Genomic DNA, 110,051 nt, shown 5'->3' with positions numbered 1-110,051 from the left:
TTTAATTTCATTATTATTTTTATTCAAATGTTATAAACGCAAAAAGTAGCTCATGTTTTCACTGTTGCTTAAGTTGAGGTTAGCATTGAGAGACAATTTTTTCAAGAAGCCATCTCAAGAGTATTTCTTTTTTTTTTTTTTTTTTTTTTTGGTTTTTCGAGACAGGGTTTCTCTGTGGTTTTGGAGCCTGTCCTGGAACTAGCTCTTGTAGACCAGGCTGGTCTCGAACTCACAGAGATCTGCCTCCCTCTGCCTCCCGAGTGCTGGGATTAAAGGCGTGCGCCACCACCGCCCGGCCTCAAGAGTATTTCTTGAATATTTGAATACTTCTTTTAATTCTTTAACACTCATATGTTTACACTTAACGTAATCTGTACTGTTATGATTCAGATAATTCTGCAGAAGCCTGGTTTTAATGTTGTAGTTATTTTCATCTTTCATGTTCTACACAAGTGAAGTTTTTCTTCGTAGTAATCATTAGTACCAAACAGGATATAGGATGTAATAGTGTTGAGCAGTGTGTACACATACATCACCTTTACCAAAGCTTAGCAACCGTTTCTGTGTTGATCTCCCATCAGGAAAAGCCTCCAATAGAGTAAACCTTTCTTAGCTTGTAGTTTGCCCTGCTGTACAAGAGACTTTCTGAGCCAATGCAAATAGCAGTTCCAATGTTTATTTTTGTTTAAAAAAAATACTTTTTCTGTTATCTTTTTTTTAAAGATTTATTATTTATTTATTTATTTATTTATTATGTATCCAACATTCTGCTTCCATGTATTTATGCCAGAAGAGGGCGCCAGGTCTCGCTACAGATGGTCGTGAGCCGCCACATGGTTGCGGGGAACCTAACTCGGGACCTCCGGAAGAGAGGCCAGTTCTCTTAACCACTGAGCCATCTCTCCAGCCCCCCTTTTTCTGTTATCTTACACAAGCCCCAAAGATCATCTATTTCTGCCTTATTTAATATAGACTAACTCAATTTTCCATTCAGAACACCTTCTGAGACTCCCCCACAAAATGAGCTTTTAGATTGTCATTAAGCCAATAGAGTGGAAGTTAAAATACTTAAGTTGTGTCAACATGCAGACCTAAAAGGATGCTGTATGGGCAGAACCATCCCTGAAAGAACTAAGGAATCTGAAAGGATAGCAAGTATAGCCGTGGTATAAAGTACATCTTCATAGCTCTTTTATTTCAAAACAGTATCAAAACTAGAACTCCTGGACCTTAAATTAAGGCCATTATATTCGCTGTTAATCAAAAAGTGACTGTTTGGACTGGACAGATGTCTCAGTGATCAAGAGCACTGGCTCTTCTTCCAAAGGTCTGAGTTAAATTTCTAGCACCCACATGGTGACTCAAAACCATCTATAATCGTAGTCCTTTGGGATCCAATGCCCTTTTCTGGTGTGCAAATGTACATACAAACAAAATACTCACATACATCAAGTACATAAATCTTTAAAAACTTTCTCACCAGGTGGGGTGGCACATGCCTTTAATCCCAGCACAGAGAACATCCCAAGGTGTATCTCCATAAGTTTGAGGTCAGCCAGGTCTACAAAGCAAGTTCCAGAGCAACCAGAATGGTTACACAGAGAAACCCTGTCTCAAAAAAAGAAAAAAGGAGGGGGGGGGGGAGGATGGTGGAGACTTTTCCTAATACATATGTAGTTAAGTTTGATAAAAGTGGCCTGTTATTAGAAATACCTCTATTACCAAGGTAATTCTTGTAATCCCAACACTTGTGAGTTGGAGGCATGAGGATCAGGAGTTCCAAATCATCCTTCACTGCTAACCCTTTGAAGCTATCCTGGGATATTTTAAGTCTTGTCTCCAAAACAAAACTATTGGTAAACCAAAAGCTAACTATTCCAGTCAAATACTCCTTTAAACTCTTCACAGATTCTTTTATTCAGTACTGTCTTGGTGAAAGTTTCAATGATTTAAGTTTCTCAAAATGTGACTAGAGATATAACTTTTGGAATATTTGTTTATACTGTGTGAAGATGTGTCTACGTTTTGCCTCGACTGCCTTAGGTGCCTCCTGATTGATTTAATAAAGAGCTGAATGATCAATAGCTAGGCGGGAAGAAACAGAAGGGACATTGAAGGAAAGACGAACTTGGGATGAATCCGAGGCATATGGGATTCACCAGCCAGACATGGAGGGAGGAAGTTGGACAGACAAAATGGAGGAGAGGTAAAAAGCCATGTGGAAGAACATAGATTAAGAGGAATAGGTTAATTTAAAAGAGCTAGTTGGGAACAAGCCTAAGCTAAGGCCAAGCTTTTCTAAATGATAAGAAATCTCTGTCATAATTTAGGATCTGATGGTCCAAAAAAAAAAAAACAAGAAAGACATTATATAGCTCAGTTGATAGTGTTTTCCTGGCATGCACAGAGCTCTGGGTTTGATCCTCAACAGCACACTAGCTGGAAGGCACATGGCTGTGACTCAGGAGACCAATAGCTCAGGCTTACTGTAACTACCTCTTACATTTAAATTAAACCATGTCTGTTTATATATTCCCACATGACTTATGGCTTTATCTGTCCTCTAGCATCTTGCTTTTCCAGCGCCTGGCTAACTCACTGCCCATCTTTCCCCCAACATTTTCACTTTGGCTTTCCTACCTAGGCAAGCCAATCAGCTTTTTTATTATCTAATGAAAGTAATACATATTCACAACATACAGAAGGATTATCCCATAGCAGTTATTGTGATATTTATTTATGCTTTATAAATAAAGCTTGTTTGAAGACCAGATGGTAGAACTAAGCCACTAGAGGCCAGGCAGTGGTGTCACACCTTTAATTCCAGGATTTGGGAAACAGAGGCAGATGGATTTATTATTTTAACTTTATGTGTATGAGTATTTTGCATTCAAGTATGTATTGCTCCACATGCATGACTGGTGTTCTGACGTGACTAGAAGAGGGTGTCAGGTTCCCTCGAACTGGAATTGCAGATGGTTGCACACCACCATGTGGCTCTTGTAACCAAACAGAAGTCCTCTGCACAGTAGCAAGTGCTCTTCACTGCTGGGCCATCTCTCCAGTCACACACATATATTTGGATCATCCACCCACCACTACTGCTTTCCAATTCCCCTTACTACCCCCTGCCTCATATTGCTCTTATTTTCTTGTCGTCTTCCCTCTCCCCTTTGGTGTATAATAACTCCAAATTCCATTAGTTCTACCCATAGACCCAGTATGCGACTATCCACTGATTATGGATGACCAACCGTAAGCCATGTTTCCAAAAGAGTAAACTCTCCCTCTGCAGCTAACAACTCCTCTGCTAAGGGTGGAACCTTAGGGGCCCCACCCGACACCATATGGAATTTTGACTGGCTCAATCTTCTGCAAAGCCTTTCACAAGTAACAACAGCTGCTGTGAGTTGATGTGTGTGAAAGCCACATTATGTCTAGAAGTCAGCATATTACAGCTCTTCTCCCAATCTGCCAGCTCTCTTTTGTGATGTTCTCTGAGACTTGGATAGGGTTAAGGCTGATATACATTTGTCTACAGCTGAGCACTCAGTTACTTATACTAAGAATTTTGATGAGTTACGAGTCTCAACATTGCTACTAGCCACTGCAAAAAGAAGCTTCTCTGACTAAAGTTAAAAACAACACTAATTTATCAGTATAAACTTAAGTATTTAAAGGACAGTTTGATAACATGACAAGTTAGCAAAATAGTAAGTTCCCCTTTAAGGTATATGATCTCCCCAGTCATTAGCTTTTTTTTATTGTTGTTTTGTTTTGTTTTTTGTTTTTCTCGAGACAGGGTTTCTCTGTGGTTTTGGAGCCTGTCCTGGAACTCAGTCATTAGCTTTTGACAAGATTTGCAGTATGCTAACAGAAGGAGTTGTTTACCTCTTAACCATCATACCACTATTGCATCACCAGACACATTTTTTTTATTGATTTTTATTGAGCTTTACATTTTTCTCTGCTCCCCTCCCTGACTTTCCCCTCCCCCCTTCAACTCTCCCTCAAGGTCCCCATGCTCCCAATTTAATCAGGAGATCTTTTCTTTTTTTGACTTCCCATGTAGATTAGATCTATGTAAGTCTATCTTAGTGTCCTCATTGTTGTCTAAGTTCTCTGGGATTGTGGTTTGTAGGCTGTTTTTTCTTGCTTTATGTTTAAAAACCACCTATGAGCGAGTACATGTGATAATTGTCTTTCTGTGTCTGGGTTACCTCAAAATAATGTTTTCTAGCTCCATCCATTTTCTTGCAAAATTCAAGATGTCTTTTTTTCTGCTGTGTAGTACTCCATTATGTAAATGTACCACATTTTCCTTATCCATTCTTCAGTTGAGGGGCATTTAGGTTGTTTCCAGGTTCTGGCTATGACAAACAAAGTTGCTATGAACATAGTTGAGCACGTGTCCTTGTGGCACAATTGAGCATCCTTTGGATATATATACCCAAAAGTGGTATTACTGGGTCTTGAGGAAGGTTGTTTCCTAATTTTCTGAGAAATCGCCACACTGACATCCAAAGGGACTGTACCAACTTGCATTCCCACCAGCAATGCAGAAGTGTTCTTTTTTCCCCACAACCTCTCCAGCCTAAGTTTTCATCAGTGTTTTTTATCTTGGCTATTCCTACAGGTGTAAGATGGAATCTCAGAGTTGTTTTGATTTGCATTTCTCTGATGTTGATATTTCCGTAAGTGTTCTTCAGCCATTTTAGGTAGATCACAGTCAGCTGTGGCTCCGGGTCCAGCAAATCAGCACATGCTGGCCTCTGCGAGCATCTGCACTTACATACACATACCCACACACAGAAACACAGATCATGTAATTAAAGTTCTTTTTAAAAGAAATCTGACACCTAGGCGGTGGTGGTGCACAACTTAAATCCCAGCACTCAGAAGGCAGAGACAGGTGGATCTTTGAGAGTTCAAGGCCTGCTTGGTCTACAGAGCTAGTTCTAGGACAGCCAGGGCTACACAGAGAAACCCTGCAAATTAATACAGCCTCATGGAAGCCTATTGGGAGGCTCTTCAAAAAAAACCAAAACAGAACATCTAAACAGCACTCTGGAAGCAGAAGTAGGAGGATCTCAGGAGTCCGAGGCCCGACTGGTCTACAGAGCGAGTTCCAGGACAGCCAGAGGTACCCACGGAGAAACTCTATGTCAAAAAACCGAAAAAGAAAAAAGGGGGGGGGGGAGGGAGGGAGGAAGGAAGGATGGAAGGAAGGAAGGAAGGAAGGAAGGAAGGAAGGAAGGAAGGTTGGTTTGCTACTCTTGAAGATGCTGGGGGTTTGCTTCTTAGCACCTACTTCAGACAACACCACCCAATTCCAGCTCCAGGCGATACAACCCCCTCTTCTGATTTTCCTAGGCACCTGCACACACGTGACACAACATACATATAAATAAATCCTTTAAGAATGTTTATCTTTGGGCTGGAGAGATGGCTCAGAGGTTAAGAGCATTGCCTGCTCTTCCAAAGGTCCTGAGTTCAATTCCCAGCAACCACATGGTGGCTCAGAACCATCTGTAATGGGGTCTGGTGCCCTCTTCTGGCCTTCGAGCATAGACACAGACAGAATATTGTATACATAATAAATAAATAAATAAATAAATAAATAAATAAATAAAATTTAAAAAAAATGTTTATCTTTTTGATGCAGATAGAAAGGATCGGAGAATTTGGGCCTCACAACTAATTAGTGCTAAGAGTAGAAATTAACTCAATACGTATCTAGGACTGTGAAACATTGAGGAAAAAGCCCAAGCTTCCCAATTCCCGATGCAGAGAGGGATCCAAGGCGAGAACCGGATTCCCAGAGGGAGGAGCGGGAAGGACGCTGGCCCCGGCCCCGGGACCCCCAAGGACCGTTTCTCCGCCGAGCCGCGCGAGGGCGCTGCTCGTCTCCTCGTGCGCCGAGCCCAGCGGCGCCGCCCCCTCGCCTTTTCCCGGCGGAAATGCCGGGGCGATGACGGAAACCCGGAGGGAGGGAAGAGAAAGAGCGAGAGAGCCCGGGCCAGAGCGCGGAGAGGCCTGCGGGCGCGGCGGCGGCGGCGGCGGCAGCGGGCGGGTGCCGTCGGGCCGGAGCCTCCCCCGAGCCGCGCCGCGCTCCGCGCTCCGCGCTCCGAGCCGTGTGCCACTTCGCCGCGCCCCGGGGCGCGTGGCCGGGGCCGGGCAGGGCGGGGCGGGGCGGCAGCTCCCGGAGGCCGCGGCCCGCAGCTGCCTGCTGCGCTTAGGCGGGGCGCGGGCTGCGCGCTCCGCGGCTCGGTGGTCCCGCCGGGGGCCGGCGGCGGCGGCGGCGGGGGCGGGGGAGGCGGCGGGGACGCGCGGCACGCCGCCATGGACGACAAGGCGTTCACCAAGGAGCTGGACCAGTGGGTGGAGCAGCTGAACGAGTGTAAGCAGCTGAACGAGAACCAAGTGCGGACGCTCTGCGAGAAGGTAGGCGGCCCGCCGCGGAGGGAGGCGCGCGCGGGGAAACGGGCCCTGGCCCCGCCTGGAGTGCGGGCTGGGGACCCCGTCTCCGCCCGAGGATCAGGCAGCTGCAGCCCCCTAAAGACGCGGGCTACGCTCCTGAAAGTCGTTAACACGGCCACTTGGGGCTAGCGTGGGGTTGTTCGCGGGTGAACCGGGGGCCCCCTCGGAAAACCACGGAGTGCATGAAGCTTTTGTTTGCACCCCGGTGGGTAGGGCGGCCGGCAGACCTTTCAGCCCGGCTTCACTGTGGCGGAGGCAGGCGGTGGCTTTGGGCTTGGTGGTGAGTGGCTCTGGGGAGCGGTGATTTCTTTCTCGGGAAGAAGGCAGCAGGTGTGAGCTTGGAAGCCGTGTTTACTGGCAGAGAACTGGGACGGGTGCTATTAATAAGCTACCAACATTACAGAAAGTTACTGCCATTTTTACCGCGTGTATTCCCCCTCTCCCCCGTCCCCATAACTTGCATAACGTCCCCCTTCTTGACTGTGTTTTCGTATCTGAAATCTGTATCCGTTGATGTATTAACCGCTGGGTTTTTAGAGTCTGTATTTTTTCATTACTTTTTTTATAGTATGGACTTAAGTCGCTTCCCTGTATTTTCCTGTGAAAGAGTAAAGGAGTTAATTATTTCAAGTCACAATCTGTATATTTTTCTTAGAAATCCGGATACTACCGGAGGATTTTGTTCGTCTTATAAGCGCTCTTCTCTTAAGGGAGGGGGAGTAAATGCTCGTGATGTGTTTTTCAAGCGTTCGGTGTTGTCCAAGGCCTTTGTATATTGAGTAACTACTTAGAACAGGGAGTTTCTTCCTTCAAATAGAACCATGAAGAAAGTGGTGTCCCCCAGTGAAACGGTTTGCTTCCAGCCCCACCTCTTCCATAAGTCTTAAAATTAACCCTTTAGATGATCTCTGTCTAGCCCGAGTTAGACACTGAACTGTCCAGTTTGGAAATTGGCTGGGTCAGTCAGCCTTATTGTAGTTGTGACATCCAGAACTGAAGGTGCAAACCAAGAGGTGGCTGAGTCAGCCCAGGGCTCCCCTTTGACTTTCTAGTAATTGTAGGACTCTTCCTTGCAGAAGGCTGTCCAGCTGCTGGGCAGTATCGTGCGTGGGCCTTAACTCTTTTGGAAGCTCTCTGAATCTGTTAAAAACAAAACAAAAAACTTCCGCTTCTCAGTAAACTGGATTAGGAGTTTGAAGCACCACGTAGTGTATTAAAGCTGACATCCTAGGCTGTGAGTGAGGGTTTCCTTTGCATAGCTCCACTAATTCACGGCGGCACCCATCACGTCCTCTAACCCAGAGGATGGAGTTGCTCGTGGGAGAAACAATTGATTCACAGCCCTCTTCAGCATCTCTGGTGTGCCTGTACGTGTGTGTGCATGTGTGTGTGTGTGTTCTTTAGTCCCTAGTCCCATCTTGTCATAGGTTTAAAGACTTATTAATTTTTATGTGTCTGTGTGCTCAGTGCTGATGCGTGAGGAAGCGGAGGCATCAGATCCCCTGAAACTGGCTGGTGGCGAGCCACCCGATGTTGTGGTCCTGGGAACTAAGGGAGCTCTGGTCCTCTCTGTCAGAGCTGTCCAGGTTCTTACCTGCTGGGCCTGTCAGAGTTCATTCTGCTCCAGCGCTCTCTAGCTCCTGCTCCCTGCACACATGATGCCGCTCTGAAGCATGGATGATACTTATAAGCTGTTGGGTGGGAGCTATTAGGAGGCTCCTCATGCAGCCCTGGCAGGAAGCGAGCTTGGAGAACGCTGAGAGAATGGGAGAGGTACGCGTGTCTCGTTCCAGATGTCACTGCACTTGCTTTGGTAAAGAGAAGGTAAAGCAGATGTGGTGACAAGGCCTCTGTGATGGTCCCTCAGAGGAGAGTTTGTGTGTAGTGGCCCTAACCAATTTCACTGTTTCCTGTTGTCTTCAGCACACAAATGGCCAGGGTTCACAGCTGTGCTGGAAACAGCTTCCCGGGTGGTCCTGTGAAGTCTCCCCATCCAGAGCAGAATGCTGTGTAGAAGGATGGAAGAGAAAGGCAGACCCTATCTTAATTCCTTTTGGCTAGTTTTTTAGGGGTTTGGTTTGGTTTGGTTTTTTGAGACAGGGTTTCTCTGTGTTACAGCCTTAGCAGTCCTGGCACTAGCTCTGTAAACTAGGCTGGCCTCGAACTCAGAGATCCGCCTGCCTCTGCCTCCCAAATTCTGGGATTGAAGGCGTGCGCCACCACTGCCCAGCCTTTTTTTGTTTTTGTTTGTTTGCTTGTTTTTTTGTTTTTAATTTCTTATATAATTTTTATATACGTGCATGTGTTGTAGAATATTAGTTTAAGGTGTGTTACTTTTGTTTATGCTCTGGAACATTTAATTATGCAAAATGTAAACAAAATTCTCTTGTAGTCCAGAGGCTGGACCAGCAACTAGCTGACAGGAAGTAGTAGAGAGGAGCCAGGTGGAGAAAGAGGGCTGTGAAGAACATGAAGACTTCTTGGGAGACTCGAGCAGGGTGAGCTGCTTGCTATTCAACCTCTCTGGGAAGCAGCATTCTACCTCAACCTTTGAATCTTGAATTATTTAGCAGGATAGAGATTTAGTAAAGCTCTCTTAGTAGTTTTGAAAGAGTCAGTGCCTGAAGGAATAGGATTTCTTCAGGCCGCGACTCTCCTTGCTGCTGCTGGTACTGGAGTTGCAGTTGGCTGACTAGGACAGCAGTAGTTTAGAAGGCAAACAAATAAAAGGACAACAGTTTGGCGCGTTGGGCATCAAAATGTTGTGTGATGTTTTACTCTTGGATTTTGGGGAGGGGACGCCACCCAGCTCTCAGATAAATTGCACGCAGAGGCTTATTCTTAGTTGTGAGTGCCCAGCCTTCGCTTAGCTTGTTTCTTGCCAGCTTTTCTTAAATTATCCCGACTACCTTTTGCCTCTGGGCTTTTATCTTTCTCTGTTTTTGTATACCTTTCTTTCCTTCTTACTCCTTGACTGGCCCCTGATGTCCTCCTGTCCTCATTTTTCCTTCTGTTTATGCTCTCTGCCTGCCAGCCCCGCCTATCTTTGCTCCTGCCTCACTTCTGGCCGATCAGCTCTTTATTGGACCATCACGTGTTTTAGACAGGCACAGTAAAAGCGTCACAGTTAAACAAATGTGGCATAAACAAAAGTCACAAACCTGAAAAGTGCACAAGGGCGTCGTTAAAGAACACTGGAGAAAGTCCTCTCCTTCCAGTTTATGCGAGTTCTGGGATTGGGCATCGAGCACCTTACCTGCTGAGCTATTTCTTGGGCTATAAGAGTTATTAATTAACTTTTTATAAAGAGCGGGTCTCAGTATGTAGTCCTGGCTGCCCTGGAACTCTTGAGACCAGGCTGACCTCCTGGGTGTTGAGTTTAAAGGTGCGCGCCACCATGCTCAGCCCACCAAATTTTTTAGTAGCTTGCTTTTTAGGTTTTGTTTGCTGTAGTGCTCTGTAAGAAGTAACACTGTAAGGCGATGGTTGTCCCTAGGAATTAAAGCTGAAACAGCTGAACTGAACAGCCCTGTGTGGGTGGGTCGGGGGCGGGGTCAGTGGGTGGAAGGCTGCCCCAGAGCAAGCACAGACCAAGCATCTGCCTCCTGTCGCTGTAGCATTGTTGGTATCAGACAGTACGGCTTGTCTCTTCTCACCTAAATAGCAGCTCAGATCCTGGAGCTCACTGGAAGTCCGACTTCTCTGGGACTCCTTCCTGGACCAGCCGGGTGCGCAGCAGATTAAATCAGAAAACCTGAGGCTAGTGTAGAAATATACATGTAAATTCTAGGACTGGAGAGATGGCTCGAGTTATATTCACAACCAAAAATATAATAAAGATGTGTAAATTCTATATTGAATTGGTGGGTGTGTTTCATGACTTTGACTTCAAAGCCGTTGGCATAAGCAGGCATTTAAGATTCAAGTTCATAGTGTAGACAAGCATATACTTCTGAAGCAATATTGTGTTACCAAAGATTAGTCCTAGTACAAATGGACCTTGTGCATTGAGGTAATCGATTACTCTCTGTGATAGATACAACTTTTTTTTTTAAGTGGTTTAGGCTGGGTATAGTGGCCACACCTGTAATTCCAATGCTCTGGAGGCAGACAGAGGTGGATCTTTGTGAGTAGAGGCCAGCCTGGTCTCTATAATGAGGTCCCGGACAGCCAGACTACATGGACTGACCTTGTCCCCCAACTCGAGGGGCAGGGAGGTGATTTAAGTGCCAAAAACTCTGAGTGGCTACATAGCAAGTTCCAGAACAGCCAAGGCTACATAGTGAAATCCTGGCTCAAGAAACAAAAACAAAAGACTCAAACAAAAATACCAAACTAGTATGCTCTTTTCCTTCTTTTTTTTTTTTTTTTTCCATAGCCTGGAACTCACTACGGTTGATCTCAGACTCTCTGGGTTTGGCCTGCCTCTGCCTCCCTGGGCTCTGATGACATGTTTGAGACACTATGCTCTGTAGTAAATTTATTAAAGTTTCATGTGAACGGGGTTACTGGAGCTTGTTGGTCCATTGATAAAGTCCAAAATCTAGGGATGTAGAGAATGTTTCTGACTATACCGGAGAAAGCTGGTTCCCGTGGGATAAGCTCCAGAGTGCTGACTGAGCAGAACAGTGTTTTCTGGCCCATCTAAGCCACTCTGCCCTTAGACTGGCAGATGAAGAAATGAAACATGATATTAGCATAAACTAGTGACTAGAAAGTGGACTTTGTTAAATCAGGTGATTTCTTGACTCTATATGTGATATGTAAAATATAGGTACATTATAAACTTGTTTTCATTGAATAATTTTATATGCAGAATATAACTTTTGTTCAAATCGTCCCTTAGTTTTTTGTCGTTTGTTTAAGGTAGTGTTGCTGCTGTTTGGTTTTGAAGTACTGGGGATCAAATAGCCCATCACTGAGCCAGTTTGATGGCCTGGTAAATGAAACCAAATGCCAAAAGATAATGATACTAGAATCACAAGACATTTGCATCTATGTTAAGGTGAAATCTTAGTGTTTTGAGTAGATTTTCTTTTATGTTCTTAAGTAAATGTAATGAGATATAATCCTAGTCTAGGTTGTTGAAAGTAACCGCAATGAGGGCTGGAAAGATGGCTCAGCAGTTAGGAAAGAGCACTTGCTTCTTGCAGAAGAACGACCAGGGTCTATTCCCAAACCCATGTGTCCTTCACAACTCTGCAGCTCCAGTCCCAGGAGATCCAGTGCCCTCTTGACACCAGGCATACATGTGGTACACAGTTATGCAGGCAAAACACTCTATTTATTTATTTATTTTGCTTTTTCGAGACAGGTTTTCTCTGTGGTTTTGGAGCCTGTCCTGGAACTAGCTCTTGTAGACCAGGCTGGTCTCGAACTCACAGAGATCCGCCTGCCTCTGCCTCCCAAGTGCTGGGATTAAAGGCGTGTGCCACCACCGCCCGGCTAGGCAAAACACTCTAAACCTAAAGTAATAAATCTAAAAAACAGTTAAGTAACTTATATGAAAACACCTTTTTTTCTTGTGTTATTATTAGTGATCAGATGTTACCTTTTCCTGAACATACTTTTCAAGTCTGTTTGTACTAGCCTTAGAAAGGAGGTCTGTATAGTGTAGCTTTCCCTGTCTAGGAAGGGAAAGCTCAAGTTGGACTTGGTGTGTTCTTTCGTAATCTGTAACAGTCTCTCATCCTTGTTTTTTAATTTCCTAAAGGTTTATTTGGAGGCAGGGGTTTATTGTTATGTATGCATATACATGCTGTAGCTATGAGAAGTCAGAGAGCAACTTGCAGGAGTCAGCTCCCATCACCACAGGGTCCCTGCAGTCAGACTCCTGTTGCCTGGTGACAGGGGCCTCTGCCCGCATCTCACCAGCAGCCTGTAAATTCTTAGTGAGTGACCTTTGTAAATGTAGAAGCATACCAGGACGAGCCTGAAGTCCAGGTACTTGGGTACTGGAGAAAGAGGGAGGAGACCCCCTAAACTAATGAGAACTCTGTATCAAAAAAGCCAAAATGCATTAGTTAATTAAAGTCAGGGTTTGTTTTTTGTTTTAATAAAAGAATTTTGTAGGGGTTGAAGTGCGTAGTTCAGTAAGGTAGGTTCAATTTTGGTCAGCACTGCCCAAAATTTTTTAATCTACTACTTTTTTTGTGACAGAGGGCACAGGTCCCAGAATTATATTTCACCTCTGACTCCATCTTCAAGAGTTTAGAACATTTGAGGGCTGGATTAAGAGTTGGTCCTGCTCTTGCAAGGACCCAAGTTCAATATCCAACACGCCCGCGCACACACACAAATGAAAATAAGAGCTTTAAAAAGAATCTATTTATTTATTATGTATGCAGAATTCTCGGTATTCTGTCTGCGTGTATGCCTGCAGGGCAGAAGAGGGCACCAGATCTCATTACAGATGTGAGCCACCATGTGGTTGCTGGGAACTGAACTCAGGACCTTCAGAAGGGCAGGCAAGTGCGCTTAACCGCTGAACCATCTCTCCAGCCCTAAGAGCTTAAAAAAAAAAAAGTTTAGTAAAATAATTTAGAACATTCTCTACTTTTGATACTAGCTGTAACTTGGTGAATTCCCAAAAGGTTCAGAGATGCACAGAAAGGATCTGAGAACTCCCTGGAAGTTGTTACAGTCACAATTGTAAGTTTTTACTCTAACGGTAAAGAACACAAGATCGGACCAGTCAGGGTAGAGGAGAGATGTAGGATGGAGTTCAAGAGGGCCTGGTATTTAGAGCACTGCTTTTCTGCACTCATCCAGAGCCCTAGAGGCATTTGGTTGGCCTTTGCCTGTCAGAGCCCCAGAATAGAAGCACTGTATTTATTTTTTTAACACAAAGCACTCATACATATAAAATAATTCTTCAAAATGAAAAAAGATAGCCCTGAGGCAGGAATCCCTCATACTTAAGGTAGAGACAAGAGAATTGAAGGTCAAGACTGCAAAGGTAGCTTAGACTACCTAGTAAAACCCTCTTCCAGGGAGAGGAGAGGAGAGGAAGAGGGGGAAGAGGAGAGGACTCTTGAACAGTGCTCGCCTTCGTCCTTCAGTGCTGCACCGGGATGGCTTCGTCTTCAGAACCTCTCTCTTCATCCCTGCGGTACGGTTGCTCTTTTTCATTTCTCTCAGTTAGCTTATGTTGCCAAGTTTCTAGCTGTGTATTAGAGTCTCCAGTGGAAGCAAGTAGCATAGTCCAGTAGTTGCTTTTTTATAGATTTTATTTCTAGCTACTTTATTTTTCTTTACTTGACTTTGTATTTTTCCCTCGGTGTCATCATTGTCCACTTTTGAAATCTCCACATGCACGCATGTATGTATATGATGTGTGCATGTTCAAGTGTGTGAGTGTGGGCAGGCATGCCTAAGCCACCATGCTTGTAGAGGTCCGAGAACAGCCCCAAGTGTAGCCTCACCTCTGCCGTGTGTGAGACTGCTGCGGTTTATAGCAGGTGGGCCTGCCAGCTTTGTGGAACCCCACCTCCCATCCTGCTGTAGGAGCCTGTGGTTTCAGGGAGCATGCGCTGCAAGTCTAGCTCTCCGAGGGCTCTAGGGATCTGCACCTAGGCCCTCACATTATGCTTGAGGTGGCTAGTGGATATCCGCTTTCATGAAATGTCTTGGGAGTTCACTGCTGGAGACGAGGAGGCAGCAGTTCCACACACTGCACAGTGACTGGTGCTGGAACAGCTGTCACATTTGCCTGAAGCTGAGTACGTGGTGAGCATAGCTGCTCTTGGAAAACACAGTGATGAGTCGCTCAATGACCATTCGCAGGCTTTAAAAGAAGTGATATCATTTGTCATTAACAGTGATAAAATAGTAATTGTTCACATGATTTACAGACAAGCAGTAAAAACGTATTTGAATTGCTCACAAAATATTGCTGGGCCTGGGAGATAGTTCGGTGGGCACAGTACTTGCCATGAGGACCTACCTGAGTTTAGACTCCTAATACCCAGGTAAAAAGCCAGACATGGGGAGCTGGAGACAGACTCCTAGGGCTTGCCTGGCTAGCCAGCCTAGCTTGATAGGTGGGCTCTAGTTCAGTGAGAGACCTTGTCTGAAAAACCACAGAGTACACCTGATGCCAATCTCTGGCCTCCACACCCACTCTATTGTGTAGTTTACACGCACGTGTACCAAGTATGTCTATAGTGTGCGTGCCACTGAATGTGTGCCACAGTGTTGGGGAGTTGGCTCTCTTACCGTGTGGTGCAGGAGTAGCGCTCAGGTCGTCAGGCTGGTAGCACGCACTTTTACCCACTGGCCTGGTAACCGACATTCCCACCATGTTGTTGAAGGCCTGATGTTAACCTTGGATGTGGAAATGACATATGTTAGGATTGTGCTCAGTGAGCCAGACCTTCACACAGACGCAGGTAGATCTTTTGAGTCTGAGGCCAGCCTGGGCTACAGATAGAGCTCCAGAACACAGAAACCCTGTCTCAAAAAACAACAACAACAAAATAGAAAAGAATTAGGTCAAATGAGAAGGAGTGCTTACATTTGAGAAAAGTAATCCAGTAGGACCAAGGATTGCGGTTTTCTGGTCTTACCAGTTGCAGCAGTGTTTCACAGTTAGTTTCAGAAAGTTTTCCTCAAGTTTTAAAAATCGAGATGTAATAGTGAATGTATAAAAGTTACCTCTTCCAGATGTTCAGTTTAGTTTCAAGGTGTCTTTATTAGTACGCCGTCAGTAGTAGTTTGCATTCCCTATAATGGCTGAACGTAAATCCATTGTGTGGATATAGCAGGGTGGTCACTTACGTGGTTGAAAGTTGGTTTAAAGTTTTAAGTGTTGGGGGCTGGAGAGATGGCTCAGTGGTTAAGAGCATTGCCTGCTCTTCCAAAGGTCCTGAGTTCAATTCCCAGCAACCACATGGTGGCTCACAACCATCTGTAATGAGGTCTGGTGCCTTCTTCTGGCCTGCAGACATATACACAGACAGAATATTGTATACATAACAAATAAATAAATATTTAAAAAAAAAAGTTTTAAGTGTTACATTTTTCACACACTTGGTAGGACACATATATACCTCTGCTTCCAGAAGGTTGAGCCAGGTAGATTGTGAGTTTATAGTCAGTCTGGATACATGGTGAAACAGTGTCTCAACAGAAGCAGAAAAGGTAGTATTTTCAGGTTAAACAAAAAAAAAAAAGGAAAGAGGTTCATAACTTGCTTTTTTTTTTTTTTTTTTTTGTTTTTCGAGACAGGGTTTCTCTGCGGTTTTGGAGCCTGTCCTGGAACTAGCTCTTGTAGACCAGGCTGGTCTCGAACTCACAGAGATCTGCCTGCCTCTGCCTCCCAAGTGCTGGGATTAAAGGCGTGCGCCACCACAGCCCTGCTTGCTTGCTTTTTTTTTTTTTTTTAGAAATGTCAGCCGGGCAGCGGTGGCGCACGCCTTTAATCCCAGCACTCAGGAAGTGAGGCAAGCGGATCTCTGTGAGTTCGAGGCCAGCCTGGTCTACAAGAGCTAGTTCCAGGACAAGCTCCAAAGCTACAGAGAAAACCTGTCTCGAAAAACCAAATTAAAAAAAAAGAGAGAGAGAAAGAAAGAAAGAAAGAAAGAAAAGTCACCCAAGGGCTGGAGAGGTCACTTAGCAGTTAAGAGCAGAGCCTGTTCTACTAGAAGACCTAGGTTCAAGTCCAGCACCTATCTGTAGCTCCAGTTCAGGGAATCCAGTGCCCGCTTTTGCTCTCCTCAAGCACCAGACACCTGCGGGCATACATGCAGCAGAACAACCCTGCACAGTACAGACTAGTAACTTCTTTATAAGTCAGACCTGGGAGGTGTATGAGAAAGACAGCATGCTTTTTACTTTGGACACCTGCTTCTCTGGCAACTATTGGTGACTTTCCTCATTTGTTTGTGAGTGAAGATCTCACAAGGTAGCTGAGGCAGGCCTAAAACTCACTATGCAAGCTGGGCTGGTCTTGTTCCTCATCCCCACCACAGTCTTGTGACTGTTAGGAATGTGGGCATGTACAGCCATGCCTTGCTATGAACATATCTGTTTGTGATATTTTAAGCCTTGGTCTCTGTCTGTATGGAGTGGAGTTTGTGGAGATTTGTTTACTTTACATCAGGACCAGAAGTTTAACATCTAACAACGTTTTGTATTTATCTTGATCTGTGTACACATCCATAACTTGCTTTTTAAGAGCATAAGATTTTATTCATAGTATGCCTTCAAAACTTAATGTTGCTTGGCATATAGATGCTTGTGTTGTTAAACTCAAAGGGTTAATTCCCTCTTTTTAAAGGCGAGAAGGGTTGGGCCAGAGCTGAAATGGTAGTGGCTACCCAGCCTGCACCTGGCCCTAGGTTCAGTCTCCAGAACCTCATGATGAAGGCAGAGGCATCAGAAGTGTAAGGTTATATTCTCAACTATACAGTGAGTTGGAAGCTAGCCTGTCTTTTAGTAAAAACCAGTCCCCAAGAAGAAGAAATGGTAAGTCATTTGGTTAAGCCTACTAACGGTGAAGAAAGAGAGGCGCCATGCTTACATACCTACGAAGTTTTCAGCTGGGCTGGGTTGGGCTGATCTTGCTGTGTAGCCAAGGCTCCAGATCCTGCTGCTGCAGCCTCCTGAGTGCTGGGGTATGCAGGCATGTGCTACCATGCTTGGCAGCCTTGTAGAATTTTTTTAAATGATTTTTTAGATTTTATTTTTATGTGTATGAGGGTTGCGCCTATGCATATGTCTATGTACTGTGTGTGCTATATATGCATGTTTATTACTGCGTGGCGCTGAGAAACCTGACAGCATCCTCAAGGCCTGTAGGCACACACGTTCACACACACTCACATGGACAAAAGGGAATAGAAATAGATTCTTACACAGAGTAAAGAACTTCCTTGACAAAGACCACTCCTAAAACCTCAAGTCTCCTGACCAAGCACTCGGGAGGGTGAGGCAGAAACATCTCAGTCAAGTCGTAGCCAGCGTGGACTACTCGGTTCATCATTTTAAAGTGGGAGTTAACTAGGAAAGGGTCTCCAGACTAAGAGGAAAGACCGTAGAAGTACACCCTGAGTGAGCGCTCTGTTCGCATGCACTCAGTAGATTCGTGAAGGAAGAGGCGCAGTGTCTATGGAAAATCCAGGAGTTTGCAAGTACTGAACTAGATCTAAATAGTAGCAAAATTAACATTAAATGTGTGTTCGAGCTTAATGAGATACTAAGAAATACTGGCTGGGGTGCAGCTCATTAGGAGGTTAAGTACTTTTTAGTGTATGTGAGGCTTTGGGTTGGATCTTTAGCAACAAACACAGGAAAGGAACTTAAAGCATGGAAGTTTTAGACTCAGATTTTTTAAAATCCTAGGATTGTGTCAACTAAAAATTACCATTGATTCTAGCCTTACATTGCTTGAATGATTAGGCTATGTTATGTTTTATATGTATATATATATATGTGTGTATATATGTATGTATATTTCATATATATGTTATATTTTACCATAGAAACAAGAGATGCTGATGTACAAGGTTGCTGTGGGCAGAATTCAACATACTGTTTTACACAGCTTTTTTTTTTTAAAGATGTATTTATTTATTTATTATGTACACAGTGTTCAGCCTCCATGTATGCCTGCAGGCCAGAAGAGGGCACCAGATCTCATTACAGATGGCTGTGAGCCACCATGTGGGTTGCTGGGAATTGAACTCAGGACCTCTGGAAGAGCAGCCAGTGCTCTTAACCTCTGAGCCATCTCTCCAGCCCTTTACACAGCTTTTTAAAGTCACAGGAATACCCTAACAAAAAAGTACATAAATGGTTACTTATGTTTATATTACATCTATAGTACATATAAAATTGCCTATGCTATATATACTTCTTATACATCTGGTCACACAATAGATTTGATTTTTATTACAGCATCATCGCAGAACCTAAGTAACAAGTTAATATGTTGGGGCAGCCCTGACACTGGGCTGACAGTGGGAACATCTCAGAACCACTGTTGTCCTTGCAGCATGTGGTTGGCCATGACGTCACTAGGGCGGTCCATGACTAGATCTAGCAGTAGCAGCTCAGATCAGTAGAAACAGTCATGAAACTTGGGGTAATGAATATGAATAAGTGTGAGGCTGTGTTTGTCATAGGAAGAAACGGTCTTTTGTTTAGTTTGTGGGGGTGGCTTGTTGGTTTTTCAGAGACAGGCTTTCTCTGTGTAATAGCCTTGGGTATCCTGGAACTCACTTTGTAGACCAGTGGCCTCAAACTCAGCAATTGCCCGCCTCTGCCTCCCGAGTGCTGAGATTAAAGGTGTGCGCCGCCACCACCTGGTGGGTTATTCTATTTTATAAGGCATACTTCCAAGTGGTTTTCTCCAGATTTTCTTTCAGTATAGGTAAAAATACTGTTAACTGTGTAACTGAATCTTTTTCATTGTCGGTTTTCCTTTTGCAACAGGCTAAGGAAATTTTAACAAAAGAATCAAATGTACAAGAGGTCCGCTGTCCTGTTACTGTCTGTGGAGACGTGCATGGCCAGTTCCATGACCTTATGGAACTCTTCAGGATTGGTGGGAAGTCACCAGATACAAACTATCTATTCATGGGTGACTACGTAGACAGAGGTTATTATTCTGTGGAGACTGTGACTCTGCTTGTAGCATTAAAGGTATGATTGATGAAAATGGGTAAGGGGAGGTTTAAATTGGGCCAAGGGTAAGAATGTTAGGCATGTATTGTCATTTAATTTCTGATCTGCTCAGCTTAAGTAATAGTTGGCTTTACATCTTTTAAAGGGAGATAAAAATCAATGCATTAAACTTGATGACTTCTATTAAATGTATAACTCATTTGGGTTGTCCATAATTGAATTCTATGAATTATGTTTGATTTAATCCCTTACTGGCCTTCCTATGGAATCATTAAGCAAGTCTGTATGTGATTCATGCCATTGTTCCTTGACTTCCTGTTTCTACTGCCCTGCACTCAGCACCTCCGTCTCCCTCATTCACCCTGCTCTTCTGCCAGATGCAGTTTACTCATTTAGCATGTGTGTTCTAGCTTGTGACTTCCACATCCCCAGGGTCTTCCTCAAGGCCTCACTTACAGTCTGTCGCTCTGAACTGACGTGCACTGTTGATAACACAGACTGCTCACCTCAGAGGATGTCTGTCCATTGCTCTAGACTCTCGAGTGCTTTCTTTATCCCATTTCCCCACAAGATTACACTAGCTACTTCTCCTCATACTCCTGCCCAGGTTCAACAAATGCTTGGGATTTTTGGACTTCAGAAAATTTATATATTCATAATGAGATGTCTGGAGTAGGGGACCCAAACCTAAGTATAAATGCACTTGGTTCATATATATCTTACATACCTGTCCTTAAATTTGGCAGTTAATTTACAAATGGACAGGAGAACTATTTAAGGAAATGAATTTGAGGTTAAAACTAATTTAATACTGCTAAGAAATGATTGTACACGGGTTTCTTTTCCAGGTGCGCTATCCAGAGCGCATTACAATATTGCGAGGAAATCATGAAAGCCGACAGATCACCCAAGTGTATGGCTTTTATGATGAATGTCTGCGAAAGTATGGGAATGCCAACGTGTGGAAATACTTTACAGATCTCTTCGACTATCTTCCACTTACAGCTTTAGTGGATGGACAGGTGTGTGTGTGTCTGACTGTCTTACAGAAGGAGGTTAAACATGGGGAAGTACTATTAGGCACTCAGGATCTGTATTTACAAGCTATGTAAAAGTTTCTGGCTTTCTTGTTTGTTTGTTTATACAGTGCTGGGGGTTGAACCTGGGGTCTGGAGTCTAGTGCATGCTAGGCAAGTGCCCTGACACTGAAACACAGCCCTGTGGTTTGGTTAGTCTGATTTCTTTGGGGTGGGGGTATGCGTGTTTTGGAGGCATCTCACAAAGCTACCGAGGCTCACTGTGCCCAACACAGCTTGATACAGTAATTCTCTTGCCTTGGGCTCCCAAGTTGCTGGAACACCAGGCCCTGCTTTCCCTGGCCCAAAAGTCTTCTGGCCAGTGTGAGGATAGCATAGATAAATGCCTAAGTTTCTGGGTGTGTATAGTAATGAGTCACACGAGATGTATTTGGAAATTGTGTCCATATTACACTGTTTCCTGGTTATCGTTAGCAACTTCTCATTCCCATGTTATTTTCATAGTAACTACAAGTATCATATTGTGTATCTTATTTATCAAAGGGTACTTACTCTGTTTCCACCATAGTAAGTACTGAAGCATACATAAGACATTAGACAGGTTTCCCATTTCAATGTTTAGAGGATTCATGGCGAGCTGATTCAGATCCAGATATAGAACATACAGTAAGACAATGCAGTGTTTAAATGATAGAAACCCAGTGTCCTGGAAGGTGTAATAGATACTTTTTGGCTTGCTGGCTTGAATATAATTTGATTATAACAGTCTACATTTTCCCAGCCATGATTTTGGATACTGCAATAATTAAAATGACAATACTTGCCTTGCTAACGTCAATGAAAGTGTGAATTTATAAGGTGTTAGATTTTAATTAAAATTTAATTGTTTTTGTTTGTTGTTTTGTTTTTTATTTTTGTTTGTTTTTCAAGACAGGGTTTCTCTGTGTAACTTTGGTGCCTGTCCTGGAACTCGCTCTGTAGACTAGGCTGACCACGAACTCACAGAGATCCACCTGCCTCTGCCTCCCAAGTGCTGGGATTAAAGGCATGCAACATCACTACCCGGCTAAAATTTAAATTTTTCAAGCAATAGTCTTTATTAGCCTTAAAGTAATAAACAAGCTATTTTAGATAGTAGTAGCGATAGTGTATCTGGTTTTGAAACTTCATGCATACAATGTTAGAACTCTTAATAAATTTCGTACACCAACCAGCAGTTCCCAAACTCAGTCTTTGCTGTTTTAAAGTATTATAAGAAACAAAACACCCAGCACATACACACCATTATGACAGGTTATCATTTATGAAGTGTTATCTGGAGGACATGAGCTCCTCAGAAATGAAGTAGATAACCAAGCAGGCTCACAGAGTCCTGGAAGGAAGCAGCTTGTAAACCAAGAGAGAGGGCTGGATGCCGTGTGTAGGGCTGGGTGCAGCGTGTAGACCTAGAACCCTAGCGTCTAGGGCTTCAAGCAGAACTGATGACTTTTAAGCCAGCCTGGGCTACATACATAGCATGACCCTGTCAGTTAATAAATGAGAAACTGTTACTAAAATTGTCATTATTCTCTTTGATTCAGTCTTCAGAGGATAGTCCTGAGAAAAGTTTTTTAAAAACACTTGTCCTTTTATGTCAGAAGTCCTAGAAGTGCACTGCCTATAGTCAAGGAACTGAAGAAAGACCACAGGGAGGCCCAGTGGGTAAACATTTTCTTCTTAATTTATAAACAGATAAAGTACTTGTTTTGCAAACACGAAGACTAGAGTTCAGATCCCAGCACCCATGGGGCACAGTGCCCACCTGTGATCCCTCACCCTGGGATGAGATTCCCAAGGCAAGCTAGCTACGTAGCCAACTAAGCAGGCCTCAAGACCTGCCACAGTCATGGAGAGTGATAAAGAAAGACATCCGGTACCAACCCTAGGCCTTACATATATGTGTGCACACACCCACTCATCTGTAGACCTGCATATCCATGCGTACTACATACAGTTAACAGGAATAGTGGGCAGGAAAGCTGGCTCAATATATAGCGTGCAAGGAGAGAACAGACTCCCAAAGGTTGTCCCCTCTATTAGATGTGCCCCACACACATAAAAAGGAATTGAAGATGATAAACTGTATAGAAAATAACCTGCAAATGTGGTGATGTACTCAGTCTCAGGAAAACTAAAAACCTATTGTAATCAATAACAGGAATCAGTAAGGCGTGATGTCTGAATCAAACAGAATTTTATAATCAGGAGTACATGACAGAACCCAGTGACAGGTGATGAGGGTGAGGATCCTACTTAGCAGCAGCACTGAATAAAGCTGGGGTGAGGCAGCTGAACTGGAGCAGTAGTAGAGCCTGCAGAAGGCCCTCAGAGCCCTGGTACCACGAGGGGAGAAAAGGAAACCCCCACTCACAGTACTGTTGAGGCTGTTGCTGGTGGTCTGAGTCTACTTTGCGCTGTAATTGACAAGTTTTTCAGTTAATGCTATTTTGGGGGGCAGCAGGAGCGGACGGGGGAGCTGTCAGGGCTAACACAGCCACTACTTACTCCTCATTAATTTATAAACAGATATTCTGCCTCCATGGTGGCCTGTCTCCATCCATAGATACACTGGATCATATAAGAGCCCTGGATCGTTTACAAGAAGTTCCACATGAGGTAAATTTGGTGGTGGTTTTGTTTTGATTTTAACAAGATAATGTAATTACATGTGATAAAGCTAAACATAACTGTTAATAATTCATAATGCGTATCTGTTCTCCTTGACCAGGGCCCAATGTGTGATCTCTTATGGTCAGATCCAGATGACCGTGGTGGATGGGGCATTTCACCACGTGGTGCTGGCTATACCTTTGGACAAGATATTTCTGAAACATTTAACCACGCCAACGGTCTCACACTGGTGTCTCGCGCTCACCAGCTTGTAATGGAAGTATGTACTTTCCTGCAGAATGCCTTTATCTCATGGTTCTGTGCATTTGTAATGAGGCCTAAGTATCTTTCTCATTTTTTCTCCTCTCTCCCCACTCTTGATTTGACTAGCTCCTTACCCCAAATCTCCATGTCTGTTCTGCTAAAGCCATTTTCTGTTGTAACCCGTATTTCAGTCAGAATGTCTCCATTGGTTTCAGAATGTTTCCTGCCTAAATACTTGACAGATTGTAACAAAGTTTAATTTTTACAGTGTGTATAACAATCCAGGTTACAAGTGGAAGTAATTCTTCAGATTTTCTTTATGTGTTCTTGATGTTTGGAAGTGACCAAAGTTTTGTTTTATAAGAAATGGTTTTCTAAATCTGGGCATGGTGGATGCTTGTAGTCCCAATATTTAGGAGGCCAAAGCAGAGGGGGTCATGAGTTTCAGGCCTGTGTAGGCTGTATAAGAAGACACCCTTAAATAACCCCTTGGTAGGGGCTGGAGAGAGAGAGAGATGGTTCAGCAGATAAGAGCACACTCTTCTCTTCTAGAGAATCCTCGGTGGAGACTTGACAGGTGTTCCTTAGGACTGTGGATTTAGTACATGCATGCTTGAGATGCATACTGCAGAGTGATGCATCCTTGGTGCATTGCATCAAGGAGGTTTAAAATCTGTCCCCTGCTGGTCCTAATAACTGATCACTGAGTTGAGGCAGCACCTGCCGCAGCTTGAGTTGTAGTATTGTCACTACTGACAGAACAAAAGAGAACATACATGATCCCTCTAAACCAGCAAGGAATGGCCAGCCCAGAACAGGCAAGGAGCAGTGTCCATGTAGTGATATTAAACCTCATTATTATAGCATCATGTATGTCATGGTGACTGGATGATGTATTTTTTTTAAAGTAATGACTTTTACTTTGCTAAAAGACTTTTACTTTCCTAAAAGTTGGAGACTAGGAAATTTGAAGATAATCAAATTTCAGTTGTGATGTGATGTGAGAGGCTTTGGTGCAGGTAATTGTTAGAGATTAGCGAGGCCATTACTAATGATTGGCTCAGCTCTTCAGAAGCTTACTTTAAGTTGTTCAAGATTTATGTAGCAGACTTTGTAAGCCAGGTAGTTTCTGTCATATCTAAGCACTTGGAAAGCTAGGGCAGATGTAAGTTTGAGACTACTGTGACCTATTAAACAGCAAAATTCTCTCTCTCTCTCTCTCTCTCTCTCTCTCTCTCTCTCACACACACACACACACACACATACACACACATCTGAAGTGTAGGTTAAGAAAAGTTCCAGTATTCTGAGCAGGTATATAAACTGTCAGATCATAGAAGGTAACTTGACTACATAGCCACAGAAGTACTTGTGTGTTGTTGTGTCAAGCTTGAATTCTGTAATGAAACATTGACCTTTCTCACTGTTGCAGGGTTATAATTGGTGCCATGATCGGAATGTGGTTACCATTTTTAGTGCGCCCAATTACTGCTACCGCTGTGGAAATCAGGCTGCTATCATGGAATTAGATGACACTTTAAAATATTCTTTGTAAGTAACTATACATTTTAATTGTGTATAATTACTTTTAGAAGGAAAAAGGAACTATTGAAAACAGTTGGGGGGGGGGCTGGAGAGCTGGCTCAGCAGCTCAGAGCTCTTGCTACAGTCACGAGGACTGGAATTCAGATCCCACAGATACCTTTAACTCCAGTTCCAAGGGATCCAACAGCCTCTCCTGGCCTCTCTAGATACATACACACATCTACACACACTGGGTCATACACACACATGCACGCATGAATAAAAATATCTTTTTAGAATGAAAAACATTGAAGAGTTCTGTTTATGAGATGATTGAACAAAGATTTTTTTCTCTTTGTGTGTAAACCCTCTTCTCCAAACATTTAATGTGATGAATTATTTCCTTCTGTTGTGCTCGGCACACAGTCATGGCCTCACACATACCAGTTCATTGCTGCGCTACTGAACTATATCCCAGCCCAGAAAAATAATTTGTAATTATTTAAAATTTGGTGAAAATTTCCCAAGAGTGTACAGGTAATGGAAAAACATTTAACCTTAAGAGAACCTTAAGCCAGGCATGGTAGAGTACATATTTAATTCTAGCACACAGGAAGCAAGAGTTTGAGACCAGTCTGGTCTAAGCTGTGAATTCTAGGACAGCCAGGACTACATACAGATACCTTGTCTCAGAAAAACACATTAACACCCAGACAAACAGAAACCTGTCTGTCATAACTACTGGAGGCTTGCATCCTTCCCCTACTCCCACGACTCTTACAGAGACTACTCCAGGGTCAGAAGGGATGACTAGGTGGTTAGGAGCACAGGCTGCCCTTCAGAAGACGCAAATTTAAGTCCCAGCACCTACATGGCAGCTCACGGCCATCTGTAATTCCAGTTCCAAGGGACCCCTCCTTTGACGTCTTTGAGCACTGGCACTCATAGCACGAAATTAAAGATGACTTATTTTAAAAGTTTAAAAACTACGAGGTGATGTGGCTCCATTGGCCCCTGGGTTCAAGCCCAGGACTATATAAACTGGCCATGGTGATACAGCTCTGTAATCCCAGTCTCAGGAGATGGAAGCAGACCAGTCAGAGTTCAGGCCAACCTGGGATACATGAGACCTTGTTTCAAAAAACTTTTTGTGACTAAATAAAACATTTGCTCCACATGATGACACCTGCTTGCCTGTGATCCCGGTGCTTAGAAAGTAGAGGCACAGATCAGAAGGTCAGAATGAACCGTTACTGTTGAGTTTGGGGCCATTCCAGGCTACATGAGATCTGGTCTCAACCACAGCACCAAAAATCGAAAATAAATACTTACCTTGACAGTTGTGAAGTCTGTGTGCATGCCTGAGGTTACATCCTCTCAGGACTGCTTGGAGAAGGAAAATTCAAATGGGATTGATCCCAAGACCACAGAGTTGGTTCAAAATATGAAAATGGACTCCCCCCCCAAAAAAAAATAGGAAAAGGAACTGGTAATTTTTTTTTTTTTTCATTTTTCGAGACAGGGTTTCTCTGTGGTTTTGGAGCCTGTCCTGGAACTAGCTCTTGTAGACCAGGCTGGTCTCGAACTCACAGAGATCCGCCTGCCTCTGCCTCCCAAGTGCTGGGATTAAAGGCGTGTGCCACCACTGCCCGGCAAGGAACTGGTAATTTTAACAGACAGAAAAGGCACTTGATAAAATTTAGTGTTCTTTTGACTAAAATCAGCAAACCTCACAGAAGGAAACTTGCTGTGCCTGAAGACAGGTGTAAATACCCTGATTCAGCATCGTGACGGCGAGAAACAGCACTGATCCTAGGCCCTTCAACTGATAATGGCGTCACAAGGCTTTTCTGCCAGGCACTAACAGCCACTAAGTGTCACCAGAGCTCTGTAAAGTGACACACTCAGGGTCATTGCAGCCACACGGAGTGCAGTGATAGCAGAAGGGTGCAGGAAGGATGGCTTTGTCCACTCAGTGTCTCCTGGCTTACCTGCTGACTCACTTTCTCTGTTTAGTCTTCAGTTTGACCCAGCACCTCGTCGTGGAGAGCCTCATGTGACCCGGCGTACCCCAGACTACTTCCTATAAATTCCTCCCCAGGACCTTTCTTTGTATGTGGAAGTATACCTGGCTTTTTAAAATATATATATACATATATATATATTTAAAAACAATAGTTATCTATGTGTTTCTGTAACAAATTGTGGTATGTCTTGACATTAAACTACATCATGGACCAAATGTGCCATACATACTAATGATGAGCGTTTAGCACAATTTGTTCTAGATCAGTCTGCCTGCTGTGTCCTAGGAAGCATTCTTTTTGGCTGGTTAAACAAAAAGGGTCACTGACTGCTTCATCTCCTTTGCACTTGGAAATTTAGTTACATTGTTTAACTGGCATGGATTAATAGAGTCAGAGTTTTATTTTTAAGATTTCACAAGCTGACTTCCACTTAATTCATTACCCTTTATTTTATTGAAATGTCTACTAACTGAAGAAGAGATTCTTGGGAGTATGTTGTCATTTAAACTAAATTACTGTTTGATGTTGATCGGCATTGTTTCTGTGTATTTGTCCTGACAGTGCTTGCATCCTATTTGGTGGACTAAACAAATAAACTTTCCAATTTAAACAAAAACATTAACTGTGGTATGCATTAAATGGAAGCACTGCATTTTAAAACTTGATACAAATACTCAAGACTGTGGTTGGTGGTTTATTTCATTTACTTTGGGCTTTTGAGATGGTCTCATATAGTCCAGATGAGCTTGAGCTCTTGGTTCTCCTGACTCTACCTCCCGAGTGCTAGGATTACAGTGTGGGGCACCTGCTGTGCCACAGACATCTGATGTGTAATAAAAAGAAGCAGCTATACTTCTGAGTTTACGGGTGCTCACTGCAGGCCTTCCTTATATTCAGGTCCAGGTTATACAATGTTTGTTTATAGTTTACATTTAGAAGCAGAACAAAATCGAATATTTGTTGATAACTTTTAGACCATTAAAGAGCCATTTTTTACATTTCTAAACATTTCATTGGGTGGTTTGTGTTGATTTGTTCATAATTTTAAGTACAAAATTTGGACTGTCTGCTTTAATAACGATAGACTAAATAAACAAGAAACTTTAAAAGCCAAGACAGGTTATCTGGATCTCCCTTAACCTAGAAATAGTAATGAACTGATCTGAGTTCAGATCAGCAGTGATGGTTACTATTCCAAGGTCATGAATACAAGCTCTAGCCTCTCTAAATCTAGCTGTAGAGTGATTAAGACAAACGCCAAAAGCAAAGACTTGGGTAGCTTGGAAATTGAAAGATAGGAAATATGGGGCTGGAATGTAGTTGATATAGACTTTGCTGGGCATAATGAAATCCTACCACTTCATAAACTGGGAGCAGTGGTTTAGGCCTGTAATCCTAACACTTGGGATGGGGGACAGGAGGATCCAGGAGAGTTCAAGATCACCCCGGACTCTATGAGACCCCATCTCCAAAATATCAAAGGTTAAGAAAGATCTCTGAAGCCGGACCGTGGTGGCGCACGCCTTTAATCCCAGCACTCAGGAGGCAGAGGCAGGCGGATCTCTGAGTTCGAAACCAGCCTGGTCTACAAGAGCTAGTTCCAGGACAGGCTCCAAAGCCACAGAGAAACCCTGTCTCGAAAAACCAAAAAAAGAAAGAAAGAGAGATCTCTGAAAACAGACTCTAAGGGTATCGGTGCATACAACAGCTCACACTCCAGGTACTGTCAAAGACCCGCTTCTCATGCATTCCAGGGTAAGAGCATGAGGATTAGGGTTATTAAGTAAAAGGAAGAGAGATATAAAAGACAAACAGAATACTGAATCCGCCTCGTTTATTTTCTACATGCTTATATACTTCACTCCAAAAGGAGGAGGAGGGGCAACAGACTTTATTAACATGATAGAAGGAGACTTGAATTCTCCGACCTTTGGTCCAGGTGGAGCAGATTCACCTCTACATCCAAAATACTAATTGGTCAGAATCTCTAGCTTGTAGTCAAAAACTTTGAGAGCAAAAATAAGCTCAAACTCTGACTTCCAGTAAAAGTGTGTTCCCACAAAATGCACTGACCAACAGTGACCATGCTTACTGCAGTTTCAGTGTGTCCCCAAAGTTCCTGTGGCAAAAACTTCACCCTCAGATTTAGGTCAAAACTACACAGAATCAGTCCACTCTGAAATTTCTTTAAAATCTTTTTTTTTAAGTTTTTAGAAATACAGTGGAATCAGTATTCCTACTTGAAGATTTGAAGGGTTTGGCTGAATTGTTAAATACTGTAGATTCAAGAAGCAGAAACACAGTTCTTTATCAGCTAGTTGGTTTGTTTTAAGACGGTCTAATTCAGACTTTCCAGGAGGCATGTGCCCCCTTGCCTGGCCCAGACCTGTCAGATGTCTTGCATCCTTTTTACCTTGTTCTCACTTGGGTACACTGTAAGATGGTACAGTCCACAAAGCTTTCCATATCAAGCAATCCTCTTCCATTGTATGTAGGTATGCTCCTATGAACAAGAGGAGCACAACGTACAGCATGGCTTTAATGTGAACGCTGCCGGTGAGGTCATACGACTCGACGGACAACAGGTAGTTCTGATTTTACTGGCCACTCTGTTCTTTCTCTTCCACATTAAGTACAGTGTCCACAGTTATCCCTATGTCCTCCAATGACAAGCCTCCGTCCGCTTCCAGAGGTCGTCTGGGAAAGGAAGTGGAAAGGCTGTATAGGGATTTGTGGTACCCAATTTTCATCATCCAGTCAAATAAGACCTAGAAGAAAAAAGACTTTAGTATTAGACTAAAGGTTCCTACAGAATCTGTCTCATTATGACATTAAACAGTTGTCACTCTGTAATCATGTCCCAAGGAATCAGAAGTACTTTCCACATCTTCAAAGAAACCGTCTAGACTTTAAGGAAGAGCAGTATGCCATGCATTTGGAGACATGAATAACCTTGAATGCCTTCATTTGAGAGAGAGTGCAGGCCTACCAACAGAGCCTCATCCCTAAGTAGGGGATGGAGACTTCAATGAAATGTTGAGAACAAAAAACATTTGGAAACAAAAATTTGAATCAAAATCTAAGTCAACAGAATCACAAAGGAGCTTTGTCAAAAGAGACGTACTTGGGCCCCTAAGACAAAGCCCAACTTACTGTAGGCCATTCCTGTAACTGTCCATAAAGATTACCATCTACACACTGGGTTCAAAGTCCAGCACCACAAAAAAGAAAAAAGTAGGCATAAAAATTTTCAGATCCTAGCAAGCGATGAAAGGAGACAGAGACAGAGACCCACATTGGAGCACAGGACTGAATTCTCAAGGTTCAAATCAGGAGCAGAAGGAGAGAGAGCACGAGTAAGGAACTCAGGACCATGAGGGGTGCACCCACACACTTAGACAATGGGGATGTTCTACTGGGAACTCACCAAGACCAGCTGGCCTGGGTCTGGAAAAGCCTGGGATAAAACCGGACTCTCTAAACATAACGGACAATGAGGACTACTGAGAACTCAAGAACAATGGCACTGGGTTTCTGATCCTACTGCACGTACTGGCTTTGTGGGAGCCTAGGCAGTTTGGATGCTCAACTTACTAGACCTGGATGGAGGTGGGGGGTTCCTTGGACTTCCCACAGGACAGGGAACCCTGATTGCTTTTCGGGCTGGGGGGGGGGGGACGTAATTAGGGGAGGGGGAGGGAAATGGGAGGCAGTGGCTGGGAAGAGACAGAAATCTTTAATAAATAAATAAATTTAAAAAAAAAATTTTCAGATCCTTTTGAAAGCTCATTTGCCTCAAAACATGAACTGTTAAAGCATGTTCTGCTTTGAAAAGAAAAATAAGTTGGATGTATTTCTATACAGCTGTAGTCCCAGCTACTCAAACTGTAGCTGGAGGACTACAGGAGCCAAAAGTTACGGGGATTGAGACCAGCCTGTGTCTCAACAACAAAAAACAGACACATGACAAAGATATAATGTTCCAAGGGACCAAAGTATCAAATAATGCCTTGAATTGCTAACCACTGCTGATCTATATAATATGTAATAATTTTAATTAAGACATTTTTAGAAGTGTAGGAATTGAACCCACGTCTTTTGCACATGTTAAGCACTCGCTCTGCGACTAAGTTTACACCTCCAACATTACATCTTTCTGCCAGGCATGGTGGCACACGCCTTTAATGCCAGCACTTGGGAGGCAGAGGCAGGTAGATCTCCGAGAGTTTGAGGTCAGCCTGGACTACAAAGTAAATTCCAGGACAGCCAGGGCTACAGAGAAACCATGTCTCAAAAAACAAACAAAAACCTCTTTCTGTTGGTGGTGGTTCTGAGTCAGGGTCTAACTGGCTCCAAACCCAATCCTTCCAGGTGTCATATGCATAACCCCCGAGGTAGGAGGACTGCACTCTTATACCTGCAGCCCCAGTATAACTATTTTTATTTATTTATTTATTTTTAATTTATTTATTATGTATACAATTTTCTGCCTCCACACGCCAAAGGAGGGCGCCAGATCTCTTTATAGATGGTTTGGAGCCAGTTGCTGGGAATTGAACTCAGGACCTCCGGAAGAGCAGACAGTGCTCTTAACGTCTGAGCCATCTCTCCAGCCCCAGTATAACTATTTTTAAAACAGGCTGCCAGGTGTAGTATCTCATTGCCTGCAATCCAAGCATTTGGGAAGCTGACACAGCTCAGTCCAGCCTTGACTACACGGTGAGTTCTAGGCTACCCTGGGCTTAAAACCACCATTTTCCCCACGAACTAACATGTAATTAAACAACCAAGGAAATATAGCTCAGTAAGAGAATGCCTGCTTGAAGCCTTAGATCTATTGTGTTGTGGAAAATCTTTTTGTACACTAAAGATGTGACATTCTGATTGGGTTAATAAAAAGCTGAATGGCTAATAGTTAGGCAGGATTTCCAGGCACACAGGATGCTGGGAAGAAGCAGAGTCACCAGACACAGAGGAAGCAGTATGGGCAGTACAGAGTAAAGGCAATAAAGACAAAACGTAGATTGGTAAAAATGGGTTAATTTCAGTTGTAAGAGCTAGTTAGTAACAAGCCTATCAGCTGAAGCTTTATTGTTATTAAGTCTCCATGTTGTTTATTTGGGAGCTGGCCGTGGGACAGAGGAAGACTATCCTTAACACTAAAAAGGAAGAAAAAAATAGGAAAAAAATACAAATGTAGAGATCACAATTCAAAGAAATTATCAAACCTTACGCAATGCAGAATATCCACATTGTCTATGTGATAACAGATCCCACTACATTTGAACACACTATTGACAAATTTGATAAGTCAATATTTGATTTCCTCACCTGTGAATTCCAAGACTTGAAAAATCTCCTCCTCAAAACACGCCCACTTGGGCATCGAAGGGCAACAGTAACTACCTGGAGAATACAAATAAATATTCAGGTAAGCCACACAGGAGCTGAATCAAGAAGATTGCAAATTTGAGGTCAGTCTGGACTACAAAGCAAACCTTATCTCAAGAACAAAAGCCCGGTTAGGAACTCCAATGTTCCATTGAAAGCAATAGATTGCTTTCTTCAGTTGTCTTTTACCTGTGAGTAACTTTCAGATTTTCCTAAGATATACAAAGTTCCAAACTTAAATGTTACAAATGTGTTGAGAAAACAGACTATTAGCGGCATGACTGTTTCAAAACCTGTTTTTTTGAGGACACAGGGGCAGTTCTCTTTCTGGACATTTTGCCCAATAACTTCATGGTTCTAAAGACACGTGGTCCCCCTGCATCAGACGATCACCTATAACTAAGATGGCCAATGGCAGAAAACAAGACAGGCTCCCTCCAGGCAGAGGCAGGTGGGCTATCTATCTGTCCCGCCCCAGCCCAGCAACAGTGAGCCACTCTTTAAAATGCACACGCAGCTGCAGTTTCAGCTTAAATGGGGACCAGGGTGAAGCCACCGCCCGTCTCAATGCTGCTGTTCTGTGGTAAGCGCCGACTTACTGGTCCTGAAGTGGGTGTGCTCTACAAGATAACTCATCAGACTGCCTCCCACAGCAGCTCTCGCCGGATGCCATCCTCAGAGACGTGACTCCGAGTCAGCCGCGGGAACCTGCTCTTCTCTCTAAACCCAGGGACAGTAGGACTTACCTACCTGATGACATCAAAGGAAATGGAAACGAGAAACGTACCTCCTCAGCTGTTTCTGATGGTTCGTCAGGTAAATCAGGAACCTAAAGAAAGCTGCGTGTTAATGAAAGGAAAGTAAAAAACATTTCCAAGAAGTGAGAACTCTTAAGAAGAGTCCTCTGCAGTAGGATCCATGCATCTCGGTTTAAAAGGCTTCTTTGTATAGACCTCTATCAAATTCAGTGAGGTCTGTCTGGTGACGCGATTAAAGCTGATTTGATTTGATTCCTAGGACCCACGTGGTGGAAACAGTGAAGCAACTCGTGCAAAGCTATCCCGACTGCTGCACGTGTATACATCTATTCACACAATTACTGCTGCACGTGTATACATCATCTATTCACACAATTACTGCTGCACGTGTATACATCTATTCACACACAATTACTACTGCACGTGTATACATCTATTCACACTACTGCACGTGTATACATCTATTCACACACAATTACTACTGCACGTGTATACATCTATTCACACTACTGCACGTGTATACATCTATTCACACACAATTACTACTGCACGTGTATACATCTATTCACACTACTGCACGTGTATACATCTATTCACACAATTACTGCTGCACGTGTATACATCTATTCACACAATTACTGCTGCACGTGTATACATCTATTCACACAATTACTACTGCACGTGTATACATCTATTCACACAATTACTGCTGCACGTGTATACATCTATTCACACAATTACTGCTGCACTTGTATACATCTATTCACACAATTACTGCTGCACGTGTATACATCTATTCACACAATTACTGCTGCACGTGTATACATCTATTCACACAATTACTGCTGCACGTGTATACATCTATTCACACAATTACTGCTGCACGTGTATACATCTATTCACACAATTACTACTGCACGTGTATACATCTATTCACACAATTACTGCTGCACGTGTATACATCTATTCACACAATTACTACTGCACGTGTATACATCTATTCACACTACCGCACGTGTATACATCTATTCACACTACTGCACGTGTATACATCTATTCACACAATTACTGCTGCACGTGTATACATCTATTCACACAATTACTGCTGCACGTGTATACGTCTATTCACACAATTACTACTGCACGTGTATACATCTATTCACACAATTACTGCTGCACGTGTATACATCTATTCACACAATTACTACTGCACGTGTATACATCTATTCACACAATTACTGCTGCACGTGTATACATCTATTCACACAATTACTACTGCACGTGTATACATCTATTCACGCAATTACTGCTGCACGTGTATACATCTATTCACACAATTACTACTGCACGTGTATACATCTATTCACACTACTGCACGTGTATACATCTATTCACACAATTACTACTGCACGTGTATACATCTATTCACACAATTACTACTGCACGTGTATACATCTATTCACACAATTACTGCTGCACGTGTATACATCTATTCACACAATTACTGCTGCATGTGTATACATCTATTCACACACAATTACTACTGCACGTGTATACATCTATTCACACTACTGCACGTGTATACATCTATTCACACACAATTACTACTGCACGTGTATACATCTATTCACACACAATTACTACTGTAATTTTTATACAAGTTTTTTAAAGTTTACAATAGAGCTGGGTGTGGTGGCACACACCTTTAATCCCAGCACTCCAGAGGCAGAGCCAGGCAGAGCTCTACAGAGTGAGTTTCAGGACAGTCAGGGCAGTGCAGAGAAACCCAAAGAGTTGCATGGTCATGGTGTCTCTTCACAGCAACAGAACACTGACTAAGACACCTGCTGACAACCTGGGTTCAATCCCCAAAGAAATGATTTCCCATAGGTTGTACTCAAGCCTTGACAGTCTCATGTATGCTCACATACAGCAAATACATATATTTTTTTAATCTCCAATTCTGTCTCAAAAAATAAATGAGAGGGAGTTCACACTGGAAGAGGCAGCTCAGTTATCGAGTGCTTGCCTAGCATGCACCAGGCCCTGCAATCAACCGCCAGCATGCTTCCCTAAAATCTGTCTTTTAAGATGTTCTAGGATATTATGTAAAAATGCACTATTTAAAGAAACAGGAAAAGCCTCGGTAGCAGTGCAGGCTGTCGTCCCAGCACCTAGGAGGCAGAAACATAATTCCGTGCCATTATGCACAGAAAACTTAGAGACACTGACTAAACTTCTTCAGTTTATGTAAATAAGGCATATAGAAATGAATGTCTTTATACTTGTGCTCTATCCCCGTATCTCAATATATACATGAATATATCCTAAAGTCTGAAATACTTGTGACCGCAGGCATGTCAAATGAGGGTATCCAGCCTGTAGACGGTGTAGACCACTCTCAGGACACAGCCCGTCTGAAGACCCCCAGGAGAAAGGCTTCCCTCCGTGAGCACTGTCCTTTCCATCGCTACACCATCATTTATCTTCTAGCTTTCCTCTAAATTTGGTCCAGACTTTTGCTATTAAACAGGACCAAGGATCTGTGCAGCTGACCCTCTGCAAGGAGCTAAGACAGCATCTGTGTTAAAAGCCATCCTCTTCCTCCCTAGTAGCCACCTCTCCAGAGAACACACTCAGTGAGGGATGTGCACAAACCTCCTTCTTGGCAGGCTGTGGAGCAGGTGGTGAGACTTCAGTTAAAAGCTTGGGCAAATTCCGTCTTCTGGCTGCTTCCCTGTTTGCTGTTTCAAAAGATGTCTGGCTTGAATTTCCAAGCACCAAATCTTCATCCCCCTAGTCAAAAACAACCGCACAATTTTAAAGAGGCATGTTTTGTCAACTAGACTATTCATAATGGTTAGTTTGTTGTGTTTTTTTTTTTTAACTCTGTCATTTTTAGATGCAGAAAGCTAATGCACAATCTCTTTGGACAAGAAAACAGGAGGCCTAATGAGCTCCGGAACCTGCCTTTATCTAGCTCCAAGGCCCCATCATCCCATCCCCATTTCCCAGCTAAGAAGCACTGACAAAGCCCTGCTCCTCTTGGTTCTGGTTTGTGTTTTGGTACAGAACTTGGGAGGCAGCCCTAGCTGGCCTGCATGGAGTCCGGGCTGGCCCTGAACCTCAGCATCTCCTGCCTCTGCCTGGCAAACGTCCTTTCGCTGGGGAAACACCAGCTTTTGAGTGACTGGATGCAGCTGGCTGTTCTCCTGGGCAGAGGCGCTCACCTACACTCCTGTAAGTCACTGGCTCACACACTAGACTGATGGAGTCATTTCCTTGGCCATTCACTCACACCCTTATCTCGGGTGAATAGGCACTTGCTTTAGCCTCCCCAGGAAGTCACATGACAACATGTATGTAAAAAAATGTCTCAGTATGTGACTCCAAAACATCCATAGCTAAAAATAATCAGAGTATAAATATAATGTTCTATTAAACATCCAGGTTTTCTAATTTGGACTCAACTACACAGTAACTCTTCACGCTAAAGGCAAAGTATTCCAGAAAGTGCAACATTTTATTCTTTACACTATTATCTACAGCAACGCCTTACACTTTACACTATTACCTACTGCAGCCTTACACTTTACACTATTATCTACTGCAGCCTTACACTTTACACTATTATCTACTGCAGCCTTACACTTTACACTATTATCTACTGCAGCCTTACACTTTACACTATTGTCTACTGCAGCCTTACACTTTACACTATTGTCTACTGCAGCCTTACACTTTACACTATTATCTACTGCAGCCTTACACTTTACACTATTACCTACTGCAGCCTTACACTTTACACTATTATCTACTGCAGCCTTACACTTTACACTATTATCTACTGCAGCCTTACACTTTACACTATTATCTACTGCAGCCTTACACTTTACACTATTATCTACTGTAGCCTTACACTTTACACTATTATCTACTGCAGCCTTACACTTTACACTATTATCTACTGCAGCTTTACACTTTACACTATTATCTACTGCAGCACCTTACACTTTATGGTATCATATACTACAGTGGCTCCACTGGCCACCTGGATACAACATCTCCACAGGATTAGTAAAGCCCGCCTCTGAACAATCCCATGACATAAAAAAGGATGCCAATGGATCCAGAATAGGATGACTTATTGGGAAGTGTGGAGAGATGGGGAGTGGGCTGAAGCGGAGGAAACAGGTCACTGGGAACAAGTCCCTGGAGCTCTGTCTGAACTGACGTCCTTGAATACACCCTTTGCCTTCCATCTCCTTCTCCATGCTACAGCCTCTGCTCTGTCCACCACACCCTCCAACCAGAGCGGACTAACTTCTGTGAAACTGAACAAAAATAATTCCTTAAGGTGTTCTCTAAAGCAACTGCATACCTTACCAAAACTTCCTCCTCAGCCACATAATTTAAGGAGGAAGTTTCTTTTCATTTGTGTTTATTCTCTCATACATCCCAGCTGTAACCCCCGCCCTCCACTACTCCCGGTCCCCACCCCCACATCTTGCCCCGGAAAAGAGCAGGCCTCACGGGGTATCAACCAAACACTAATGGAGTTTTCAAATACAGGCTCAGTAACTCCTTACTTCCTCACCTACTAACCTTCTAAGAACCGCACTGGGCGGTGGTGGTGCACACCTTTGATCCCAGCATTCTGGAGTCGGGGGCAGGCAGATCATTGTGAGTTCAAGGCCAGTCTGGTCTACAGACACACACACCACCACCAAGAAACAAATAATAAAATTCAAAATATGACACCAGCATTTCCAACCTCGAGTTTGTGGCCAGGAGTTAATTTCCAGGTTTCACCCGTCATCTGATAAAACCGTTCTTCTAGTCTCTTCAATTTCATTTCCTGCTGAGGTTTTAAAACATTCTGTATATATCTGCTGGCCTGTTCAAGAAAAAAAGTGTTATTACTACACTGTTCACATTGTCTATAAAGTCATAAATCAAGAGCAAGGCTTGAAACTCGTGGCGGTTTGAAGAAGAATGGCTCCACAGGCCCTGTGGTGGTGGTGATAGGAACGGCCCCACAGGCTCATACACCTGAATGCTTAGTCATTAGGGGTGGCACTCTTACGAGCGCACTATTAGGTCTTGTTGGAGGAGGTATGTCACTGGGGATGGGCTGTGAACAGTTCAGAAGCTCAAGCCAGGCCCAGACTCCCCTGTCCTGCTGCCTGCTGATCAGGATGTAGGACTCTCAGCTCCCTCTCCAGCACCATGTCTGCCTGCGTGCCACCATGCTTCCCACCGTGATGACAATGGACTGAACCTCCGAACCTGGAAGCAAGTTAAATGCTTTCCTTTATAAGAGGCGCTGTGGTCATAGTGTTTCATCATCACAACAGTGACCCTAAGATAGAATCATAAATTTGAATAGGAGGTGTGGCCTCATTGGAGGCAGTGTGCCAGTGGGGGTGAGCTGTGAGGTTTCAAAAGCCCATGCCAGGCCCAGGTTCTCTCACTCTGCCCGCTCCCTGAGATCAGCTACTTCTACAGCACCACACTTCCCTGACACCATGCTCCCCGCCATGATGATCATGGACTAAGCCTCTGAAACTGTAAGCCAGCCCCCAACTAAATGCTTTCAATTATAGGAGTTGCCTTGGTTATAGTATCTCTTCTCAGCAACAGAACAGTCACCAAGACTCTGAGATAACAAAAAAAAAAAAGAAAATTACAGGTGTAATGTAAAACAAGGATGTCATGGTGGTACACACCTTTGATCTCAGCACTCCAGCTGCTGAACTGAGGCAGGAGGATCCTGAAATTGTGGCCAGCACTGGCTACAACAGTGGTCAAGGCAAGAGCAACTGTCAAAGTGATAAAGGCACCTGCCATCAAGCCTGGTCACCCGCCAGAGTTCAATCCCTGGGACCCACACAGACACAAGAATATAATGTAATTAATAAGGATTGTTAATTCTAATTTTAAAGGGTCAGCATTTAGGGAGAGGAGGCAGAAGAACAGCATCCAGGGTCAGCCTTAGTCACCTTCTAAATTCAAAGTCAGCCTGCAATACAAGAAAGCTAGTTTCGGAGGAGGAGGGAGGGCACCATCTTAGGCCCTGTGAATTAGACACCAGTAACCGTTCACACAAAGACCTCTGAGCACAGACACAGCAGGAGCACCCAAAGGAATCCTGAGGGCCGAGCCTTACCTGCTCACCCTGGGCCTCCTGTTGCTTTTTCCTCACGAGTCGTTGCCTTTTCTCATTCTCTTCTCCTTCTGACACCAAAACATAAAAGGACTTTTTCATTCTCAAGTATCAAAGAATCAAATACATTTTCTCTAAAAAAACCAATCTATAGATTTTTAACATGTTAAAAGACTACATTTGAACATTTCAAAGCACTACATATTTTTTCAAATAATGAAAATAAGGTACATTCAACCAGCAAAAACAAAGTCATTTGCGTATGAACTCTATCCAATAGTTTTTTGTTTTGTTTTTTTGAGACAGGGTTTCTCTGTAGCTTTGGAGACTGTCCTGGAACTAGCTCTTGCAGACCAGGCTGGCCTCAAACTCACAGAGATCCGCCTGCCTCCTCCTCCCAAGTGCTGGGATGAAAGTCGTGCGCCACCAGTGCCAAGCAAAAATTTTGTTCTGAAACAATTCACAAACATTTATTATTATATATAACAAATTAACAAATTTCTTCCTGTAACCCTGACTGGCCTATAACTGGATATCCCGCTGCCTGAGCTTCCAGTCACTATGATGACAGCAGCCTGAACACATTTTTTTATTACATATTATGTAGCATCAGCCTTCAGTGAAGATTATGCCAATAACCTATCAACCCATACCTGAGCCTCGTGACTCACACTCAAATGATGCGAATGAACCCCTTCCGAGGGCAGGGACCACCAGGCACATTTCCATATTTATAAACAGCGCACCTCAGGGGCTGGTGGAGCAATGGAAGCAGCAAACCATCTTCTCCACAGCAACACACTTTCACATTTTTTTTTAAATATTTATTTATTTATTATGTATACAATATTCTGTCCATGTGTATGCCTGCAGACCAGAAGAGGGAGCCAGATCTCATTACAGATGGTTGTGAGCCACCATGTGGTTGCTGGGAATTGAACTCAGGACCTTTGGAAGAGCAGGCAATGCTCTTAACCTCTGAGCCATCTCTCCAGCCCAAGAAATAATTTATTTTTTTCGAGACAGGGTTTTTCTGTAGCTTTGGAATCTGTCCTGGAACTAGCTCTGTAGACCAGGCTGGCCTCGAACTCACAGAGATCCGCCTGCCTCTGCCTCCCGAGTGCTGGGATTAAAGGCGTGCGCCACCACCGCCCAGCTACACTTTCACATTTTTATTTAATTTTTTGGGGGAGTGTTAAGGACTGAAACCAGGGCACACATGCTATTAATGCTTCAACAGCTGAGGTCACATACACCCTGGAAATACAACTCACATAAAATCCCTAATGGAAGTTACAATGTTCTTGCTTAATTTCCAAACTTGAGTACTCTGAAGTTTAAGAGATCAAAGCAGAGAAAATACAAAATCTATGATTGGGAATCACCAAAGCACCCACGTTATCTTATATTATGGGGTTGAATAATCTTTTGCAATTATGTTTTTTGGGGGGGGCTGGTTAATGTGAAAAAGCTTTAATTTAGGGCTGGAGAGATGGTTCAGCAGTTAAGAGCACTGCTCCTTCTTCCAGAGGTCCTGAGTTCAATTCCCAGCAACCATATGGTGGCTCACAACCATCTGTAATGAGGTCTGGTGCCCTCTTCTGGCCTACAGGCAGACATATAGGCAGAACACTGTATACATAATAAATAAGTAAATCTTTTTTTAAAAAATAAAAAAGACTTTAATTTATACCACCCATTGTATTTATTTATATTTTAATAGCAATAAACTACAGAGGCTGAGGGTGTAGCCTGCTTAGTAGAGTACTTGCCTAGCACACACAAAACGCTAGGTAACACATATGACCAGGCTTGTTGGTGCACACTGTGATCTCAGCAGTCAGGGGAAAGAGGCAGGAGGATTAGAAGTTCAAAGTCATCCTTAGCGATGTAGGAAGTACCAAGCCAGCTTGAGTTATAGAACACCCTATCTTAAAAAACAAAAACAAATTCATTACTGGGCCGCTTTTGTTAACTACATTTAAAAACAGCTATTAGTTTTAAATGTAATCTGTATTAAGGCCAAATAGAATACAGCTTTTTGTTTTGTTTGGCTTTGTTTTTAATTTTATGTGTATGACATGTATGTCTGTGTGCTACATCCGTGCAGAGCCCATGGTGGCCAGAAAAGGGTGTCCGATCCCCAGGAGCTAGCATTACAGACAGCTGCGAGAAACATGTGGGTGTGGGAAACAGAGCTCAGGTCCTCTAGAAGAGCAGCCCGTGGTCTTACGCACTGCCGTCTCTCTATGTCATGGCACCTAAGGGTGGCAAGACAGCCCAGTGGGTAAAGACCTTACTGCCAAACCCTTAAGACCTTAGCTCCACCCCTGGAGCCCACATGATGGAAGGAGAGAACAGATTCTCACTGAACATTACACATCGTAAATTGATGGTTAAATAGTTCTTATTGTAGAATAAACAAAAGGAAGAAATTTGAATAGAAAAGGTTACTTTTTATTTTTTGAGTAAAAAAAATGTAAAGGTAACATAAGTAATAAACATACCTTTCACGTGAACTCGGGAAGGTTTAGGTGAGTTAAACCAGGAGGTGGCCACAGAAATGACGAGGGTCAGCAGGGCAAGCAACAGGAATATCCGGCCACTCAGCAAGATGAGATCTTTAATTCCTTAGAAAGAGAAGTTTAAAAGAAACACTTTTCTTTGAAAAATTCTCACTCTCCTTGCTACTAATAATAAAGGACTGTTTGCCCCAGAGAGCACAGGAGATGCTAAAGAATGTGGGGACTGACTCTTCCTGAGCCTCCTGGGGCCCTACAATTCAACCTGGCCGTCACGGCCACAACGAACAGAAAATAATTCTGAGTGAAAACAAAATAAAAAAAGAAAATAATTCTGAAGAAACATCCTGTTTTAAGAAGACAGTGTTCAGCTGTATTATAAATATTATGAGAATTAGTAATGCATAAGATTTGATTTGCTTTAAGTAAGATTGACAGTAGTGTCTTGTCCAATTCCAGTACTATTTTAGATAGTCATTCCATGGGATTGGAGAGATGGCTCAGAGGTTAAGAGCACTGACTGCTCTTCCAGAGGTCCTGAGTTCAATCCCCAGCACCCACGTGGTGGTTTATAGCCATTTGTAATAATTTCTAGTGCCCTCTTCTGGCCTGCAGGCATACATGCAGGCAGAACACTGTATATATAATTAAATAAATAATAGTCATTCAAAAAAATGACTACATTCATTTTTCAAGAATTGGTCTTTTGGGGCACTGGGGGTTGGGCAGAGTGCATCCTCCCAGACACATGAGGTCAGAGGACAACTTGCAAGACTCAGTTCTCTCTTTCCTTCACATGGGTTTCAGGAATGCAACTCTGGTCACGAGCTTGGCAGGAAGCATCATTACCAGTGGCGCCATCCTGCTGGCCCAAAATGCCTATTTGCTTCTTTACTGATTTGGTTCTGGGCCTTAGCCACCTGTCTTCTTAGAATACTTTTCTCCCCTGAGCCATGCACTCCTGCCTAGTCTCTAAAACACCAAAATCTTTCTCCGGGCTGCACTGCGCCATTGTTTCTCTAGTTCCCGGCACTTACTCGTTTACTTGTAGAATCACTACTTCCGTGTTTCTCTGGGGGAAATGGAACAACTCAGTACGTCCTACACTGTTTTGAGAGCCTAGGCAAACATTCAATTGTCAAAAATGTTAAGACCACCAGCTGGGCATAGTGGCACAACACCTTTTATCCCAGGGCTAGGGGAAAGTAGAGGCAGGCTGATCTCTGCGAGTTTGAGGCCAGCCTGGTCTACAGAGCGAGTTCCGGGACAGCCAGGGCTACACAAGGAAACTCCATCTCAAAACATGAAAAAATGGAAAATGTTTAGAGTAGCAGTCTGTGTAATACAGTTTGTTAAATGCTGGGGAAGAGATGTACAGTAGGATCAAAACTCACCCTGAGTTTTCAGGAGGTTGTTGTTGGTTTTGTTTGGCCCTGAAACCTGATTCCAGAATGGTTTTATTTTTTATTTTTAAAGTTTGGCAGACACACAAATAGCATTTTACCCAATGATAAGGTCTGGGTCCAGTGGTCCTTTAACTGAAGGTTATCTTGTTTTTGGTTTTTGGTTTTAATGATTTATTTATTTTTATTCCATTGCATTGGTGTTTTGCATTCATATATGTCTGTGAGGGTGTCGGATCCCCTGGAAGTGGAGTTGCAGACAGCTGTGAGCTGCCATGTGGGTGCTGGGAATTGAACCCGGATCCTCTGGAAGAATGCTCTTAACCACTGAGCCATCTGTCCAGACCAGCTGAAGACTATTTAAAGAAGGAATTACAGACCCGTAGAGCAACACTAGCCATGAAGCTGCACTGGAAGGATGCAATTCCTAAAGTGGACATAAATATTAGCACCAGATCACCAAGAAACCAAGGAGGGAGCGTATGGGAAAGAAAACCACTGCCACTTCACAGCAAAGGGTTCCAGAGCTAAGTGAAGTTTCCCAAAGTAGGGGCCGCCACCAGAAGGCCAGCTGCATTTCCTCCACCTCTTGGCTGAGTTTTCTTAACCATTGTGATAAGGTCTAGAAACAGAGACAAATCGGAAGTGGTCTCTAACCTCAAGTTAACCGAGGTCAGTGCTGATGGGAAGCAGATCCCACAATCCAAGATGACGACCTTCTCACTGACTTGTGACTCAAATATTAGCGCACAGTGGAAAGACAAGAGCGCATCAACTCTGCAATGACCAGTGTGAGCTCTTGCTGTTGTTGAAATAAAAGTCCTGTTGGGCCAGCGAGGGTAAAAGTGCTCGGTTCACAAGCCTGACAATCTGAATTAGTTTGATTCCTCAGAACGCACGGAAAGGTTGAAGGAGAAACCTGACTTTCAAAAGTCGCCCTTGGGCTGGAGCGATGCCTCAGGGGTTAAGAGCACTGGCTGCTCTTCCAGAGGTTCCAGGTTCAATTCCCAGCACCCACAAAGCAGCTCACAGCTGTCGGTAACTCCAGTTCCAGGGGATCCGGCACCCTCACACAGACATAAATGTAGGCAAAACACAATGTACATAAAATAAAAATAAATCAATTATTCAAAAAAGGTTGTCTTCTGACTTCCATGAACCCCTGCTAGCACCCATATCAATACACACACAGAAAATATTCAAAAAGAGAAAAAAAGCTCGAAAAGTCTTGTTATACTCCAAGATAATTTTGTGTTTGTTTTATTTTTCAAGAAAGGGTTTCTCTGTGTAACAGTCCTGGCTGTCCAGGAACTCTATAGACCAGGCTGGCCTTGAACTCACAGAGATCCACCACTGCCTCTGTCTCTCAAGTGCTGGGATTAAAGGTGCGCGCCACCACCACTGGGCATCCATTGATAACTTTTTTTTTTTTTTTTGGTTTTTCGAGACAGGGTTTCTCTGTAGCTTTGGTGCCTAGCCTCAGAACTAGCTCTTGTAGACCAGGCTGGCCTCGAACTCCCAGAGATCTGCCTGCCTCTGCCTCCTGAGTGCTGGGATTAAAGGCGTGCGCCACCACCGCCCGGCCCATTGATAACTTTTTAAAGAACATTTTATTTTCACTTCTTGTCTCTAGATATGTTTCTGGGCACTGACTCCTTGCTGATGAGGAAAAAGACTGGAGGAAACAGAATTTAGCTTGGACATTATTAACTTTAGAAGCATACGAGCGAGGCGTGGGAGTGCACGTCTTTAATCCCAGCACTTGGGAGGCAGAGGCAGATGGTTTTCTATGAGTTCGAGGTCAGCCTGGTCTACTGAGTGAGTTCTGCAATAGCTAAAGCTGTTACACAAAGAAACCCAGTGGGGGGTTAAGGAGGGAGGCAGAAGGGGGGGAGGGGAGACACAACACAACTATCCATCCAAGAGGTCTATCTTTTCTACTTCATCCATTTCATCCATATCCCAATTCTGTCTACAGTTGCTATTCATTCTGTTATCCTGGTCCAGGCCATCGGCATAACAATTTATCTATGGGAAACCCCAACTTGCCTCACTACTTTCCACTCTAGTTCCCACCCAAAGCATCTCCACACAGAATCCAGAAGGACCCTTTAAAAAGCGCTGGGTAGCCAGGTGGTGGCGGCACACACCTTTAATCCCAGCACTCGGGAGGCAGAGGCAGGTGAATCTCTGTGAGTTCGAGGCCAGCCGTCTACAACAGCTAATCCCAGGAAGGGCACCAAAGCTAAACACAGAGAAACCCTGTTTTGGGAGTGATGGAGGAAGGTCATTGGCTAATAAAGGAACTGCCTTGGCCCATTTTATTGGTTAGAGGATAGGTGGGAGGAGTAAACAGAACAAAACGCTGGGAGGAAGAGGAAGTGAGCTGAGTCTGGACAGCTCTCCTCTCCGGAGCAGACGCCTGAGAGAGACGCCAGACGCCTGAGAGAGACGCCATGCCCCACTCCCGGGATGAAGCTCCGACCCAGGATGGACATAGGCTAGAATCTTCCTGGTAAGCGCACCTTGGGGTGCCACACACAGATGATTAGAAATGGGCTAAATTATTATGTGAGAATTAGCCTAGAAGAGAATGGGCCAAGCAGTGATTAAAAGAATACAGTGTCCATGTAATTATTTCGGGGCATAAGCTAGCCGAGCAGGCAGCCGGGGTGCTGGGAACGCAGCCCCGCCACCCCTATTACTACATGGGAGTAGGGGGGGTGGGGGGGTGGGGGAGACACAGAAAATCAAAACAAAAAATAAAATAAAAAAAAAAAAGCTCTGGGTAAGCCAAGCATGGTTTGACACCTATCACCTCAACACCTGGGGGCCACAGGCAGGACGTTTCTTCAAGTTGCAGGCCAACCTTAAACCTAGTTTACTTCTCTGTCACACACACACAAAGAAAAACCAAAACCGAACTACTTCCAAGAAGCCACCTGCCCTCTTCAGAAGGTCACAACATTCTCCAAGGTGGAATAAGAACTTTAACAGTACTGTGGACTCAAGTTCCCCCAAAGAAGCCCCCTTACAAAAGATTAGCTCCGAACTTCTTAAGACTGTGGAACCGTGATGGTCCAAAACCACGGACATTCACATTTGACTCTAAAATAAACTCTTAGTCCCTCTGGGGTGAGAGCTGGTTTTTCTTTTGGGTGGGTTTTTGTTGTTGTGTTTGTTTTTATGCTAACAGTACCTACAAATCCTTCCAGCAGTAATGGAGACTGAGATTGCAAACAGTGTCTGACTTAGAATAAGGATTCAATAAATGTTATTTGAGGACTCCCCTTCTACCATTCCTTGAACTTGCCACAAAGGGCTTCGCCTGGAACATTCCCCTCCGCGTCACCCTCTTTTCTAGGTGACGGCTTCTCGACTTCAGGACTCAGTCTCAATGCTCGGGAGGCTCCAATGCTAACAGCCTATTTATTTCCCACTGTCATCACACTCTGAAGTGCAACAGCTCGCACATATCCCCTTTCCAAGTAGACCCTGGCCAGAGCCAAGAGACCATTTCCCGTGAAATGGAGGGGGCTCCGGAAAAGGAGCGGGCGCGATGGACTCTGGGAATTGTAGTCAACGCCGCGCGGAGGCGCCATGGGCAGAAAGGAACTGCACGCACCACCCAGGTGAGCCGTGAGCGCCGAGAGGCAGGGAGACAATACTTACCGAGGCTCGGGATCCCGCGCCGGAGCTCCAGACACAGGAGAGGGAGAGCGGAGAGCAAGAAGAGGCCAACGACACCGCGAGAAGCCATGGCGCGAAGGCCCCACCGGGCGCAGTGCCCGCCCCTTCCGGCCATGCCTTCCGGCGGGGCTGGTTCGAAGGCCTCGCGCTGTGAGCGCTGCGGGCCGGATGTTAGGCCCTAAGGCTGTGCCGTGGGCCGGAGCAACTTCTCTGATACCAAGCCCATGGTTTCCGCCTCAGAAGGCGCGGGTCATCTCCTTTCGGCTGGGGAGGTCCGAGGAGCCGGCTGCCCTGTGGTGTTGGTCGGGATGGCTGTGGATTGCCCGACGGTGAGGGTCTATAAGATGGCGCCAGGAGAGTGAAATGACTGGAAGTGCGGAGCAGTTGTCCCTGTGTGGCCCCGAGGCCTTGTGGCTCCTAGCTTTCTAGTTACCAAGCATTTTCCCAGCCTGATGGACCCTGCGGGAAGCTTAAAAGTGGGGCCCGCTACCGAGTGCCTGCTCCCGCACCACACCTGAGTGAAGATTCTCCGGACCTGCACCCCCTTATTGCTCTCCTGCCAGCATGGCAATGCGTCACCTTGGCCTCACGGGGTTCTGTGACTTCACTGTCACTCCGTGACACATCTGGCAACTTGGCATCTCAGGAATGGGGGGACTCCCCACTGAAAGGAAACATCCAAACTTGCGGTCACTTCTCATTTTAGCTCAAGTCACATTTATTGTGTCCCACAATTTGCCTGGTTCTCTGGAACTCAGATTCGAGAATGTGCAAATTACTGAATTTGTTCCGGATGTACTCAGCTCTGGTTAGATGCCCTACAGAGACTATATGATGTCTAGTGCCAAACAACAGTGCTATAGAAACACATTCCACAGGGTGGAGAAGAGTTTCCCGAGGAAATAATGCCTAACCTTTAATTGGTTAGGAATTTGGACTGGGTATGCCTATAATCCCAGCACTAGGGAGGTGGGGACATAGCTCTGAGTTTGAGGCCAGCTTAGTCTACATTGTTCTATTCAAATAGGCAGGCATGTTGAGACATTTGTCCAAAAAAGAATGGAATGAATAGATTTGAGAGACGGGATTCAAAAGGATAGCACGCGATTTCATGTTTAGGAAAATGTAGGGCCCAGCCATGACAGGCTCAACCACCCAGAGACCGCCCAAGAATGGACTGTCCAAAGGGGAAAGTACCTAATGTTCCAAGGAAATACCTAAATAGGGGCTCTTTGCTTTTACATACATGACTCAGTGTCCTCGGGTTTTGGGGAACTCCACGATCTGGGCATAACAGAAGCAATGCAAAGGTGCTCTGTTGGCTAAAATATTAATGAGGTTTAAAGTTTAAATGAAAGTATACAGTGGAAGCTGGGCGTGGTAGCAGGGGGCAGAAGCTGGTGGATTTCTGTGAGTTCAAGGACAGCCTGGTCTACAGAGAGAGTTCCAGGACATCCAGTGCTACCGAGAGAAACCCTGTCTCAAAAAATATAATAATAATAATAATAAATAAATAAATAACCATGTACAGAGGAGAGTGAGAGACCTTGGAACACTGAGACCTAAATGGAATGTCTTCATCAAATCTTTGCCCTCAAGGATCAGGGAAACTCAAGGCAAAGAGTGTAAGAGCCAGAGGGGATGGAGGACACCAAGAAAACAAGGTCTAAATAAAAAAGATGAGTGCACATATGAATTCAGAGACTAAGGTAGCCTGCACAGGTCTGCACCAGATAGGATCCTAGATCTGAAAGAAGTGGACACGTTTCCATCCTTAACCCAGAAGCAATCTCTAATTGATAACCACTTGCAAATGAAAATTTTGTTTTCTCCTAGGGAGTCTCACTGGGAAAACACTACTCTTAAGGGTAGGCTGCATGCCCAGCTGTCGATGGCCAACAGAAAATGAACTCAACGGCATTTTTGGAGGTTCTTTGTCTAATAATGTTATTTATAAAGTCTATGGCTATAATCTCAGCACAGGAGACTGAGGCAGGAGGATTGTGACTGTTTCCAGACCAGCCTATATGCAGTGAGATCCTGCCTCAAAAACAAAAAATAATAACAACAAAAAACTTTAAACTCCAAAAGCTCAAAATATGAGAGCACAGCCTCAAGTCAATAATAAAAAGGTGATTTGAATTATAACAGAATGCACGGATTAAACTGCCGACTCATCCCTATGTCCCCACTGTTCCCTGTGCTGACTCTATGAAGACAGAAAAGGAATCCCTTCAGTTCTTACCAGCCTCCTTTTGCTTTGTATTCCTTTTTGTTGTTTCCTTCTTAACTTCCTGTGTTACCAATTTAATCTATTAATGACACCATTGTGTCTTATTTTGGGCTATAAAGTACAAGTTTTGAGCCTGGCAAGATGGCTCAAAGGATAACGCCTGAGTTCCATCCAGAACCCACAGCGGGAGGGAGAGAAAGTAACCCCAAAAGTTGTCCCCCGACCTCCACATGCACACACACAAGAATTTTTAAGTTCCCATTGTAGATACCCAGCATTTACCAAATTTGTTGGCTTTGAACTCCCATTACGGTAATCACCACATGAAGACCACAGTGACAATCTCTCACTAAGCCACGCTTCCTAACGTAGGCAAGTGTAGTAGTAGTCTGACGTGATCTTCCAGGACCTCCAGGGAAAGGTCAAGCTGATTTTTAGAGATTTCTTAAATTGAAATGATGTGGGTGACATTTTCAAGATGGAGCTCTGGTTGTTACATGGTTCATGGTATAATAGTTTTTGGGCAAGTAGATAAATAGAAGTCAGATTTCCCACTCCTTTTTGAGTTGTTGGGGATTGATTGAATCCAGGCCTGAGCATCCCCAACTCTATTGCTCTACTGTATTTTGATGAGAACGGGGATTTGAGGATTTGGCCAATTGAGTTCAATCTCTCAATGTTGGAGAAGGAAGCTGGGTTTTTTGTTTGTTTTTTTGTGAGCAACCTGACCCTTCAGATAAATGAATTTTCAAGAAATTTTTAAATTCACCATGAAAATCTGTACTGATTTATAGTCTCTGGTAGGAAAAAAAAAAAATCCTGAAACAAACACTAAAGCTGCAGTGGTTGATGTTGAGATCCTTAATTTTAGCAGTGATGAGTAAGTTGTAGGCTACATATACAACAACATCTTATGAAACACCTAATTTTAGTATATATGCAGCGATTCTTTTTTCTAGTGCTGGGAAGTAAACCCAGGACCTCATTGGTCCTCTCAGTGAACTTCAGTTGAAATGCTGGATTAAAGGCATGTGCCACCATATTGGGTCAATCAACACATTTTAAATTTACATAATTTAGCCGGGCAGTGGTGGCGCACGCCTTTAATCCCAGTACTCAAGAGGCAGAGGCAGGCGGGGCTCTGTGAGTTTGAGGCCAGCCTGGTCTACAAGAGCTAATTCCAGGATAGGCTCCAAAACCACAGAGAAACCCTGTCTCAAAAAAAAAAAAAAAAAATTTACATAATTTACATGTCAAACCAAGCCTGGGTGTGCAAATTTACAATTCCAGTTACTCTGGAGGTTGGAGCAGGAGGATTGAGAGCTCCAGACCCGCCTGGGTACAGATAAAATTCAAGACCAGACCCTGTCTGTAATCACAACACCTGGGAGGTAGAGAAGGGGACCAGGAGTTGAGTCATCTGCATGCACATAATGAGTTCTAGGCCAGCCTGCTCTATGAGAGCCGTATGAAATGTTTTCTATTTTTAATTAATATATTACAGTGTCTGTGTGTGTGCCTGTGTGTAATCCCAGCACTGAGGAACGATGACAAGCCAAACTAAAGAGCTTGCTGACGAGCTAGGTCAAATGGTAACCTTCTGCTTAAGTGACAGATCCTGTCTCAAGGAGATAAGACAGAGAGCCACAGAGAAAGACATCCTATTCTGCTCTGGCCACTGCATGCACACACAAATCCCTGTATATTCTGTGTATGCACCGCATACAACCAACTAGTTTATGTTAATTTTTTAACTTTTTATTTGTTTGATTTTTTTGTTTGTTTTTTGTTTTTCAAGACAAGGTTTCTCTGTGTAGCCTTGGCTATCCTGGAACTCACTTTTAGACAAGCATGGCCTCAAACTCGAAAATCCACCTGCCTCTGCCTCCCAAGTGCTGGGTTTAAAGGCTTGCACCACAACCACCTGGCTATTGTTTTTCTAAACAGGGTCTTACACTGGAAGCTGACTTGGAACCACTGCATGGTCCTAGGTGGCTTCAAACTCAGGTCAATCAATCCTCCTGTTAGCTTCTCAAGTATTGAAATTACAAGCATTAGCCTGTTGCAGAATATTAAATCACACTGTGAAACCCAAGTTTGTGTTTGCATTAATTAAATAAAATCAACCTTTGTTCAGGGGGCGGAGCCAGCAACTAGCTGACTGGAATTAGCCATCGAGTCTGGTGGAGCCAGGAATATGGATAAAGAGACACACTGGAAGGAGTAGCTTCTTTTCGGTTTGGGTTGAGTGAAGAAATGCATCTCTTGCTGGGTCTCCAGACAAAAAGCAAGGTCAGCTGGTTGCTTCTCGCCTCTGATGTAGCAGGTTTTCACCCCACATCTGACTTCCAAGTCTTTGTTGGTAAATAGAACAGTTGAGACATATTTTAAACCTACATATCTTGGCCACAGCTGAGCCAGTGCCAGCAGGACCAGAAGTCCTTCCAGGTGGAGTGCTGACTGTGGGGCCGTGGGACTACAGATGATTTAATTAAAATCTAAGTGGATTCATGTGCAGCTGCTAAGCTAACAGACAAACATCATTAGCCACTATGTATGGCTGACTGATTTTCTGTTAATTATCAACATTTCTCTCCATTAACCATGAGGGTGTCAGGGATGGAATCAGGTTTGGTGGCAAACAACTTTTGATAAAGCTGATTTCTGGGTAATATAGGAGAGACAAACATGAATTAAGGTTTGCTTATTGTCTCACTAACACAGTAACAAGCCCAAGCCCCCTGTTCTGAGTTACATGGAATCATCAGAGGAAAAGGTCACTCCAGAATGTAATTCAGGTTCTGCGGCAGCAGGGTGGTTCAGTTTCTGAGCTGAACCTTCAACAGCCAAGCAGAAACATATTGATTGTGGTACAAAGGTGGCTTTGGGAGTAAAACAAGTTCCTCACACCAAAACCCTTTATCTAATGTTTCCGGAAGGAAAGCATCACACCCCTGTGACTTTAGTCCTTATTGTGCGCTGTTTGCAGTGCCCAATAGTGCAAGACACTCCAGGTATGCCAGGACTGTCTTGTGACCAAAGTCATCCCAAGACTGTAAAGCTCCTTCAGAAAAACAACTCTGTAAATCAGAGAAAACAATCACTGTTTTCTGCAATGATTTCTTCAAGGTCTAAGTACCTCCAAGAAACAGCTATCACATTCTGATGTTTATAATATATTGACTCTACTATTTTATTTCTTCTACAGAGACCACAAAAATGCAGGGACCAAGAGAGAAGAAAGGGGAAGGAGGGAATGACAATGAATAGGCAAGTTTCATTCACTGTGATGATGACGATGCAAAATCTCCAAAATACCAAAGAATTGTAAGATAGTAAGGGGGAGCCAAAATGGAAAGCTGGTTGAAAGTTCATTTAAGATGCATTAAACCCCACAAATCTGGGTTTTAATCAGTCAGTAAAGGCTTGCTTGCTGCCAAGCCCAATGACCTGAGTTTGACTCCCCAGAACACAAGGGGGAAGAAGAGTACCAACTCACAAATGTTGTCCTGCTCCCACACACATTCACTTATGGGTGTGAACACATTCATTCAAATCAATAAAAGCAATATAAAAACTGAAGACCAACCAGGCAGTGGTGGCACATGACTTTAATCCCAGAATTTGGGAGACAGAGGCAGGTGGATCTCTGTGAGTTCAAGGCCAGTCTGGTCTACAGACCAAGTTCTAGGATAGCCACGGCTACCAAAGAAACCCTGTCTCAACACACCAAAAACAAAACAAAACAAAAACCCCTGAAGGCCCTAAGCACATTTAAGAGCCTGATGAATAGCCAGGCAGTGGTGGTGCAGGCCTTTAATCCCAGCATTCAGGAGGCAGAGGCAGGTGGATCTCTGTGAGTTTGAGGCCAGCCTGTCCTACAGAGTGAGTTTCAGGATAAGTAGAATTGTTTGTTACAAAGAGAAACCCTCTCTTAAACACCCCCCCCCCCCCCTGCATAAAACAGAGCCTGATGAGTACAGTTGTTTCTCTGTGTAACAGCTCTGACTGTCCTGAAACTCACTCTGTAGACCAGGCTGGCTTTGAACTCACAGAGATCCACGTGCCTCTGCCTCCCAAATACTGTGATTAAAGGCGTGCTCCACCACCGCTGACTGATTTTTAATTCTTTTTTTTTTTAATTTTTTTTTGTTTGAAATACTTATTTATTTATTATGTATACAATATTCTTTCTACATGTATGCCTGCAGGCCAGAAGAGGGCACCAGACCTCATTACAGATGGTTGTAAGCCACCATGTGGTTGCCGGGAATTGAACTCAGGACCTCTGGAAGAGCAGGCAATGCTCTTAACCGCTGAGCCATCTCTCCAGCCCCCTGATTTTTAATTCTTTTTTTTTTTTTTTTTTGGTTTTTCGAGACAGGGTTTCTCTGTGGCTTTGGAGCCTGTCCTGGAACTAGCTCTGTAGACCAGGCTGGTCTCGAACTCACAGAGATCCGCCTGCCTCTGCCTCCCGAGTGCTGGGATTAAAGGCGTGCGCCACCACCGCCCGGCCTGATTTTTAATTCTTTTAACTTCAAACTTCAATATTTTAAAAAGATGTTGTGGGCCTTGGAGAGATCGCTCAGTGGTTAAGATCTCTGGCTGCTCTTCCAGAAGATGCTGGTTCAATTTCCAGCACCCACATGGCAGCTCACAACCTCTAACTCCAGTGCCAGGGGACCTGATGTTCTCTCCTAACCTCTGCAGGTGCTGCACGTAAGTAGTGCACAGCCATTCTTACAAGTAAAATACCCAAATACAGAAGCACAAAGGTTTCAAAAATAAAAATAAAAAGCTGTCGTCATTTTTTTCTGTAAAGTCGTATTCCTCTTTATCTCTCCATGTTATTTGATAGGTTTTTGGTAATCCACAGTCATTGTGATGGTTTGAGGGTTCCCGTCCCTTTAGAACGCCTCTGCAAGAACCGATTAGGAACAATATTACAGTACTTAAGGTAGGCTTTCGGCATTGGTTAAACTATGAGCGCTCTGCCCAGGTAAAAGGGATTAGCATTTTATAAAAGAGACAGAAAGGAATCTCCTTGTCTTAGAGTTCCCTAGAGGAACAGAACTGACAGGAGGGAGTGGACCTCACTGAGGGGATGTCTTACGTCTGTTTGCACAGTACAGGCTGCCTAGTCAAACTGACTGCACTCTGGAGAGGCTGAGAGCCCCGTAGCTACTCAGTCCGCAGGCTGGACACCTGGGCAGTCTGGTCTGATGTAGATGCTCCATGACCTGCAATCAGAGGCACACGCGCAAGCCGCAGCCCTTTCCTCCCAGAACCCTTCACATCTGAACCCCACCAGAAGGCACTTCCCACTCAGAGTCTTCATCCAGTTAATCCTTCCCAGAGACACCCTCATAGAGCCTTGTCTCTTAGTTATACCAAACTCAATCAAGCTGACAACCTAGATTAACTGTAACCCCCATCTCCATCCCTACACCTTCAGTATGTGAGAATGCAGCAACAAAATGCCATTAGAAGAGCCTTCGTCACATTTTCTCCATCAGAGAGACCAGTCTACCCAGTTCCCAGCTTTCCTGTGTCTGTCTTTTCCTCATACTCTTGCCTCGTCAGGTCCATCCCTGGAGTCATGCTGAACACAGCAGAGTTGCTCATGCCACCTTGAACTTGTTCTGTAGCCCAGTCAGATCTCAACTTCATTTTATTTTTATTTATTTTTTATTTTTTTATTTTTTTGGTTTTTCGAGACAGGGTTTCTCTGTGGTTTTGGAGCCTGTCCTGGAACTAGCTCTGTAGACCAGGCTGGTCTCGAACTCAGAGATCCACCTGCCTCTGCCTCCCGAGTGCTGGGGTTAAAGGCGTGCGCCACCACCGCCCGGCTCATTTTATTTTTATTATTTTGGTTTTCCAGACAGGGTTTCTCTGTGTAGATCTGGCTGTCCTGGAACTCGCTCTGTAGACGAGGCCGGCCTCGAACTCAAAGACATCTGCCTGCCTCTGTCTCTGAGTGCTGGCATTAAAGGAGTGCGCCACCACTGCCTGGCATCTTAACCTTATCTATTTTAAATCACAGGTGTGTGTTCCTAAGTGTGTGTCTGTACATCAGGGTGTGCACGTAAGTGTGGGCACTCTGGGAGGTTAAAGGTGTCAGACCTCAGGTTGCTAGAGTTACAAACTGTTGTGAGCCTATTGTGGGTTCTCTTAACCACCAAGCCATCTCCCCATCTTTTATGGTTGTACGAAGGTCTCATTATGTAGCATTAGCTGGCCTGGAACTCATGGCCTCAAATTCATAGAGATCTGCCTGCCTTTGCCCTCCAAGTGGTAGGATTAAAGGTGAGGATCACTTGTTGCCTGCACAAATAGTGCCCTTTCCATTTTATGATCAAGAAGAAATCAGTGTATGGGAGGGACCGTTTATATGTATCTACATGCCTCTATACCTTTATCTCATACTTTAACCTGGTGAGTTTAACAATCATTGAGCTGCTTTCACCGTGACCTTGAAAAATGTTTTCTCGCTGTTATTCTGTCTACGTTTATTACTGGGTACTATACTAGACAGAAAAAAAATCTATCTTTTTCCTTGATCATCTTGAGCCCAGATTCCTCCTACTTCTGCCTCCCAAGTCATAGTACTTTTCAAGCAGGAAAAAAATAACTCCAAAACAATGAACTATATAACATTCTCATTCGGTGCATTCTGATTGGTGTGTGGGACCTAGGGGACCAGTATTCATTATTTCTTCGCCGTGGGCTTCCAGTCTTCTGCTTCTGTGATCTGTACACTGTTCCCAAAGACCCTGCCTGGGATCTTGGCCGGTTTAAGTTAGCAGCTCCATTTCAGTAACTTCCACAGCTTGGCAAGGCAATGCCTTTGCCTTCAAGCTTCATCTGTGGATCATTTCTGCCACTCAACACATTATCCCAGTCTTTTTAAAAGTACAAGAGAATCACGTTAAAGAGGAAAAATGGTTTAAAAATGTTCAAATTTCTGTCTCCTGCCCCCAGCGGCTCTGAACCTGAGTCAAGGCCTAACAGGGCTGGGCAGTGCAGGAGCGGGTGCCGGAGAAGCAGGGGGCAAACAAAACGTTCGTTTTCTTGGGTCCAGATCCACGCGCTGCGGGGCGGGTGCTAATCGAGGGGTGGAGACGTTGGCCCTGCGCCCGGCCCGCCGCGGGTGCTTAGTCACGCCGACGCTGCACCCGCTCCCCGCGCGCACTTCCGCGCATGGCGCTGCTGCCCCGGGCACTGAGCGTGGGCGCGGCCCCGAGCCTGCAGCGGGCGGTGCGCGCGCTCACTTGCGCCATGGCGAGTCCTGGCGAGCTGCAGACCCCGGCCCCGGCCGCTGCTTCCTTCGACTACCTGGTGATCGGCGGCGGCTCGGGAGGGCTGGCCAGCGCACGGCGGGCGGCGGAGCTCGGCGCCAGGGCCGCGGTGGTGGAGGGTCACAAGCTGGGTGGCACTTGCGTGAGTATCGGGGCCCTCGGGCCTCGTCGGCAGCGCGCTTGCTCCCCGACCTCTGCGCGGGCGTCCCGGGCGCTTCCTTACTCGGAGGCCCCGGGTCCCGGGAGATGGCGGGAAAGAAAAAAAAAGAGGCCGTCCGGCCACGCAACACAGGTGCAATGCTAAGGAAAGCCAAGCATTTAAGCCCAGCTTAGCTGTCCGGCATGCATCTCCATACGGGGGAGTATTGCATCTGGCGCTGGAGCCAGAGAAACACGAAACTGCCTCTGGGAAACTGCTAGTGGCGTGGGCGAGTGGGGAAGACTAGGGCTCTGACGTTGAGTGATGAGGACCTGATCTCGTCTAGATTTCAAGGGCAGAGTCATGGGTAGCAAGAGTGTTCAGCTTTGGCTGCGCATGGGAATCCCCTGGAGAGTTGAAGTTCTGCCTCACTTGCTCCCGCGCATCCAAGGCTCCCAGCTGTGGCTAGAAGTGCCGCGTGGGTGTTAGCGAGCTCAGAAACTCGCAGTTGATCTGAACTGCAGCCAACGCTGAGGACGACAAGCTACCTTAAGAAAAATCTTAAGGAGTTTCTCAGCTTCGTGATACTGTTTGTTTTGCATTGTTTGGGGACAAGTTTTCAAATTACACACACCGCAGAGGAAGAGGGGTAGATTGAAAAACTTCATCTTTTTAAAAGTCTTGAACCCACATTAGTGTGGCCCTCTCCTATCACAAGATCAAGGCAGAGTTGTTGGTGACTGAAAATGCTGACCCAAGAGTCACCTGAGACTCGGGTTCTCTCAATGCCTTTTGAAGAGTGACGTTTAAATTATACTATGTTGGGAACTCCTTAGGGGCAGGGATGGGTTCCTTTATTTGTGTACTGCTTGTTACCTTAAAATACCTTGCTCGGTAGCTGTTTGTGAAATGAATGAAGCTAGAGATGGTGGCTGGAAGCAGGCTCAAGCCACTGCTGGGAATGAGGGTGGAGGGGGACGTTGAGAGAAAGGTACAGTCTTGATTGACTGTTAATGATTAACCTGCACTGTGACTCTAGAAATCCGTGCAGGGGGCAGACCGAAGGATGCTGCCCAGAGCCCGCCCTTTGCCCTCCACAAATGGTAGAGTTCTGTCGCTTGTCACCTCTGCACTCTCAAGGCTTTTGTTTTCCAACTTCTTTCTTCATGTCACCTTGGATTTGGGATGTCCACCGTCATTGTTGGTTCTACGGGGCGTTGGTAAAGAAGGGGCTGGTGGGTTTAGGCTCCCATTAAGAAGGTGAAAACGAAGACAAACTGCTTCCACGGCAAACAGGACCGCTCAGAATGACAGTGTTAGCCGCCTGCGGTACACCTAGCCTTGCCTGGTTCATCCTTGTGGAGCAGCTCCCATTTCACATCCAAGCACTGGTGTCCCTGGGACATCAATGTCCGGTGCGTTCTAGTGGTATAACTTTGGCTTGGAATTACAAAGCAGGGTAGGGCTGCAGCCAATATCAGAGAACATATAACCAAAGGGTAGACCCAATAACATGCCTCCATTGGAGCTTAATTTCTGAATTTAGGTGAGCAAACAAACAAAAACCAAATGTAGTTGTAAGGTGTGGGATTAAATAAAAAAACAGCTGGGGGTTGGGGTAGGAGAGAACCCCCCTAGAATCTTCCTCCCTCGAATAATTAAAGATAATCCCTTACTGCCCAGTGCACTGAAGTTATTCCTGAAGAAACAAATTAGAAATGATCTTTGAATTCAGTTTCAAAGTCTCTGAGAAGTGCAAACCAGGACTTCTCCTGCACACAACTCCACACCTGCAGAGCAGCAGAGGGAAGCGCCCCAAGGCAGGGTAGTTCTCTCCCCACGCAGACCTTGGGGGGAATCTTGGGGGGAAACTCCGTGGGAGCTCAAGCTCCGGTGCTTGCTGAGTGTGCTGACCCTGGGATTAGGAGGAACCCAGTTCTTGTGGGGTCTCTGTTCTCTACATCTTGCCAGGAAGCGTGTGGTAAGGGCTGACTGAGTGACCAGCAAAGTTACAGTGGTGCTGCCCAAGAAACCCGCAGGGCAGGCCCGGGAAAGGACTGCCCCGTAGATTGTGGCTCATGTCGTCGGCAGGCAGTGATTTAGCGACATGCAGCCTGGCGTATTGTTGCCAGCATGCACTTTAATTTCTCAGTGTAGCTCTCTAACCAGCCTGCTGGAAGGAAAATTCATTTCCTTTTTAAAATAAAGATTTATTTATTTATTATATATACAGAGTTCTGTCTGCATGTATGCCTGCAGACCAGAAGAGGGAGCCAGATCTCATTACAGATGGTTGTGAGCCACCATGTGGTTCCTGGGAATTGAACTCAGGACCTCTGGAAGAACAGCCAGTGCCTTTAACCTCTGAGCCATCTCTTCAGCCCAATTCGTTTCCTTTTGATTCCAATAAGTTCCCTTTAAAAATATAAACTAGCCCTCATTGGCTTTTTTTTGTTTTTGTTTTTGTGTTTTGGGATAGGGTTTCTCTGTGTAACAGTCCTAGCTGCCCTGGAACTAGCTCTTGTAGACCAGGCTGGTCTCGAACTCACAGAGATCTGCCTGCCTCTGCCTCCCGAGTGCTGGGATTAAAGGTGTGCGCCACCACTGCCCGGCTGTCCTGCTCTCCTGAGTGTTAAATACAGAAGAGGTTGTAAATTGGGGAGCTGGTTGGAGTTGGTAATAACTATTATTTTTCACTTTGGCCGTGTTGATTGGTTGTCTTGCAGTGATAATTGCTATATTTTTATTTTAAAAACGAATGTTTTTGAAGAGCAAACAAGCATTTTGTTCAGAAGTAAACAAACAAACAATCAAACAAAAACCCAGCTCTCTGTAGCTAGAAGGGGCCTCAAAAATGAGCTGCCTGTTTTGTTTTTGTTTTGTTTTTACACTTTAAATATTATCTTTTTAAATGTGTGGGTGGAGGTACCTACAGTGGTCAGAGGTGTCAGATACCCCCAGGAACCACAAAATTACAGGTGGTTGTGAGAGCTGGGAATCAAAGTGGGTCCTCTGGAAGAGCAGGATGTGCCCTTAGCTGCCGAGCCATCTCTCCGGCCATACCTTTACATTAAAATTTTCTTCTTTGAGACAGAGTCACCTGTCACCTCAGCTTGCCTCCACTCACCGCGTATCCGCTGCTGGCATTTATCTCCTGAGGCTCCTTCTGCCGCCTTCCACTTGCTAATACTGGAGGTGCCCCAGGTGCCAGTGTCTGGTGGCCTCCAGGCCTGCTGCCGGTGGGGAGACCTGCAGGAGAAAGACCGAGTGTGGCTGGAGGCACCTAGCTTTTGTTCTCCAGGGCTGCCAAAATAGGACAGCGCTATTTCAGGACTCTGGCCCTCTTTTCCGTCCCCAGGCTCTAAAGTGTGCACAAGGGACACTGCAGTGCGTATTCTCTGGCCCAAGAAGGCTGTCTTCTGTCATCCTCTCCGTCTAGTTTCTTGGTTGGATATGTGGGCACCTTAAATAAGTTTAGAGCGTGGGAGCCCCTACAAGCTCTGGGATGAGATCCACATGGGGCGTTAGCCTGCACAGTGGATGCTTAGTGCGTTCTGGAAATGAATGACTAAGTCCAAGTTTAAAAGAAATGGTAGAAGCTTCTTAAAAATAAACCAGATAGACCTTAGCAGTAAGTCGTGTGTAGGTCTGGCCATCTTGACCCTAAGCAGACGCATATTCCATTTTTCATGGGTTAAATTTAGGATTTTATGTAGCCTAGGCTGGCCTGGAAATCCTGTTACTCATGCCAGAGCCTTCCAGGGTTATGAGTGTGCATCAACACCCTGTCTGCACACTTAAAAAAAACAAAACAAAACACCTACAGTGTGCCCAAAGTTGCTTCAGGTGTACATGAGGAGTAAAGTCATCGCGGGGCTGAGTGGCTCAGAGCATCCCAGTGCTTAGGTTGCTTTCTGAGGTTGCTGGGGAGCCAGAGGTGGGGTGGGGAGGAAGTGGAGAGCGTTTCTGTTTTTCTTTTCTTTCTTGGTTTTTTTCAAGACAGGATTTCTCTGTGTAGCTCTGGCTGTCCTGGAACTTACTTTTTTAAAAACCTTATTTATTTATTTATTATGTATACAATATTCTGTCTTTGTATATGCCCACATGCCAGAAGAGGGCACCAGACCCCATTACAGATGGTTGTGAGCCACCATGTGGTTGCTGGGAATTGAACTCATACTGCAAACTGCAGAGGGTGGGGGTGTGAGTTAAAGGCACCGAGACCCACTTTGCCCACCCTGGAGCACCCCACCAAGGAGCCAGGGCTGATCTTCCCTGGGGATTTTAGCTTTTGGCATCTGCAAAACCCCTGTCACCCTCCTTCCTTAGGAGTGGCTCATTCTGCTGTCCCTGTGACTGTCAAATGCCTCCCTTGAGTAGCAGAGCCTCAGCCTGGTCAGCTGGTGATTTAGCAGACAGCGTTTATCCAGCTGTAACAGAGGACTTCCTGCCAAGTGTGTCCAACCGGCCACATAGGTGTTCTGGGTTTTATTGTGTGTCCAAACGGCTGCATAGGTGTTCTGGGTTTTATTAGGCTTGGGTTCTGTACATTTCTCTCATTTCTGTGGGTTCCTGCTTCTGTCTTTTAAGAATCATTTTAAAGTGTAATCTCATTTTTTAAATCCAAGTACAGTCAGCAAGAGGAGGGTGTAGGGATGGGAGGGAGCAGTGCTGGGGTGAATGAAAACAAAGTATGGTGCTCTGTGTGTGTATATGTGTGTGCATGTGTGTGTTGTGTGCGTGTGCGTGCATGTGCATTGTGTGCGTGCGTGTGTGTGTGTGTGTGTGTGTGTGTGTTTCATAATGAGCCCTACTAGCTTGTGGGATAAATTAAAAAGAAAATTCTTGCTAGGTGGTTGTGGCGCACACCTTTAACCCCAGCACCTGGGAGGCAGAGACATTTGGGGATCTTTGTGAGTTCAAGGCCAGTCTGGTCAACAGAACAAATTCCAGGATAGGCTCCAAAAAGTTACAGAGAAACCCTGTCTCAAAAAAACCAAAAATAAATAAATATAAGAAAAATTCCAAGGCCGGGCGGTGGTGGCGCACGCCTTTAATCCCAGCACTTGGGAGGCAGAGGCAGGTGGATCTCTGTGAGTTCGAGACCAGCCTGGTCTACAAGAGCTAGTTCCAGGACAGGCTCCAATACCACAGAGAAACCCTGTCTCGAAAAACCAAAAAAAAAAAAAAAAAAAAAATTCCAAGAACAAAACTGGACAGGTAGTGACCCATCTCTTTCTAGAGGGCAAAAAACCCAAACCCGATAACTTGGAACCATAGAGAAGCATCATTCTCTCCTTTACAGTCTCTGGGTACAGGATAATAGTGAACAGTAGGATTATAATAAAGCTTTATCAGGTATACTTTAGCAAATAGAATCTGGAAAATTGGAGGAATCAAAAAACTAGCCATAAGTCTTGTTCTTTTTTGTTGTTTTTTTTTTTTTTTTTTTTTTTGAGACAGGATCTCACCTATTGCATAATTTGGCTTTGAACTCTACGTAACCCTGCTGTCCTTGAACTCCTTCCTGCCTGGCCTCCCAAGGCCGCTGCCCCTCACCCTCCAGTTCAGGGTATGAGATCCACTGAGGTTTTCTCATTTCGTTAGCAGCGGTTGCTCAACATCCAGGTTTCATATCACATGCCTTATAATCTTGTGCTTTTGGTGACTGCTCACCAATTTGTAAATATGTGGCAGCACTATTAAAAAAATAGTGCATCTGTTTGTTTGAATGTGTACGTGTGTGCATGGGCTTCCTTGCCATGGCACATGTATGGAGGGCAGAGGACAGCTCGTGCTGGTTGGTTCTCCTCCTCGGCCAGTCAGCCTTGGCTGCAAGCATCTTGACCCACTGCGCCATCTCACTGGCCCCACGCTGATTATTTTTACAAATGCACTATTGATTCCTTCTTTTGTCTTAGAACCGCCTATGTCAGCCGAGATAAATTATCTCTTCTTCCTAGTCAGTAGATATCTGGTTAAAGAGTATCTGGAATGTGTGTCGGGGGATCTGTAATTTTCCCTTTAAGCTGAAATCAGTCTGGTTTTCCTTCTCCAAGCGGCTTTCCTGCTAGTACACACAGAACATTACCCATGCAGTGAGATCCAGGCTTGGATTTGTCTTTATTTTATTTTATTTTATTTTATTTGAGACAAGGTCTCATATAGCCTAGGCTAGACTCAATCTTCTGCGTATCTAAGGATCCCTGGATCCAGATTCTCTAAGTGCTGGGATTTCAGGTGTGTGCTCCCACGCCTGGCCAGGGCTCACATTTCCCACTCTCAAGCCGTCGTAAACGCATTCTTAGACGCCCCAGCTTTTAATAAAGAGGCAGTGATCAAAAGCGGTTAGCAGGCTGGGGAGATGGCTAAGTGAGAAGCTTGTTGTATAAGCATGGCAGCATGACTTGAGTCTGGATCCCAGAACCCACATAAAAGCCAGATGTAGCAGCTTATACCAGGCCCTGGGGCAGGCAGATCTTAGGGGCTCTCTGAACAGTCAGTCTAGCCAAAGTAGTGAGCACCGGGTTCAGTGGGAGGCCCGTCTCATATGGAAGGTGGAGGTCCATGCAGGTAAGCATGCACATGCATGCGCACGCGTGCACACACATACACTACATACACACACAAAGAAAATCTCACCGCCCCTCCCCCTTTTGAGAAAAATGGATACATGTGTTCTGCTCTGTCACACGAGGAACTCTGCATGATTTTCTAATTGTGGTAGAACAAGCAAGTGACGGTAGGATCCAGTTCACTGTGACTGTCACTAGTTGTGGCTGGTCTCGGGGTGATGCTGTGACCTTTGGTCTTCATTTTTCTTATAGGTGTTTGACTGACTCAGATTGGGCATTCTTAACCTGTGTCTTTTTGCATTTTTTTTTCCCCTAGGTGAATGTCGGATGTGTCCCCAAAAAGGTAAATTTTTAATCTTGCCTCCCCTCACTGCTCCTTGCTCATGTTTAGTGAATCATGGTCAGAATAAGGGCGTTCCAAACATACCATTTGCAGATTGCCCTCGTTAGCTTTCTGTTGCTGTGGCAAGCACCTGACCAAAAGCACCTTGGGGAGGAAAAGATTTTATTTCCTATTATAGCTCACAGTCCATCATAAAGGGAAGTCAGGGCCGGCACTGAAGCAGAGACCATGATGAAACCACTGCTTACTGGCTTGCTCCCCATGGCTTGTTCAGCTTGCTTTCTTATATATATCCACAAAGCTTACAAAAACATAAAGTTTAAAAGAGGAATTAGAGGAAGAGTAAACAAAAAAGTGTAAGGAATAAAAAAAAACTTCAGAGGAGCAATTATGAGGCCATTGATATTCTACTTTTTATCATGTTGATAGGCTGGCTAATTAATGCTATCATTTTCCCTGATACTTCAGATATAAAATCTGTCTAGCCAGGTCCCGAATGTTCTCTCTTAATGTATTTAGTTGCCATTTAACTCCAAGGTCACTATTTTTGTCTGTCATGTTTCCCTCGTGGCTTCTGTCTTTCTTCAGCACTCAAGAGTGACTAATTTTGATACTTTTTTTTAAATAGGTAATGTGGAACACAGCTGTCCACTCTGAATTCATTCACGATCATGTGGATTATGGCTTCCAAAGCTGTGAGAGTAAATTCAATTGGCAGTAAGTGTTAATGCTATAAGGGTTCTGTTTACAAGTCTGGGTGCTTTTGAAACCCATTTGTACTTTGAGGGGCGGGGGTTTACTGTGTCCGAATATGTCCAAGGCTGGGTGTGTAGCTTGGTTGCAGAGTTCTTGCCTAGACTGATTGAATTCAGGCAGTCAGACTTGGCAGCATGTGCCCTTACCTAGTAAGCCATCTTGCTGGTCTAGCTCCTGATCTTCTGCACAAACAGAGGCACACATACTGCAGATGCTCCCTGAACATTCTCCAGAACAGAACAGGAGCACCCTGAGCGTCCTCAGCATGGAGAAGCTTCTGGCCCAAGGGACTCCTCTCTTCAGTTACTTCTTTTATTCTTACGGATAGTCAGTGGTCTTCGAGGTTGAGGCCCTGACTTCTAGGTGTAGAAAGAAATTTGTTTCTGTGTAGTGACTCCAGTGTCTTTACAGTGTCATCAAGGAGAAGCGTGATGCCTACGTGAGCCGCCTGAACACCATCTACCAAAACAATTTAACCAAGGTGCGTATGCCGGCCTTTGAGCTTGGCCAAGGAGTCCTAGAGGAGGCACCAGATCTGACCAGACAAAAATGCAGCCTTTGGATATGTCTTCCTCTTTCCTTTTTGGTTTCTCTGTGTGTAGCCCTGGCTTATCCTGGAACTCACTCTGCAGACCAGGCTGGCCTTGAACTCACAGAGATCCCCCTGCCTCTGTCTCCCAAGTGCTGGGATTAAAGGTGTGCACCACCCTTGTCCGACCATGTCTTAATACTTCTATGCTTTTTTTCTGTTAATTATTTTGAAGCTGACTTTACTGATCAGGAACCTTTGATCCAGTAGGCCAGTCTCTATCTACAGAGAGCAGACAGGGTATGCCAGGTCTGTAGCCAGAATACACGAGAGTGCTTGGGTGGTCGGCTGAGCCGGTGGCTTGCTGGTGCTGCTCTTGGATGGTCGGAGCGGGGCAGGCAGCTTGCTGGTGCTGCTCTTGGATGGTCGAAGCGGGGCAGGCAGCTTGCTGGTGCTGCTCTTGGATGGTCGGAGCAGAGCAGGCAGTTTGCTGGTGCTGCTCTTTCCCATGGGCAGAACAGCTGTGGCGGCAGCTAACCTGTCCTGTGTCAATGAGTACTCACCCCTATATTTACATCTGAATTCTTCTGAAGCTGTCCCAGACTCTCGTGGGTTCTCGCTACCCAGGTCTCCCCTCATTTGTGCATCTTCAGTAGCTCTGTCCCTTCAGTTAAATCAAGAGAGAGGGATGTGTAGGACAGCGTGCTGGCCAAAGCCAGGAGCACATGCTCGAAACTCAGTGTCCATCCTTTGCTGAGAACAGCTTCTTACAGACTGGATTCAGAAATATAACTTTGTAAGTAAATTCTTATCAAGAAAATTCTGGGGGCTGGAGAGATGGCTCAGAGGTTAAGAGCACTGGCTGTTCTTCCAGAGGTCCTGAGTTCAATTCCCAGCAACCACATGGTGGCTCACAGCCTCCCTGACGAGATCTGGTGCTCTCTTCTGGCCTGCAGGCAGAACACTGTATACATAATAAATAAATAAATCTTAAAAAAAAAAAAAGAAAATTCTGCAGAGGTGTATTTGCCTACAGCAAGTGTTTGCCTTCTGTCCCTCTCTCCCGATCATTTTTTAAATTAAAGATTTATTTTTGCTTATACGTATGCGTGTATGTATGTATGCAGATGCCCATAGGGGCAAAGACAGTGTTGGATCCCCTGGAGCCGTGGGTACAGGCAGTTGTGAGCCACCTGAGGTAGGGGATAGGCTCTAAGTCTGGGTCTTCTGGGAGAGCAGCAGGCCCTCTTAACCACAAAACCATCTGTCCAGCACTCCTTCCCTTATGTAGGAGCTTAGAAAGTAGCCTTGGCTGGCCTGGTGCTCACTGTGCAGAACTCACAAAAATCTTTTTACCTCTGCCTCTTGAGTGCTAAGACAAAAGGCATGTGCCATGGCCAGCTGCTATTGGAATTTCTCTAAGGTGGCTAACTAAATTTCAAGAAAAAAGATGGGCTTATGAGCTGGCTCGCAATTAAGAACACTAGCTGCTCTTCCAGAGGACCCAAGTTTGGTTCTCAGTCACCCACATGGTGGCTAACAGCTATGATTTCAGATCCAGGGGATCTGATGCTGGCCTCTGGCCTCTGCAGGGCCCTTTGTATGTGTGGCATACATGGCAGCAAAACACCCACACCCATAAAATAAAAATAAATAAATCTTTACCCAAAAAAAAGGAAAGTCACTGAGAAATCAGCATTTCTCCAGAATTTAGGATTGGTGTGTGGTAGAGTTCACTCCAATCTTATGATAGGCTAGGGCTGGTAGAAGGTTCTACAGCAAAAGGAACTTTTGATGCTGTGTCCCAGGCAGTGCAAACCTTTCTCCCAACTATTAAGTGTGTTGTCACCACTCAGCCCTTTTTCTCCCAGGGAGTACTCACTGCCCCCCAAGAAAGGCTGTTAGTAATGCTCGTGGGTTTGGCATTAGTTTAAATTCAGTTCATTAAGCCAGGCACCTGCAAGAACAGGCCTGGAAGGGAGGTTAGCAGGGAGGAAAGAGTTCAGAACCAGGCATGCAGCAAAACGCTGACTCATTCCTTTGTGTGAGCACACATATGTGGCTCCATTAGCCTTTCATCATCCACCTTTGTGTGCCAGGACATAGGTCACAGCCGGCTGGAGCCTCGGATTGACCCTTGTACAGACAGGGATCTACTCGGCAGGTCAAGCATTAGTGCTCTCAGAATTTCCATGGTAGAGCGTCTCTGTGGAGTTTGTTGTTTTTAGTAGCTTTTCTCCCACTAAGGAAAGCAAAAGGTTGCCTCTTCTCTGTTGGCCAGAGTATTTCTCGGGCATCTTTCCCCTTTATTTGTCCCTTGTCCTCCCCGCTGGCATGTCATTTTTAGTGTCTTTTCAATGTGAGGAAGGAAGACTTTCACCTTCAGCTCTTGGAATCAAAGATGCTGTCTCTTTCCTTGGAGTGGCTAGCATGGGTTTTGTTCTCTTGCTCCTGGCTCGAGGTAGCTCTGTTACTTCTTGTTATTCACGTCCAGCACGAACGGGCGGTGAGCTCTCCTGCGTATCAGTTACTAATCAGCAGGTCTAAGAATGTGAGCAACAGAATCCATCTTACTGTTTAGAAATCCCAAATCAAAATCTTGCGGTGTACAGCGGCACTCGCCTATAATCCCAGCAGTGAAAGGCCGAGGCAGGAGGATTACCACTTCAAGGAAAACTTGGTCTGCAAGAGACAGGTGCCTGAGGTTTTTTTTGTTGTTGTTTGGTTGGTTTTTTGCCTTTTGAGACAGAGTTTCTCTGTAGCTATCAAACTTGTCCTGGAACTAGCTCTTGTAGACAAGGCTGACCCCAAACTCACAGGGATCCACCTGCCTCTGCTGAGATTAAAGGTGTCTGAGCTTTGTAATCCTAAAACTCGGAAGTAGAAGCAAAAGAACCAGGATTTTTGAGGTCATCCATTACATAATTGGACTGGAGCCTAGCCTAGGCTACTTTTTTGGTGAAGTAAGGAGCTGATATATTAGGCAGCTAGATATTTTTTGAGATGGGTTTCCTGTACTTCAAACTGCCTGTGAACTTGCTATATAGCCAAGGATGACCTTGAGTGAGTGCCTGATCCTCCTGCCTCCTCCCAAGTGTAGGATTCTAGGAGCACACCACCCCTCCCCAGTAGGTGTGCTTTTTGTGTGTTTGCTTTCTAAGTCTTATGACTGCTAATGCCAGCGTTCCCTCCCCAGTCCCACATAGAAATCATCCACGGCTATGCAACATTTGCAGACGGTCCTCAGCCCACGGTCGAGGTCAATGGGAAGAGGTATACTGCCCCTCACATCCTGATTGCCACAGGTGGTGTGCCCACAGTTCCTCAGGAGAGCCAGATCCCAGGTGAGTCTTCCAGAGGCCAGTGCTGTCAGAGAGTTTACATGCCACATCATGGGATCGGCCTGGGCTGGTTCTGTCCTAAGAAAGGCCAGGAAAGAAGGTCCTAAGTCTAACTAAGTGGTAATTATTATTTCATCCAGTTCAGGAGTCAGGAAGAGAAACCGTGAGAGCTGTAGCTTTTTGCTCCTGGGATGGCAGAGTGCTGGGGCTGTCAGACAAATGATTATTTCTAAGATTTAATATACAGTAACTATTCGAGAGAACTATTGTAAAAAGAATAGCTTTCCCCATTGCAAGTTTTTGTTTCTTTTTTTTTCTTCTTTTTTAGATTTATTTATTTTTTATGTAGACAGTGGTCTGCCTGCATGTCTGCCTGCAGGCCAGAAGAGGGCACCAAATCTCACTACAGAGTTTATGAGCCACCATGTGGTTGCTGGGAACTGAACTCAGGACCTCTGGAAGAGCAGCCGGTGCTTTTAACTGCTGAGCCATCTCTCCAGCCCCAAGTTTTTGTTTCTTGTATAGCCATGTATAAAAGATAAACTAGCCATGAATCTCCGAGGTGGTCCTATCTGCCTGTGTATCTGTGTGTTGGGCTAAGAGCTAGGAATGAATCCTGAATGGATGGCCATAGTCACTCTTAAGATGCATTGGTCATTCTTTCCCCCACATAATATCGTCAGTCTTAGATGGTGAGTTTCTTAGTTTTCTGTAATACTGTAAGTCTTGGATAGTGAGTTTCTTAATTTCCTGTAATACCGTGAGTCTTGAATGGGGAGTTTCTTCATTTCTTTTGCTGTGATAAGCTACTCTTGTCAAAAGCAACAAGAAAGGTTTAATGCGGCCCACAGTTGAGATTGCAGTCCATTATTCAGGGAAGCCACAGCAGTGGGAACACGAGTCACAGCACATCGCAGTCCTGACACAGCACTGAGTGTGTGCCTGCTCTCGCCCAGTTCTCCCTGCACAGCTCCAGTCTGGGATCCTGCCTAGGGAATGGCACTGCTCACAGTGGGCGGGTCTTCCCAGTCAGTGCTGTCAAGCTTTTTCCACAAAGCCCTTCTGCATTCTTTCACATACATTGACAGCTAACAAAAGCTGTCAAGGGGGGGGGGGCATACTTTACACATCTTTTGAATTCTCATGGAATGTCTCCATAGCTTGTGAGTTTTGGGGCACTTCGTGTGTGTGTGTGCGTGTGTGCCTTTAAAAGATCTTTTCCTGTTATTTGCTTTTTTTTTTTTTTTTTTTTTGAGATAGTCTCATGTAACTCAGGCCAAGGATAACCTTAAATTACTGATTCTTTTGCCTCTACTGAAATTACAGGCATATACCATCACACTGGCTTATATTTTTCTTGTGTTTATTGTTGTTTTCTTTATTTCCCACCCTCTGGAATTTTAAGCAGGGATTATAATCCCCAAAGCTAAAGAAAACCACTTGTAAAAGTTGCAAAGATACCATTCTCAAGTAACGTGATGTTTACTTGGGAATATTTGGTGGGCATAACCTATATTGGGTGGACGTAACCCCTGCTAAAACCAGTCTCCAGTAATGTCTGGAGGCAGGTCTGGAGAGATGGCTTAGTGATTAAGAGCACTTGCTGCTCTTCCAGAGGACCCAGGTTTGATTCCCACCAGCCCCATGGTGGTTCAGAATCATCTGCAGCTTCAGTTTCCAGGGCATCTGACGTTTTCTTCCCAGCACCAGGCCCTTCACAGTTGGCTGTATGCTGGAGAGGCTGAATACCCAGTAATTAGCCGCTCCATCTGCAAGGCTGGATTTCTCTCAGTCTGACTCTGCAGGCCTAGGGGATTCCTAGAGAGCCTCTGGTCTTCTGCCAGAGGGCTGCAGCTGTGTCCTCATGTCAGTGAAGGGTGGCAGCAGTGGAACAGCAGGGTAGATGCACGCGCCAGCAAGGAGCGAAGGCGAGGGCAAAAGCTGCACTTCTCTCTCCTCTGTCCTCTCTGTAGCTGCGCCTCCACCAGCAAGGTGCTGCTTTCCTCCGTCCTGGCAGGTAGAGCTTCAGTTTGAGGCAGTGAATCTCTGTATGCAGCAAGCAAAACCAGAAAAGCAAATTGTAAGGACTAGATAAATAGAAGCAGCAGGTAACACCTAGCTGAAACCATCAAGAACTCTACTTGGAGAGCAAGTGAAAGTAACGGTGTTGGATAGGGCTGGCCTGCAGAACAGAAAGCCCCGAGGGCGCGGGTGGTAGCCCTGTGCTGGAGTGCTCCCTTAGCAGGCCTGAGACCTTGGTTCGATTTCTAGCAGTGCAAGAAACAAGACACTGCCTGAAGAGAGGGCTCAGCCATTTAGAGCGGTTGGTGCTCTTCCAGAGTACCTGAGTTTGGGTTCCAGCACCCACATGGTAGCTCCCAACCTTCAATAACTCCAGTTCCAAGGGCCCCAGCGTCCTCTTCTGACCTCCACAGGCATGGCCCGAACATGGTGCACATACACACATGTAGGTGAAATACTCATAGATGTATATAGTAAATCTTAAAAGAAAAACACTAATGGCGGGGCTCTAGAGATGGCTCAGTGGTTAGGAACACTGGTTACTCCTCCAGAGGAACTGGGTTCAATTCCCAGCACCCACATGGAGCTTAACAACAACCAGCTCTAACTCCAGTGGATCCAGTTCCCCTTCTAGCCTCTGCAGGCACCGTATACACATGATACACAAACATGCATGCATGGAAACACCCATCCCATAAAATAAAATGATTTTTAAAAAGCAAAACAATAACAGAAGCCTAATGATTTATTTTGTCTAGAGAGAGGAGTAGAGGCATCGAGTGGAGAAGAGCCCTGACCTCACTCCCAGTATACCTTCTCATGGTTTTATTTGTTTGTTTGAGACAGGGATTTTCTGTGTAGCCCTGGCTGTCCTGAAACTTGCTCTGTAGACCAAGCAGGCCTTGAACTCACAGAGATCCACCTGCCTCTGCTGGGATTAAAGGTGTGTGCCACCACCGCCTGGCAATTTATTTTTTTATATTGGAGATTGAGCTCAGAATCTCATACATGCTAATCATATGCATATTACCTGTGTACATGCCTAGGCTACCATTTTGTGTGTGTGTGTGTGTGTTTCTTGAGACAGGGTTTCTCTGCATCTTTGGAGCCTGTCCTGGAACTAGCTCTTGTACACCAGACTGGCCTTGAACTCACAGAGATCCACCTGCTTCTGCCTCCTTAGTCCTGAGATTAAAAGTGTTCAGCTTTTGTGGGTTTTGTTGTTGTTGTTGTTTTCGTTTGTTTGGTTTTTTTTTTTTTTTTTTTTGAGACAGGGTTTCTCTGTGTATAGCTCTGTCCTGGAACTCACTCTGTAGACCAAACTGGCCTCAGACTCACAGAGATCTGCCAGCCTTTGCCTCCCTAGTGCTGGGATTATAGGTGTGCACCACCACAGCCTGGCCCAGCCTCACCTTTAGTGACCTTTAAGTGATGTAAAACATTACTTCATTAATTAAGGTAATAAAAACAAGTGTAGCCTCTAAATTCTCTGATGCCAGATAGTAAAGGCAGAGATTCTCTGTTTTTCGTTTTACTATCTGTTTTTTTAAAATATTTATTTATTTATTATGTATACAAACATTCTTTTTTCTCTTTAAGATTTATTGACTTGTTATGTATACAGTGTTCTGCTTGCAGGCTAGAAGAGGGCACCAGACCTCATTACAGATGGTTGTGAGCCACCATGTGGTTTCTGGGAATTGAACTCAGGACCTTTGGAAGAGCAGGCAATGCTCTTAACCACTGAGCCATCTCTCCTGCCCTGTTTTTTCATTTTAATTGGTAGCTTGAACCTGGAAGAGTGGGGCCTAAAAATAAGGGGACCAAAGTCTTAGTCAGGAGCCAGTTTTATTCAGGGCATCAGACAGTTTATACTCTGAGGGTTAAGGAGAGTCCCCTGAGGAAAGTGTAATCACAAGGACTGCCACACATGACAAAAACATGATTTTCCATAGAGGCACATGAGTAACAACAGCAGAAGTCAACTCACTCCTGTCCACGGCCCCTGGGAGGAGTATGAAACCACATTCCAAGAACAAATGTTTTGAAGAAACAGAGGTCAAAAGACTCCTGTGTTGTTTTTTGGAGTTTTCTCACAGGCACCCGATATCCTCACAGGACTCCATTCTTGGACTGTGTTCAACAGAAGTGAGGATCTCTGTGGACCGGCATGATCCGGGATGACTCCTAAGACGGCTCTCAGTCAGAACTATGTGATAAGAGAGAGAAGAGTGTGTGTGTGGGGGGGGGGGGTCAGTGGGTGCTAAAGATGTCTCTGAAGGATTCTCAGCCAGGCTAGTCAGTTTGACAGCACCACGCTTCTTGAGACTAGAATTAGGTTATATAGACTCAGGGAGACCCATCATTTTGTTGCTTTGGCAACTTAGCTGGTCATTGTTGGCTTGTACACGATGAGGAGATCTCTGTGGTGTCCAGAAGCTAAGTTGGCAGTGACTGGATGAGGAGAGACTTTCGAGGCTGACTCCTAGTCTGCAGGAAGTGGAAGACAGTTCTAAATTGGTGCTCTCACCAGCAATACGGTGGGAGATTCTCAGCCCCGTTGTGTAGGCATCTGCTGAGCCCCCTTCCTGGATTCAGGGGAGCAGGCTAAAGACAGCCCACAAAAGGTCGGGTGCTGTACATCTCTGATTTAAAGACCAAAAGCAACTTGGGGAGGTAAAGACGGGATCATTTCATCACACGGGTTACAGTCCCTCATGAAGGGAAGTCAGGACAGGAACTTCAAAGCAGGAACCTGGAGGCAGAAACTGACCTGGTTTGTTTCCCACGGCTTGTTCAGCCTGCTTTCTTAAACAACCCTAGCACCACCTGTCCATATTGATCAAGAAAATACCCTATAGACATATTCCCAATTCTGAAATTTGAAATTCAGAACTCTGGCCTCACATGTCTCAGAGGAGGGGAACTTGCAGAAAGGAAATTATAAAGCAAGACAGATGTAAATGGAACTGGACTAGCTGAGGAGGAAATCAGCACTGCCACTGTATGTGTAGTCATGGAGAAGAAAGACAAGGTGGAAGCCAGGTGTGGTAGCACAAGCCTTTAATCCCAGCGCCTAAGCGTCAGGGGCAGGCTGATCTCTGTGAGTTGAACTACATAGTTTAAGTTCCAAGGTAGCCAGTGTTGTTATTCCCATCACATCCAAGCAAGTACCAGGGTCATCAGCATTCAGGCAGGACGCTTAGTCACCCCAGGCATTAGCATTTCTGGGTCCCACGGCCACGCATGCGCCATCAGCATTCTGGCAAACTGTCTAGTCACCCTAGGGCCTTGCGCCCTACGTAATCCATGATCTATGTGCAACACTGTCGGGTAATCTGATCTGCGCATGACGTGGCTATGCACATGCCGTAAACGGCCTTTAAAAGTGGATGCAGCCACTCCACTTCTCGACACGTTGCTTCCAGACGGGCCAGTGCACCCCACCTTTTCCCTTCTCTTTATTAATAAACTCCTCTTAGAGCTACAACAGCTGACAAGATCTTGGTCCTTCAGGGAAATCTGCATTTACTTATCTGCATCGCTGTTCAGTTTCTTGGGATAAATGTAAAATCTAGAATACAGGAAGACGTTCTCTCAGTGGCCGTCTAACAAGCTGTCGAGACAGAGTGCTTTGGCTGAGAGAGTGTTTGGTTCTTGGATAGCTTGTGTTTTGTCCAGGCATGGCGGCTTATACCCCAAATTCCCAATACTCATGAGGCTGAGGCAGGAGGATTGCCATGAGTTTGAGACCAGCCTGGGCTGCATAGTTAAATCCCAGGTCAGCCTAGATGACAATGTGACAATGTGTAACCCTTTCTTAGCCCTTGCTAAAACTGTAAGGCTAAACGTATGTTTATATTACCACTCTGTGGTCTTTTTCAACATAGGTGCCGTAAGGTTAAGTAGTGTGTCCCTTTTACCACCATGTGGTGTTTTTCTCCATAGGTGCCAACTTGGGAATGACCAGTGATGGATTTTTTCAGCTGGAGGACCTGCCTAGGTAAGCAGATGTGACGTCCGGATTCCTGCCTCCCTCTCCTGGGATCCAGTGTTCTTCCTTTTCTGCCTGGACTCCCTTCCTCCCTTGTCTTTCTCTGTTGCCCAGTCTTGAACGGTCTCAGTTGACTCACCTGCCTTAGCACGATCCACCCTGACGTGTTTTTAGGCTTCGCAGCAGATAGGATGGCAGTGAGCATGCCTCCAGAAATAGCCATGACTCAGGAATGTTTGGATGATAATGTCAGTCATTTCAGTCCCACCCCCGAGCAAGCTCTATTATAGATATTTTCCCATTATATATTTTAGAGCTACTTAATAAACTTTTATTGGTATGAATACAACCTTAATGAATGAAGTCATTCATGCTATAAAGAAAAGACTCTGGGAACAAAAGGAAATGAGCTTCCAGTTGAGCTGGGCATGGTGCCTTTGCTTGAATCATAGTTTCTTGGGAGGCTAGAGTGGAGAATGGCTGGAAGCTAGGTGTTCCAGGCTAGGCTAAATAACCTAGAGAAACCTATCTCAAAAAAGAACGTCCAGTCAGCCCGTGGTGGCTCACACCTTTAATCTTAGCACTTGGGAGGCAGAGGCAGGTGGATCTCTGTGAGTTCAAGGCCAGCCTGGTCTATAAGAGCTAGTTCCAGGACAGACTCCAAAGCTACAGAGAAACCCTGTCTCAAAAAACAAAACAAAACAAAAAGAACATCCGGTTGTGGCACTGTATTCCTGCAGCACTTGGAAGACTGAGGCAGGAGGATAGCTTTGCTATGTAGTAAGTTCAAGGCCAGCTTGGGCTTCATTGATTGCCCTTCCCCCAAAGCTATCTTTTTCTTAGGTGATTTCTTTTTTTATTTCTTTTCCTCTTTAAATCAAATTATAGTCTTGGAAATCCATAGGTGAGGTCCTAGTGCACCACGTGATTCTGGTTTTGCCCTCAAAGGACTTATGGCTGGGTGGGGGGCACCTTGACCCACTCTGGAAGGATGTGTTGGTTCTCAAGACATCAGGAGGTAGAAAGGATGTGAAAGTGTGGAAAGTCGTGTTTGATTTATATTGCGGTGGCAGGAGGTGGGGATGAAGTTGCCCGCCAGTGGGAGCCAAGGGACACATTGGCTTCTTGCAGTTCTCAGAAGCAAAACCGTGTGACGGCTGTTGTGCCCAAGTTAACTGCCCCCCCCCCACAAAAGACACTCCACAGAACCAGATTCTGATGTAAAGCACAAGAGGGTTTTTAATATTCAGACTCGAGTTTGGACCACACCTCCAGCACACCAAGGCAGTGTGAGGAAAGTGCATCTTTTACAGGAGAAACGCCTTAATCAGGGGGTTTCATGTCCTGTTTTTTTGGGATTGGGTAGGAGTACATAGAATGAGGTAGTTTCTGAAACCATTGGTCAGTTTTCGGGTGTGAAAACCCTAACAAAGAGCCATTAATAACTGACAAGGTGTCTTCAAGGACAGGATCCCTCCTACCCCGCTCCTTAGCTCCTTACTTGGCTATTCAGGGTATACGTTCAAATTCTGCTATCACAGCACATTTCTGGAGCCAAGATTGGTTCCCCACTCATTATATGGCCTAAGATAAAGCCCCCTTTTTTTCTCCAACACATTTTGATGAGAACCCCCTTTTTAAAAATGGAGTTTGCAAAGTCGGGTCCTCATAATGGCGACCTGTCCTTTTCCCCCTGAATGCTCCCCCTCCCCATAAAAGACACCCACCTCTCAGGAATCCATCACTTTCTACCTTCATCTACTCGGTCCTCTTTGACCAGCTACAGGGTGCGTTTCTTTCTTTAGGAATTCTTCATGGGCCAGACCTTTCGGTTTGGATTTATAATCCCACCTCCTCTAGAGGTTGAGCTGTAGAATTGCAGATTCATTCAAGGCCCTTGGGCTGTTGAACAGATTTTAAGCCAGCCTTGGCCACTTGGCCAGACCAGTCTTTAGACTTTTTTTAAGGCTGGAGATACAGCTAGGTGGCAGAGGCATGCGTTGTATGGAAAGGGCTCTGGGTTCACCCCTGTCAGCATCAACAAAAAGACCCTTTGAAACAGGGCAGAAACTGTTACCCATCTCGTCTAGTGTAAGACCTAGAACAATGTAGGACTTCAGTGTCCAGAAAAGAAAGAGAAGGGGCAGAGGAAAGGAGAAAAGCAAAAGTGGGGTGTGGGTGGGGGAGACTTATGGAAAGGAAGGGGTTCGCGTGGGAATGAGAGATGGAGATGCAAGTGGAGCCGTTTCATGGGATTTCAGGAGTATGGAAGCTTCCAGTCATGCTCAGGATTTTAGGGTAACAGGGTCCTCACCAGTCATTTGCAACCGATTGAGTTCTTTAGCCTCCAGCCAAGCCAGGAAGCCTCTGTAAGCTACGTCTACAGAAAGTCCTGGAAGACAGTTCCTTTGTTCTTTGCAGCCATGAGAGGGGCGTGTTGGAGCCTTGGAAAACCTGTAGCAGAAATCACTCTCTGGGGCTGTTAGGCTCTACGCCTCAGCCTGGAAGTCAGCCTGAAGCAGCTGGGTTTCTCCGGCGCTGATCCAGGCATTCAAGCATTTCACTGGAGCTTAAATTCTTTTGTTAAACCAAAATGTATTCAGGAAGCTGAGTTCAACTGCAGCCTGGGCCACCCAGATGCTGGGATTACCGGCATGAGCCACCATGCCTGACTTCAAATGGCTTTCTTAAATTGGCCTATGATCATGCTACAAGGATTAATAGAGCTGAATAAAGATTGAGGAGAAATACCCAGCCCCGAAAATAATGCTGCTGTTAGATTTATGTATGGAAATTGGAAGGGGCTTAGGACCAGTCTCAGCTACTATGTATTGGTCAACTGATACACAGAGACTATCTTCAATGAATGAATAAGTAAATGAATGAAAATAGAACATAAGGAACTTATATGTCAAATAAAAATAGCTTTCTTAGCCAGGCGGTGGTGGCGCACGCCTTTAATCCCAGCACTCAGGAGGCAGAGGCAGTCGGATCTCTGTGAGTTCGAGGCCAGCCTGGTCTACAAGAGCTAGTTCCAGGACAGGAACCAAAGAAGCTACGGAGAAACCCTGTCTCGAAAAATACACACACACACACACACACACACACACACACACACACACACACACAAAAAGCTTTCTTTTCGGGGGAAAGAGGGTGGTACTAGAACTCACTTTGTAGACCAGGCCAGCCTTGAACTCAGAGAGATCCACCTGCTTCTGCCTCCTGGGTGCTTGGATTAATGGTATGCACCACCACCAACCAGCAAAATATCTTTCCTTTGTGGAGGAGAATTTTGTTTTGTTCTCTTTGAGAATGATGACTCGCTATGTAGCTCTGGGTGCCCTGGAACTCACACCAGGCTGCTGCTGCCGCCAGATGCGTAGGATTGCAGGTGCATGTCACCATGTTATTCTTAAAATGTTAGCTGTTGGGAGAACTGAGCAGAGAGGCTGAGGTACCATGCTAGCCTGTACCTCTGAAGCCATTCCAAAGCCAGTTTCCAAGACCGGCCCCCTTCGCTCTCATCTCAGGCGCAGTGTCATTGTGGGTGCGGGCTACATTGCCGTGGAGATAGCTGGCATCTTCTCTGCCCTGGGCTCCAGGACGTCGCTTATGATAAGGCATGATAAGGTAAGTCCCGTCTCCTCTTCTCCCTTTTTTGTTTCTAATTAGAGGAGAACTTTTCCTATGTTTTATTTATTTATTTTTTAAAATTCATTTATTTATTTATTATGTATACAATATTCTGTGTGTATGTCTGCAGGCCAGAAGAGGGCACCAGACCTCATTACAGATGGTTGTGAGCCACCATGTGGTTGCTGGGAATTGAACTCAGGACCTTTGGAAGAACAGGCAATGGTCTTAACCACTGAGCCATCTCTCCAGCCCTATGTTTTAAAAACTAGGTATCGGGCTGGAGAGATGGCTCAGCGGTTAAGAGCACTGGCTGCTCTTCCAGAGGTCCTGAGTTGAATTCCCAGCAACCATATGGTGGCTCACAACCACCTGTAATGAGATCTGGTGCCACCTTCCGGCCTGCAGGGATGCATGCAGGCAGAACATTGTGTGCATAATGAATAAATCTTTAAAAAAAAATAAAATAAAAACTAGGTCTCACCTAATTCTTAAATTTTAATTGAATTTATTATTATGTACATATGATATGTACGTGTGCATGTGGATGGGCTTACGCCATGCTGCCTGTGACAGCAGATGGCAGTCATGGTGGCTTATGCAGGAAACCGAGCGTTCAGCTACAGACAAAGCAGATAGCGTGTGAACTGGAAGTGTCCTGAGGCGTTACATGCTCAGAGCTGGCCCTCCAGCAAGGCTTCACCTTCTAAGCTTCCCCTGCAAACTTCGCCTCCAGTTGGAGACCAAGCGTTCAAACATCTGAGCCTAGGTGACACGCTCATTCAAAGCACTACAAATGGGATGGGGGCTGGAGAGATGGCTCAGAGGTTAAGAGCATCGCCTGCTCTTCCAAAGGTCCTGAGTTCAAGTCCCAGCAACCACATGGTGGCTCACAACCATCTGTAATGAGATCTGGTGCCCTCTTCTGGCCTGCAGACATACAGACAGACAGAATATTGTATACATAATAAATAAATAAATCTTAAAAAAAAAAAGCACTGCAAATGGGATGGTCTGGCTCGCTCCTCTAGGCAAACATTCTTCAAAATCAGACGTTCTGATACAGTACAATCCAAAGGTACACTAATTTGACCCTTCCATGCTAGGGAGTGATGATAGAGATATGTCATGGGTTCTATAAGGACCATAGGCTTTGTATGTGCAGTAAAAACACCGCAGGTCATAACACAAAGCTCGTCTTCAATCTGACCTTTGATGGTCACTGGCATAGTGGCATGTGCCGCACGGCGTCCGGGAAGTCGCAGTGTGCAGCGTGGTGGGCCCTGCCAGGAGCTCTTTAGACTCAGTATACATTTGGTTCTGAATGAAGTTTCTGTCATTGTGTGTTCAGAAACTTCTTACTGTTGCCAAATTTTTATGTCACCCCCGCCCCTGGCCCCCACTCTCTTTCACTACTAGTTTAAAATGCTGGCTCTCACAGCTGTTTCTCATAGGATAATTGAGGAAGCCTTCTTGTAGACTAGAGGGAAAGCCAGCCCCGCTGCATGAGAATTCCCCTAGGTTCTGCAAAAAAGAAAAAAGAAAAGAAGAATAGGAGAGGAGTGTGAAGATGGTAGAAGTCTGATTGCTCATTTTTCAGAGCTCTAGATGTAGATGAAACCAGAGCTAGTAGAGACACTGGTGCTGACGTAGGCGAAGAGAGGGTCTAATAAACTCCGCCCCAGCGCAAGCATGCGTGAAGGAGGTGGTCAGAGGCGGGTCATAGAGGGTTGGAGCTGCTTTCCTAAGTCCGTGCTATGACTTTAATCAAGTTTCTTTTTTTTTATATTTATTTTTTTATTTATTATGTATACAATATTCTATCTGTATCTATGCCTGCAGGCCAGAAGAGGGCACCAGACCCCATTACAGATGGTTGTGAGCCACCATGTGGTTGCTGGGAATTGAACTCAGGACCTTTGGTAGAGCAGGCAATGCTCTTAACCTCTGAGCCATCTCTCCAGGCCCTTTAATCAAGTTTCGTTTCTTTCCCCACACCCGGCTCTCTGCCGCCATGTTGAAATGCAGGTCCTTAGGAACTTTGACTCGCTCATCAGTTCCAACTGCACCGAGGAGCTAGAGAACGCAGGTGTGGAGGTGTTGAAGTTCTCACAGGTACGTGGCCAGAGCTAAGACCCCAGGATCCTGTGTGTGAAAGGGCTCCACCACTGAGCCAGCTCTCAGCGCTGCAAATGCACACTTACTTCCTCTGCTGCAGCTTAGCCTGCTTCTGCCTGATTCCGCGGGCCAATTACTTCCTTCATCTCTCTTTCCTTTAATGTATAGGGATGGAGTTATGGGTGTCTGTGAGCAGCCAGTACTTGTAGCCTCTGAGCCATCTCTCTATCAGCGTGTGCTCCCCCATCTAACCCCGTTTGTGTTTTGTAGTGAATGGTTGTTGGTTGTTCTTTTGGTGATTTTTTTTTTTGTTTGGTTTGGTTTGGTTTGGTTTTTCGAGAAAGGGTTTCTCTGTAGCTTTGGAGCCTGTCCTAGAACTAGCTCTTGTAGACCAGGCTGGTCTCAAACTCACAGAAATATGCTTGCCTCTGCCTCCCGAGTGCTGGGATTAAAGGCATGCTCCAGGTTAGTCTTGAACTCGTGAACCTCCTGCCTCGGCCTCCCGAGTATTAGCATTATAGATGTGCACTGCCACACCTGGCTTCTGCCAAAATGTTTTCTTTCTTTTTTTTAAAAAAAAATATTTATTTATTTATTATGTATACAATATTCTGTCTGTGTGTATGCCTGCTGGCCAGAAGAGGGCACCAGACCCCATTACAGATGGTTGTGAGCCACCATGTGGTTACTGGGAATTGAACTCAGGACCTTTGGTAGAGCAGGCAATGCTCTTAACCTCTGAGCCATCTCTGCAGCCCCCTGATTTCTTTCTTATAAAGGAGTATTTCATATTAATGAAGTCAAGATGTAGAAAAAGAACAAGCTGGTAGTTGATCTTAGAGCTGAAACTTTTAGTTTTTCGAGGCAGGGTTTCTCTGTGTAGCCCTGGTTTTCCTGGAACTAGCTCTGTAGACCTGGCTGGCTTCCAACTCACAGAGATCCACCTGCCTCTGCCTTCTAAGTATTGGGATTAAAGTTGTGTGTGTGTTACCAACTGGCTAGAACTGAAACTTTTTTTTTTTTTTTTTGGAGACAGGGTTTCTCTGTAGCTTTTGGAGCCTGTCCTGAGACTCTCTCTGTAGACCAGGCTGGCCTCAAACTCACAGATCCTCCTGTCTCGGCCTCCCTAAATGCTGGGATTAAAGGTGTGTGCCACCACCACCCAGAAGATATGGTGATTCTTAAGTTTGCTGTCATGAATCACCAGCTCATACAGACCTCCTGGTTACTGCTGAGCTAGCCTTGGCTGTCCCGGAACTCTGTCTCTTGTTCTCATCCCATCCTCCACCTCAGCACCTTGCCCTTTAGGACCCTTTTTCTGCAGGTTCAGGTCCAGACCGAGCATGCGCCTGTGGGAGCTGTTTTCATACAAACTACCTCGTATGCCCAGTGTTCCTAGTCATTGGATATAATTGCCCAAACTTGTAATCCCAGCACTTAGAAATCTGATACGAAAATATTGATTTGAATTTGAGGTCAGTCTGGGCTATAGATTGAGATCCTGTCTCAAAAAAAAAAAAAAATAAAACACACAAAAAATTCTGTTTTACTAAGCCTAGTGGCTTAGGTCTGAACTCTCAGCCACTTAGGAAGCTGAAGCAGGAGGATCATAAGTTCAAGGCCTGTCTGAGCAACAGAGTAAGCTTAAGGCCATACCGGGTGATTTAGTGAGATCCCATTCCAAAATAAGTAACAAGAGGGTAGGATGTAGCTTGGTGGTTGCATGCTTGCCTGGCGTGAGTGGAGCCCTAGGTTCAGTCCTGGTGCCGGGAGAAAAATCTTTGCTTTCGTGCTACTCTCACCCTGTTCCTCCCATACATACTTAACGCTTTTTTTTTTTAATAGGTTAAGGAAGTAAAGAAAACAACATCCGGCTTGGAACTTCAGGTCGTTACTGCGGTTCCTGGTAGGAAACCCACTACAACTGTGATTCCAGATGTTGACTGCCTGCTCTGGGCCATTGGACGGGACCCAAATTCTCGGGGCCTGAATCTAAATAAAGTGGTAAGCTGACTCGGTCTACCCTGTGTAGTCTTGTCTCCCAATAGCCCCATGACCTTTTGCACACCCATCCACAGGCTTTCCTGTGTAGTCTTCAGTCTCCCGATAGCCCCGTGACCTTTTGCACACCCATCCATGGGCTTTGTCATGCAGCCTTTTTGCTCTGGAATATCTCTCCTCTCTAGTGTCCTCACCCCAGGTCAGGTATCATGTATTGGAAGGGTCTGATCCAGATCGTCCAGCCATTTCCTGACTCACTTCCTTTTTGCAGACTTCTAAATGCTAGGATTTTGGGTATGCATCCCACCTTCCCTCCCATTTCCTGTTCCTTCATCTTTCTCTCCTTCCTTTCTTCCTCCTCCCTTCTTTTCCTTTCTTCTTGGCAGTACTAAGAATTGAATTATGGTCTCCTATACATGCTAATTTAGGGTCTCCCACACATGCTAATTTTGGGTCTCCCACATGTGATAATTTAGGGTCTCCCATACGTGCTAAGTTAGGGTCTCCCACATATGCTAATTTAAGGTCTCCTACATGTGATAATTTAAGGTCTCCCACAGGTGGTAATTTAGGGTCTCCTACATGTGCTAATTTAGGGTCTCCCACACGTGGTAATCTAGGGTCTCCCATACATGCTAATTTAGGGTCTCCCACATGTGCTAATTTAGGGTCTCCCACACATGCTAACCAAGTACTCTACCATTGACTGTAATCCTAGCCCTCCTTTTCCTTCTTTTTCTTTTTTTAAAGATGTGGTCTCACTAAGTTACCTAGGCTAGCCTTGAACTCAGTCTGTAGTCCAGGCTAGCCTTGCAGTTTTCCTTCCAAATAGCTGGGGTTACAGATCTGCACCACAGGTCCCCGTATTAATTTGTTTATTTGGCTTTTGAGACGGGATCTTTTATAGTACAGGCTAGCCTCATTTCAATAGGGAACTGAAAATGACCTTGAACTTCTGATCCTCCTGCCTCCACTTCCCAACTACTGGGATTCTAGTCAGGAGCCACTATACCTGGAGCCTTCAACACTTCAAAGAATTAAATATCTAGGGAGGGGCTTGTCTTATTTTCAGTCTTCAATGAAATTTAATGAAAACTCACTATTCATAATAATAAAACTAGTTCCTGAGCCTTTCATCTTTAATAGGTAACTTGTGTTTGTGCAGATGGAATGTTTTGAGGTCCTGTGTTTAACTAGATTTGCTGAATTATTTTTATTGCGTTTATTTATTTGTGAGAGGGTATGTCTGTGCTATAGCACCCGTGTGAAGGTCAGAGAACTACTTACAGAGCTCGGTTCTTTCCTTCCACCACGTGGGTCCTGGGGATCGAACTCGGGTCCTCAGGCTTGTCAGCAAGCACTTTAACCCACTGGGCCATCCTGTCCGTCCTGTGTGGTGAATGTCTCTCCCCCTCTTACTCTCTTTTATTTGCTGAATTTGAAAAATTGTTTTTGGTAAACTAAGTAATGGATTTTGTTGTTGCATCTTCATATGGATGTGTGGTTGTACTGGGTTCTAATTCATGTCCTTCCACCGACCTCACCCCTCCTCTTCTTTCCTCTCAGTTCCCATCCTTATTTGCTGACTCTGTGTGTTTATGTTGGTGTGGGCGCATGCGTGTGCATGTGTGCTCGCTTTCATGTAATGGCCAGAGACGGACATTAGTATTTTCCCCAATTGCTCTATAGCACATTTTTTGAGAGTCTATCCGTGAGCCTATAACATGCCAGTTGGGCTAGACTGGCTGGTTAGCAGCCCCAGGGATAGTTTTGTCTCCGCCTCCCCATCTCTGTGATACTGCTATACCTGGCTTTTCCGTTGGCATTGGGGATTGAACTCAGGTCATCTCGCTTGCCCAGCAAGCTCCTCACTCACATAGCCATCTTCCTAACTCCAACTTTGAATTCCTTATCCTCCTGACTCTACTTCCAAGTACTGGGATTGCACTGACACTGGGGATCAAACCCAAAGCTTCAAGCATGCTAGACAAGTACTCCACCAGCTCACCTACTTCCCCAGCTCATTAATTCACTGGTACTCCACCAGCTCACCTACTTCCCCAGCTCATTAATTCACTGGTACTCCACCAGCTCACCTACTTCCCCAGCTCATTAATTCACTAGTACTCCACCAGCTCACCTACTTCCTTAGCTCATTAATTTACTGGTACTCTACCAACCTATTTCCCCAGCTCATTATTTCCTGATTTTTTTAAGCAATGAGGCCAGAAACGAAGGTTCCTTCTCACCTTATGAAAAGCTGAGCTCGGTCTGTCGTAACACAAACTGGATGGCTGCTGTGTGCCAAGTCATGTCAGTGATTACTCATCCAGTAAATCCTGCCGGTAACTGAAGGGCAAGGAAACCAAGACACAGGATTAATAGATACTTCACCAGGCCGGTAGCTCGATGGAGTAGGAAGTCAGTCCAGCTCACCACTGTGTTTTAGAGATCAAGCTAAACTCGTTTGCAATAGAAGCCCAAGTGTCTGTAGCTAAATAGGTGCTTATGTGAAATTTCATAACTAGTGAGTGACAGAGCTGGGATTCAAGCCTCTCTCTCTCTCTCTCTCTCTCTCTCTCTCTCTCTCTCTCTCTCTGATGCTGGGAGCCAGAGCCTGATACATGCTAAACATATGTATGTTTAGCATGGAGCCACATCCCAGCTCCAAATATTGTATTTGTGTGTGTGTGTGAACATATAAAAAAATTTACTTATTTTTGAGACTAGGTCTCACTGTGTAGCCAGGACTGGCCCAGAACTGGCTAAGTAGACCAGGCTATTTTCAAACTCAGTGGCCGCTCGTCAGCACTGTGCTTCTCTGCAGAAGCCACTGCACTTACCTCTCTATCTCCCACTGGAGCCTTGTGTCACTCAGATCCGGCAAAGCCGCAGAATAAGCAGAGCACATCTTAGAGGAAAGGCGACTCAGCATAAAGGGAGTGTGTTTGGTGTGCAGAATAGCACATTTTGGAGTAGAATGCAAACTTGGCTGAGATTTAAATTAAAAAAAAAAAAAAAAGATGGTAACTTGAAAAAAGTGCCTTTGGTGACTGTTTCAGACTGTGACCCTCTAGGTGACTGTTCTAGTTGGGTTTCTATTGCTGTGATAAAACACCATGACCAAAAGCAACTTGGGGAGGAATTGGTGTTTTTTTAAGCTTATAGTCTGTAGTCCATTATCCAGAGAACTCAAGGCAGAAACCGGTGTAGAAGCCATGGAGCAGTGCTGTGTGCTTACTATCTTGTTCCCCGTGCCTTGTTCAGCCTGCTTTCTTAGAAAACCCAGGACCACCTGCCTAGGATGACACCACCCCAGTGGGCTGCCCCCACCCACGTCAATCATTAATCAAGAAAATGCCCTCTTACAGGCTTGTTCACAGGCCAGTCTGGTAGGAACATTTCCTCAATTGAGGGTCTCTCTTCCCAAGGGCCCCTAGCATTTGTAAAGTTGACAAAGTTCAGTGCTTTTCACCCTCCCAAGGGCCCCTAGCATTTGTAAAGTTGACAAAGTTCAGTGCTTTTCAAGTACTTCATGAAACAGTTGACCGGCACTGTTTCAGAGGAGCCCCGCGGGGTATCGAGTAGGGTGGTGTGTCTGTTGTCATTCTTTTCCATGTTTACTGGGTCATGGGTCAGTCTGGTTCCATTAAAGCACCTCAATAAAATAAAATAAATAAAACAGTTCAATATATTATATAATATATAACAATTCAATATATACTAAGGAAGCTCTGGAACTTGTTGACTTGAAGTGGTTTACACATTGCTGTTAAGTCTTGTGGGTTTTTGGAGCTGCAGGTGCATGAAGTGCCGCTGATCTCGGGTTGACGTTCCATGACAGATGGACCCAGTGCTTACCAGGTTTTCCTTTGTGGTTCTAGGGGGTTCAGACCGACGACAAAGGCCATATCATCGTAGATGAATTCCAGAATACCAGTGTCAAAGGCATCTATGCTGTGGGAGATGTCTGTGGGAGAGCTCTTCTCACCCCAGGTAATGCTGCTTTCTTTCTCGGGGAAAAAAGGCCCCTGTGGCCGGGCGATGGTGGCGCACGCCTTTAATCCCAGCACTTGGGAGGCAGAGGCAGGTGGATCTCTGTGAGTTCGAGACCAGCCTGGTCTACAGAGCTAGTTCCAGGACAGGCTCCAAAGCCACAGAGAAACCCTGTCTCAAAAAAAACCAAAAAAAAAAAAAAAAAAAAAAAAAAAAAAGGCCTGTGTCATCTAAAGCTGCCCAGCTTTTTTTTTTTTTTTTTTTTTTTCGAGACAGGGTTTCTCTGTAGCTTTGGTTCCTGTCGTGGAACTAGCTCTTGTAGATCAGGCTGGCCTCGAACTCACAGAGATCCGCCTGCTTCTGCCTCCCAAGTGCTGGGATTGCTGCCCAGCTTTTTGTAGTCAAATTTACTTCAGAAAAATTAAAAGCATTCATGTCTTTGTTAAATTGGCATTAAAGTAGATGCAGGCTAGGTATCTCACATTTTCTGAACAAAATTCACTATTCCTCAGAAGACTGTATTTGTTGCTTTTCTCGTTGCTGACACAAAATACCTGATAAAAGTAACTTGAGGGTGGAAGGGTTTCCCTTGGCTCTTGGTGTGAGGGATTCCTAGTCCGTCATAGCGGGCAGGGGATGGCGGCAGCAGCAGGAGGAGGCTGTGGGCACATCGTGTCCACGTTCAGAAAGCAGAGAGAAGCAGATGTTAGTGCTTGGCTTGCTTTGTCCTTTTTCCCTTTTTGATGCCAGCCCCGGGGAGTGGTGCTCCCCATGTTCAGTGCAGGTCCTCTCTCCAGTTAAACGGCTCTGGAAAAGCCCTCAGATACAGCCAGGGCTGTGTTCTTAGCCGATTCTAAATCCAGCCAAGTTGATGATGAACCATCACAGATTAGCAAATCCTGAATTCATAGCTAGAAGACCTTTCGTATAGGCCACATTCTGAAGACGTCTGTTTAGGCAGTTGGCGTTCTCATAGGAGGAAGTGGTCTTGGTGCCAGCAGCTCTAATGTCCTTGTCCTCGTTCCTGTTCCACTCACCTGAGGAACATATCCAAGGTGTTTGCCACATCATTTGCTATGTCATTTTCTGCTGTCTCTGAGACCTCACCGGACCCTCCAGTTTTACCTCAGGGAGCAAGCCTGTTTTTTTTTGTTTGTTTTTTTTTAAATTATTTATTTATTATGCATACAACATTCTACCTCCATGTATGTCCACACGCCAGAGGGTGCCAGATCTCATTACATATGGTTGTGAGCCACCATGTGGTTGCTGGGAATTGAACTCAGAACCTCTGGAAGAGCAGCTGGTGCTCTTAACCACTGAGCCATCTCTCCAGCCCCGCAAGCCTGTTTTGTTACACCCCCAATCCTTTTAGCTCTCTTAGGAAGCTGTCTTTCTGCGTAGTTTTAAATCAAAGTGATGCATTTGTGGCACACAATGTCATGTTCTTAAATATTTCCATTTTGAAGAGAAGCTTAGTCAAACTAGTTAACATTTATTACCTCACCTGCTTTTTTTTTTTTTTTTTCAAAAACAATGAAAATCTACTCTCGGTGATTTTTTTTTTTTCTTCTTTGAGATAGGGTCTCTAAATAGCCCTGGCTGTCCTGGAACTTACTAAAGCTAGCCTCCAACTAACAGAGATCTGCCTGCTTCTGCCTCCTGAGTACTGGGGTTAGAGGTGTGCATGGCTATGCCTTTTCCCCCAAGACAGAGTTTCTCTGTGTAGCCCTAATGTCCTGGAATTCGTTCTGTAGACCAGGCTGGCCTCAAACTCAGAGATCTCCTGCCTCTGCCTTGCACGTACTAGGATTAAAGGCATGCGCCCCCACAACACAGCTCCTCTCAACAATTTTTACGTAAACAATACATCGTATACTCAATTATATGCTTACATTGACAACTGTTACCACGCTGCACAGTGATCTCTTGAACGCCATCATCCTAACTAAAATTCTACATCCCTTTACAAGACTTGGACAAACAACCTTGTCTCGTCTTGATGTAGGTCTGCTTAGCTTGTCTTAGGGAATAAACCTATAACTGATGCTTTTTCTGAACTCAGGCCCTTTGAGAAGTCATAGGAATAAAAACAGGTTGGTGGAAAGAAGCTTTTAGTGTAAAGGACTCTTTCTGAAGTAGAAATGAAAATGTGTCAAGCTGCGTCTCATTCCACAAATACCCTACCGGGAAGCCCGTGACCTCATTAAGCAGATTAGCTTCCAGGTGGCTGGGAATGTAGGCGTGTTGCTTTCCTTCCCAGGAGAATGTGCGGTGACTAACACAGTAGTTTTGGACTGGTCAGAGTGGCAGTGCTGGGTTTTCACCATGTTGAGGTAGAGATGATCATGAGCATGGGAGTAACATTCCACTGGAGCTGCGCAGATGGGTAAACAGCCGATCAGATAGTGTTGCCGTATGAAAACAAGTAAAGCAAGGCTTATTGTTTCTGTCATTGCAGTTGCGATAGCTGCTGGCCGGAAACTGGCCCATAGGCTTTTTGAATGCAAGAAAGATTCCAAACTGGACTATGACAACATCCCCACCGTGGTCTTCAGCCACCCCCCTATCGGGACGGTGGGGCTCACCGAAGGTAGGAATCGTGAAATGATGGTCATTTGTGCTTCCTCGTCTAAACTTTTGTTGGCCAAAATAACTGTGTGCAGGTTACACCAACCCTTTTGTTGAGTCTTTAGTCATAGTTCTCAAACAATGAGTACTTGGAGTAGTCCTGCTGCCCGTATGTCTCTGTGTCCGTTCTCTCTCTCCCCGCTCCTCGGTTTTTATATTCATATAAGTTAAAAATAGCCAAAAAAATACAAAGGACTCCTCTGTCCTGGCTATTTTTGCCTTATTTTTGCAGTGGTTCTTAGACCCATTTGAGGGGCAAATGACCCTTTCACAGAGGTCACCCAAGACCAATGGAAATAGCAGATATTTACATTATGATTCATAACAGTAGCAAAATTATAGTCGTGAAGTGGCAATGAAAATAATTTTATGAGCCGGGCTGTGATGGCGCATGCCTTTAACCTCAGCACTCAGGAGGCAGAGGCAGGAGGGTCTCTGATTTCGAGGCCAGCCTGGTCTACAAGAGCTACTTCCAGTACAGGCTTAAAAAAAAAATCTACAGAGAAACTCTGTTTTGAAAAACCAAAGGGGAAAAAAAAAGAAAAGAATTTTATGGTTGCCGATCACCACAACATGAGGGTCGCAATGTCGCAGTGTCGGGAAGGTTGAGAGTCACTGCTGTGTACACATCCTACATCTGTGTTTGTTTGATTTTGAGACAGGGTTTCTCTGTAGCTTTGGGGCTTGTCCTGAAATTTGCTCTGTAGACCAAGCTGGCCTCGAACTCACAGAGATCCACCTGCCTCTGTCTCCAGAGTGCTGGGATTAAAAGTGTGTGCCACCACTGTCCACCCTGCATCTTATTTTTTAAGAACAAGGGTCTTCACTTACATAAACATAGTTTTGAGATGGGAAAACTTCAATTAATAAAGTATTATTTAAACTTCAGACGTCATGCATATTTAGCCATCTACCTCAGATATCATTTAGAACACGGTCCTCCACCCACAGTCCAGAGTTGAGTCCAGCATTGCGAGAGTTTGGTCTCTTCATCAGAGACACATTCCTCAGCCATTGTGTGTACGATGTGACGTGGACACTTAGTCTGTAGACTGCCCCTTATTTTGGTACAGTTGGCTGCTTCCTTCTTGTTTGTTGGTTCAGGTGTATTTCTGGACAGTACCGTCTCATATCTCTGTGGAAGAGTTTAGTCTTTGATTGGTGCTTTTTGAATGTGCATTGTAGATGAAGCTATTCATAAATACGGGAAAGAGAATGTGAAAATCTACTCCACCATCTTTACCCCGATGTATCATGCTGTCACCACAAGGAAGACAAAATGTGTGATGAAAATGGTTTGTGCTAACAAAGAGGAAAAGGTACTGGGGAAAATGTTCTCTCTTCCATGTGTTTTGGGGCTCTTTATATTAGAAACAAGATTCTGGTCCTTTTTTAAAAAGGAGTATTAAAAAAAAATAAAAAAATTAAAAGGAGTATTGCAGGGGCTGGAAAAATGGCTCAGTGGTTAAGAGCACTGCCTGCTCTTCCAAAGGTCCCGAGTTCAATTCCCTGCAACCACATGGTGGCTCACAACCATCTGTAAGGAGGTCTGGTGCCCTCTTCTGGCCTGCAGGCACACATGCAAACAGAATACTGACAATACTGTATACATAATAAATAAATCTTAAAAAAAAAAAAAGGAGTATTGCAAAAAAGAATGGCTGTCTTAAAGATAAAAATCAGGAGGAAAAATAAAAACTTGTCACTAGCCACTAATCCAGAACAGACAGGAAACTCAGAGATATTGGCGAAGGGGGCCTGGAAAAATGACCCAATGGGGAGGAGCCCTGGCTGCTCTTGCAGAGAACTGGCTGCAGTCCTAGCACCGACTTCAGTCAGGAGGCTTCAGCTACCTGTAACTATGGCTCTGCGGGAATCTGGAACCCTTTTCTGGCCTCTGAGTGCACCCCACACATGTGAACAGAATTCCACACACATAAACAGAAATAAAAATGAAATAAATTGTTAAAGAATAGAGTGGTAAATGTGTTTTAATATAAGACAATTTAAAACTTAACGTAATAAAACAATAAAGCAGAAATTTAATCAGCCATTTATTTGAAGGTTAAGTCTCTCGGTTTAGCTTTCTGGGGATCTGCCAAACGGGTTCTGGTGTGCGGGATTTTCTCTGTGTGTCCCCCCAGTAAATGCCCCACTTCTCCCACACCCTCACCACTGTCCTTTTCACTGTCTCCAGCGAGTGTCGTGTGGTTTCTCAGTATGGCTTTGATCTGTATTTGAGTGGGTCTTATTCTAAAATTTAGAAAATAGGTTTAGTTTTGGGTCCTCCACTTCTCAAGCTGTTTGTTCTAACTGAATTAAATCTTGAGGAGCTTGGTAAAGGATACGGCTCACACGTAGTGTTTCTTTCTCTTGGGTTTTTGAGCCTGGCTCTTACCACACAGCCTGGTTCTTACCACACAGCCTGGTTCGTACTCCCTGACCTTTGTGCGACAGCCTCCCAAGTTGTAAATCCAAAGCCACATACTGCCAGGTCCTAGCTGTGATGTTACGTTATGTTAGGAGCTGGCCCAGCAGGTAGAGGTGCTTGCTCAAAAGCCTAATAACCTCAGGTTGACCCCCTGACCCCACAGGATGGCGAAAGAGAACTGACTGTTCAGGGGTTTCTCCTCTGCCCTCCATCAACATCCAGTAGCACAAGTGACCCGGCCACTCTCTCACCACTGGGCCTGCTCATGCTCTGTCTCTGCCCCCCCCCCCCCCACAGCGAACTAAACATAAACATTTATTTTAAAAAGTTACCTGTTTTTAATAATTATAAGCTGTGTGTGTGATTTGATGGGCGTCAGCAGCAAAAGCCACAAGACAGTCTTGGTTTTTCAGTGCAGCACCTCACACCAGCAGAGGAGGGGGTTGTGGTAGCAAAACACAGCTCCCTGCCCGGAACAGTCCTTCCTCAGTGGCCTGCGATTGGCACATCGGTTAAGTCAGCAGTATTCCTGCTCTCTTCGTGTTTGACCAGGGTCTCACTCCGGCGCCTGGGCTCCCATGTTCCTTTATAAGTGAAATCCAGGCGTTCTTGCTGCTCCTGCAGCAGCAACAGGGATTGATTTGTAATTGTGTAGTTCCTCCCAACAGTAGATAATCTTGTAACTGTCATAGAACATGACAGAGCTACTGGTGTTTAGAGAGCAAGGGACAGAATTGACTGGGTCCGGAAGGGACGGGTCTGTAGCTGTCTGGTTAGTGACTGGGAAGGGACGGGTCTGTAGCTGTCTGGTTAGTGACTGGGAAGGGACGGGTCTGTAGCTGTCTGGTTAGTGACTGGGAAGGGACGGGTCTGTAGCTGTCTGGTTAGTGACTGGGAAGGGACTGGTCTGTAGCTGTCTGGTTAGTGACTGGGAAGGGACGGGTCTGTAGCTATGTGGTTAGTGACTGGGAAGGGACGGGTCTGTAGCTGTCTGGTTAGGGACTGGGAAGGGACGGGTCTGTAGCTATGTGGTTAGTGACTGGGAAGGGACGGGTCTGTAGCTATGTGGTTAGTGACTGGGAAGGGACGGGTCTGTAGCTGTCTGGTTAGTGACTGGGAAGGGACGGGTCTGTAGCTGTCTGGTTAGTGACTGGGAAGGGACAGGTCTGTTGCTATGTGGTTAGTGACTGGGAAGGGACGGGTCTGTAGCTGTCTGGTTAGTGACTGGGAAGGGACGGGTCTGTAGCTATGTGGTTAGTGACTGGGAAGGGACGGGTCTGTAGCTGTCTGGTTAGTGACTGGGAAGGGACGGGTCTGTAGCTGTCTGGTTAGTGACTGGGAAGGGACTGGTCTGTAGCTGTCTGGTTAGTGACTGGGAAGGGACGGGTCTGTAGCTGTCTGGTTAGTGACTGGGAAGGGACGGGTCTGTAGCTGTCTGGTTAGTGACTGGGAAGGGACGGGTCTGTAGCTATGTGGTTAGTGACTGGGAAGGGACAGGTCTGTAGCTATGTGGTTAGTGACTGGGAAGGGACTGGTCTGTAGCTATGTGGTTAGTGACTGGGAAGGGACGGGTCTGTAGCTGTCTGGTTAGTGACTGGGAAGGGACAGGTCTGTAGCTATGTGGTTAGTGACTGGGAAGGGACGGGTCTGTAGCTGTCTGGTTAGTGACTGGGAAGGGACGGGTCTGTAGCTGTCTGGTTAGTGACTGGGAAGGGACAGGTCTGTAGCTATGTGGTTAGTGACTGGGAAGGGACGGGTCTGTAGCTGTCTGGTTAGTGACTGGGAAGGGACAGGTTCTGTAGCTGTCTGGTTAGTGACTGGGAAGGGACAGGTTCTGTAGCTGTCTGGTTAGTGAATGCCCTTAGTTCTTAGGAAGGAGAGAGGAAAGCCAGACATTGTTTTGTAGACCATGATCTCGGCACTCAGGAGGCTGAGGCAGGAGGATCAGGAGTTTGAGGCCAGCCTAGGCTATACAACAAGACCCTGGGGAAAAAAAAAAAAGACCCTGGAAAATAAGGAGGGAAAAGGAAGTTCATCAAACAGAGACATCACTTTCAAAGAGAAGTACATAGGACAGGAGGGAAGCAGGAGTAAGAGATGCCTGGTGTACGCTGGAGGGAGCTACTGAAGCAGGGCTGTACAGGGCCTCTTGGGTATACCTGCACTGACTTTGGATTGGAAATAGCAGAATTTTAGACTGGTTTTGGTGCTGGTGCTGGTGCTGCTGGTGCTAGAGGTTGCAGCAGCTCAGGCGTTTCCAGCCAACTCTTCTGCCCCTGGGCTATCAGATTTCTCTCACGAATACAGAACTAATAAAAACCTGACGTTCGTAACTTCTGTGTTCTTGCAGGTGGTTGGGATCCACATGCAGGGGATTGGCTGTGATGAAATGCTTCAGGGCTTCGCCGTGGCAGTGAAAATGGGGGCCACCAAGGCCGACTTTGACAACACGGTCGCCATTCATCCTACCTCTTCAGAAGAGCTGGTCACACTCCGCTGAGGGCCAGGGACTTGTATGGCTGCGGGCAGACCAGTAGACCTCTGAGAAGAACTGACGGATCAAGTTTACTTCCTGCTCCAGCGTTCTACGTTGATTTGGATCAGGATCAGGATCTTCTGATAGTGTAAATTTTTAGTTTAAAAAAAAAAATCTTATTTATCTAATTGGAAATTTGTTTTGTTAATCTGGGGTTGGTTTTCATTTGATAATATTTCACAGTAATTAATATTTTTAATTTTTTATCCCTGCGCTAGTTCTGTTTTTTCTTGCTTCACCCTCATTCCAGGTATAAACAAATATGAAGTACAGCCGGGCGGTGGTGGCGCACGCCTTTAATCCCAGCACTCGGGAGGCAGAGGCAGGCGGATCTCTGTGAGTTCGAGACCAGCCTGGTCTACAGAGCTAGTTCCAGGACAGGTTCCAAAGCCACAGAGAAACCCTGTCTCGAAAAACCAAAAAAAAAAAAAAATATATGAAGTACAGTGAAGTTAATGCACCCGATGAATGAATATAGCTGGCTATTTTTCTTTTTATTTGAGACAGTGTCTCTATGCAGCCCAGGGTGGCTTCAGACTTAAGATCCTCTAGCTATGACCTCATGAGTGTTGGAATTATAGGCATGCCTGGCCCTTCCTGGCCTAGCTTGTTAGTTTATATGATGGTAAGTCTCCATCTATAAATATATGAGTATACAGAATACATGTGTGTTTTTGAATCTGCCATTTTTGTTCCGTGTATTGCAAAGCTGCGCTGAGGATGTGACCTCTCGCTAATCTCATTTTATTCTTTGCTCTGTTTTAAATGATTTAGAATGGTTTGCATTGTTTTTATAACATGAAGTGCATCAAAGTCAGGAGGCTGTTGAATCCGTGAGAAAGCCACGAGCTGACTGTGCTTGCAGGAGGGGTAGGCTGAGCCACTTCAGAGTCCTTCCTTCTGAGCACTCACAGTTCAGCTGATCATTTCAATGTTTCTGTAGTTTCTGTCATTTTATTTTTTTATGAGAATTGTTCCAAAAATTTGAAAGTCACTGCATTGCCTTATAAAATTTATTATGAACTTACTTGCTGTCGGTTTGTTTTCTTTTGGTTTTTCGAGACAGGGTTTCTCTGTGGCTTTGGAGCCTGTCCTGAAACTAGCTCTGTAGACCAGGCTGGTCTCGAACTCACAGAGATCCGCCTGCCTCTGCCTCCCGAGTGCTGGGATTAAAGGCGTGCGCCACCATCGCCCGGCTTCTGTTTGTTTTCTAAGCATTCTCACACTGAGAGAACAGATACCAACGCCTGTTGGAGAAGAAGTTGCCGGGGTCTAGCCTCGGTTCAGGTTCTGAGGCCAGAAGGGGCATCTGCACAAGGAAAACTTGTGACCACCAAGTGGATTGCGTTCAAGTGGCCCCGGATAGCTCAGGCCGACTTTGTTTATACTTACACAGAGGTTTTTTTTTTTTTTTTTTTTTTTTTTTTTTTAACCAGGGCTACATTTATTATTGGCTTCTATTTTTGACTTTACGAAATACATCACAATTTAAGGAATATTCAAACCCAGACAGTTCTTTCATGTCTATAAGATATATTTTTATGCAGCTCCCTTTTCTACAAGAGAGTCCCATGTCTCCATCTCTCCGTAAAAGGCAGACCTCGACAAAGCCCTCTTTTCCCATCTCACTATACCATTTTTCTCCCCTCAATATAAGCTGCGTATAAAAATGGATCTGTCCATTCCATATTTTACATTGTGGTTTCTTCGTCTTGGAGCATACCAGGTCCTACCAATGATCCTGTGCTTGGTCACCAAGGAACTTACTCTCAACAGCTGGCCCATGTGTATTCCTGAGGCCTTTCCCCTATTCTGTGTATGCATGTATACTGTGAGACATGGCTAATGTTCCAAGTGTTGCTTTCTCATATGTACCTAACTGTCTCCATTGAGCCTGGAAAGTTCCAGGACTGGGAGTTGTACTTCTCATATCCAGATAAGAGATTTGAGAAGCATTAGCCCCCTGTTGAATCTTAGGGGAAAATGTTGGAGAAAGCACAGAATTTCCAGGGACCCTTACTGCTGCTGCAGGTGTGACTGACAAAGTAAAACTAAAAACCACCCGAAGAATTAGAAAAATAACGAGAGAGAAAAGAATCAGCAAGCTGCACAAATTTTGCAAATTCCTATGCTGTCCCGTGGGCTACTGGTTCTTGCCAAGTGACAGTCCATTTCCACAGGTGCCTTGCCCTGAGGGAACCCGTTAGACAGGTAGGCACATGCTGGTCTGAGACTAGGCTGTATGGCTCCCAACAAGACGTCTCTCTAAGGTAAGTGTCAGGAGCTGGAGGGAAGGGACAGCTAAGGGTTCATTGCTCTTGGAGAGGACCAGGTTCGGTTCCCAGCACCTACATAATGACTTACAGCCATCCATAACTCCAGTGTTAGGGGATCTGATTCCCTCTTCCGGCCTCAGCAGACACACCTTGTGTACAGATATACACAGGCAAAGCACTCCTACACAAAATAAATTAAACCTTAAAAAATTATAAAACTTTGTAAAGTACCAGGGGTGTAAAAGAGAGCCTCAGCAGATAGGAGGTGGAAGAGCTACCTGGAAAAACAAAATCACATAGACCAGGTATGGTGGGGCACACCACACCAGAGAGGTAAAGGCTAGCCTGGGCTACATGAGACCTAGCTACCAAAAAAAATTTCATAACCTTATTTATGTTGCCTTTATCAGCTGGAGAAACAATTTTCCACTTACACAGAATGTGAGATTCATAGGCTGTCTATTCCACTCAGAACACCTTGACCCCTGAGCCATCACCATAGATCTGGCAACCCTCAGTAATTGCTGAATGCTTCCCCTTGCAGAGGCCACACCCAGTTGCCCTAGGCAAGCAATTGCTGCCACCTGGCCTGAGATCCTGAGTGTTTTATGAGCTGCCCGTGTGCAGTAAGAAAACAATAGGATTTATGTCTATCAGGTCATTTTCAGATTTCAAGGACTTTTTAAAAATTGGTTTATTGGTGATTTGAGATGCCGATTTTAAATTGGTAGGGAGAAAAGACAAGATGAGAAGGATTGGGAAGATAATCTATGATGAACAAGAAGTGACTACTTTAAAGCCATCCATCCATTCAGAAGTATGTAGGGGGGTCGCTGTTGGAGAGCTGGCTCAGGGGTTAAGAGCATTGGTTGCTCTTCCATAGGAGCCAGTTTAAATTCCCCAACACCTGTAACGCAGCTCAAAACCTTCTGTAACACCAGTACCACGGGATCCAACGTTTCGTCTGGCTAACATAGGCAGTGGACAAACATTTGGGTAAAACACACATACAAAAATAAATCTTAAAAAAAATATGTATTAGACTGAGGAGACAGCTAAGTGGATAAAGCACTTGGCATGCAGGATGAGGACCAGAGTTCAGATCCCTGGGAGCCATGTCAAAGTGGGATGGGTCAGGGGCATGATAGCTAGAGGTAGGGCTTATGCCTGGCATGCATAAGGCCATGGACTGGATTCCCAGCGCCATAAAAGTAAAAATGGGCCAGGCATTTTTGGACTCTAGAGTCTAAGCACCGAAGAGGAGTTGCCCCCAGAGACCACCTCACACACCACAGCCGATGCAAAAGCATGAGGATTTTATTAATTCTGTCATGACAGGGTCCCTCAGCATTTGGGAAGCCGAGAGACCTCGAATAGTTGGTACAGGCTACTTTTAAAGGAGAAGGCCACAGAAGCAAGGGGGGGGGGTTGTTCTTTGACTATTATGATTGGCTTATTCGAAAGGGCTATTACCAATAATTGGCTGGAGAGCTGTTGCCAGATCAGATGAAGTTCAGAAAGTAAAACAGCCACACTGTTGAGCCTTACAGACCAGGCCGTGATGGCACACACCTTTAATCCCAGTAGCCACACTAGTTTGCCATAGAAACTAGGCAGTAGTGGCACACGCCTTTAATCCCAGCCCTAGAGAAGAATATAAAACGGGAGGAGACGGCTCTCGGACACAGTCTCATTCTGAGATTCCTGGAGGCAGGATTGCCATTTCGGACTGAGACAAAGGTAAGAGCCAGTGGCTGGTTGTTTTGCTTTTCTGACCTTCAAGTTGACCCCCAATTTCTGTCTCTGAGTTTTTCTTAGTCATGCTATAGAGTGGTGTCTGGCTTACAGCCAGCTGGAGAGTGGGGACTCTGATTGTACGGTGGTGAGGAGCTGCATTCTACCAATAGCTGCGAAGCTTTGGAAGTGGAGTGTGGGCCTCAGACAAATCCTAAGTCCAGTGAACATAACTCCCTGAGCAGAGGACACAGGCTAGCCCCTGGAATCTGTGCTATACTAAGTTTTTGTTGTTTGAATTTCTGAGTTAACAGTCAGCTATGACATGGCAACAGAATAGGGACACAACTCTAAACCCCAAGTGCCGTTCTGCTGTTACTGCTCTAACGTAGTTGCCAATATGGCCGCCTCTAGCCACACAGAGCTGTTCAGCAATTGAAATATTCTTCAGTGCAATTTGAGATAAAGGGCATAAAGGTCCTTCTTGCCAAGCCTGAAAACTCAAGTTCAATCCCCGGATCCCAAACTATAGGAAGAGAGAATGAGAACAGACCCACGAAAGTTGTCCTCTGACCTCCTGTGTCTGAGGCAAACACACACACACACACACACACACGTAATAAAAGCTAATTTTTAAAAAAGAATTAAGGGGAGCTAGAGAGATGGCTCAGTGGTTAAGAGCACCTGCTGCTCTTGCAGAGGACTCAGGTTCAGTTCCCAGAACCCACGTGGTGACTCACGACCTTAGTTACACTTTGGTGGATTCCATGCTGTCTTCTGGCCTTTAAGGACAGCAGGCATAGCAGGGGTGCACAGACATACAAGGGGTAATTAAAAAAAAAAGATTGTTCTAACATGGTATATGTCTACTGTGGAGACATTTTGATGCTTTGGTGTGATTCTGTGTGTGTGTGTGAGTGTCTCTGATAGAGGGTTGCCCTGGCTTGGAACTTGCTGTATAGATGAAGTTGATCTTGAACTCACAGAGACTGCTTCTGCCTCCTGAAGGCTGGATGTCACAACACCCAACTGACATGGTGCCTAAAAAAATGAAACATAGTTGGCTGGAGGTGTGTCTCTATGGTAAAGCACTTGCCTAGACTGTGTGAGCCCCAAGGTTTAATTCCATAGTAACACTCACACACACTCTAAGTGGTGGAAGGACTAAGTGTCCCAGCATTCCACTTCTTGGCATATACCCAAAAGAACTGAAGGAGTATCAAATGTAGCACTAATTCTAATTGGTCTTAATAATAAAAACTCAGTCAGATATAGAGGTTCATGCTGAAAAATCAGAGAAGCAGAGCACCCAGACATTAGTTCTTACTACTACAGTTGGTGCTAGAAACCATGCTCAGGTCCTCTGGAAGAGAGGCATGTGTTTCTAATTACTGAGCCATTTCTCCAGCCCTCAGACAGCAGTTTTGAAAAGCAAACACTCCAACACAATACAATACAAAGATACAGCAATTTGATAATTATTTGCTGAAGAATGGTAGTAGGAAAATATTAAAACGCTTTGTCTTCTGTAATTAAAACATTTCTTTTAAGATATTCTTAAGGTTTTTTTTTTATTTATGTGCATGAGTGTTTTGACTGCATATGTCTGTGCACTACATGTCTACCTGGTGCCCATTGAGACCAAAGGAGGATGGAGTTACAGAAGGTTGTGAGGCCAGGAATTGAACCCAGGTCCTCCGGAAGAGCAGCAAGTGCTCTTAACAGCTAAGCCATCTCTTCAGCTCTAAATTAAAGCATTGTATTTCTTTAAATGTATTATGGCTCTCTGTGTGTGTGTGTGTGTGTGTGTGTGTGTGTGTGTGTGTGTGTGTGTGTATCTATGAGCATACATGTATAACAGTGGTATGGAGATCATAGGACAACTAGAGAGAGGGGTTAGTTCTCCCTTTTCCACTGGGTGAATCCTAGAGATCAAATTCACGTTGTCAGACTTGGGGACAAGTTTCTTCACCTGCTGAGCCATCCTCACCAGCCCCTGACCAGTACATTTCTTTTAGAGTAGAATGGCAACTGTCATTTGTAGCGTGCACAAAACTAGAGTGACTCAGGGTGTATCGGGTATTGTTGGACGACAGAGCAAGACAGTGGGTACAGTTTTCCAGTATCCCCGTGAAGCTCAGAACAAAGGCTACAATGAAGTCAGGCATTTCCGCCGAGCCCTGCCCAAAATCTCTCAGGCTCATCCTAACCTTGGTTTTGAGTTAATTGTGGGTCTTTGTACACACAGAAACTTTTTACGCATGCCAAATTTTTCACACACTACATGGGGTTGCCACCCCCACACAGTTAAGCTATACCCTAGCTATGCTACAGAAATTCTGAGTAGTTGTCTGAGGCTGGGTGGTAGAGGAAAAGGGAATTTTTACCAAATGGGCACAGAGGTTATTTAAGACCTTCTTCCTTAGGTGAATTGACAAGGTGGGTGATGGCAGGGGGAGGGAGGAAGAGACAAAACAGGGCAGCAAAGAGGGTTGTTTTTTTTTTTAAACAAACAAAATACAGGAATTCTTTATATAGACTGAGCTTATGTTGAACACAGTGGCTGCCAACTCATATAGATCAGTTTGTGTCTACCTTCTGAGTGCTGGGATTAAAGGTATATACTACCATGTCCATAAAAAGAGAGTTTTAAAAAAGATTTCTTTTTACTTGTGTGTGTGTCATGTGTGTGCATACAGGTGCTCACACAGGCCGGAAGACACCTGATGTGGTGCTGGGCATGTTGGCGAACACCTTTAATCCCTGCACTTGGGGGTAGAGGTGGGAGGATCTGTGTGAGTTCAAGGCCAGCCTGGTCTACACAGTGGGTTTCAGGGCAGCCTAAGCTATGTAGAGAGATCCTGACTCAAAAAATAAAAACCTCTTGTGGATACTGGGAATAGAACTCAGGTCCTCTGCAAGAGCATCTAGTGCTTTAAACTCTGAGCCATCTCTCTGACCTTGCAAAGAGGATTTTTAAGACAGCAAATTTACTCTTCTTGCCATGGTGCTTAAATAACTGATACATTTGTCCAAATATCTGGAGTGGGTATAAAGACCAAGAATGAACTGTGACATCACTATGGGTAACAGTGATGTCACCTAGATTCTATCCACAAGTCCTTTTCTGTGGAGAATGTTGAGGATAGGGCAAGCCGCACGTATTTCGGACCAGGAGCTCCATGAGAACTCTCTACTCAGTAGCGTGTGTAGCTACCAAGAGCAGAACAGATTTATTGCATTTGAATCATAGCATTAGGCAAAAACACATTCCTTGCAGCTGGCTTCCCAGTGGCCAGCCTCGATGCCCTGGACAGGATCCCACTTTACAGGGGCAACTGGTGTGCCTTCTGTGTTATGAGAAGGGACAGACACACTCAAGAGAGACTTTGAAGACAGAATTGATAGAATTTGCTGACAAATTGGTGGTGGAGAAGTTGGATGAAGAATCCCAGCAGGCTACTGGCGCAGCCTCAGATCTGGCTTGTGAGAGCTGATTGCCAAACTTTCAACAATTTTGCAAGCTGGTTGTAAAAACATAACCTTTATTAAAAATTATGTAGACTTGTAATTAAGTAAACTGCAACAAAGTAAAATATAATTGATCGCAATTAGGTAAATCTCAATGGAAGCAAAGGTTAAAAACACTCGAAACTTATTTTTGATTATTTGTTCTCTGGCCCATTCTATTGAGGGGATCTCCATCTGCTGTACTTGTTTTCCAGAAATTCCACAGAGTACAGAGGGGAAGATATGGACACAGCAGTCTCCAGTTCCTCATCCAGGGAGACTGTTGGATCCTCAGTTTGAATTAGGTCATGAGGGAGGTATTGACAGCACAGAAATTAGCAATGTCATAAATCAGTGCTCGCTACACCTTGGCCAGCACAGCATTGGGAGTACCCACTTTCTGACTCGGGCAGCTAAATAGGTAATGTCTCTCTTCAGCAACTAAAGGGCATTGAAGAGCAGAGCTGAGGAAGAATAACAAATAGGAAGGTTTTGTTGTGTTTGGAGTGTGTGTATGAGTGTGTGTACATACTCACACCCCTGATCATTTGTGGTGGCCGGATGTTGATGTTGTCTTCCTCCATCATCCCCCACTTTCTATTTTGAGGCAGGATCTCTCACTCCCTGAACCTGCAGCTCCTTGTTTTGCATAAAATGGCTGGCCAGTGAGGCCTGGAGTTCTGCGTATCTCTGGCCCCCAGCACTGGGGCTATAGGCGTGCGTGCACCCCTATGCCCAGCTAGGAATAAGTGGGTGCTTGGAATAAGAACTTAGGTCTTTATGTTTGCAAAGCAAATGCTTTACTCACAGAACCATCTCCCCCATTCCATGAAAATATCAATTATTGGCCTGGCAGTGGTGGCACACACCTTTAATCCCAGAACTTGGGAGGCAGGGGCAGGTGGATCCCCATGAGTTCGAGTCCGGTCTAGTGTACAAAGTGAGTTCCAGAGCAAGCTCCAAAGCTACACAGAGAAACCTAGTCTTGAAAAACAAAAAAGAAAGAAAGAAAGAAAAGAAAATATCAGCTATTGAGTATTTCAAAGTTGAGGGGATCTATGGAATAGAGAAACTAAAATTTAGGAACTATTTTAACTGGTGAAAGAGGTCAGAAGGATCACATAGGAGTAGGGGAAAGGAAGTTAGCAATCAAGAATGCATTCAGATTTCCCAGATTTTTAGCATACTCTTTTTCCTCCTAAAGCAAATTTTTGTTGCCACACTCATACCTAATTCAACAGCAATTTGTTTACATTACACATATATATGTGTAATTATATATATATATATAATTTGTGGAGATCACAGGGCCACACACATAGTAAGCAAGTTGCCTGTCATTCAGCTAACTACACCCCTAGCCCTCGACAATAATTTTAAAAAGACATTTGTCCTGATTAAATCTATCTAAAGAATCAACAGCACACTTTCACACTGCATCAGGTTATGCAATGTCTAATTAAATTACAAAGCTACAGTGGCACCCACAACTTCCATAAACCTGTTGGGGCACATATCTGAGACTCAGTATGTTTATAATGAGGCCAATGGGAGCAAAAGTTCAAGGGTTTTCTATCAGTAGCTCACAGAGTTAGGAGACCAGCAAGCACCGCTGTGTATTTCGCAACTAAGCGGACAATGAGAGCTCTTTTTGTTGCAACAGGAATGGCGGTGGGGCGTATGCTCGGTTATCCCCAGACGCTCGGTTTCTACCAACTAAGTCTCAATCTTTTTTTTTTTTGGTTTTTCGAGACAGGGTTTCTCTGTGGCTTTGGAGCCTGTCCTGGACCTAGCTCTGTAGACCAGGCTGGTCTCGAACTCACAGATATCTGCCTGCCTCTGCCTCCCGAGTGCTGGAATTAAAGGCGTGCACCACCATCACCCGGCCCTTAATCCTTTTTTAAAAACCGTTTCTATTTATTTTTACTTGTATGTGTTTAAATGTTTGTGGGTGTCACAATGCACACGTGGAGCCAGAGAACAATGTGTGGGAGTCAGTCCTCTCCTTCCCTCTGTGGGTACCAGTGATGGAGCACGAGTTGACATTTGACAACAGATTCCCTTGCCTGCTGAGCCATCTTCCTGGCCCAGGTCTCTAATTTTACAAGTCATGTAAGGTAACGAAGCATAGAAGGTGACTGTGGTGGATTGAGAGAAAATGACCCCAAAGGAAGTGGCACCATTAGGAGGTGTGGCCTTGTTGGAGGAAGGATGTCACAGTAACCCCTGACAGGTTTCTGCTTATGTGGAAGCCATGCATCACATAGACACACCCTAGCACAAGGAACCTGGCAAAGCAGGCATTGAAGATGAGCACAGCATCAACCTGAGTGAAATTTAAAAAAGCAAGAGAGCAAAGGAATGGTTAGGAAGGTAACCAGTACAGTGTGGCATGTATTCTAAAACATGGACGTTATTGTTTAATAAGGCAGGCCCAGTAGATGAAAAGTAACCGCCGTTGGAAATACAAGGGCTGGCCGGGCGGTGGTGGCGCACGCCTTTAATCCCAGCACTCGGGAGGCAGAGGCAGGCGGATCTCTGTGAGTTCGAAGCCAGCCTGGTCTACAAGAGCTAGTTCCAGGACAGAAACCAAAGCTTCAGAGGGTCTGGGGTTGAGGAGATGGCTCAGCTGGTGAAGTGCTTGCCTTGACATCATAAGGACCTGAGTTCAGAGTCCAACACCCACCTAAGAGCCGGGCACAGAGGCACAGGTCTGGGGACAGGACGGGTGTGGACAAGACAGGTAGTTCCCTGGATCTTATTGGCCACAAACTAGCCCCATCAATGAGCTTTAGTTTTTTGTTTTGTTTTGTTTTGGTTTGTCAAATGAAAGACAAGATTGCGGTTTCTATGGGAACAAACTGGCAAGGCTGGGTTGGCAGGTTTGGGATTGCCTTATCTGGGTGATAGGCGAGCTCTGGGGCACAGGGATGACCCCTCTTTGTTTGGTGCCTGGCTGATTTTGGAGTTCTTAGAAGCTGTGCAGAGGGTGAGAATTCAGTAGAAATGGTGGTTGGAGACATAGCCTGGTTCATTTGCACGTGAAAGGCTCCTCACCTAGGTTTTCTTCACCGTTTACTGTAGCTGGAAGTTGACCAGTGCTGGGAGGAGCCAGCCACACCTGGTCTGAGGTCTTTCTCGGATGCCAAAGCATCTGAATATGGAAAATAGCGGGGGCTGTAACTCAACGGTACAGTTTGCCCAACATGCTTGAGGGCCTGGATTCAATTCCCAGCATCATTAAATTTAAAAAGCCACCTAGGTGTGATGGCTAGTGCCTGGAATCCCAACATTTGGAGACAGAGGCAGAAGGATCCTAAGATCGAGGCCAAACTGACCTGCATAGCATGACCCTATGTCGAAAACCAAACCAGAATATGGAAAAATTAAAAACATGGTTATATATGCAGTACGATAGGTCTCATTCTAGAGAGCAATAATCTAAAATCATGACCTCAAAAGTAGGGTTATCTGCCCCACCAAAAAAATATTCAACATTAATTCTGAAATGTCCCTTGAGAACAAGATATACGACTCCTTATTTTAGTGTACATTTTAATCACAGGAAGCTGAGTCAAATCTATAAGCATCCTCTCTCTGTCTCTCTCTCTCTCTCTCTCTCTCTCTCTCTCTCTCTCTCTCTCTCTCGTTTCCTTGAGATAAGGTCTTCTATGCAGCCCACACTGGTCCCATACTTTTTTGGGATCTTTTGCCTCTGCTTCCGGTGTGTTGGAATAACTGGAATGAGGCCCCACACTCAACTCACAGGTACTGTTATTTTTATGTGTCAAATTGCTTTGAGAAATATATCTGACCTTAGACTTGCTTATTGGTTAGTTTATTTATTTATCTTGAGACAGCATCTCACTATGTAGCTTTGACTGTTCTGGAACTCACTATACAGATCAGGTTGGCTTCGAACTTGAAGATCTGCCTGCCTCTGCCCCCCAAGTGCTGGGATTAAAGGTGTGCACCACCACGCCAGACTAAGTTATTCATTCATTCATCTATGGCAATTGCTTGACATTATACTTAATTTGGGTTTTTAACATTTGGTAAACTAATTCTTTTAGTGAACTAGCACCATCTAGTGGCAGACCATTGGAAATGAGAATAAGGGGTCGTGAGATAAGGACTTTAACGAAGGCTCTTTGATTACTGAAGTCACTTTGATTTCTCAGCATGCAGTTTAACATGCAAATATGATTAAAGCATTGTGTTAGGGTTCTCAGAGTAACAGAGCCAACAGAATTAGTATATATTCTTTCTTTAAAAGGTTTGTTTGCTTATTTATTTATTTATTTTGGGTTTTCGAGACAGGGTTTCTCTGTGGCTTTGGAGCCTGTCCTGGAACTAGCTCTGTAGACCAGGCTGGTCTTGAACTCACAGAGATCCGCCTGCCTCTGCCTCCCGAGTGCTGGGATTAAAGGTGTGCGCCACCATCGCCCAGCTAGGTTTATTTATTTTTATGCGTATGGGTGTTTCGCCTGCATATATATCCAAGTACCTTATGCCTGGTCCATGGAGGCCAGAAGAGGATGTCATTACTCTGAGACAGAAGTTCTAGATAGTTGTAAACCACCATGTAGGTACTCGGAATTTAACCTGAGTCCTCTGGAAGAGCAGCCAGCACTCTTTTCTTTTTGTTTTTCTGAGACAGGGTTTCTCTGTGTAGCTTTGGAGATCCACCTACCTCTGCCTTCCGAGTGCTGGGATTAAAGGTGTGTGCCACCACCACCCAGCCAGCCCATGCTCTTAACCGCTGAGCAATCTCTCCAGTTCCCAAAGCAGTAGATAGTCTAAAAGGAGAATTATTAAATTGGCTTACGTGACAAGCAGAGCCGGTGGGCTGTGAGGCACTAGGCAATTAGGATGAACACATGAGATTTGCCTTCCAAATATGCTGTTTAGTCACACAAACCGTCCTTACAATATCATGCTATCATAAAGATTACAGTAGTCCGGTGTGAACCAACATCTTACCAAACGGGAAACAGGAAATGCTACAGGAATCCTCTATAGTGAGGGAGCTTCGGGAGCGAACTTGACCCACATATGCCGTGAGGTCCTCAGCCGTGGGCAGGATGAGAGGATGGCATTGTTGGAAGTTCCAGAAGGTTCTTGAGAGCATCGTTCAGTGGCTAGTGCTCACGGGTGAGCACGTGTGAACTCAGAAACAGTGCAGGATGCTGAAGCCAGAGTCCAACAGTGGCTGGTCTCAGAGTACCCGCTCGGGATGGGAGTCAGTGCGGAGACTGGAAATGCTGTGTGTGAGATCCCGGGGGGGGGTACCTCCAAGTTCCAGTTTTTGTATTATTCCAGTGAACATCAGCTCTGTGCTATCTGTGCACGGAGCTTAGTGCTGATTTACTGACATTTCAGAGCCTGCCTGAGGCTTGGCTCAGAGTTGCCCTGTGGCTGACTCCTTATCTTGCATGCGTGGCTTTAGACCAATTCACACAGAGTGGTTTTCGAGTTACACAGGTATGTCAAGTTCATTATGTTCCTAACAGCTTACACCAGAAACAGAGAAATAGGAAATGTCACCATTAGATACTCCAAACACGTATGAGACACAGTTCGGGGTATCCATGTCATTAATACCTTAGAACGTCTCTGACAAGCTAGTACATATGCTGAGATTATTCAGTTTCTTTTTGTTGTGCTGGACGACGGGGTGGGGCCCTTTGAATTCCTAGTTCAAATGCTGCGTAAATGACCTGGGTGTCTGTATTTCTGCCCTGGAAGGAATCTTTATCTCCTTTAACATTGAAAAGTAAATTCAATATTATTCTGCGAATTGCTGAACTATAACACAAATCAATGTCTTACTCTCTCAAAGCACTTGCTGGCTTTGATGCTACTAACAGGGAAGGAATGAGAACCTGAAAACTGGAATGGGTACTTACGGAACCTGTTGACACGGAACCTGTTGACACAGAACATACCGAACCCTTAATTTCTGCCAAGTCTTTCTTGCCAGTAGAAATAACTATTCCATCCCGTCTAATATTAACCCTGCTTTGCTCAGGAAAACGGAAGGGCCACTCTCGAGGTACTTAATTTGAGGGTACGATGGTGTTGGCATGCAAGCAGCATGGTCTGTAGAGGAGGGCACATACCCCGTCCTTAGCAGGAGTCAGGAGATCATTCTCTTTCGTTTTGGAGTAGCACGGTCTAGCTGTACTTTCTTATCGAGACTGTCAGCCCACAAATAACGATGCAGAAACTTCTTATTAATTATGAAATCTTGGCCATTAGCTTAGGCTCCTCACTAGTATATTAACCTACTTTTATTAATCCACATTCGGCCACGTGATTCGGTTACCTCTAGGTCCAAACTCTTCACTGTCTCCCTGGCTTCTCCTGTGTGCCTAGATTTCTTCTCTTCCTTTCTCTCCCTGGAAATCCTGCCTATCCTCTCCTGCCTAGATATTGGTCATCCAGCTTTTTATTATATCAATCAAAGCAGTACATCTTCACACAGTGTACAAATATCCCACAACACCACAGCAGCCAAAAAACACGGCTGGTTCTGAAGGATGTTAAACCTGATCTGAAGTTTCTTTCAGGTTTTTTGAGAGCCGGTGAGGCAGAGAGGTTAACTGACATAAAAAGGGTTCCAGTCTAGCAGCTTTAGTTTGGAGTAGTGACGAATCTCTAGAGTGGCAAGAAGATATCTAGGTGGCTACTCTTGGTTGTCACCCTGATGACATCTGGAATTAACTATAATCCAGATCTGGAGGGCACACCTGTGATTCAGATCTTGAGGCAGGAAGACACACCTTTAATCTGGGCCACACCTCCGGCTGGAAGCTTATAGAAGGACAATAGAAGGAAGGGACTGTGCACCTGCTCGTCCTCGCCTTGTCAGCATATCATCTCTTCCTTCACTGCATTGAAGCCTACTTCTTCACGATTCCCACATGCACAGAAGACCATCTGAGATGCCCAGCTTCGTGAGACGGAGCCTCTACTAGATTCTTGGACTTTCCATTTACAACTAGCCAGTGTTGGACTACAGTCTGCAAGTCATACAATAAGTTCTCCCTCACACACAATACACAGTGAGAGAGAGAGAGAGAGAGAGAGAGAGAGAGAGAGAGAGAGAGAGAGATTCATTCTAAAAGTTCTTGGGTCCAGCGGTTAAGAGCATTGCCTGCTCTTCCAAAGGTCCTGAGTTCAATTCCCAGCAACCACATGGTGGCTCACAACCATCTGTAATGAGGTCTGGTGCCCTCTTCTGGCCTGCAGGCATATACACAGACAGACTATTGTATACATAATAAATAAATATTAAAGAAAATAAATAAAAGTTCTGCTTGCTATCAATAGCGGACGATCACAGCTGTATCAGGGTGAACTAGAAGGTCACACCATAATAATTTTTCATATTATTTCCATGTCTTTGAATACAATTTCAGGCATTATCTTATTTAATCTTAATCATTGTCTACCTTGAACAACTCATCGTGGCAGTACTAGGGCTGCTGAGGTTTATTTTAAAAATGTCACGAGACCCTTCTCAGAACAGATGAATTTGACCCAAAGACCAAGGGACCCAGATACTCCGGATCACCAAAGATAGTCCTGAGACAGTGGCCCCTGGATTAGGTGTCTCACCCCAGTGATGATTAAAGATACAGGTACTCATGGCGGCAAGGAAATCAGAAGCAAAGCCTTATCAAAAGATAGTAAGGAAAAGTGAGACACTCCAGAGAGTGGGAGGGGCTCCTCAAAGAGACAAAAGTCTTTAATCTCCTTGCCAAAGGGCTTTTATAGAGGGCCAAGGCAGACACTGGAGAAACGCTGAGGTAGTTGCTATTGAGATCTCTGGGCTATCACAGGCTCACTCGTTGGAGGGCCATACGCTCTAGCCCTAGCAGGGAGATGATCATGGACTGTTCATATGATCCAGCTCAGTTGGGGTGGAGGAAGCCCTCTCTGCCCATCTCTGGCTCCAGCTTTGTTAGTTATTAAGCTTGATTGTTTGCGAGCTATTGGTCTCTTGGCTGCGTTGTATTCCTAGGACCTTGCAGGTGTTGCCTGTGCTGCTGTTTATACTAAGCTTCTTGTTCTCACAGCTGAGACCTGGCTGTCTGCAGCTGTTCGGCCCACTCTTCACTTGTCCACGGTAGCACCAGATCATCTGGTTTCTTCCAACATGTAGGCTGAAAGCCTCTTAAACGTCATTCTTATTAACAATTTGGCCTGTCACAAAAAGCTTCATGAGAAGCAGGGATATATAAAAGGACAATGGAACCTAGCGTGCAATCCCTGGGAGGGGTGGAAGCTAGCCAGCCAGCCTGATGATACTGACCTTGTCTTTCAGAGCTTCTCTCTGTTTCTTATTGGGTCTGCTTGGCTACCTCATACCCAGCCGCAAGTTTGTTCCTCGTCCCTGTTTTATGCTGCTATCCTTTGTAACCTGAACGCCATGCTCTGTAACATAGGTGGGCAGCCTGAGGTTGTGCTGGATAATTTTACGTCAACTTGGCACAAGCTAAAGACATCTGAGAGGAGGGAACTTCAGTTAAGAAAATGCTTCCAGCCGGGCGGTGGTGGCGCACGCCTTTAATCCCAGCACTCGGGAGGCAGAGGCAGGCGTATCTCTGTGAGTTCGAGACCAGCCTGGTCTACAAGAGCTAGTTCCAGGACAGGCTCCAAAACCACAGAGAAACCCTGTGTCAAAAAACAAAAAAAAAAAAAAATGCTTCCATCAGATGGAACTGTAGGCAGGTGGAACGGGGTTTTGTAAGAACTGTAGGCACCTGGAGCTGGGCACGTGGTGCTGGGTTCTATAAGAAAGCATGCTGATCAAGTCACGAGGGGCACGCTAGGAAGTAGCTCTTCACTGCTTCAGCTCCTGTCTTCAGGTTCCTGTCCTGGCTTTTCTCAGCGATGGACTGTTACCTGCAAGTGTAAGCTATTTCATCCTTTGCTTCCCAAGTTACTTTGGTCATGGTTTTTCACCACAGCAACGGAAACCCTAATACTGTATTTGTGTTTGGCACCAGATTATGTGGGGGGGGGTGGTGCAGGAAAGAAACTGCCGACATGACTGCCTCACGATATAGTCAAGGGGAAGGTTTTTATTGTAGATATGAGAGAGAGAACACCCAGAGGCATCTGGAAGAGCCCAGAGCAGAGAGAGAAAGTAGATTGAGCATGGCTGGCAGACTGGACACGGTCAGGCCTATCTGTGAGAAGGTGGAAGATAACTGGAGATAAAGAACAGAGAGAACATAGTGAGAAGATAAGAGCAGGAACCAGGCCAGTGAGAACAACCGGGTTATAAGAAAGGGGATTAGACAGGCAGGGGTGGCACAAGCTTTTAATCTCAGCATTCGGAAAGCAGAGGCAGGAGGATCCCCGTGAGTTTGAGGCCAGCTTGGTCTATAGAATTAGTTCCCA

At 45.0% G+C, this 110,051-nt stretch overlaps 3 protein-coding genes across 5 annotated transcripts; 2 read left to right on the top strand and 1 right to left on the bottom strand.

Annotated features, from left to right (window-relative positions):
- The first annotated feature begins 5,961 nt into the window (after positions 1 to 5,961).
- On the top strand, positions 5,962 to 27,224 carry Ppp2cb (protein phosphatase 2 catalytic subunit beta). 3 transcript variants are annotated; one of them, XM_041673813.1, is made up of 7 exons: positions 5,962 to 6,444; positions 18,916 to 19,125; positions 19,956 to 20,129; positions 22,710 to 22,799; positions 22,912 to 23,073; positions 24,490 to 24,608; positions 26,598 to 27,224. In XM_041673813.1, exons 1-7 carry the CDS (start codon positions 6,343 to 6,345, stop codon positions 26,668 to 26,670), a joined length of 930 nt encoding a protein of 309 aa, XP_041529747.1. In that variant the 5' UTR covers positions 5,962 to 6,342; the 3' UTR covers positions 26,671 to 27,224. The 3 variants fall into 3 exon arrangements, with proteins under 3 accessions (XP_041529747.1, XP_041529749.1, XP_041529748.1); XM_041673815.1 differs by lacking the exon at positions 5,962 to 6,444 and adding an exon at positions 6,741 to 6,760; XM_041673814.1 differs by lacking the exon at positions 5,962 to 6,444 and adding an exon at positions 8,873 to 8,978.
- A 1,201-nt stretch (positions 27,225 to 28,425) lies between these two features.
- On the bottom strand, positions 28,426 to 46,757 carry Ubxn8 (UBX domain protein 8). Its single transcript, XM_041673759.1, has 8 exons — positions 46,521 to 46,757; positions 41,431 to 41,553; positions 38,927 to 38,994; positions 37,532 to 37,654; positions 35,416 to 35,553; positions 32,787 to 32,828; positions 31,940 to 32,014; positions 28,426 to 29,376 (listed from the first exon to the last, which is right to left on the bottom strand). Exons 1-8 carry the CDS (start codon positions 46,651 to 46,653, stop codon positions 29,206 to 29,208), a joined length of 873 nt encoding a protein of 290 aa, XP_041529693.1. The 5' UTR covers positions 46,654 to 46,757; the 3' UTR covers positions 28,426 to 29,205.
- A 9,176-nt stretch (positions 46,758 to 55,933) lies between these two features.
- Gsr (glutathione-disulfide reductase) lies at positions 55,934 to 94,144 on the top strand. The gene is made up of 13 exons (XM_041673992.1): positions 55,934 to 56,211; positions 63,100 to 63,126; positions 63,755 to 63,843; positions 64,294 to 64,363; positions 67,608 to 67,755; positions 73,723 to 73,777; positions 77,302 to 77,401; positions 79,433 to 79,519; positions 81,368 to 81,526; positions 85,408 to 85,519; positions 87,981 to 88,112; positions 89,336 to 89,469; positions 92,932 to 94,144. Exons 1-13 carry the CDS (start codon positions 55,972 to 55,974, stop codon positions 93,079 to 93,081), a joined length of 1,503 nt encoding a protein of 500 aa, XP_041529926.1. The 5' UTR covers positions 55,934 to 55,971; the 3' UTR covers positions 93,082 to 94,144.
- Positions 94,145 to 110,051: the final 15,907 nt, after the last annotated feature.

Source organism: Microtus oregoni, unplaced genomic scaffold, assembly GCF_018167655.1.
Source record: "Microtus oregoni isolate MIOR12 unplaced genomic scaffold, Mior012 000024F_ref0000369, whole genome shotgun sequence".
NCBI classification, from domain to species: domain Eukaryota; kingdom Metazoa; phylum Chordata; class Mammalia; order Rodentia; family Cricetidae; genus Microtus; species Microtus oregoni.
This window is presented reverse-complemented; position numbering and strand designations above follow the sequence as displayed.

Excerpts from the sequence above, each read along its gene's own strand:
- Ppp2cb (XM_041673813.1), top strand. The coding sequence starts at position 6,343 with ATGGACGACAAGGCGTTCACCAAGGAGCTGGACCAGTGGGTGGAGCAG. Across the intron at positions 20,130-22,709 it reads CAGCTTTAGTGGATGGACAG|ATATTCTGCCTCCATGGTGG; the intron begins GTGTGTGTGTGT and ends ATTTATAAACAG. Across the intron at positions 22,800-22,911 it reads TACAAGAAGTTCCACATGAG|GGCCCAATGTGTGATCTCTT; the intron begins GTAAATTTGGTG and ends CTCCTTGACCAG.
- Ubxn8 (XM_041673759.1), bottom strand. The coding sequence starts at position 46,653 with ATGGCCGGAAGGGGCGGGCACTGCGCCCGGTGGGGCCTTCGCGCCATG. Across the intron at positions 41,554-46,520 it reads GCGCGGGATCCCGAGCCTCG|GAATTAAAGATCTCATCTTG; the intron begins GTAAGTATTGTC and ends TCTCTTTCTAAG. Across the intron at positions 35,554-37,531 it reads CTCCTGGCCACAAACTCGAG|GGGGATGAAGATTTGGTGCT; the intron begins GTTGGAAATGCT and ends GTTTTTGACTAG.
- Gsr (XM_041673992.1), top strand. The coding sequence starts at position 55,972 with ATGGCGCTGCTGCCCCGGGCACTGAGCGTGGGCGCGGCCCCGAGCCTG. Across the intron at positions 79,520-81,367 it reads AGGTGTTGAAGTTCTCACAG|GTTAAGGAAGTAAAGAAAAC; the intron begins GTACGTGGCCAG and ends TTTTTTTAATAG. Across the intron at positions 85,520-87,980 it reads GAGAGCTCTTCTCACCCCAG|TTGCGATAGCTGCTGGCCGG; the intron begins GTAATGCTGCTT and ends CTGTCATTGCAG.